The 121,896-nt window shown below is 54.0% G+C and overlaps 4 protein-coding genes across 8 annotated transcripts; 1 reads left to right on the forward strand and 3 right to left on the reverse strand.

Annotated features, from left to right (window-relative positions):
* Positions 1-68,280: 68,280 nt before the first annotated feature.
* Positions 68,281-73,217, forward strand: TARDBP (TAR DNA binding protein; the record flags this gene model as incomplete). 4 transcript variants are annotated; one of them, XM_084241849.1, is made up of 6 exons in its annotated part: positions 68,281-68,518; positions 70,191-70,354; positions 70,807-70,947; positions 71,536-71,706; positions 72,091-72,235; positions 73,162-73,217. In XM_084241849.1, 6 exons carry the CDS (start codon positions 68,281-68,283, stop codon positions 73,215-73,217), a joined length of 915 nt encoding a protein of 304 aa, XP_084097975.1. The 4 variants fall into 4 exon arrangements, with proteins under 4 accessions (XP_084097975.1, XP_084097976.1, XP_084097977.1 ...); XM_084241850.1 differs by having other exon boundaries at positions 72,091-72,217; XM_084241851.1 differs by having other exon boundaries at positions 72,091-72,208.
* Positions 73,218-76,661: 3,444 nt separating this feature from the next.
* MASP2 (MBL associated serine protease 2) lies at positions 76,662-86,758 on the reverse strand (the record flags this gene model as incomplete). Its single annotated transcript, XM_084242866.1, has 10 exons — positions 86,287-86,758; positions 85,942-86,119; positions 85,349-85,480; positions 83,577-83,773; positions 83,358-83,505; positions 82,090-82,208; positions 80,701-80,779; positions 79,149-79,283; positions 78,571-78,645; positions 76,662-77,425 (listed from the first exon to the last, which is right to left on the reverse strand). Exons 1-10 carry the CDS (start codon positions 86,608-86,610, stop codon positions 76,662-76,664), a joined length of 2,151 nt encoding a protein of 716 aa, XP_084098992.1. The 5' UTR covers positions 86,611-86,758.
* Positions 86,759-94,213: 7,455 nt separating this feature from the next.
* On the reverse strand, positions 94,214-97,283 carry SRM (spermidine synthase; the record flags this gene model as incomplete). The annotated part of the gene is made up of 8 exons (XM_084241656.1): positions 94,214-94,325; positions 94,428-94,550; positions 94,635-94,780; positions 94,863-94,946; positions 95,332-95,485; positions 96,071-96,163; positions 96,575-96,695; positions 97,117-97,283. 8 exons carry the CDS (start codon positions 97,281-97,283, stop codon positions 94,305-94,307), a joined length of 909 nt encoding a protein of 302 aa, XP_084097782.1. The 3' UTR covers positions 94,214-94,304.
* A 4,082-nt stretch (positions 97,284-101,365) lies between these two features.
* On the reverse strand, positions 101,366-121,676 carry EXOSC10 (exosome component 10; the record flags this gene model as incomplete). Of its 2 annotated transcripts, none has more annotated exons than XM_084242715.1 (25): positions 121,461-121,676; positions 119,393-119,529; positions 118,287-118,410; positions 116,860-116,964; positions 116,374-116,539; positions 116,098-116,212; positions 114,756-114,831; positions 114,435-114,545; positions 113,950-114,093; positions 113,290-113,480; positions 111,915-112,071; positions 111,622-111,770; positions 111,122-111,172; positions 110,495-110,606; positions 109,091-109,141; positions 108,887-108,965; positions 108,684-108,793; positions 106,858-106,953; positions 106,536-106,610; positions 105,078-105,165; positions 104,072-104,145; positions 103,415-103,586; positions 102,636-102,697; positions 102,044-102,120; positions 101,366-101,610 (listed from the first exon to the last, which is right to left on the reverse strand). In XM_084242715.1, exons 1-25 carry the CDS (start codon positions 121,638-121,640, stop codon positions 101,553-101,555), a joined length of 2,760 nt encoding a protein of 919 aa, XP_084098841.1. In that variant the 5' UTR covers positions 121,641-121,676. The 2 variants fall into 2 exon arrangements, with proteins under 2 accessions (XP_084098841.1, XP_084098842.1); XM_084242716.1 differs by having other exon boundaries at positions 101,500-101,530.
* Positions 121,677-121,896: the final 220 nt, after the last annotated feature.

Genomic DNA, 121,896 nt, shown 5'->3' on the forward strand with positions numbered 1-121,896 from the left:
AGTTTATTTTGTACTCTTTCACCCCTGCTGCTGCCCTAACATCAGGGAGCCCAGCCTGGCAGAGCAGCAGACAGAAAAATGACCTCAGCGTGGCCACCTAGCCCCGTGCATTCCGGGGATAAGACCTGGGGCAGCTTGGTCATGTTCCTTTCACCTCTGCAATTTCACACAGTTTAGCCAAAAGCAAGTGAAAGTGAAACAGACAGGGCTAGTCCCCCTGTCGGAGATGAGGAAACTGAGGCAGCCGAGGGTGGGGAGCCCTGTCTTGCTCACCGTTGGCATAGCCCTAAACAATGCCCTAAACAATAGCCCTAAACATAGCCCTAAACAACACCAGGTGAAGGTGTTGGCTGGAAATGTGAATGAATGAATGAATGAATGAATGAATGAATGAATGAATGAGTATATGGCCTCTGCAGGAGACCGTGGAAGCTACAGCCTGCTGGAAAGTTTCAACCATGGGGTCATCGAAGGCTTGATGGCCCCTCTCCTGCCCTCCCAACCCCCCAGGGCCCTAGGCCTGGAAATAGGCAATCAGCTGACACAACCTTGTGGGAATTTTCCAGGGGAACCCCGCTGATGGAGGTGGGAGCCCAGTTCCTACTTAATCAGAGGTCAAGTTCCTTGGCACCGAGCCCCACAACCCAAAACCCACCCAGTAGGACGAGGGCCATGCAGACCAGAAGAAAAATAAAGTGAACTTGGTGAGCATCCAGAGTCTGACCACGGGGGGCCCGCACTGTGCTCAGGGAGCATTTCCCATGTAGCACAGAGGTGGGAGCACCCTTATCCCCTTTTCACAGACGTGGGCTGAAAGGCGGGTCAGAGCTGGAAAACCCATGCCTGACAACATCCCTGGGGATAACTTGGGTCCCATCAGCCCGTCCTTTCTGGGCTCATAAAGCAGTGGGCACCACGCCTCCTCGGCCTTCCCCACCCCAGCTGCAACACCTGTCCTGGCATCTGTGTCCAACATGGACAGCCTGACCACTCCCCCGCTACCTGCCCCATCTGCTCCAGGGAGGCCCTGGGGACACTGCTGTCCTAGGGCATCCTTCGCTGCCAGTCTGATATTTGGAGAGGTCCAGCAACCCGCCCCTGGTCCCCGAAGTCCAGGGACCAGACAGGTGTCCAGAATCCAGCTGTTCTTGTCCCTCCGCTGTAAGCAGATGTTGGCCCCATCTCCCTGCGATGTGAACAGCTGCAGCACAGCTCTGGAACACTCCAGAGGCCAGGACATAGGACCAATATGCAGGGTGCTGCCCAGCTGTGCCACCAAGGAGGGTGGAGCCTGGCAAAAGCTCTGGCTCTGGGTTCCAATCCGCTGTTGGCCCAGCTGTGCGACCTTGGACGGATCGCTCCACTGCTCCAAACTCCAGCTTGCTCATCCATAAAATGGGCACGACTGTGCTTCACCTGTGGTAGTGAGATCACAGGAGCTGCATGTAGCATCCAGGCGCACAGTAGGTGTCGGAGAAGTGGGCTAGAGAATCGCACCCCCGCTGGGGTCTGGGTGTGTGGCTGGTGCGAGGAGCCAGCAGGCACCCTCCCTCTCAATCCCTGGGTCCCGCTCACGCCTGTCATCAATCAATGCTGCTGTGCCACTTCCAGGGCCATCTGTCAGCACCAGCTGCCGCCTGCCGCCATCAGGGCACCAGGCAAGGCCCCAGATGCCCCAGGGGCCCTGCCACGCCCTGTCCTCCCATCTACAGCTCCAGCCCGCCTCCAGGCTCCCAGACCTTGGGGTTCCGCAGCCCCCCCAGGCCCCCAGGGCACCTCCTTTGCCCTTGCCCTGGGGCCTTCCGCACCCCCAGGGGCTCCCCACCCAGGTCTCTGGCCCAGGGACCAAGCTGGAAGCCCCCCTTGCTCCCAGCGCGGCCCCCAGCCCTCCCCCTGCTCCGCCGGCTCTTACCACATCCTGCCGCAGCCCTGGTTCTATTTCATCAGGCCAAGGATTGCTTTTTAAATAAATCTAAAAAACTCCACTTCCTCCTTGGCAAGTTCATTTTAAGTCATTTTATCTCTTTCCCCCCTATATTTTTCCCAAATAATGTGATTAAGTGACTCAGCGCCGGCTGCCTTTGGCAGGCCTGGCCTCTAATTCAGTTTGAGGACGGTCACCTTTGACCCCACTCCACTCCGGCTAAGAGAACACTTAAGCGATATTCTACCGCTTCCTACTGAGAGAGGCTGGAGGGGGGGGTCTGGGGTGGGGGGCGATGGCGGGCGGGGAAGGGGGGGTAAGCGAAACAAACTTTCACATAAAATTATGGTATATGGATAATTGAGAAGTTTAAAAACATGAATCTAATTGTACAGTCCCCAGAGAAACCCATATTGAGCCACCCTATAAGAGGCCTGGAATCTCCCGATGATGATTTATTGCTAAATCCTAGTATTTTTCAATACATTATAGTTTTTAAATTGTGTTTAAATTGAGTGTAGAGGAGCAGAGGCCATTAGGAGATGCAGAAATGATGATTATATTTAAATATTCATGCACGCAGTACCTTATTATTGAATCTGAACACTAACAAAATCAATATTAAGTGCGGTTTGACATGAATTTATTTATGAATTTCGACTTTCTAAGTACTGTATTTTTTCACTCAAAAATTGTGAGTATAATGTAGTAATGATATCAAAACACAGTGTCAGAGAGCATTAGCCGGGGAGGTTATAAACCTCTGGATTAGGGGGCCCCAGATTGCCCTCAAAAGTGCTTAGTACACAAAACCCAATTCCTTTTTTTTTTTCCTCCCTGTTTCTGAATCGTGCAAATCCACATACACTCCAGAGAGGGCGGGCAGGAGGGGGGAGAAAAGGAGGCTTAGCTGGAGCAGCAGGCGGGGCCTCAGCTCTCAGCTGGACTAGGGTGGGGTACAGGGGATCCGGGGTCCCCCCAGAGTTCCACACCCCCTGGGAAGCAGCCCCTCTGGCCAGGAGATGTCAGGGGATCCCAGGGAATCTGATATTCTGACACCCTAGATGGTGACACCCTGTGAATGAGGAGGGTCTGGGGGGCTCTATTTCCCAGACTTTATTTTGGGGTATAGTGGCTGGTGGGGTCTGGCCCCAGGAAACCTAGGCATAAGGAGCTTGCCTTTACCCCTGATTTAAATATTCGTGCATGCAATGTCTTATTATTGAATCTAGGTCAATAACCCCCAGATTCTGGCTCCCCAGATTCTGGGTCTAGCTAGTCACAACTGAGTAGGGAAGGCAGGTTAGGCCACCTCATTCCAAGCCAAACAGGATCTGCTGCCCCGATTTGGCACTGATGCTGGTGAGGACGATGAGTGGGGTGGTTCTTAGTCACCCTGTGCCCCTGCAGTAGGAGGAAGGGACTTCACCGATCTCTGTCCATAGCTGCTGCTCCGCCCGACCAGGATCCGTGCCCCGCCCCAGTCCCTTCTGCCCAGGAGGCCACCTGCAACAGGAGGGCTGCCCCCTCATCCCTTCCGGAGACTGGGTGTGTCACGTCAGCTCAGATAGCCCCCCAGCCCCACACAGCCACATCCGCTGGCGGCGGTCCCCATATACCTCCCCAGTTTCCATTCGCCGGGACATCCCAGAGCCCAGGGTGGACCCCCACAAACCCTGCTACGTGAGGAAGGGCGAGACCCCATTTTTCAGATGCAAAGTGAGCCCTGAACACGCAGTCCTTTTTGGACACAGGCGATCTATTCCCCACAAAGAACCAGAAACAGTCCCTGCCCCTACTCAAGCGGCCGCCTCACTGCCCACCCCACACCGCACACAAACCTGACCCTGACCAGCCCAGGTGCCCTCCAAACAGACTCACACCCCCATATCCACAAACCCACAAACATCCCACAATCTGGCACTCACCACATGCTGCCCCCAGAGCACCCCCCAACACACGGGCTTGTACAACTGGACACCCACAACTCCCCAGCTCCCCCCCACACAGTATTCCCACGGGCAGGTGCCCGGAGCGCAGACACACAGCCCCCCTACTTCCCAGCACCCAAAGTCCCTCAGCCCAAGCTGCCCCAAAGCAGGTGGGGGGAAGGCAGGTGAGCAGGGGTCGAGGGTCAAAAAGCACTTAGGTTTGATTCGGAATATTCATCAGCCTTTGGGGCAAAAAAAAGCAGCCCGTGGACCGGGAGAAAAAACTCAACCCCGACCCTAAACTCTTTTCCAGTAAATCGATGTATTTTGCTATAATTTTATTAGGAATATAAAAGGAGCCTTTTCAAAAGTGCTTAGGACGCAAAAAAAAGAGGCGGGCGATGGAAACATTAGTCTGTCTGTATTAGCAATCCCATAGTCACATTTTATTGTTACTGTCAGGATGCAAAAGCTGTGCTTAAAACAAAATAATACATAATGTATTACTGAGGCATAAACATCAGCGAACCGCGAGCGAGCGGCCGGCGTTTTTATTTTAAAAAGAAGAGGCAAGAGAAAAATAAGATCAAAGGACAGAGGGTGGTGGGGGGGGGCGGCCTCTGGGGATCAGAGCTGAGCCAGACCCGAGGCCTGGAGGACCAGGCCCAGAGCCCACCGGCCCCCCATGACGATGTCAACCACAATGTCACCCTCTTATCCACTCCCCCCCCAGGGAAAACCTGTCCCCCGAGGCAGCCCCATCAGGGAGTCAGCGGTAGCCTGAGCGCTTTTGGTTTATGAAGCTCTGGGCCTTTGTGTTGACCCAGCCCTGACCCTCACTGCGGCCCAAGGAAGGAGGCCGGCCTTTCTTGTCCCGCTGTGCAGATGGACACGGAGGCTCAGACAGGGACAGTTATCACCCCCAGGGCACACAGCCAATGGGTGATGTGGTCCAGACTGGCAGCCGGGGAGAGAACCAGAATCCCAGTTCAGAGCCTTTTCCACAGTCTCCAGCTTTCCTGGGCTCCTGAGCCTCTGGGGCGGGGTCTCTGCCCCACCCTTGCCCCCTATGATCCGTTTCCGTGATCAACAAGTGCGATCTTCCAAAAAGCAAGCCAAGTCTTGTCTCTCCGGCATCCCTTTCCACTATATCACCCGCACCCAGGCAGGACCCCATGTTCTGACCTTCCCTTTCTGCCTCCTCTCTGCCCGCCCCTGCTCCCTGCTGGCTCTCCAGCAGACCCCCAGACCCCCCCAGCCCACTGAGCTCACATCCATCTTAGGACCTGGCACCAGCTGTTCCCTCTGTCTTTTCCAGCTTTTTACATCAAATATTGCCTCCACCTAGAAGTCCTCCTGGATCACCCAATTTAAACTGGACCCTCCATTGCTTTTTTGTCCTTTCGCTTATTTACTTATTTATTGCTTGTTTCCATCCAACTAAACCCTAAGCCCCAGGAAAGTGGGGACTTTATTGGTCTTATGCACAGCAGTACCCCAGCCCCTGACACAAGCACATCCAAGCGTCCATGCAAGGAAGGATGGATGGAAGGACAGGCTGTGGCTTGGATCTCCTCCCAAAGCCCCCAAGGCAGGTTCAGCTTTCCATGTTTAGGGGGTCCACCACCCAGCCAGAGCCAGGACCCCCAACCTGAGCCTCACCCACCGCAGCCTGCACTGTTGAAGACAGGGCCCCCGATTTCAGCACCATCTGGCCCCAGCACTGCCTGGAACATCTGGGATGGCTCCTCCCCTATCCTGTGCCTGCCCCCCAAGCTTCTCCCAACTGTTCTTGGCAATCTGGGGAGGCCGGCGCCGCCTCTCTACTCCAGCTCTTCCCTCCAGGCCCTCCTCCTGCGCCCCTTGCCTCTTTTCCTGGGCCCTTGGGCAGGCGGCTAAGGGGGGGGGGGCTCAAGGGCAGGCAGCAGCCCTTCCGTCCCCCCAACCTGCTCTCAGGCCCTGACATCTCCCCCTTCCACGACCACTCCAGCCCCCGAGTCAGCCTCACCCCTCTGAAGGCGTCCTCTGAGCCTCTGGCCCACCCTAGGGCCCCAAGGCTCACTCAAGGGGGCACTTAGGAGAGTCTTAAGGGAACCTGTTAAGAATGGGGCCGGGCAGTCTGGCTGTGACCCTGGCTCTGCCTCCTGCCAGCCACATGGCGTGGCTGCTTCACTTTAAGCTCTCGTGCCTCCGTTTCCTCTCCTGTAAAATGGGAAGAACGGTGCGTACCTCATCCGGCCTCTGTGTGTTTGTAGGGGGGTGAAGGTAATTCATGAAAATCCTTTAGCACACAGGTCGGCACATAGGGGCTGCCGTGCAGCTGGAGAGAGGACCCCGGGGGTTGGGATGCAAGACCCCAGCAGAGCCAGGAGGGTCCAGCTCTGGGGTCCAGCTCTGCTGGGTTCAGCCCAGCCCCCCACCAGCCCTGAGCCCACTGTCTGAGGGCACTTGGTGCCACCTAGTGGTGGTGGGCAGGGGCGCTGCCGGGGTGGGGGGGGGGGCACCGGCAGGAACAGAGTGGGCTGGTGGGGCCGCATGGATACCAGTGAGGTGAGAAACAGCCGGGAGCTGGTGTCCACCTTCCTTGCTGGGCGCTACTTGGGGCCAGTGTGCACTCAGGAGGCCGCCGCCCCCTGGTCTAGAGGCTGTCCTGGGAAAACAGGACAGGGCTGGAACCCACCCCCCCCCCGCCCCCCGCAGGATGCTCCACGCTCAGCTGAGGAGTCCCAGGCCAGCCCCATCAGCCATAGCTCAGATGCATGGACTCCCACCAAGGGAGACCCAGAGCATGTCAGGAAAGATCTGGAATGTTATCTGCCCATTGCATGGCTGCCCTCCCCAGAGCCTGGCACAGCCGGGGTGTTCCCAGGCTGGATGACCCTGTCCGTTCATGCACCAAGATTTCCCATGCCACACACATCCGTGGGGGCCCTACTATGTGCCAGGAGCCCCGGATGCAGCGGGAACAAGACAAATGCTTGTCTGTAAGTCTGTGGGGCACATGTGGGGGAAGAGGCGGAGAGAGGAAAAGGAGGGGGCAGAAAAGTAAACATCTCAAAGTCATAATATGTTTAAACTGGAACAGGTGGTTAGATGCTGAGGGCCACCGAGCAGCGGGAAGGCAAGCTGGAGAGGCGGTGGTGGGGCAGAGAGGAGAGGGCCACCCCCAGCACAGCGCTGCCTGTTGGTGAAGCCCCCAGGGCCAGGACCCCCGGCTGCCGGACCCCGATGCAGCGCAGAGCATTTGGCTGAGCCGTTCCCCTCTCTGCGCCTCTGTTTGGTCGGAAGGGAAATGCGGAATAAGAGCGCAGCTCTCTTGCTACCTGGCGGGCTTGTCACCAGGGCTGAAGAGGACTCAGGACATGGGAAGTCTGTGGTTTTTATAGTAGTCTCAGCTCAGAACCTGCTGCTTCACAATAGCTGGCCCCACCTTCTTACACACACACACACACACACACACACACGCAAGCGCACCCATGCACAGCCAAGGAACTCGGGCTGTGGCTCTCCTGGATACCGTGCACACATGCCCAGGGGGCCCAGGAATCAGATTGGACCTGGGCAGGTGAGAGGGCTTGTGTGCACACTTCCCCACACGTCTAGGGGTGCTGGATGTGGGAGTCAGCAGCACATGGTCTCTGGGGCGCACGTGCGCACAGGTGCCTGGGAGCTTGCCTGTGTGCACGCCCGTGCGTCTGCAGGCCGGGGTGTGTCCCTGTGTCGTATGCACCTTGCACGTGGGTAACAATGTGAAGGGCCTGCTCCTCGGGCTCTCTGGGGTCGGGCTGGGCTTTCACTGCAGCCCCACCTCTGCAGGGCTGTGTGGCCTCGGGCAGGTCAGGTGACTTATCTGAGTCTCTTCCCTGCTCTGGAACCCGGTACTACAGATATTCGCCCTGAAGGGTTTCTGGCGGGAACCCACATCACAAGAGCCGTGGTGCTCAGCACGTTGCGCTTGGCAGGGTCTGGCTCGTGGCGGCTTCTGTTCTAAGAATGGCACGCGTGAGCCCGGCGCAGCTGGGCAGGCCCCATCGCAGCCTCGAGCCTTCCCGGAGACCTCCACACAGGCTCCTTCACCGCATCCCCACTCCTCAGATGAGGAAATCAAGACTTGCAAATCTGCCCGGGTGGCACAGAAGGACTGAGGCGGCAGATTCAGAACCCCTGCGAGGGGCCCTGCCCTTGCCCCCCTCCACCCCCCACCAGCGCCTGTGCCCAGCAGCCACTCCTTGGTACCCCCCGATTCAGCCCCGGGGGCTGGGTTTTGCTGAGTGTCACCAGGCTTCAAACAAAGGTGGTGGAGAAGAACCAAGGTTGGGGAAAGGGGTGGCGTCCCACCTGCACCCCGTGCATCCCCCAGCCCCTGCCCTGCTACTCTCCATCTTCGGGGGAAGCTGCCTCACCCCTCCCGGAGAATCCCAGCGCAAAGGAGCAGCAGAAGCCCCCACTCTCCTCCTCACCCAACATTTTCATTTTATAAGTGGGAAAACTGAGGCTTGGATAGGGCAAAGCCCACCCTCCGGTCAGAGTCAGACCAGGCCAAATGTCCACTGGTGGTCCACGAGGATTTCCCAAGGGCCCTCAGAGACAACCCCCCCCCCCCAGCCCAGTATGCATGCGAGGCTGGAGGGGTCCAGAGGCCCTCCACCACCTTCAAAGTTTTTGCAGCCAAGAAGGGGGTAGAATGCCCCCTGGAGCCCTCCTCTGGGCTGAGCCCTGCCTCTGGGTGCCTGCCCGCAGGTGCCGCACCTTCCTGGCACAGGTAAGAGGAGGGGCTCAGGGGTCCTCCACATTCTTGCTCTCACACCCCTGTCTCTAAATTAGGACTGGGAGGCTTCGCACAGGTGGTGAACCTCACACATCCTCTGCAGTCCGAGACAGGGGTCTCGGATGTGGAAGTGGGAGCAGGGGGAGACAAAGGAGATTCTCTCAGTCCCTGCCTGGCTGGACCTCACACCTCCCCTCCCGGGGGGGACCTCAGATCCAGAACAGGGTGGCCCAGCAGCTGCAGAACCCCAGTCTGGGTTCACACTCATGGGTCTGGGGGACAGTGCTCAACAGCTAACATGCTCCCCTCCCTCAGTGGGCACCCCCATCAGCTGCTAGATCCATAACTCAGGGTCTGCCTGGACGTCTGTCTCTCCCACTTCACGGTGAGCACTAGGGGTTGGCACTGTGCCTTCATCTCTGTGACCCAGTACAGAGCCTGGCACATAGTAGGTGCTTGCTTTGGATGTGTTGAGTGGAGACAAAAGAAGGAAGGAATGAAGCTTTTTCAGTCTGGATTCAGTGCTTAGCTCTGGTTTGGCCCACAGCGGCACTCAGTGATATTTGTTGAATGAGTGAGTGTTATTCTTCTGGATTCCTAACGCCCAGCACACAGTAGGTGGTCAAGGTTTGTTGGATTGAAATGACAAAGCAAAACCTCCAAGAGCATGTCTGGTTCAAAGGAGATTTCTGTGATGGGCTGTTGCTTACATCAGTCTGGAACCCCAGGCCAAGTGGAGCAGGGGTGGGTGGTTGCTGTGGCCTCTGAAATGTCCAGAGGCCTGGACCCTCTTCCTCTCGGGCACAGGAAGAGAGGGACCAAAGGCAGGAGGGAGAGAGGGGCAAGGCAGGCAGTCAGACAGCCGTGGCCCTGCCTCCCCCTAGAGAGGATATGGGGGTCCTAGAAGCCCCCACCCTTAGGCCATCCTGGGAGCACCCCAATAGAAGGGCTTCGGCCCAGGGGACCTGCCTCCCAGCTCTCAGTGCACTCAGAAGTTGGGGAGGGCGAGCAGAGGGGGAGACAGAATTCCTCCTGGCAGTTTAAAGAGTTTTGGCATTTTCACAGGGCACATGTAATATGTAAATGACTCCCCCCAGCACGCCCTCACGCCTGCCGTGGCTTCCCCAGGTGAATTTGTAGGCGCTGAAATGGTCTAATTTCCCACACAAGCCGTGTCAAAAATAATTTGGGTGCAAAGTTGGTAATTATATGTAACATCAGTCTGATGTTAAAAACACTGAAAAATTTAGCAAGAAGAGACTACTGCAGAGACATAAGTCTGAGGCCCAGCCAGAAAAAGGCAGGCCCGGCCCCGCCGCAGCCAAAGTCTTTAATTAATAATAGCATGTTTTCAGGGACTCAAAGGACGCAGGTCCCCAACTGTCTGCAATTCCTTTGTCTACCAATTACCAGCATTTGGAGGGAGAGAGCCAGGGAGGAAGTCGAAGGGGGGCACCCAGATCCTGACGGAGAAGCTGCTGAGGCTGGGAGAGGCTGTGCAGGCCAAGAAACCTGGCCCGCTCTTCTGCCCCCAGACACCGACCCTGATGAGTCCAGGGTCAGTGGAAGGAGAGGCCCAGGCGCTCCCTGACTCTCTGTGTAAACTTTGGGGAGGGGGCAAAGATTGGCTACCGGCCAAGCAGCCCCAGCAAAGCTTATGGGGTCCAGAAACGATGCCCTCGTGGTTTGGGTGGGTTTCTTTCTTTCTTTTTTTTTTTTTTTCAATTTAATGGTCAGGTTCTGTGAGGACAGGGACGGGGTCTTATTGCTCATCCCTTTGTCCCTGGCGTCTGGCTCATAGTAAATGCTCAATAAATATCTTGCAAAATGGGTTCTTCTACTCCTCACCCCCACCCCGTGAAGAGCAAGGGAGGCCCCTCCTGCCTGAGTGAGAGCTGAGAGGCTGAGGCCACTGGGCCAGCAAGTGACCCCTCACTTACAAGCACCGTGACCTTGGCACTGGCTCTGGAATACCGCCTCAGCTTCCTCATCTATAAAATGGGCATAAGCCGATAGGCTGACCTCTTATGGTTATAGGGCTCCGGTAAAGGGCTCTGAACGAGCTCAGCAGGTAGCTCTTTGCTAGGGGTCGGCACTGACTTTTGGCAGCCCCCTTTGACAGATGAGGAAGTTCAGGGGGGCTAAGTGACTTGCCCCCATCACAAGACACAGGAAGGGTAGTGAAACCCTGGCTGACCCAGGAGGTGCCCGGGCAGGACGCTCCCCACTTAGCTGCGTTTCCCCCACCATGATCCTCAGCCTGCACCTGACAGCACCTGGGGACCCTTCAAACGTCCGACACCCAGTGCTGCCAATGTCATGGGGCATTTTCAAAGCCCCAGGTTACGCCTGGGTTGAGAACTGCCTCCTTCCTCAGCTTCAGCTAAGGCCCCTTTAGTGTCTCCAACTCAGCATACCTGGGCCCCCGGGGAGCCTGATAAATGGCAGGCTTTGAGCCGGTGGTCTTGGGGATCTTGGTGGGTTGGAGCTGAGATTCTGCCCATCTCACCAGCTCCCAGGCGAGGCAGGCGCTCCAGCTGTCAGCAATGATCTATCCATCCAATTTGGAAAAATGTGGCTGCCTGAGGCCCAGCCCAGAGAGCCCCGGGTGGGTCACGGAACAGAAGGTGACAATTTCCAGGCCTGTGAATCAGGCTAGGGGCGTTGAACCAATAGTATGCCCCCAAGTCTCTGGGGTGCCTGGGCGCCTGGATTGTTGAAGGCCCCAAGCGCTCCTATGGGCACTAAACACTAAACTTTGAACTGCATCTCGGCTGGTATTTGCTGTGGCCACATCCAGCCAGGGCCAGGCTTTGACAGCCTTCTTTAGGGATTCGGATTCACTGCATCTGAGGTGGAACCCGGGGGTCAGCCTGCATAACACATCTCCTGGGGTGTGAGGGAGGCGGTGCTGGTGCAGGTGGACCCTCCGGCCAGATGTCAGCAAATGCTCCTCTATTTTCCTCATCCTCAGCCCTGCTCAGTTAACCCTCGAAATAGCATCTTCCATCTCCAACTGCAGTAAGTATTCACAGGGCTGGTTAGGGGGCACCTATTCCCTAGGGCTCTGGGACCTCCACATGGGCAGAGGAAAAAGAGGGAAACCAGAGGCAAAGCTGATGAGGGGCTGGCCCAGGCCATAGCCTTCTGCCACCACCACCGGGGTGGACAACTGGTCAGAGGTTTGCTTTGCCCTGGGACGGGCCACGAGACAGGTCTCCTGGCTTCCGAGAAAGCAGGGGTGGGGCAGCCATTGGAAAACCAGACGAGAGATCTCCTGTCTAGCCAGTTCCTCCCCCTGGCTCCCTGGGCCACCCACTTGGGCAAGTCAGGACAACCTCCCCCCTCCCCATGCCTCCATTCGTATTTCTAAAATAAAGAGAATAATCTGGCCCCACCTCACCTTGTACGTGTGATTGTGTGTATGTTTTATTTTTAGATTAAAGTAGTAACTGCTCAAGGCAATGAATTCAAACAGATCAGAAGCATGTTAAGTGAAAAGTCTCTTTTGGAGGTACCACTGTTAATAGTTTCTTGTGTATGGTTCCAGCATTTTCTTTGCATGTACAAACATACATCTGTATATACTCTTTAAAGATGGCATCATATTTATTGTTGCCATTTGTTATTTTTGCACTTAGCGATGGATCCTGGGTATCCATTGAAGTCCATAAAGATCTGTCTTGTTCTATTTGAAGGCTGAATATTCTACAGTTGGGGTACCGTTTAGGTGGCTTTTGTTTTTAATCCCTACAACACACAAGGATGCAATGGACATCGTTAAAGGGGTACCTCTGAATATCTACAGCTATATCCATAGCCCATTCCTGGGAATGGGATTGAGGTTCACCCCACTTTCCATCCCTCCCCTTTGTGGAGCCTGCAAGATGCACAGATTCTTCATAACAAGGGACAAGGTGGTGACAGAGCCGTCCAGAAGGAACAGGGCTGCGGTGGCTTCCACAACTCAGTAGAAGAGATCGAGTTAGGCCCTGACCAATACGCCTCCCTCATCTCCACACCTGACACCAGCACCAACACCACCATCAAATCACCACTGTTGGCACCACTGTCCCCAAGTCAGACCATCAGCACTGACGCCATCCTCAAAATCACCAAACTACCATTAGCACAGCAGCCATAAGTTTTCAATTGCAGACAACAGAACCCACTTTGATTAATTGGAAAAGTATCATAAAAGGGTATTAGGCAACCACCTAATTGTAAAATCAAAAACTATAAAATTGCTAGGGGGAGAAAACAGTAAAAGAAATTCTTTAGGATCTTGGGTTGTGCAAAGATTTCTTAAGACAAAAGCACAGGCCATAAAAGGGAAAAAGGATAAATGTATCTTTGCCCCAAATTTAAAAGTCTGCTCAATGAAGACACCTTTAAGAAAATGAAAAGACAAGTCAGACAGGGAAAAAATATGGGCAAAATGTATATCTGGTAAAGGACCCAAGCAAATATACAAAGAACTCTCAATACAAGCTAAATAAGAAATAAAAATAAAATAAAATATGGACTCGAGCATTGAATAGATTCTTCACCAAAGCAGATATACATATGGAAAACAAGCACAAAAGATACTCAGTATCTTTTGTAAATGTTTAGAAAAATGAAAATCAAAATCAAAAACCATAATGTGATATTACTACACAACCATTAAAGTGGCTTTAATTTTAAAAATCTGACAATACAAAATGTTGCCAAGGATGCAGAGCAACTGGAACTCACACATTGCCAATGGAAATGCAAAATGGTGCAGCCACTTTGGAAAACTGGTGGTTTCTTATCAAGTTAACCATCTATTTAGCATATGACCCACCAATCCCACTCCTAGGTATTTGCTAAGGAGATCTGTGCTTGCAAAACATGTATGCAAATGTTTATAGCAACTTTGTTCACTATCAAACATTGGAAGCAATCCAAATGCTCATCAACAGGTGAATGACTAACAAGTTATGGTACATCCATTCAATAGAATACTATTCAACAACAAAAAGGAACAAATGATTGGTATATGCAACAACACAGATGATTCTCAAAGGCATTATGTAAGTCAAAGATGTCAGACTTAAAAGACTACATAATTGTATAATTCAACTTGTTTGGCTTTCAATAAAGGGCAAGTTATAGCAACAGAAATCAGATGAGTGGTTGCAAGAGGCAGGAGATAAAGGAGGAATTGCAGCACCAATGGCTTAGTGTTGATGTTGAACAACCAGTTCATGAAAAGTGGGAGAGAGATAACAAAATATGTACACACACACACACACAATAAATTTTACTGCTATGACAGATGTGTGGCACCATTTTTTAGTTTAGGTGAAATACACATAACAGGTGACATAATTGACCATTGTAAAGGGTACAGTTAAATGGCATCTGGTGCATTCACAGTCTTGTGCAACTACTCCTGTCTCTAGTTTCAAAACTTCATCACCTTTGAAGAAAACCCATACCTATTGAGTAATCACTTCCCATTTCCCCACCCCACTGCCTGGCAGCCATTGCTTCGCTTTCTGCTTCTATGGGTTTGCCCATTCTGAACATTTCATAGAAATGGAATCATGCAATATGTGTCTGACTTCTTTTACTTAGCATTACATTGTCAAGGTTCCTCCAAGGTGGAACATCTGTCAGTACCTCACTCCTTTTTGTGGTTAAGCAATATTCCATCACGTAGATATCCCACCATTTGTTCATCCATTCTCCCACTGATGTGTGTTTGGGTTGTTTCCAGTCTTTAGCTATAGGAATAATTCCACTGTCAATATTCATATACAAGGTTCTATGTAGACATGTCTTCATTCCTGTTGGCCATAGATCTAGGAGTGGAATTGCTGGGTCATATGGTAATTCTGCATTTAATGCTTCCACAGTGGTCAGGCCAGTGTACATTCCCAGCAGCAATGTACGTGGGTTCATATTTCTCCAATCCCTCATCAACAAGTGTCATTATCCTTTTTTTTCCCTTCTATTATTACCATTCTCGTACAAGTGGTATTGCACTGTGGTTTTGATTTGCATTTCTTTATTGACCAATGATGTTGAATATCTTCTCATATGCTTGTTGGAGATCTGCATATGTTCTTTGGAGAACTGTCTGTTCAATCCTTTTGCCCATTTTGGATTGCACAATTGGATGGTGTGCCCTTTTGCTGTTGGGTTGTAAAAGTTCTTTAGATAACCTGGTTATTAAACCCTTACCAGGTACATGCTTTACAATTTTCTTTCTCTCCTTCTGTCTGCTGTCTTTTCACATTCTTGGCAATATCCTTTGATGCAGTTTTTAATTTGATGAAGTCCATTGTGTTTATATCTCTATGGGGACCATGGCCATCTTAACATAATCAGGTCCTTCAGTCTATGAACATTGGATGTCTTTTTTTAATTGTGGTCACATTGGATACATTATAGGTCTCCGGTGTGCAACATTACAAATCAACAGTTATATATACTACATTATGTTCACCACCAAAAGTTTGGTTTCCATCCTTCACCATACAATTGGCCCCTTTTACCCAATTCACCCACCGTGAAGGTATTTTTCCTAGGTATTTTCATCTTTTGGGTGCTATTGTGAATGAAATGGGTTTCTTGTTTTCCTTAGCTATTGTTCACTGCTTTCACAGAAACACCACTGATGTTTGGGGGATGTTGGATTTGTACCTGCAATTTGCTGAATGTATAGCACACAATTCACAAATAATTGGATTTAAAACCAAATGCCCAACTTGCACAGGATGCTCTAGTTTTGCCAAACTCTTGGATGTGTAGCCAACCTGTAGTGGCAATTGACAAATTGATTGATATTCTCCTTAACATTAAAGATAAAGATTAAGAACTGAAACCACCTACCCTTACTCACACAGCTCAGACCGAAGACTGAAACTACCCCCTTGGCCCAGCTCACAGTCCACATTCCTAAGCCTGTAAGAGGCTGGCTGCAGGGCAGCCAGGACGGGAGCAGTTATGCACATCAGCTCCCAGGTGTGGCTCCCATTGTCTTCTGGTGATGGGAGGCTGCAGACCCACTCTGGCCTTGCTCCCTTCTCTAACCCCCAATCCCCCTGGGAAAGTGAATTTCTACCCTCCAGGAGCAGGATTCCTCATCCCAGAGCTATGGGAGGGAGATGCCTTGGATCTAGGAAGAAGGATCTCAGAGTGCTATGTGGCCCTGCGGCATAAAAACTGACACTACATTGGGCCTCCCTGGTGGCACGGGGGTTAAAGTCTCACAGTTATCAACCGATTGCCAGCCGCTGCAGCATAAGTTCGATCCCTGGCCAGGAAGCTGACCTACATCGTGCAGCAGACCTCTCCTGTCTTGTCTGCTGCTCCTCACAGCAGTGTATTTCAGTAGCTCTGCCTGTTCTGCTCCCCACTCTGTCTCTGGTGAATCCTCTTACCTCCTGCACCTCTGGCCTACACCCCAGTTCTTGTATGCATAAATAAATAAAAATAAATCTTAGAGTGACTACCAGTTACTGTCACCAGCTCATGACCACTGTCACCAGCAAAGGTGTGACCCCAGTTATTGTCACAGCCTGTCTCTCCTGTTTGCAGGTGCATGGTCAACACCCCCTTGGGGACAAGTGCAGAGGGGTCCCTCCTGGAGGTGCTTACAGATGGCCAGCAGTCTTGCCCCCCACCCTACAGGACAGCGTGTACTTCACTGCTGGAGGAATTGAGACTAGTGTGCAGGGGCAGGCTAGGGAGGGCCTTGAATGCCAAACCACAGCGTTTGGACTCTGCCCTGCAGATCTGTAGATCTTTGAGCCCATGGTCAGACTGAAGTAGCAATTTGAAATGATCAATGGAAACCATCTATCAATAGGTTAAATTCACATAACACTTGACCCAGCCATTTTACTGCTAGGAATGTAGCTAGAGAAATACCCAGTGAACCTCAGAGAAGCATGAATGAGGATGTTAGCGGCAGCACTGCTGCTCACTGGAAAAACTGGAAACAACAAAAGTGGAATACTATGCAGCCTCGAAAAGGATGCGGCCAGTTTCTATTGTGGAGAGATCGCTGAGATACTTGTGGAGGGGAGACAAATCAGATCACTGAGCCTGATGAGTGGTTTGCTTTCAGTTGTGGATAAAACACCTGCATTTGTGCATGCACACTCACATGTGTAGATAGCTTTCTAAAAGATCTAGAAGGAAATTCTGACGTATGCTACAACACGGAGGAGGCTTGAGGACAGTATTCTAAGTGAATAGCCTGTCACCTAAGGGCAAATTCTGTATAACTCTACTTACATGAGGTCCCCAGAGGAGTCAAGTCATGTAGACAGAAAGGAGCATGATGTGTGTGGGGCTGGGGCGGGCGATGGTGGTGTTCTTAATGGGACAGAGTTTCAGTTGGGGAAGATAAAGAAGTTCATGGTGGGGATGGTTTACAACAATGTGGGTGTACTTAGTGCCATTGAACGAGACCCTTTAAAATGGTTAAAAAGGTCAGTTTCATGTTAAGCATATTTTAACACACAGAGAGAGATTTAGAAGGCCCTACCCACACCTACCCATGCCTAATGCAGCTGCTCTGGGGAGGGAGAGGCTGGGAGCAGGGCGGGTGTCTTTCACGTTTCACCCTCCACGCTTCTGTGTGGTTTGTAATCTTTGCAGTGGGCACTTTTTGGTGGACGAGTCCCATGATTTAACCAATTATATTATATATATTTAATATATATAACCAATTAAATCATATATATATATACACACACACATATATAAAGTTCAAGTTGCTCTAGGAGTAGAGAGGGCTGGGGGTGGACTTGAGGGAAGATTTGGGGTCTGGAGAAGCACAGGGGACTGGGTTTGTGGCCAAGGCTTTATCCCATTAGCTGACTGCAGAGGTGGGGTGCCTAAGTCATATCACTGGAAGAGGCCAGGATAATCCACTGCAATAAACACCAGGGACTCTGGAAACCCAGAGAAGGTGCCTGATCCAACCAGAGCATCAGGGAGGGCTTCCTGAGGAATGGCTGAGTGGGAGGTGCAGCGGCAGTAACAAGGCTGAACAACAGCAGCGGGGGACTAGGAGGAAGCCCCCTCTAGAGCCCAGAGCCCACACCCCCAAGCATCCCCAGCGTTGGAAGCTGAGTTAGAGCTGGGCTGGGGCTGCTGGCCCCACCATCACCACCCCCCACCCCCTCCACACACGTGGCTCCCACCCAGCCCCCTCCCCAGAGACTGGCTGCCGCGCAGGATGGGAGCAGTTATGCAAATTAGCTCTGGGGTGTGGCTCTCATTACCTTTTGGTGACAGGAGGCTGCAGAACGGGCGCTGGCCTGCTCCCTTCTCCCCCCGCCCTCCTGCGGAGCCCCCAACCCTAATCACATCTGGTTCACATTGGCCCTGTTGGTTCCAATCTTCTCACTTCCTGCTACCGTCTCTGGGGGCCCCAACATCTCCCCCCAGCTCTGGGAACAGCCCCACCCCTTCCCCCAGCCTTCTGCAAGCCCTGCACAGCGGGGTCCCCAACGTCCTTGGGACTCTACCCTCAACACCCGCCATGAACACAGTGGCCATCTGGCTGCCCCCCCCCATGAGCATTCTGGCTAGTACTCTGTGCCCCGCCTGGGCACCCTGGGCTCTGGTAGTTCACAGCACCCAGAGGTCTAAGGCCCTCTATCCCCTCAGCCGGGTCCCCTTCGCCATCTGTGGCAGCACCGTGCTGGCCAACTCCCTCCTCGCCCAGCCAGCCCTCCTGGGAGGTCCTGGGTAAGAGGAGCGAGAGGAGGGTGTTTATCCGGAGGCTGTTTCTCCCCAGAAAAGAAAGTCCTTAAGCCACTTCCAGGGGCCATCAGACCCCCGGGGCCCTCAGAGCCGGGAGATGGGGTGCGGGTGTCAGGGATGGGGAGGAGACGGAGGGAGTCAGACCCCAGCCAGCAGGCCCGCCTGGCACCTGGGAGACCTGTATTTTTGTGATTCCTCCTTAGGTGGCAGGGGCGAGGGGTGGGGGGACGGGACTCTGGCGAGAGTGGGGCCCAGCCGGGAGCGTGGCTCTCTCCAGGGTCCGTGACACCCACTCTGCAGTTTTTGTCCACGTTCTCACCCGTCAGCGCCACACTGCAGCCCCAACTCCGTCCTCCCGCAGCCCCACGGGGGAGCTGCTGTTACTATTGCCATCGCCCCTTTTTACAGGGGAGAAACTGCAGCCCGCGGAGGTTGTGACCCCCCAGGCACACAGCGAGCGGGGTGAAGCAGGGATCTGGTCTGGAGCCGCTTAATCCCCCTGCCGTTCAGAGGCCCAGGGTCCCTGGAGATGGGGGTGTCTGACTCCACCACCCCCACCCCGTAACTGGACCAGATGCTGGCCTAGATGTTCCCAAAGGGCAGGAGAGGGGACAAGGTTTATCTGTGTTTCCCCACAGCCAGCACCAGACATTCATTCATTCATTCATTCCTTGGTCGTTCGCTCATTCATTCATTCCACAGAGGTTTACTGAGCGCCAGGGACCAAGCCCCTCTGTGTCCCAGGCCCCTCAACTGCAAGGCAGCAACGGCTGGAGCAGAGCCATCCACGTGAGAAGCAGCAGGCCACATCCGAGCTCAAGCTCTCCTAGTAGCCTTGTTGGAAGAAGTAAAAATGTAACAGGTGAAATGAATTTTAATGACATGCCATTTTATTTATTTATTTTTTTTAAATAGAGGCATGTTTTATTTATGTGTTTATTTATTTATTTATTTATACAAGCACTGGGTACAGTCAGAAGCGCGGGAGGGTGAGAGAATTCACCAGAGCCAGAGCGGGGAGCAGAGCAGGCGGAAGGACCGAAGCACACTGCTGAGGGGAGCAGCGGGCGGCAGGAGAGGTCTGCGCGCCATGCGGGACCCTCCTCCGGTGGCCGGGGAGCAGCCGGGGATCGAACCGGCGCTGCAGAGGCCACGGGCAGCTTTGCAACCCAGTGCTCAACTGCTGCGCCACTGGGGAGGCCCGATGACATGCCATTTTAAACACAACAACTCCAAAACATTAGCCCTTCAGCAGGCAACCAGTGTGAAAATGACGACCTCCCCACTCACGTGGGTCTGAGGGCGCCCGCGTGTATCCTTCCGACACATCTCCCTCCTGGCCAGGCCCGTGCCGGGTGCTCGCGGCCACACATGGCCAGAGTGCAAGACAGCACAGCTCTGGATAGAAGGTTCCAGAGCGATCCAGTGGTACAGGGTGCGTGAGCTTCCAAATTCCAGGTGAGTACAGGTGCAAGGGTCCCAGCCACCCCCTTCCTCAGCCTCCCCTTTCCTCCTGCACAGCCGGGAGTGGGGTTCCTCGGGGTGCCCCGGGTCTGAGGCTGCAGCTTTCCGGGAAGGAACAGGAGGAGGAGAGCAGGCTGGGGCCTGGAGGAGGGAGACGGCCTGGCACAGGGACAGGGTTCTACTGCACCTCTTTGAAGCCGGGAGATGAAAGCGGGGGCCCACATGGCTGCCTTGGACGCTCTCCTTCCAGGGCCCCAAGCAGCTGCAGCCAGCCAGGCTCAGCCCCAGGGGAGCAGAGGAGGCTGCAGGCCAAGGGTGTTTCTCCCCTAGGGGCTGGCAGAGGTAAGCAGGGAAGCACCCTTGAGCCTGGGGAATCTGCCTTCTCCCAGACAGACCCACCCAACAGGGAGGTGACAGGCTCCCTCAAGAAGAGGAGGCAGGTGTGATGCGTAGCACTGGGGGGAACCCGGTGCCCCTAATCTCTCCCTGTACCACCCGAGCCCCCAGCAGCATGGCTGGGGCCTAGGGGCACGCGCTGCCAGGGCAGGGTGGTGGGGAGCTGGGGGAGTTGCGTCACATTTCTAAACCCCTTTAACTCAACCAGTATTTGTGCAAGGCCTACTGTGTGCGGACACTGCCTAGGTGCCTCCCAGGCTGCCTCGCACAGCAGATGGGGTGAAGCAATGTGTGTGGCGTGCATGGTGAGTTATCCGGTACATGCCCACTGGCATGGCCATCATCGTCATCGCTGCTACACGCTCACGGCCCCCAGACACCACAGGAGAAGAACCAGCTACTGGAGCAGAGCTCACCCCAGAACTTGACCTTCTGTGCTCTGACCCCAGGGGGGTTGCGGAGTGGGGGGTAGGCAGTGTCACTGAGCTAGACCACAGTCTGGACAGTGGCAGCTCAGACAGCGGGACCACCCCAGTCATAATGGACACAAAGTCACACCTGGGACCCTGGCAGGCCCTGCCTGGCTCTCCTGGCAAAGCCGGGAGCCTGTAGACCCTTCCTCGAGCAACTGAAGGCCCAGGCAGCAGTTATATTTTATTATGGTTTAGACCACACAGAGGCCATTAGCCCAGCAAACTCACCAATTCAGGTGCAAAAAAAAACCTCTCTGGGATCACCAGGACTTGGGGCATGTGCTATGTCAGGGACATGGCTTCTGCAATCCCAGACCCCATATCACCCCAGGCCCCCATGGAGCCTCCCCACCACCCCAACTCTGAGGAGGGCTCAGCACCCGGGGAGCCCCAAGGGGCCTGCCCTCGCTCCTGGGCCGCTCTCCTGGGTTGACTCTTGCTGCCTCTTGAGAGTCCAGAAGGAGCCATGTGGAGCTGGGGCTGGAGACGGGAGCCAAGAGGGTGGAGCAGAGCCAGGGCACCCCTGGGTGCCTGCTGGGTGACAGCTGTGCAGATGCAGGCCCTTCTCTGCCCCACATGTGGGGTCAGTCCCATTTCACAGATGGGAAGCACAAGGCTCGCTGCAGCCACACACTTAGCAGGGAGGGAGCCAGGATGCGGACCAGGTCTGACTGGTTCCAAGGTCTGTGTTCTTTCTCCTTAACCACATGGCCCAGGAACCCGGCCCTCCTGTGGGTGAGCTCAGAGCGGCCCCACGCGGCTCCTCCAGAGCTGGAAGCTTAAGATGAGATGCCTGCACCAGAGACGGAGGAGCCGCAGCCGGCCAGACACAGGCTTTAGAGGCAGACAGCCCGGCGGGGGTCTCACCAAGCCTGTGACCTTGTGCACAGCCAGTGACCACAGGTGGCCCACGGGCTGTTCTTTTTTTTTTTTTTTTTTTAAAGATTTATATATTTATTTATTTGTACAAGCACTGGGTACAGTCAGAAGTGCGGGAAGGTGAGAGAATTCACCAGAGCCAGAGCGGGGAGCAGAGCAGGCAGAAGGACCGAAGTACACTGCTGAGGGGAGCAGCGGGCGGCAGGAGAGGTCTGCGCGCCATGTGGGACACTCGCCCGGCGGCCGGGGATCGAACCGGCGCTGCAGAGGCTGCGGGCAGCTTCGCAACCCAGCGCTCAACCGGTACACCACCCGGGAGGCCCAGTGTTCTTTTAGTTATAGATTTATTTTATTGTGGCTTAGACCAGATAGAGGCCGTTAGCCCAGCAAACTCTCCACCTCATGGCTGTTTTTGCTTAGGTGATATCTTTGTAAAGGGGAAGCGGCTGCGTGGACATGAGGGACAACACTATGTAAACAGACCCCAGGTGGTCGGGGGCCCGTGGTCCACTCACAGTCTGCCCGGGTCTTGGAAGCCAGAGCTGGTGCAATAACTGGCACCAACTAAAGGGGGCACCAGCTGACGAGGGGGCTGGGAGCGGGTGCCCTGGCCCGTGTGGCCACAGCATACCCCACGGAGCCTGGACAGGAGCGGGGCAGGGAAGCAGGAGAGGGAGAGAGGCGATGGGCTGGGGCTCGGGGACGCACCCCGCTCGCCTGCGCCCACCGGGCCTGGAGCCCACATTGCGCGTGGCCCGCAGCTGGCTGATGTAAGGCACACATGTTTTGACTGAAGCCGCCCCCCGCCCCACCTCCTAAAAAATGCCAACATTAAAGGCAGCATAGCTTTGTAAAACTGAAACTGTAAAACGCTTCTGAAACCCAGCCCGGGGGATTAAAGAAACCACATGAAAAGGGACTTGGACGACCTGGACGCTGACTTCCTGTTCAGAAGTTCGCGCAACATGTGCCTCCCACCCGCGCTGGTGGCATGGACGGAGGAGGAGGAGGGCCGGAGCCAGCGGGGCCCTCGGGGCTTCCAGAAGCCCAGAGCGCCAAGGCCCACGGCCTCCCTAGGCCTCTGACCTGGGGGCTCCAGTGGGCCGGCACCAGTGGCCCTTGGCCTTGGGACCCCACCCCGTAGCCAGGGGCCCACGACCATCGCCACCTACTTCTGGCCTCTGCCCGGTCGCCCTGCTGCTCCCACCTCGGTCCTCGCTGGCCCTCGCTGGCCCTCGCTGGCCCTCGCTGGCCCTCGCTGGCCCTCGCTGGCCCTCGCTGGCCCTCGCTGGCCCTGGACTCTGGAAAGGCGGAAGCGCTCGGCCCACAGCTCAGCCTCCCATCCAATCACGGGGAAGCGCCTCCACCAGGCGCAGGAGCCCATGGCTGGTGCAAATCCCAGCGCCGCCACCTAAATGTTGTAGGACACCCAGGAGCCTCCGTGAGAAACCTCCCACGTGTGGGAGCAACGTGAGGGCAGCCCAGCCAGGTGGGCGCGAGGGCGATGGCTCCCCCTGCCCTCCAGATGGGACTGACGCCCCCCACCTGTCTCCCTCTTGCTGAACGACCTAGGGCCAGTCCCAGCCTGCTCCGAACTCAGGACGTCCACCCTGGGAAGGAGAGGATAGGATGAGCCGGGTCAGAAGGGAGGCCCAGCCTGTGGACACGCACGCTCACGCACACCCCATACTCTCTCACTTGGACACACTCGCACGCTCCATCTCACACAGCCTCAGACACAAACACACACATCACAGGCCACGGGGTGGCCACGCCACCCCCATTTCATGGCAGCCCTCCCTCTGTTATATAAACTCCCCGTGCCCTCCAGTGTCCCCCGCAATCACTTACCTAATATTAGGATATTAAAAAATATGGCAAGATTTTAAGAGACTTATTAAAATGCAATTAGCAGCGTGTACGACTTAAGCAGGGAGATTATTTTTAAAAATGACTTGATTGTGCGGAATACCACGCACCTTCCCGAGGCCGTAAACCTGCCAATCACACACATCCTCAAATGAGGAGGTTTCCTTGCTTTCTTTTTGTCCTTCAGGGTTTTCTCCTGCCCCCAGTGACCATGAAGGATGGGGTCCCCCACCCACAAAAGCTACCTGCCCACACGCTTACACTCTGAGTCCCATCAGGAGGCCCCTCAAGAAGCCCAGGGGTTAATCAGGTGCAAAGTCAAGGCTGAAGAAGGCTTGCGAAACCCACCAGAGGGTAGGCAAGGGATGGAGAAGCCCCCACCCCTCAGGCACCCCCATCCCCATTAGGATTTAAAGAGGCCGCATCCAGAGTGAAGCTGACGAACTGTCCCTGCGTTGAAGGGGCTGCGAGTGAAAGGGCTGAAAGGAGCAGGAAGACGTCCCAGGGAGTGGGGTACTGCTGACCCCTCAGAGAGCTGAGGCTCAAAGACCCCCTGTCCAGACCCCCCACCCTATGCAGCGCCCACTGTCAAGGCTGGAACGGTGGATTATGCTGCCCCCTGCTGCCCGCTCTCCACACTGCAGCTCCGCTCCTGGATGGGGTGGCGGCTGCCGACGCAGGCAAGGTTAGGGAGTCAGCCCTTCTGGGGGAGCAGGACTCTCCCCAAGGACCCCGCCATCTCCCGGCTCTGCCCTGGAGAGAAACAGGCGGCTGGAGACGCTGAGACCCCTCCCCGGCTGCCCCCTCCTGGGCGGCCCCACCCCGGCTGAAGTTTATCAAATGTGTTTGCTACTTCCTGGCATTAGGCTCCCGCTGGCACTTTTATTCCAACCATAAAAAGGCTATTTCATTGAGAAATAAAGTCCCATCGCCCTGACATGTAACTCCTTTCAGAGCTCTTACTTAGCCGCCAGGCAAAATTTATGTTTCCTGGATGCTCTCTCCAGGGATGGCAGCTGGAAATTGGGGAGAGGGTGCTGGGAGGGGAGATGTCCTTTCCGGGCAACAGATGCGTGTTCATCCCTTTGGTCTAAGGACACCCCCCCACCGCCACCCCCATGCTGCCCCAGAAACCCAAGGTGTCCCGGACAGAGGCCTCCCGTGGAGCGAGGAGGCCAGATCTCGGAGCCCTGGCTCTGCCATCTAGGAGCCGAGCGACCTTGGGCCCAGGCTCCTCATCCGGGGCAGCGGCGGGAAGAACCATTCCTGCCTTCCCCCGAGGGACGGTGCTGGACGGATGCGCAGGTAGAGGCAGGAAGTGCCTGAAAGCTGTAGAAATGTCAGATGGTGCTTTCAGGGGCAGCAGAGGTGTTCTCGGGGGGCGGGGGTGGGGGGGCTGCCGGGCTCCCACTCTCCCAGGCGGAGGTTCTCAACTTCTGGGCTTTGGAGTGGCCTGGAGACTGCATTAAAGCACAGACTGCCGGGGCCCGGCCCTGCGTTTCTGAATCTGTAGATCCAGGATGGAGACGAAGGATGTTGGTTTCCAGTGAGTTCTCAGGTGATGCCAATGCTGCTGGTCTGGGAAGCCCACTTTGAGAAGCACTGTCCTAAGGGCTCTGAGACCTGTGACGTAGGTCAGTCCAGCCGGCCCTTGGAGAGGAACCCCTGAGGACACGTTCAGAGGAAGGGGGCGTGGGGGCCTCTGACCAACTGCAGGGGAGAAGGCACGTCCGTCCGTCTGTCCATCCCAGCCTGTCCCTCCTCTGACCTGGCTGATGTCTCTGGCAGCCCCCACCCCCGTGAGCAGAAGTGTCAGGAGGTGGCCCAGGTGGGGCTGAGCTGAGCTGGGGGGATGGACCCTCAGAGGTTGAGGGGTTCTCATAGCACTGCTTTGGCGACTCTCAGCTTGTCGTCTTCAAGGGAAGACCCCACCGGGGCCTGGGGACAAGGCTCCTGGCCACCCGCTCTGGTTTCCAAACAGCCTGATCCTGGAGGCTCAGAGGGGTGAGCTGACTCGTTCCATGTCACACCGCTGGGGCAGGACCAGAGCGCCAGCTCTTCCCAGGCCGCCTCTTTAGTTATACGGCAATTTGGAGAATGACTACGTTGGTGACTCCAGCTCCAGCTTACACAATATTCAAACACCCAACAGAGACTCGCCGCTAAGGCTGGAAGCACGTTGTGATGGCCAAGTCTGCCAGGGGAAGCATCTAGAATGCGGCCATCGGAGCCCTCCAACAAGGGGAAAACAATGCATTTGGATGGTGCGCAAGGAGGAAAACTCAAAAGGGGCACTGGACCGCTGGCCTCTCCGAGGAACCGCAGAGAAAACCAAGGAGTGGATCCCCGTCCCCCGACTTCCCACGCCGAGTCACGGGGAGGGCCTGGGAACCCACGATGCTTGGGGAGTGGCCCCAACCCCAACCCCCTCAAAACCCAGGTGGTGTGAGATCCCCCTCTGGCCAGGGTGGCCCTGATCACAGCCGGGACAGCCCCCCACACGCACAGGGCCAGGGAAGTTCCAGAAAAACCGGGGGTCACCCAGGCATGGAGGACACTCTAGCAGGCGAGCTTGTGAGCCAGCCCAGGTACCATGCCCAGGTGCCCCGCCCAGGCCCTGGCAGACCCAGAGCCCCGCTCGCAGACCTGGGGTCTCCGCCTGAGTCTCGGGGGAGAACGGGAGACCCCCCCAAGAGCCCTGGCACTTCCTGGTTAAACACCACTGTCCCGGGTTGAGCTGGAGCGGAGCAGAACGGGGAAAGAAGTAAAGTGGTTTGTTCCAGCCGCGCGGCTCGCGGAGCTGGGAAGAGTGCCCAGAACAGTTAATGCCCAGACCCTCTCAGCCTTGCAAATCGCCGCCCGCCTGGGGGGTGAGGAGCCATTTATGCCAGGTGAAGGCTGGGATTTCATTAACTCCATTCCCCTGGTCTCGTCTCCAGGGGCGCGGGGTGGTTAAACGGGAGGTCAACTAGGTGAGGGTCAGCCCTGGTTTGCGGGACTCTCCTGGGTGTGGGTGCCCCGGGAGGGTCCCAGAGGGTGGCTCTGCAGCTGCAGAAGGGGGCGAGCTGGATGGGGGCGGGGGACAGAGGAGAGACCAAGGCAGAGGCGGGTCCCCGGAGCAGACACCGCAGGCTGACACGCCGAGTCTCACTGCAGCTGCCCCCACGGGGCCATCTGGGCGCAGGGCGGGCTTGGCACGGGCACCCAGCCACGGTGCCCTTTGAGTCTCCTTCCCTTCCAGGCAGCTGGCTTCTCTCATCCCGAAGCCCCGGTCACCCTGCTGGACGCATGTCCCTTCAATGTCCACTCTCCAGCCAGCTTCTGAAAGCTTTAAAAGCCAGACTCAAATGCGAGTTCCGCTCCTCCCTCTGCTCCCTCCTGCGCACGCCGCGGGCCCCGACGGCCTTCGCTGCGTCACTCCCGCCCTCCGCAGGCCCTTGGACCCGCGGCCCCTCCACCTGGGCGTCCTCCCTCAGCGCTTTGCAGATCTGCCCGCGACCCGCCTGGAGCAGCCCACCACCCACCCCACCGAGATGCGCGCTTGGGTCGCCAGAGCCCTTGGCATGCTCTGAAATTGGCTGTGTGTGTAACTGTCACTTTACACACACACACACACACACACACACAGAGGGCACACGCATGCACGCACAGCACGCTCTCCTGCCAGGGTCCTTCTCTTCCTCTCACGCTCCCTCCCGGGCTGGAGCTGTGCCTGGCAGGTGCTCCGTAGACACTCCGGTGAGGGGGCAGGGTACCGGCCCTGGGATGGTACTTGGGGGTCTGGGGGACCAGCCAAGATGAGCCACGTTGGCATCACAGAGCTCTAACCACTTCACCCCCAGCCTCTGAAGATTTACGCCCAGCGTGGGCTCCAGGGGAGAAGGCCAAGGCCGCCTCTCCTAGCCCGGCTGCCCCCACGGCGGCGGCTCGGGCCTCCTCCTGCTGGCTTCCCCTCTAGATGTCAGGCTTGCCCCTGGCATGGGGGCCGCCAGCCCTGGGCCTCGGCTGCCCGCAGGGGAACCGCCTGGCAGGGGGGAGGGTGGGGGGGGGCTGGCCTTGGAGTCACGGCTTCGATTCAAGAAGGGAAATCATCCGAGCTTTTAAAAAATTAAATGGAGTCAGTAATTTGATTTCAGAGAGAAGCTGAAAACCTCGTAATGGCAGGAGCAGCTCAATTCCGTGGTGAAAAGGAAAAGCCTTAAATGGGGCTATTAAGCTTTTGCCTGGGATGGAGCTGCCCGGAGAGGGAAGGCGGGGCGGCCGGGGGAGAGCCGTCCTGGAGGTAGAGACCGTTTATCAGCCAAGACAACCCTGATTATTTATTTATTTATTTGTTTGTTTCTCGTCCCGGGCGGGCGCTGCCCACGGCCTCGTCTCCTTGGCTGCGTTTCAAATCGACCACTTCCAGGGACAGGCCGGCCTGGGGGTGGGGTGCTACCCTTCCAGGGAAGCACTGGGCACCGCCCAGGCCGCAGCTGGACCCGGAGCCGGGCGCCCCTGGGGTGTCCCCGGGGATCCCTGGAGCTGTCCGAGTCGTGGGTACCAGCTGCTGCCCTGGGGACAGGAGGACGGCAGAGCTGAGGCATGGAGACGAACCCCAACTCCCCACTCTCCTCCCACGGGCCCTCTAGAGGCCTGGGGTCATGGCCCCCTGAGACGGGGGTGGGTGTCTCACCCCGCAGCCCCTTCGGCTCCCCAGAGATGCCCGCACTGCGGCTGAAGGCGGCCGAGCCCCGCGGGCATCAGCAAGCATCCCCTCGGCCTGGGCCTGGCCGCCTGGCCCAGCACAGCGACAGCTGAAGGCTCCGGGCTCTGAGCACAAGCTATGTGTCTGCCTGCAGCAGGCTTTGTGTCCACTGCCTCACTGTCCTCCGGGGGGGGAGCTGTTATCACCCCCATTTGACTGGGTGAAAACTGAGGCACAGAAAAGTTATTGTGTTGCCTAAGGTCACACAGCTCAGGAGTGGGCGGCCCAGGAGGCCCAGGACTGGGACCATGCAGCCTGGCTGCAGGGCCCGTGCCCTTTCTGGGGTGGGGGGCGTGCCCCTCCCCGCTTTGTACTTGGTGTCCCTGGGATGCTCCTGGGGCTCACCCCAGCAAGGTGGCTTCAGGGAGCCCCTCCACAAGGTTCTGAAGCTTGATCATCAGCCAAGCTGGAGTCGGGGGAGGGGAGCCGGTGTGACCCTGGTCAGCAGGGAGTGAAAGGGTCTCCAGGCTTAGCCAGGTGGGGCAAGGATATGTCCCTGGGAGCCATCAGCAGCTCCTTTGTGAAGACGAAGGGCTGGGTACCGGCGGGCGCTCCTGGGCAGCCTGGCCGGCCCTCCGGCAGATGAGGCTGCTGGCTTCTTGGAGGTTGGAAAGCGAGAGGTCTCCCTGGAAGAGCTGTCAGGTGGCTGTGGCCGGCAGTAAGAACTGGGGAGGGGGGCGCTGTGGGACACCCCATGGGCTCGGGCCCTTGGACACGCGCTGGGTCTGCCTGCTGCCACGTTCTGTGGACACACCTCCACGGGGCGGTGGCTGTGGCATCTGTCCTCCGTGTCCTGACTTGGTTCCAGGGATGCCAGGCCCACAGGCCTGTGCTCAGGTGCCCCCTCGGCCTGCATCACAGAGGCTGTTTCCGGGGGCCTCTGGGGAACTGCAGGAGCCCAATGCCTCTTCCACGCGGAGCATCACACCCCCTCGTTGTCCCAGCCACGCCCCTGCATGGGCTCGGTGACAATCACACCCCTTGGCCCTTCCCAGCAGCAGGTACCGGTGGCTGGGCAGGGTCCTGCTCAGGCCTCACGGCTCCCAGACTGTCAATTAGGGTAACAGATGGCCTGAGGCGGGGAGCACTTTGAACCGTTTGCACCCGGGAGGCGGCCAGGGAGCGGAGGCATCTGCGGACAGGTGCACAGTTCGGCCCTGAGAGCTGGGAGACTGAACTCGGGACCCGGGGCCTGGGCAGCTCCCACAGACTGAGGACAGGGGGGCTGGAGGCAGGGAGTGTCCCACCATCCCGCTGCCCCGGAGCGGCCTGGGGACCAGGGCCCCAAATAAGAACACCCAGAGCTGTGACCTCGGGCCACTCTCCAGCTCCAGCCACAGCTGACACCCCTCCCCCCTTTTGCCAGCTCCCAGCCAGGGAGCTATGAGGCAGGCAGGACAGCTGGGAGGGGGCTCCCTCTTGGGGGGTGGGGGGAGGCCCTTCCTCTAAGGAATGTTCTAGTTGGAGGAGGAGGAGATGTGGTAGGAAGTCAGGGTGGGGGTCCCTTTGGAAGAATGGTGATGAGAGGGGGCCCACCCATGCCTCTCGGCGATGAGACCCTTCAGAGGAAACCAGGCTGGATGACGGGGTGATGAACTTGACCTTGGCTGGTGGGCAAAGCCCTGAGACAGCCTTTCCGAGGCCTCCCAGGCAGCTGACTCTGCAATCTGGAGCGCAAGGAGGAGCAGATGGCATTCCTGCTGGAGGGGCCTGGGGTCCAGGCGTGGGGAGGAGGGAGCAGTCCTCAGTGTGGCCGTGGAGGCGGGTAACTTCCTTCCTGAAGCTTCCAGAAAGGAAGCTCTTCCTAAATAAGCAAAACCCTCCCGACCCCCTGCTGGAGGGGTTGCGTGTCTCCTTCAGACAGAGGGAGAACCACGGGATTTGGGGGGTGAGGTCAAGCTTTGGGCCGGCGACCGCCTTCTACAACTGCATTTCACACACCTTTCCCTGGGGTCCTTTTTGAATATCTACAGGGATCAAAACCTATTCTGAGTCACAGAATTTCAGCTTTTCGGCAAGGGGCCCCTGATACCACTCCCTGCCCCAGCCATTCACTGATGGAGACTTGGAACCACCCAGAACAGACTCGGCCTCCACAGACATTGCTCCTGGGTACTATAGGATGTTGAGAGGTAGCCCCAGCTTTACACCGGGTGCTAACAGCATCTCCCCGAGTCACAAACCTCAAAAAAGGTCTCCAGACATTGCTAAGTGTCCGCGGGAGGGAGGCAAAAACAGCCCGGTTTCGGATGCTGGGTTCAAGCTTGGGTATTCTGGGTCACAGGTCAAGCACGGTCCTTAGACATGTTTAGTTTGGCCTGCGGAGGGTTTTTAAATATTTTAAAAATTAACTGACAAATTTTTACAACCAGCTGACCTGCCTCCTCCCAAGGCAGGAATGGGCTCCAGATAAATAAAGACATTCTCCTTAGAGGTCTGAGGCAGGTGCCAGTGCACCAGAGTCTCCACCGCTCCCTACTGTCCCCCACACTGAGCTGCTGGGCCTTCATCATCCTACACTTGGATCACGGGTTTTCTTACCCTCCCACCTGCTGACCCCACACCCATCCCCATGGCCCGCCTGACCCTAGAGGCATTTTCCTGAGTAACCCCAACTTTAACATGTAAAATCCTTAGAGCACTTGGGTCCTCTCCTCCAGGCTGGACTGGCTCCATGATTTTCCACATCCACCATCTTCGATAATTAGGATTTCTCCTTCAGACTCTAAGCACTTGGGCGGGGTGGGAGGGAGAAGATTAAAAATCTGTAACCAGTGAGTGCTTAAGTAATCCCCGCACATTAATATTCCAACAAATTAGTCACATATTTACACAGAGAAATGTTCTTTGTCTAAGACATTTTTTAAACATTCCTGGTGAAAATTCAGTCCAACAAGCCTTTAAGTGCTTACCAAGGGCGGGGCGGTATGGTCAGACCCTGAAGATAAAATGCCCAAAGGGACCCAGCCCCTGACCGCAAGGGGTCCACAGCCTAGAGGGGACACAGGAGCATGCACCCTAAAAAGAAGGACCTAGAAGCTGCAGGGGAGGTTTGCTGGAACTAGTGAGGCTGGGGGGTGGGCAGAGTCCATTCTGACTGCTGATATTATATTAATAAAACAAGGAAAAGAACATTCTTATCCTGTGTAAATCTTTCCAGAGAGGCCTACAGTGTTCTGGGGGCTGTTGTGTTTTATTCACTATGCCCCTATCAAGAATCTACCCTCTCAAACAACTATGAACCAGAGACACTCTTGGGGAGGGGGGGGATTGGGGTCAAAATCAGGGTTGCAATTGTACGGGGACTATAAAAATAAATAAATAAACAAACAAATAAACAAACAAATAAATAAATAAAAAGAATCTACCCTCTCTTCAAAGCCCGAGACAAAGGTCATCTGCTCGTTGGCATCTGCCCCAAGCCGGCCTCCCCTTTGCTATAATTCTTTGGACACCCCACTTCACCCCTTCCCGAGGGGTACTGCTTGAGAGCAGGGGCGGGGCGGTGGGGGGAGTAAGGGGGGAGCCTCTGTTCCTTCCCCAGCCTCCCACGGGGCCTCACACGCAGCAAGAGCCTAGTGTTCGTTGGATAAAGCCCTGGCCCCGCTCCCTTTCCAAAAGCCAGTGTCATCGCTGCAGGAGACTTCAAATAAAAACAGCCGAAACGTGTAAAAACTTTCAAGAAACATTTCCATTTTTAGCAGACTCGGAGAGCTCATCCCCCATGCCGCCTTTTTCCTTTGTTTCTAATTCTGAATTTGGGGCTAGATGTGGTAGGCAGTCCCCCTTTTAATCTTTAAATATAGTTCTGAATATAATTACATTTTTAATGCAGCACCGAAACACCATATCCTGGGAACGGGGCATTCTTGCGCTATTAACATCTGAGTTAAATCTCCTTCGCGTCTGTCTTCCATTGAGGACAGTTAGGAAGTCTAAGATGAAAGTGATCGACATCATTTGTGAATTATGTGTATTTCCTTGTGCTGTGTTTCAATGGGCTTTGCTCCTGGTGGTTTTGCGAATACCAGGTCGTCTGGTAGCTGCGCTTTGCCCCAAAACCACTTTCAAGACGCGAAGGCCGGCCTCCCCGCCCGGGAGACACACACCACGTTCAGAGCGTTCGTCTCGGGCTAAGCGGTGAGTTGCCGTGAGAGCAGCGCTCCTACAAGGTCAGCTTGAGCCCTCTCTTCGGTGACCCGGGGCCTGGAGCCCACGGGATGCCCGGGTGTGTCAGGCTGCAAATAGCCAGCCTGTGCCAACAGCGCCACTGAGCTCCTCACCCCACAGGCCCAGCGTTCTCCAGCGGGTCCCACAAGCCCAATTTGCAGGTGCAAGCGCTGAGGCTGGGGGCGCCCCTCTCCCCTATAGAAAGCTTGCATTCCGGGCTCCTTGGGCCTCCTGGCCTGGCGGGGAACAGCAAGGTATTAGCGGGAGGCATCCTGTGCCCTGCCACTGCCCACAGGGCCACCCTGGCAGGAGTGACAAAGGTCCGTTTCTAGCCCGCGTCACAGGTGTGTGCTCCACGTTTCTGTCTCCAATAGCATGCATAGCCCGAAGGAGGGGGAGCCTCCAGAAAGGGCCGGATAGTTGACCCCCAAATCAGCACCCTGAGCTGGAGCAGGGCACCCCACAAAGGTGCCAGACTGGACTCGGATGAATTTCAGGCTCAGCTTGTCCTCCGTGTGGGCATCTCTTCCAACCACCCCGGTGTCCACTTGTGCATGAACTAAGCCCTCCGACTGGCTGGGGTGCAGCTTGAGTGGGGAGGACGCGCGCTGCAGGAAAATACACACTTGGCAGGGACGTGAATGAAAGGTCGGCAGCGGGACCGTAGGCAGGAGCCCCGTCCAGCACCCCACGCCCTAGTGGGTGCCATCAGGCGTCTCTGTCACTGCCTGGGCTGGCACGGGGCTGCACTGATGAAGAAGGGAAGATCCCCCAGCCCCTGGGGGATCCTGCCATTTGCAAAGGCCCATAAGGAAGCAGAGGCCAGGAACAGCTCTGCCCCTGGGAGGCTGCAGAAATATCTCTGCCACGACTGTCTTCAGCTTCGATGACCTAGCCCAGCTCTGCCCCTTCCATCACCGAAGCTGCTTTTAAAAATAAAGCTCACATCAGTTGTTTACACTTTAGCAAGAATTTCGTTGTGTCAGCCCGCTCACGGGGCATTTAAGCCAGCTCTGCACTTGCTAAATGAAAACATCCGTCTCCAAATAAAGGGATTTCAAGCTTTGTGAAAAGGGGGAGAAATAGAGGAGACTTGGCCAGACCATCCCCAAAGCTTTAAATTTACCAGATGCCCGATGGTGAAATTTGGTCAGTGATAAAATTCTATACAGGTGTAGTTAGACATCACAGATCTGCCCACACAGGATGAAGCCCGCGATCCCTTTGGCTTTCCAGGGGCCTCCCTGGTAGCACAAGGGGTTAAGTCTCAGCACTGTGAAGCTGTCCACAGCTACTGCAGCACCAGTTTGATCCCCAGCCAGGGAGCTACCCACATGGCGCAGCAGACCTCTCCTGTCTCCCCGCTGCTCCCCTCAGCAGTGGATTTCAGTCAGTCTGCCTGTTCTGCTCCCCACTCTGTCTCTGGGGAATCCTCTCACCCCCCTGCAACCTCTGGCCTGCACCCCAGCTCTTGCATGCATGAATAATCTTAAAAAAAAAAATGTGGCTTTCCAGATTCCTGGGCCTTTCTACCTGACACCCTAAGCACAATACAACAGTCATTGTACAGAGCTAACTGAGGGGTCCTGACCACTGTCAGATCACAGAGCCTGGGAGCTGACTGACGAAGCACCCAGACTCCCCCCTCCCCCAGCTTTGTCCATAGGACCCCCCCCCCCCCCCGCCAGATCCCCTCTCGGGAGCTCCCAGGAGCTGGAAACCTGGGTTTAGAAGCTTAGGAGATGACTCCACCTTGCAGCTAAAGGTCTCTGTCCCAAGCATGTGGGGAATGCACGACCCAGGTGAGGGTCAGGAAGAGGAGAGGTGGGCTAGGGGCGCCCTGGCACTAAGGTGGGGAAGGACACAGAGTGAGGGTGAAGCCGGAAGGCGGACCTGAGGCTGCCCTATGCCCTGCAGCGGGCAAGCAGCTTCCAACGAGCAGAAATAGCTGCTCACCAGCCAGAGCGGCAGGAGCCCCGGGGAGGGGGGTGTTCAGGGGTGTCCTGTGGCCTCCGAAACTGCTCCTTCCAGAAGCAAAGTCCCTCCACGGGGCCTCCCCTGGGCTGTATCCCCCCGAGTCACAAAGCCCAGGTCAGGGACCGTTGCTCCCGTGCAACCAGGAAACATTATTTCGCCGGAGTATTTTTAGCAGGAAGCAGGCTCGGAGCAAATGTCATGTGAGTCGTCTTCTCTTACACGGCAACTTTGGGCTATTTAAAGAGATGGTAATTACGCTCCTGCCACCACCATCAGGACGAGCTGAATGCATGATTGCAGGAGCCCCTCGTCTGCCGCGCGCTGCGCTTTACACTAATGGGGCCCAATTTTCCAAGCCGCCTGCCTAAATCTGTCCGGTGCCACAGGTGGACCTTTGCGTCGGCGCTGGCAGGGCAGCACCCTGCTCTTTGGGGCCTCGTGGCTGCCCCCCACTCCAGCTACGAGGGTGCTATGCCCTGGGACCCACAGTCCGGCACACCCACCAACCCACCTCCCGCCTCTGAGGAAGGTCTTGCCTGGAGCTTTGCGACGGGAGTGGCGTGATGTCCTCAGACAAGCCCAGCAGGCTGGCATCTTGCAGAGAAGTCGCCAGGCGCCTCTGAGGGCCACCAGCCAGGGGGGCTGGAGAATCACGCACTTGGGGACTGTCAGGTCCAGGAGACATAATCCGTGGGCGATCAAGGAGGGGGGCGCAGGGGGGCACCCAGGAAGGGCAGCACCAGGAAGCAGGCAGAGGGCCACTCGGGGGAAGGAGATGGGGCACGGCTTTGTGCCCGCAGGTGAGCAGACACCTTGCGGGGTCTGGCACACAGTAGGCCGCTCTGCAGCTGAAAGACTGGAAGCAGCACCAGCCCAGCCCAGGCGTGCCCGGGGCTCCCCAGGTCAGGCACAGAGGGAGTCAGGTCCTGGCTCCAGGTGCCTCACTTGGGCAGGGCATTGGTAACTGGGGTGGCTGGTGGAGGGAGGGTGCTGAGGAGGGGTCCCCAGCCTCTCTCCTAGGAGGACTGGCAGGAGAAGACTTAAGGAAGGAGAAGCTCAAGGACTTCAAATATTCCAGGGGGTGTGGGTGGAAGAGGGACTGGCTCCTTCCAGGACCTGGCGGGGCCCCAAGGAAGGGAAGTTTGGGGAGACAGCATTATGGGGAGAGGGGGCTTACAAAGAGGTGCACCCCCATCACTGGAGACTGAGTGGACTTCCAAGGTACCCCGCTTGGCCTCCTGCCCCAAGCCAGGGACCCCTGCCTCAGTTTCCTCCCCTGTGTGTGGCCCTAGTCTCCTCTGGCTGGAAGCTTCTGGCTTCCGCCGCCAAGACGTGGGCAGAAGACTTGGCGCTGTGCGCTCCAGCGGAAAATAAACGGTGAAACCTCCTGCCTCGGAGTATCTCCCAGCACCAGCCCCCAAGGAACCTTCCAGAACGTTGGGGCCACAAGCCCTATGGAACAAGGGGAAGCCACATCTCCTGGCAAGCGGGGAGCAAGGTGAGTGAGCACACATTCCTGCCAGCACACAGGCAGGGCGATTACCCCAGCGGGAGGCCGGCGAGAGGGCCTGCAGCCTGGCTGTTTGCTCATTAAGACAAGAAAATCATTTATGTTCTGGGACTCGAGTGTCAACACACCCAGGGAGATGTCGTTTGCCTCAGCTGCCGCCTGGGCCCAGCCAAGGGGGCAGCTGGGGTCCCGGGCACAGCTGGCGAGGCCGAGCGGGTGCACAGGCAGGGACGCCATCCAGGCCCAGTCTCCCTCCGCCCGTCTCCCCACATCCTCCCAGCTGGCTTTCCCCCCCAGTTCACCCAAATCTCCCTCGCCCCTTTTCTTTCCTTTGCAGATCAAGAAGCAAGAGCAGCGAGAAGGCCTCTGTGGGCAGAGGGAGCGCCCCCGGCAAGAGCATTGAACTTGGGGGACCACCCATCCAGCTACCCGAGGCCCTTCAGGGCCAACACCTGGCTGGTCCCAGGCAACCGGGGCAGAGGGTCACTGTAGCTGCCACCCCGAAAGCTGGCACCCTGTTTCACAGATGGAGGAAGGAGAGGGTGGGGGGCCTTCCCTGGAGGCCCTGCAGTCAGCCTCACCCCTACCCAGGTCTTTCTGCTTTCTCCAAATCCTCCCTCGGCATTTGCTTCCATCCTGGCAAGGAGGCCTCGGCCCGAGGAGGGAGCCACAGGCCCACAGAGGGCCCCTTGCAGATCACCTGCCGACCCTTACCCCATGCAAGGTGGGAACACTGAGGCCAGAGGGGACTGACTCCCCGATGGCCCCCCACTAGAGAGCACCCCCCCTGTTCCACATGACCAAGAGGGGCTCCCAGGGGCAGAAGGAAGTGAGTGGGCCCGGGAGGGGACCCCAGCTGGCTCAGCCTCAGTTTCCCTAGTTCTGCTGCCCCTGGGCCCTGGAGAGCCCCCACTGGTTGGGGACCCCAAACAGCCCACGGGGAGCCCTGCGGCCTCCTTGTCTTTGGAGGTGCTGCTTGCACTCGGGGAACAAAGGGGAAGGACTAGGAGATGTCTGAGCTTGGTGAGCGGACCAAGAGGACCCGGCATTTCCCCTGGCCACCACCAAGCTGTCCAGCACCCCCACACCCCGTCCTGGCCCTGCCACCTGCCGGAGGGCAGAAGCCGCCGGAGCCTGGGCTTGAAGGAGGGAGACGATTCTGCTCAAAGAAGGAAGAGGCCAGTGATCAAGCGCACAGCAGAAGTGCTCCGTGCCCTTTACGCCCCGCGCGGAGACTATATTTAGGGCTGAGGACATTCCGCAGGACCTGGGCAGCCTTCACCGGGAGCCATCGCTAATCACTGCATTGAGTTTACGGGCGCCCCTGGGCACACTTAACCCAGGGCAATGAATAGTTATTGCCCGGCCTCCCGCTCGGGGCCTGTGGGCACACTTAAGCAAGCTCGCAGAGCGCTGTGAGCGGGCCAGGCTCGGGTACACCCTTGGGCACCCTGCGCCTTCGGTGGGGAGAGGCAGAGTATTAAATATCTATGTGCCCTGTGCCCACAGCTGCATTTAGCCAAGGGCAAGGCCGGTGAAACGGCTTTAATTAAAACTTAATGCAAGTTCAAGGTGCAGCCACGGAAGTAGCGGCTGCAGAAGTCACCAGGAATGAATCAGTCAATTCGATGAGGTTCTCAGGTGGGGGGCAGAAGGGGCGGGCGGGGGGCTGGGGCCGCGGAGATGTCTTCTGTCTCCCGCGCGCCGCCCGCCTCTCTGTGTCTGTGCCCTGCGATGCGGGGCCACGCTCCCACACCTCGCTCGGTGCAGGATGCCAGGACCCGGGCATCTGGCTGCAAGGCCAGAGTGGAGACAAAGCAGGGCCTGGGCGGGAGCAGGTTCTGCTTCTCTCAGCAACTCAGTCCAGGGGCTGCGACACCCGCCAGAGTCCCCCTGGTGGCAGCTTCCAGAATTACAGGCCCAGTGCAGAGGACGAAGACCTGCCCCCCATGGCCCGGGAGCCACACTGGGGGCCCTGGGAGGACCAACCCTGGGTGGGGCGGGGCCACCTGTGCCACTGAAGAGACAAGCGGGCAGAGGAGGGCTGGCCAGGCGGCCCCTCCTCCTTAGGCTTGGGAGCAAAAGCATATTGGGAGGGTGCCCACCTGCCCCAGAGGACCCCCCCCAGAGCTAGATCTGAGGTCCTTTCCATGACGGTAACCCTTTGACGTGACCCAGGGCGTGCAGGAGCATCCAGACTCTCACCCAGAGAGAAAGAACACAGGACACGCATTTGCGGTTTCGTGTGGCCCCACCCGCCCCGCCCCACCCCGTGCTCCCGTCCAGGCGATGAAACCAGCCCCAGAGCAGAGACCTTAATGCTCCCAGCGCGGCCCAGCCCAGCCCTCCCAACTTGCCCCAACAGAAGCCCAGCAGAACCGAGCACCCCGCAGCCCGTGGAGAACAACGCCCCCTCCTGTCGTGAGGCTCTGGAGCCACCTCCTGAAAGAAGGCCAGCCTGGAGCGCCCCTCCCGGCCCCAGGCCCTCTGAGCCCCTCACCCGAACGTGGGCCGGCTGTGGGCAAGCTCCCCGCCCCGCCTGGACGCCGGCACTGGACGTCACGCAGCGATCACTCTGCACCAACCTTTCCACCCTGTCACTTGCTTCCTGGAGGGAGGGCAAAATTCGCATGTCAAGTGGGAGCGGAGCACACAGCTAATAGGCTGCAATTACAGGTCAGGAACTGTTCGTGGCAATATGATTAACTGGCCATCAGCTGGGCAGGTCTCAAGAAAGAAGGCCAGGCGGTGAAGCCCAAGGGGCAGGGAGCACCCTCCATCCAGCTCTGGACTCCCCACTGGGAAGTCCCCGGGCTGGGGGGTCATCTGTGGATTTCAGAAAGGTCAGCCTGGCTGGACAGATGAGAGCTTGTGGTGGGACTTGTTCTCTGACAGGTGACAGATGCCCCCCGGGCTGCTGAGGCCCTCACAAGTGTTCCGGTAGGTTGCCACTGCCCAGGCCGGGCGCCGAGGCTCGGAGCAGATGGAGGGCTGGACCAGAGGAGTGCAGCTGCTCTGGGGCCGGGCGCGAGAGCAGGCCTGGCTCTTGCCAGGGCACGCTGTGCGCAAGACACGGGGCTTTGTCAATGTCCGAACAGTGGGCCCACGAGGGACAGCAGGGACAGCCACAGAGAAGAAGCTTAGGGTAAGCTGGGGGGGTGGGGCCTGAGCTGGGTGTGGATGGACCGGGAGGGAGGAGGTAAAGAAGAGGGGGACTGCAGGGCAGACAAGGTGAAGAAGGAACAGGTGAGTTCCTGAAATCTCTACACACACACACACACACACACACACACACACGCACGCACGCACGCACGCACGCACGCACGCACGCACACCGCACACGGGGACCACAGCCCCCTGGGCTCTGTCACAGAAGGGAAGACAAAGAAAAGAGGAAGAGAAAGGAAAACAGAAGGGGGTTGTGGGGAGTTAGCACCCTGTCGGGAGCCAGGCGCCAGGCTGTGGAATTAAGGCAACAAGAGTCCCCAGGGAGCCAGCAGCTGCTGCTTAAATCAGCGGGGCACCCTGACTTCCTGTCCTACCTGTGATTGACAGAAGCCCACCCCTCCAGCCCTAGCTCCAAACCTCCCTTCTCTGAGCCTTCCCTGGGGGTGCTCCAGGTTGTGGGGGCCTGAGGCAAGTGTGATTTGGGGGAAGGGTCTCTTCAAAAAAAAAGAAGACAAAAATGTCTCACTTTGCAAATCTGACAGCCCTGGTCTTATAAGCCTGAGTAGCGCAAGTGAGGAGCCCTAAGCCTGACGCTCCCTTAGCTCATCCCCGATCATGTATTCACTTCGTTAAGCACTTCCTGAGCGCCTGCTCCCTGCCAGGCCATAAGGCAATGTGTAGGTGCGGCTCCCCTCTCTCCAAAGAAGCTCCAGGTCTAGGAGACTCCGTGTGAGCAGGTCTGTCATTGATCAGGGTGGCAGCCCCAATGCACAGAAGGAAGAGTAGTCACTAATAGGAAGACTGCCTGGAGGAGGCAGCATCCCAGCTGGGTTAACATGCCTAGACTTATGTTCCTAAACTTCAAGAGGGCAGCACCCGCTCTCACCCCCCTCATTGGCCTCCCTCAGCTGTTTCTAGAGGTGCAGTGTCTGCTCTTTGATATCTGAGCTTAAGCTCAGCTCCTTGTGTCTCCCAAAAGGGAGGCTTCCCAAAGCGACACCATCAAGTGTCCCTACAGGAAATGTTTCCCAAACCCACTTCCTTTTGCACAAAGCAGATGGAGTAACTGGCCAAAAAATAGAGGTCCCCTGAGATGGGGAGGCAGGAAGCAGCCACATTAGGCAAGAAAAGAATCCAGAGGTCAGGGGCACTAGCGAAAGAGACAAGGACAGAAAGGGAGACTGAGCTGCTGAAGGTGCTTGTCTTCCAGGTCAGAAATCTCAGCCCTTCAGACATAAACCGGGAAGCCCCTTACTGGTAGTGGGTAAAAAGTGGTACTAACGGAACGACCTGGAAAAGCAGACTTTGCAGGAAATCCCACCGGCTCCACCTTCAGAATGTACCTAGACTCCGCCCCCCACCCCCACCCCGCCACCTCCGGGCACTGGTTCCTGACCTGGGTTTCACGAAGCAGCCAGTGGCCCCTGTTTCAGATTCGGTCAGACACGACCCTGCTCCAACCTCCCCATTTCTCACTCCAAGAAAAGGCCAAAGTCCTTGAAAGTCCCAGGAGATTGGCTTCCTCTCCCACTTCCTCCGATTCTGCTCCAGCCCTGCTGCTCTCCCTGCTCTTCCCAGGCAGGTCAGGCACACCCCTTGCCACAGGGCTTTTGCACTGGCCTCGGGCTGCCCGGAAGCCCCTTCTCTTAGAGAGAGGAAGTCCTCGGTGAACGTTATTGATAGGTTCTTGGAATCTGCAACTTTAAGTGAATGATGTACAATGAAAGCGGGTCTCCAAATGTCATTTCGGCTTCAGTCTGGAACAAAACATTGAACGAAACGACCTTCTTCAAGGACCTGCTGTACCTGCGGCGCTCCCTCCCCCACCTCCTTCAAGTCTTTGCGTAAATGCCACCTTCTCCATGAAGCCCACCCTGACTACCCCCTTCTGTCTATCCTACTTCCCTGCTTCCTTTTTCAATAGCCTTATTACCTCCCAACCTGCCATCTCGTGTATTTATTAGACTATGTCTGTCTCCCCCGCCCATGTCACCTCCCCGGGCCGGGGTATCATCTCTTCTGCTCATCTCCGCCTCCCCGGTGCCTTGAGCAGCGCCAGGCATCTAGAGACCTCTCGATAAATATCTGTCGAATGAGTGAAATAGTAAAAAGGCTGTGGCTGGGTGGAGAGATTGCAGGTTGCTTTTAATATCTCCTTTGGATTGTCTCTCGTTTCCATAATTATCTTGTATTGCTTTTGTCGTGATTTTTTAAAGAGTCGTTTTCAAAAGCTCAGCGTTTCATTTTCAAATTCTTGACTCAATTGTGTACTTGATCGGAGATGAATGTGCTACTTCAGAAAACAGCCCTGGAAGGCTGGATGTGGGGGATTCTCCCTTGACAGGCATTCCTTTTAAAAGCACGCAGCTTTTCCACCTCTATCTTTAGCCCGAGATCAAGGCCGTGCCTCTGGCAGAGGGAGGCTCGGAAAGCAGGGAGATCGCTGGGGAAATAAAGTGTCTACGGCTGGATGTGCAAATTGACCTGGATCGTTTTCATTCACGTTTGCACTTTGTAAATATTTGCCTGACTTCCCGCTGCTCACACCTGCTTGCCGTCCCTCAAGTTTATGGAAGGCAGCGGGCTCTGTCATGCCTCCATCCCCACCTGGCGCTGCCGCCTGAAATGAGAACTCTGCCGCGGAAGCCACAGGTGTCCCTGACAGCGCCTAAAACTAATGGCCTGTGGCTGGCCGCTGTGACTAATTCTCTGATTATTGACTTTATGATTTTACGCTTAAAACTTCTTTATAATAACACACAGAAATGTTTAATGGGCTCTATCCAGAGCCATAAAAATTACTTATTGAACAAGCGTTTTAAAACTATTAATCTATTGTTTTCCATTAATAATGGCTCTCCCAAGAACAGGCGACAGCTTAATGTATCCACAGCATTTCTGCGCGAAAAGTGGGTTTTTAATACAGAAACGCTGCTCCGAGGCGTCGCGGGCCGGCCTGGCCATCGGCTCCTGGCCCTCCCGGGATGGAGCTGGACCTCGCCGGTCCCAGAAGGTGCTTGAAGGATTTCCAGCATGAACAGGGGTCCAGGGAGGTTTCCCTTGTCTCTGGGAGAGGCAAGTAAGCCTCTCTTCTCAATTTCTGTCTTGTGCGGGAGAGAAGAAGAATTCCGAGGGACTCGGTAGAGGACACGGAGGGAAGCGGTTTAACACACCTATCCGCTCTTGCTGCTTCTGGAAGTTCCCAGCTAACCCCTGGTAGTACCCACCCCTTCCCACATTTACTGTTGGCAAACCCATAGCTGAAAGGTTTCTGAGACACCAGGCCCTTGTGTTTTGTTGTTTGGGGTACGTGATTCCCTGTACCGAGCACGAGGGAGCTTCCACTTTCAGTGGACTTACCCCCATGACCCCCACACATTTCTTTCCCTGGGCAACTTAGATTTCAGAGCATCAGCGCCAGATGGGCACTTCTAGGGCTTCAGACTGTTCCTTCATTCAACAAATATTTACTGAGCATCTGCTAAGTAGCAGGCAGCGTGCTTGGCTCTGGAACGACAGACAGGAATGCACGGGCCCTGCCCTCCGGAGCTACCCCTCTGGGGGGAGAGCAGGTGTCAGGCAGGCGAACCAGTGTAGGAGCTCCTTTTAATTAGTTATGTGTAAGTGCTGAGAAGCCAACGAGGTGAGATTGTGACTGGCAGTGGGCAGGGAATACTTTTGATAGACAGTCGGGAAGGCTTCCTGGGAAGAGGTTTCAGTGACAGGCAGGATTCACCTATGGCGCATGGGGGAGGGACATTCCAGCGGGGAAAGACAGTGCAAAGGCCCTGGGGTGAGGTAGATATCAGGCCTCTCTCCCTAGGCAAGGCCCTGCCCAGCCAAGGGCTGCCACTTACCTGGCAAGTACAGGATTCTGTTCTGCCACCGGCTCAAACCCTCCACTTGGCTCCGGGGACCCTGGGGGTGCACCATGACATGTTGTCTGGGAAGCACTCACCCTCATCTGTTGATCAAGAAGATACTTCTGAGAAGAAAGGGAGGCCTTCTCCTCCCAGTCCTGACTCAATAGATGGGTCACGTAGCTGCACGTAGCAATCGTGTTGTGACTGAGAGTGACCCTTCATGCCCTGCAGAGGCCACAGTTTGCAGAATGTCAGAGGAAAAAGAACCTTAGGGAAGGGTGTGGATTCCCCAGGCCCCTTGTTCTCGGGATTTTGCTTGGTGCCCTAAGTTGCTGCTGGTCAAGCTAAAATGTAGAGGCAGGCAGGGAGCCTCTCACCAGGACAAAAGTCTTGGTATGAGGATATCTGCTGAAAACAGCAGGCAGACATTATGGCCACATTAGCATAACCAGCTAGACCATCTTGACAGGAAGTTAAGTGCAAGCAGGGACTGGAGATAGGATGTTTTGATCAGTAGCAAGAATGGTGCCCCCCCCCCAGGCAATAGCTCCCTCTTCACTTGCCCCCTAGCTTGTGCCAGACTATTATGCATCCCCAGTCCACATCCCCATCACACACACACACACACACACACACACACACACACACACATACACACACATGTTCCTCCACTTACTCCTCCAGCACTTGCCACCTTCCCTGGATCTGACATCAAATAAACGTGAGACTGGCCCAGGAAAGGCTGATACTTCTCTGGAGATGTATCCCTTTGGGTCACTATATTTTACTGCAATGCTGCTGCCCCTCCAGGTGACAACAGGGCTTCAAAAATTTCAGTGTGCTTGGGGCCTCCCTGGTGGCGCAAGGGGTTAAGACATGGCGCTATGAAGCTGTCCACAGCCTGTGCAGCATGAGTTCGATCTCCGGCCAGGGAGCTGACCCACACGGTGCAGCAGACCTCTCCTGTCTCCCCACTGCTCCCCTCAGCAGTGTATTCAGTAGATCCTCCTGTTCTGCTCCCCACTCTGTCTCTGGTGAATCCTCTCACACACACACCTGTGGCCTGTACCCCAGTTCCTATATGCATAAACAAATAAATCTTAAAACAAAATTTCAGTATGCCTCCAAACCACCTGGAGGACTTTTTTAAAATTTTTTTTTTTTAATAGAGGCATGTTTTTATTTATTTATTTATTTGTTTGTTTTTTTTATACATGCACTGGGTACAGTCAGAAGCGCGGGAGGGTGAGAGAACTCACCAGAGCCAGGAGCAGAGCAGGCAGAAGGACCGAAGTACACCGCTGAGGGGAGCAGCGGGCAGCAGGAGAGGTCTGCGCACCATGTGGGACCCTCCTCCGGAGGCCGGGGAGCAGCTGGGGATTGTGGGACCCTTCTCCGGTGGCCGGGGAGCAGCCGGGGATCGAACCGGTGCTGCAGAGGTTGCGGGCAGCTTCGCAACCCAGCGCTCAACCGCTGCGCCACCGGGGAGGCCCCACCTGGAGGGCTTCTAAAATACAGTAGGTTTAAAGCAGGGTCCCAGACTCAGCAATTCCAACAAACCTCCAGGTGACAGCGACACTGCTGGTCCAGGGACCACACTTTGAGAAGCAATGTCGTAGAGGGCATTAAATCTAACTGTGTACAGGGGAAGACAGGAAGCAGTGGGACTTAAATAAAAATACGGGCCCTGGAATCAGAGCATCTGGGTTTGCACCCCACCTCCGCTCCATGACTGTAGATCTGTTGCTTAATTTCGGTTTCTTCCTGAGAATTGATTGTGTGATGATGGTGATAATGGTGATGTTCAAGATGGCAATAGTGGTGGTGGTGGTGACGTCATACGCGTCACTCCCTTATCTGGACCTCGATTTCCTCATCCAGAAGTCGTGTGGTTGTAGGATGGGGTCATGGACACACATCCCTGCAGGTGGCCCTGGCATAGACACACACGTGTGCTGGTTTTGATCATTGAAGCAAGTACTGAAGTCTGAGTCAGAGGCCCTGGGTCCAACCTTAACTCCGACACCAGCCAGTCACGTGACCTCCCACGATGGCCTGCTGGGAATCCCATTTCCTTGCCAGGAGAGCAGGAGACGGCGACCCATGTTTCTGCAGAAGGTCTCCTGGCTCTGAAGTTCTCTAGGGCCCCAGTTTGTCAGCCTGCTCGGCTCAGTGGGGACGAGGCCGAAGCCGCTGTGAGCCACGAAAGTGTGATTGACCCACCTGTCCAAACGTCAGGTGCACAGCTTGGCCTGTCCCTGTTTGACCTGAAGGGGAAGATGCCTGGAAGCAGATCAGGTGGAACACAGACAAGCCCGCAGCAGAGGAGGGGGGGTGGGGGAGGCTGGACGTTTGCTAATGCTCCACCCTGCCTCATTCATATTTACCAGGAGGGTCTACTCCGGGCAGTGACCACGTTGGAGAAAACTCCAGCAAAAACAAGCCAGGAAATAAATGAACAAGGTCATCTCGATGATGATCCAGCCCTGAGGAGAGTAAACAAGAAGTACGAGACAGAGAATGTGGGCCGGGAAAGGTCAGTGCTAACAGGTGATTTTCCAAAAAGGTAACATCGCAGCTCTCACACGGATTTAAAAAAAAAATGAACCCGTTAATGAAGAAACCAAGCAGATGTTACAGCCAGTTCGAAGGGGAAATCAAAGAGCAGACACTTTTATAGATGAGGTATGGTGAAATGAATTTGCAAACAGACTTGAAATTGGCTTCTTCCGCAGAGGGGGGTGGAAGTTCTAGTGACTTCTTTTCTTTTCTTTTCTTTTTTTTTTTGGTAAAGATTTATTTAATTATTTATGCATACAAGAACTGGGGTGCAGGCCAGAGGTGGGGGTGGGTAAGAGGATTCACCAGAGACAGAGTGGGGAACAGGCGGATCAACTGAAACACACTGCTGAGAGGAGCAGCGGGGAGACAGGAGAGGTCTGCTGCGCCATGTGGGTAGCTCCCTGGCCAGGATCGAGCTCGTGCTGCAGAGGCTGGTGATAGTGTCATAGTGCTGAGACTTAATCCTTTGCACCACCAGGGAGGCCCAATTCTAGTGACTTTTGCAATCCATGTGCGTGACCACAGATAAGAACATTTGCATTTTCATAGGTTCACTGCAGCTTGGAGCATATAATAGCCTGGACTCAGCCAGAGGAAGAGCCTCCTCCCATATGCTATTCTCCACTAGGGAGATCGTCTAAGGCATCACTGATCGGTGACCTTTGAACCAAAGATGGTCTGTCCCAGAGTCACGTGCAAAGAGCTGGGGAAAGGTGTCCCCAGCAGAGGGAATGGAGTTAGCTGCCTTTAAGGAACCCCAAGGAGAGTGGGGCGGAGCCAGTGACAAGGGGGCCAAGTGGAGCATACCAGGTGAGACAAGCAGGCAGGGCCCAGAGTGGGAAAAAGTGCAGGCTGGGGACTTTATCCTAAGGATGAAGAGAAGCACTGGAGGACTCTGAGCAAGGAAGGGACAGAATCTCACTTAAAAAGAATCTTTCTGACTGCTGAGACCGCGGCTATTTAAAAGAGGCTTCTTGGGGGCTCCCCGGTGGAGCAGCGGGTCGAGCACTGCGCTGTGAAGCTGTCTGCAGCCTCTGCAGCTCAGGTTCAATTCCCGGCTGGCCAGGGAGAAACCCACATGGCACAGCAGACCTCTCCTGTCTCGCCCGCTGCTCCCCTCAGCAGTGTCTTCAGTCTGTCTGCCTGTTCTGCTCCCCACTCTGTCTCTAGTGAATTCTCTCACCTCCCGTGCCTCTGGTCTGTACCCCAGTCCTTGTATAAATAAATAAATCTTTAAAAAAAAAAAAAAAAAAAGAGGCTTCAGGCATGAGCCCAAACTTCTCCAAAAGAAATTTTCCTTAGAGGAATTCAGAACACAATCTTGGACCAGCAGCTGGAAATGACTGACAATAACAGGGAGAGAGGGTAGAATGCAGAGCAGGGGCAAGCTCCTGCTTCCTGGAGGAGTGAGATCGGCTCACACACTTTGGAAAGCTGGTGGAATCTACCAAACTAAACCAACCTGCACCCTCTGACCTCCAGCAAGTCCACTCCAACAGAAATAAAAATGCACAGGCAACAAAAGACACGTGCAAGATTGGCTGGCATGACACTGTTATTTCCTACAACTAGAAACTACTCATGACACTGTTATTTCCTACAACTAGAAACTACTCACTGCCCATGAGCAGCAGAATGGATGCAGGGGGCTGCTCACCCAATGGAGTACTATACTGCAATGAAGAATGAAGAACAGCTGAAATAGGCAACAACATGGGTGAATATCAGAAACATTTTGCTGAGGGAAGGAAATGAGGCCTAGAGAAGGGTATACGCTTTGAGTTCATCTCTAGGATTTTCAAAAATAAGCAAAATGAACTCTGGTGTTTGGAAATCCTGATACTGGTTACCTTCCTAGGGAAGAAGGCAAAAGCAATGAAAAATTGAGAAGAGACCCAAGAATGGCTTCCAAGGAGCTCATGATGCTCTATTTCTTGCCCTGGGTGGTAGTTCTAGGTGTGTTGGCTTTGCATCAATGAATTCAGCCACGCATCCCACTAGGGCTGAAGGGAAAACCAAGAAATGCTTTGAAAGGGATCCCCCAAACACTAGGGTTTTTCAGTGGAAAATTGAGTATCATCCAGTGTGCCTTTAGGATCCCTCGCTCTGCTATCTTTGAACTATTTTGCAACTCTGAATACTGATAATCACATCAGCATTTCTTGTCCAGAAAAACTCTCATTGTGTCCGGGAGAGTTGCCTCTGGTTATGGACCTGTGCATATTGACTAGTTTTGTATTTATCGAGCAAATTCTTTGCAGGGTTCCTTGATGCCAACCTAGTGCTTCTGGGTTCTCCTGTGAACTGAGTATAACTTCCTGCTCCTTCCCTGCTTAGTTAATGGGCTAAATAAAATCAAATCTCAGACGTGTGTTCATTTTGGGGTGATTGTGGGGTTGCTTTGTTTTAAAGCACAGAGTAGCTTTAAACATGTTCTCTTGATATTTGTATCTAAGGCATGAATATACCTGTTTTTAACAATATCGATGTTTTTATATTGGTGTGTTAGCCCCCCACCCTCCCCCCAAAAAGTTAAGTAGATAAAATTCCTTAAAAGCTCAGGAGAGTGCCTGGGCTTCCACCTAAGGCTGCCATCATGGAGCAAGTCAAATACTGGGTTGCACCAAGTGCGGAGGCCCACAGCCTCCCCAAGCAGGCCTGTGCCTGGAATCTGAGTGGAGCTGTAGATTTAGAGCAGAAGCAGCCGGGGCTGCCCCTCGCCTTCTAACTCCTTTCTCTGGTTTCCTAAGCCTGAGTTGCAGGGATCCCTGCTCCCAAGCCCCCAGGCCAGCTCGGGGGACACCGACCCAGCAGTGGCTTCCTCAGGCTCCCAGCCAGGGGGAGTGCTGTTATTATTTGGTTTATTCACAAAGCAAAGATCTGGCTGGGGCAGCTGGGTTTGACTTAAGGTTTTCCGAGGGCGAGTAAATCTGAAATTAGACCGGGCCTGGCTCTAGAGCAGACGTAGTCCCCACGTGGAGCTTCTTCCTCGCCTGGGAATTCCTGCAAAACTGCGTTAAAGCCACCCTGTAAGGGGCCAGGGGCGGTGTTGGGGGGGTGGGGTAGAATGGGGGGAGTGGGGAGGCATCTCCACTCTGCTCCAAGAGTCCTCCTTGAGCTTCTGACCCCAATGAAATTGACAAGCAATGTGGTTTGCACCCCTGAACTTGCCCGTCCCCCACCTTGGGGTAGTTGATGCTCTAGGCCCAAAGTCCAGCATCCACCCCACCCCCACCCCAGCCGCCCTGGGCCCTACACTGGCACGCTGAGAAGGGCCACGGGCAGCACCCAGGTCGCCTCCTCTCTCGCTGGCCCTGCCCCTCGGGGCTTTTCACCGCCCTCATTGTCTTCAGACCTAGAAACCTCCCGTGACTGGAAACAAAAGCCCCTCTGTGCGCTGCCAAGGCCTTGGGAAGAGACCACAAGCAGCCATTGTTGACAACCAGCAGCCGTGGGAGGCCCCACCCATGACCTGAGCTCTGAACTGTCTGGAAAGTGGCTCTCGCTGGGCAGGGAGGCAGACTCCCCCCTTGTCCTTACAGCTTCCTCCTTACGCCCAGGCCCCCATGACTGGAAAACGCCTTGGAATCAAACATTGCTTGGTCAACGCATTGTTTCAAGGACCCCTCAAAGACAAAGAAGGGGTGTCCTGCTTCCTCCAGGGCCTGGAACTCCTCGCCAGAGGGACAACAGGAATTCTGGAAATCCTGGAGGACTGCAGAGATAACCAGTCCCAGCCCCGTCAGGCCCCACACATTCCTGCCTTTCCGCCGAGACTGCAGGCTGCAGGACTCCCGCTGATGCGGTGTGGGGACCTGCCTCTCCCAGTTCCACAATAACCAGGTATGACCTTTAGGCCTGGGTAAGACACACTTACCAGACAACAGCTGGGGATCCCCACCCTCAGGCCTGCCAGCCCTTCAGCTCTGGATGGATTTTTCCAGAAGCAATTCCAACAGCACAGATCATAGTCTGCCTCACCCCAACCCCCTTCTCTTGCACACCTCTGAGGTAAGTGGGAGCCAGAAAGCTCAGGTGGGTGACAGTATCTCTCAATTCCTCCCTGCTCCTCCATGGATGAGATTAACTGCTTTAGCCCTGACTGGTCCCGGTTAAAATGGTGGCCGGGGAGGGTGACAGATTGAGGCCGCAGAAAGCCAACGCCTCCAGTCAGCGTAGGGAAGACCAGGAGGTGAAGACAAGGTTTCCCGCACCCCCTTAGGGTGCCTGGTGGGTCTGAAAATTAAACTGACATGTTAATAGGAGAAAAACACATTTTTTTAAACCTAAGTTTCACAAAATGTCAGAGCTGTCAGAAGGAAACAGACCCACAGAAACGGGTTAGCCTGAGTGTTCTTACTCTGCGAGGCTTGACGAGGAAAGGGGTATAAAGAGATGATGGGGGCCTCCCTGTGGCCTAGGGGTTAAGGTTCAGCGCTATCACTGCTATGGCCTGAGTTCGATCCCCCGCCAGGGAGCTACCCACATGGCGCAGCAGACCTCTCCTGTCTCCCCGCTGCGCCCCTCAGCAGTGGATTTCAGTCAGTCTGCTTGTTCTGCTCCCCACTCTGTCTCTGGTGAATCCTCTCACCTCCTACATCATTGGCCTACACCCCAGTTCTTCTATGCAAAAATAAAGATATGATGGGACAAAGAGTGTGAGTAACAGTGAACTGGGGAGACTGGGCAGAGTCTGCCCATTCAGATTCTTTTTGGAGAGAAGGCGGCTCGCGTAGGAGGATTCAGACCCTCGCCCTGAGGGACTTGCCACCTGCTTCAGGGGAAGAGCCCAGAGCCCCTGGCTTTTTCTCAAACTCCCTCAACTTAAAAATATTCAAAATGCCACATTGCGGGGGAGGGAGTCCGTCCTATACCCCATCGGCTTTCTCTGGGCCAAGTGGAGGAACAACGCCGAGAAGCCAAGTTTCTGTGAGTGTTTGTTTGCATCTTTGCAATCCTGTTGGTTCACAACACTGTGTGTGTTTTAGGGGTACAGGTCCACACCTCTAGCAAGGTAGGCAGCCGCACCCCACCCTCTGCCGAAGCCCCGATCATCCTGTACCCCCTGTGTCCACGGGCCCCTCCCCTCTCACCCACATTGCCCTTTCTGGTAAGCTCAGTTCTGCGGTTGGATTCCAGGGCTTTGTTTCGGTTGGGTTTTGTCTGTTCCTTTGAGGAGCCGAGTTTAACCTGGCCAGGCTCTGTTGTGCCCCCGCCCCAGAGACTGCTCAGGAACCCTGTTTGGAGCAGAGTTCAAAGGCACTGAGGGCGGCCCCCAGCTCGCTGCGGCGTGGAGCGCGTCCGAGCGCAGAGTGGAGAATGTCTGAGCGAACCAGCTGGGGTTTAAGAAATCATGAACAGAGGGGGGAAATGAATGGACTTGGGGCTTTCGAAGGGTGGCTGTGGCCACTGGGATAAGAATGGCCTGGAAGGGGGTGAGGGAAGAAGCAAGGTGACCAACTGAGAGCCGTTCAGGAGACTGACCCCCTCCTGCCTCCCTGGAGTCTGGGCTGCCCTGCCCCTCTGCGCTCTGCCAGCCTCAGCCACCTATTCTCGCTGCTCTCCGGGGCTGACACTGCAGGCCCCGATCCTAAGATACTGTTTGAGCAACTGGTACGTCAGTGCCACAAAGCAAGGCTGCAAGAGAGAGCAGGAAGGAAAACCAAACTGGAAGATGGTGAGCTCGCCCTGGCCCGGGTTTCTACTAACCCGCCCAGGCAGATTGGCTTCGCTCCTGGGCTTGCCATTCCACACCCACAGTCATGGATAGAGTCGTGTGTGCCCCAAATTCATGTGGAAGTTCTAACTCCTGGGATCCCACAGCTCCTGGTACCCCCTACAAGTGAAAAAATACACCTCTTGAGTCCGTATGTGTGCCCTGCCCATGCCCCCAGGAGCTGCCATCAGCAAAAGGTCAAGGTACTTCAAAATCCTGGCACAGTGCTGGGCACAGAATAGGTCTTCTCCTACTGGGTGACTAAACAAGCAGCAGGACAGAAATAATAGAGTACCATGAGTTCCAGGAAATACAGTAGCCCTTCATCAACAAATATCCAAGGAGCACCTACTATGTGTAAATATCCATGGAGCACCTACTATGTGCTGGGCCCTGTTCCAGGTGCTGGGTGGGCACAGAGCAACAGCCAGGACCTGTCTTCCCTGCTTTCATGGAGGTTTTTTCCCAGTGGGGCAAAGGGGAAATCCATAAACACGTGAATAAGCAAACCACGCACGACCACTGTCAGTCCTGGCCAGGGACTGAGGAGCTACTGGGCGCCAGCATCTACCTCCTGTTTCAGCTCAGCCCACGCTTACAGCCACAGAATTCGTCCTTACAGTTCTGGGGGCCACAGGACTCAGCAGGTTGTCATCAGGCCCCACTCTCTGAAGTCCTGGGGGGGCTTTCTCACTCTTTGCTTCCAGTGGCTGCTGGCCATCCTGGGCTCCTCGCTCCGTCTCTCCAGTCCTGCCTCTGCCTCCACGTGTGGGCTGCCTGTTTCTCTGGTCCAAATGTCCTCTTCTTATGTGGACACACCAGTCATTGGCCTAGAACCCACCCTAATCCATTGGGGCCCTCTGACCTTAGTTACATCTGTCAAGCCCCTATTTCCAAATCAGGTCACATTCACAATTGCCAGGGATTTGAACATAGCTTTTCAAGGACACGATTCGATCTACGATGACCACCATCAGGCTTAGCTGTGACATATCTGGGGGGAAAGAAAGGATATATAGATGTAGGCGTGGATGGGTGGATGGATGGATGGACAGACTGATTTCTGTCCCCAGTTCCTGGCACAGAGCTCCTGAGCCCCTTGCTGTTTCTTAAGTGATAGGACACTAGGGGCATCTCTTGTCCTATTATTTGTCTTTGACCCTGTCCCTGACACAGGGCTCTTAGAATCCCTGCAAATTCCTAAGTGATCAGAGCGCCTAGATCATCTTTTTTTTTTAAGATTTATTTATTTATGCATACAAGAGCTGGGGTACAGACCAGAGATGCGGGGGGTGAGAGGATTCACCAGAGACAGAGTGGGGAACAGAACAGGCAGACTGACTGAAGTACACTGCTGAGGGGAGCAGTGGGCGAGTCAGGAGAGGTCTGCTGCGCCATGCAGGCTGCTCCCTGGCCGGGGATCGAACTGGTGCTGCAGAGGCTGCAGATTGCTTCATGGTGCAGTGCTTAACCCCTTGCACCACCAGGAAGACACACACCTGGATCACCTTTTGTCCTAAGAAGGAGGCTCTGAGTGGACTCCCTGATGGGGAGCTGGAGTGTCCCGTCCCACGCCCCATTCTCCAGAGAGGGGAGAGGGTCTGGAGAGGAGTTAATGGCTCATCATGTCTACATGGGGAGCCTCCCTAAAATCCCCAGAGTGGGGCTTCGAGAGCTCCCAGGTTGGTGACCATGTGCAGAGGCTGGAAGGATGGCGCCCCGAGGGCACGGGAGCCTCCCCTCCCCCAGGCCCATGCATTTCCCACCCCTCCAGCCAGCTGGCGAGGGGAGCCAGTGTTTCCTGAGTCCTGTGAGACACTCTAGCCCGTTCATCAAACCTGAGGAGGCTCTCGCGGAAACCTGGCCCATCAGTTAGAAGCGCTGGTGACAACCCGGCCTTGCGATGAGCGTCTGAAATGGCCACGTCTTGTGGGCCTGAGCCCTCAGCCTGTGTGATTTCCAGGCAGGTTGTTTCAGAACTGACCCAGCTGGGATCAGAGCGCCTGGCTTGCCCACATTTGGTGGCCAGAAGGGGTGGAAGTGAAGGTTCTGTGTGAAGGAAAACGGGAGGAAACCAGCAGCGAGGAACTGGGCTTTTTCCGACAGGGAAAGGAAAGCCTCAGTGTCCCCTTCACCTCTGCCCACTTCGAGAGGGAAGGCCGGAGAATGTAAAGGTCAGGAAATTGCCCGTAAAGGTCCAGAAATTTTCCCCCTGTCCCCCTGTCCTCAGAAGCCAGCTAGTCCTGCTGGTCACTTCTGAAATTTTTTAAGTGGAGCTAGAAGAAAGTTATCGCAGCTGCGTCAATATTTTAGTGTCTTGAGGGCCTCCCTGGTGGCACAAGGGGTTAAAACGCAACCTATGAAGCTGTCCGCAGCCACTGCAGCACAAGTTTGAGTTCGATCCCCAGCCAGGGAGCCACCCACATGGCGAGCAGACCTCTCCTGTCTCCCCGCTGCTCCCCTCAGCAGTGGATTTCAGTCAGTCTGCCTGTTCTGTTCCCTACTCTGTCTCCGGTGAATCCTCTCACACACAAACACACACCCCCGCACCTCTGGCCCACATCCCAGTCCTTGTATGCATGAATAAATAAATCGTTAAAAAAAATTTAGTGTCTTGGGATAATGTCCTCTTTTTGGTGGCTGTGGGGTCCTTCTCCTTACCTAGCATCATATTATGATGATTTTCAAACCTACAAAAAAGCAGATTTTCTCCAGCCATTTGGGGTGCTTAGCTGCTTAACTCATCCCTCTAGGGAATGTTTCCTTAAACTCCTGGTGGTTCTGGATTTATCGTGAGTCACCTGACAGGTGGGATTGGAAGTCAGGGCCCAGTGTGGTGTGAGGGCTACTTGTCAGCAGCGTCTGTCCACACCCAGATTGGAGGCTGCGACTTTAGTAGAAGCAACAAGCTGGTGACCCAGAGGATGAACACAGAATTGGTCAACCCTTCACAGGGACCCTCGAGGGTGACAGAGGGGCCCAGAGCCCTGGCCCTCTTCTGAAGGCCTGACACAAGAATGCCTGGCCAGGACAAACGTCCTGGACACACACACACACACGCGCGCACGTGCACATAGGAGGGACTCCTGCCCTGGATGGTCTTACAAAAAGCAGTTTCTTTGGGATCCACTCAGTAGAGCTCAAATTTCCCTTCTCCATTTGGGAAAAATCACATTTTCAAAATTGCTTTTACTCAATAGATTGGATGCTCTGGGAATTGGCCAAATCACAGGCCTTGCACAGTTTCGCCATGGTTTTATTTATCAACACCCTCCCTCGCTTGCAAATGAGAAATTGTGAAATCCTTTTTAAACCAAGGGCTCTTACACCCACTAGGCTGGTTTTTCAAAAGCAGAAACCACTGACCTACTCACTGGTTACCTTTGATAACCTGGAGGTCAAAGAGTAATGAAACATGTTAACTCCGATCGCCAAGCTGCCAAGGCCTTTAAGTGAGTGAGATCTGGCGCCATTGCTGCCACTTTTATAGGTGAGGAGCCCCACCTTTAGCCAAAGGATTGCCAGGCTCCCTGCAAGGCTACCTGATTAGTTGATTACAAAACACACACAGCAACCTGGGAAGCAGGAAATGAATGGTCAATGGGTTGTGACACAGAAACATGCCTTTCTTCTTTGCTCTCTTAGCCGTGATTTAATCCACGTGGGAGGAGCGCCCTCTCCTCCTGGAGTAAAATGTGTATCTCTGACCATCTTTCTCTCCAAGAGAGCCAGTTTCTGGGAACCTCCACTTACTGAGCATTTCCTGAATCAGGCAGTGTTCTAAGCATGTGGCAAATGAAAAAGAAAGTTCCCTGTCCGCCCTCTGCCCCCTACGACCCCCACTCCATGCTTTGGACAAAGAGAAGAGAGAGCCTGTGGCGGTATAAGTCAGCCAAAATGCAGCTACCAAAGAGATCAGCTGCGACCCTAAGGTCACTTATTCCAAGCCCCCGTGCCGCAGCCATGGAAAAAACCAGACCCACACATCCACAACAAAAGACATCCTTTAAGAGAAAAGTTTATCTTCTAGGGGCCTCCCGGGTGGTGCAAAGGGTTAAGACACGTTGTGAAGCTGTCCCCAGCCAGGAAGCTGCCCACAGACCTCTCCTGTCTTGCCCGCTGCTCCCCTCAGCAGTGTATTTCAGTCACTCCACCTTTTCTGCTCCCCACTCTGTCTCTGGTGAATCCTCTCACCCCCTGCACCTCTGGCCTGTACCCCAGTTCTTGTAAGCATAATAAATAAATCTTTTAGGGGCCTCCCTGGTGGCGCAGGGGTTAAAGACAGGGCTATGAAGCTATCGCCAGCCACTGCAGCATGAGTTCAATTCCTAGCCAGCCAGGGAGGTGACCCACATGGCACAACAGACCTCTCCGGCCTTGCCTGCTGCTCCCCTCAGCAGTGTGTTTCAGTTAGTCTGCCTGTTCTGTTCCCCACACTGTCTTTGGTGAATCCTCTCACCACGCCCATCTCTGGCTTACACCCCAGTTCTTGCATGCATAAATAAATAAATAATAAATCTTTAAAAAATTATCTTCTTGTTCTTGCATTTTTCATGTATAGACTGCATCTGTCTGGAGATAGCAATCCTCTAAATAGAAATAACATATTTACCATCACATGTGGATGTTAGATCCCTGTACACCCAATTCTGAAACAAATACTTTCACTTTAACGTGATTTTTCTACTGCAGTCACAATCACGACAGTACAGAACCCACCTTAGGGAGGATAGGAGAAGTGGATCAGGACTCTGGTAAGTCTGCAGTGGGCTTTCCTGGCTGGCCTCATACTTGACTCTGAAAATAAGGATCTTTATTGTTCTCCTTGCAACAGTTATCATTATTTTTAGTCCACAAGCACATATTTGGGGGTTCCTACTTGGGGTTGACCTCAGGGTACATTATAGAATTCAGAGGATTCTCGAATTTTCCCCTTTGATGGGGAAAATTTCTCGAATTTTCCCCTTTGATGGGGAAAAATTATATCTTTGTTTTCACTAACTCCTGACTGATAGCTTTGCTTCTGTTATGAATGTGGGCCACAGCCCCAGCATTATTGTAACTCTGTCCGCAACAGAAATTTCAGATGCTTCTGCATCACATGCCAGTTGGTACGGAGACATGCAGAGATCTTTTATGTCCACCACTACTTTTGAATCAAGATAGAAAAGTGACGTTTTAATTCCTAATCAAGTATTGCCTGTGTTTTATATAGAGATAGTTGATACAGAGATAGAGATAATGACTGTATTTTGATGAGTGAGTTTTGATATAATTTGTTTCTGTAAAGCACCTTTTTATTATTTTTATTTGTGGTACAATACCTAGAACATAAGCTTTACCATTTGAGTCTTTTTTTTTTTAAGATTTATTTATTTATGTTTGTTTGTTTATTTATTTATTTATTTATACAAGCACTGGTACAGTCAGAAGCACGGGAGAGTGAGAGAATTCACCAGAGCCAGAGCGGGGAACAGAACAGGCAGACCAACGAAGTACACTACTGAGGGGAGTGGGGAGCAGCCCGCGGCAGGACAGGCAGGACAGGTCTGCGCGCCATGTGGGACCCTCGCCCCGTGGCCGGGGATCGAACCGGCGCTGCAGAGGCAGCGCAACCCAGTGCTCAACCGCTGCACCACCAGGGAGGCCCCATTTGAGTCATTTTTGAGTGTACAATTTGGTGGTTTTGAGTACATTCACATAGTTGCGCCACCATCTCCACCATCCATCCTCTACTCTTCCTGCCCCTCCACATGAAACAATGTCTCCATTTTATTTTTTCTCTCCCCTTCCAGCCTCTGGCATCAACGTTCTCTATGAACTTGGCTCCTCTCCGGACATCACATAAGTGGAATCAAGTGGCATTTTCCCCTCTCTGATGGGCTCATTTAACTTCACATTATGCTGTCAAGTTCTATCCATGTTTTAGTATGTGTCGGAATTTCCTTCTTTTTTAAGGTTGAGTAATATTCTACTGTACATCACATTTTGTTATTTATTCATCTGTTGATGGACAAGTAGGTTATTTATAGTTGGTTTCCTTTGTAACCCTATGCATTTTATTTTTTTAAGATTTATTTTTTATTTATGAATACAAGAAATGGGGTGTAGTGGGGCCTCCCTGGTGGCACAAGGGGTTAAGATGCAAACTATGAAGCTATCCGCAGCCTCTGCAGCATGAGTTTGATCCCCCAGCCGGCCAGGGAGCAACCCACATGGCACGGCAGACCTCTCCTGCCTCGCCCACTGCTCCCCTCAGCAGTGTATTTCAGTCCGTCTGCCTGTTCTGTTTCCTATTCTGTCTCTGGTGAATCCTATCACACATACATACCACCCGCACCCCAATTCTTGAATGCATAAATACATAAATCTTCAAAAAAAAAAAAAGCTAAGGCCTGAGGTCATATGTGCTGGTGTCAGGCAGACCCTCTGGAAAATGCTCAGCTCGGCCACCGCCACACAGTGAATCTCTCTCCCAAATACTGACCCAGATCATAACATTGGTTAGTCCTTCAATGTGCCAAGCATTCTAATTCTCCAGCAATCCTATGTAGCGTGGGCCATTACTATGCCCATTTTACAGAGGAGAAAATAAAGGCCCATCACTGCAAGGAAGCACAGGACGAGGAGTGGCTAGAAGTATGACCTCAGTGGTCTTCATGAAGCACATCTCATCAAAGTCTTTCTAGAACACGAACCTCAAGGTGTAACAAGGGAGGGAGGCATGGGAATGTATGTGAATTTCTTGGTTAAGGCTTTTTTTCAGCTTATTTAGAAGATAAACTAGTTTGATTTCAAGAAGCAACTGAACAGTTAAGAGCCCAGATCCTAGAAATACTCACTAAATATCAGAGAAATGAAAATTGAAACATTAGGAGAGAACAGTTTACATTCATCAGAATGGCAAACCTTAGGAAGGTGGAAATGAGAGGTGGCACATGGGCAAACTGTGCAGAGCGGCAGAAGGTCGAGGAGCTAAGAACCCAGATCCTGCAGGTAGTGCCAGTTGGAGCTCAGACCCCACCCTGGTATCTCTGAGCTGGTTTTCTTGTTTGGAAAATGGAAATGATATTGTAGTGAGGATTCCAACAGCTACTGCCACAAAGCACTGCAAATGGCGCTGTGCCCAGGAAGTGCTCTGTGAACACAGCACTGGGACTGTGAGCTCCAGAGGGGCAAGGACTTGCTCCTTTGCTGCAGTCCAGCACCTAGAATCATCAAGCACTTAGTAAGTGAAGTGCTCAGTAAGTATTGTTGAATAAATGAACACATTTACGAATGGTGTGGGAGAGAAGAAAGCATCTCTTCACTGCTTGATGGATGTGAAACAGTGGAAAAAATTTAAAACCTTGGAAATTGTGAAAATTGCGCACTCACTCCATGAGTCAACAGTCTCACTTTTATGTATCTCAGAGACATTCTGCATCTGCATCACAACAGGTAAGCCGGGGCAGACCAGGGACCTTGACAAGACAACAGTCAGCAAGTGTGGGTGTCACATTACAGAACTCTGGGCAACAGTCAGATGCAATCATCGGAGCAGGGCAGGGCTTGGCAAACCTTCCTGTGAAAGGCTAGATGATAAATATTTTAAGCTTTCTAGATATGCAAAGATGGGTGTGGCTATACTCCAATGAAACTACTATAGATGGGGAAATTAGAATTTCATAACAATTTTGTGTGTCACAAAATAGTATCTTTTGATTCCCCCCCCCCCGCAACCATTTAAAAAATATAAAGTAAATATAGTACCTACTTCCTAGGCTGTTGTGAGGGTTAAATGGTGCCTACAGGTAAAGTGCTTGGAACTTAGTAAAGTGTCTGGAACTTAGTAAATGGTGAATAAATATTATAATGTTGTGGTTGTTTCTTTGGGGAATCGAGAACAAATTCTCCCCCAGAGTTCCAAAAGAAGGCGATTGATTACAATTGATTTACAGGGGCCTCCCTGGTGGTGCAAGGGGTTAAGCACAACACTGTGAAGCTATCTGCAGCCTCTGCAGCACAAGTTCGATCCCCAGCCAGGGAGCTACCCACATGGCACAGCAGACCTCTCTTTTCTCGCCCGCCGCCCCCCTCAGCAGTGTATTTCAGTCAGTCTGCCTGTTCTACTCCCTACTCCGTCTCTGGTGAATTCTCTCACCCTCCGCACCTCTGGCCTTGTACCCCAGTTCTCGTGTGCATAAATAAATAAATCTTAAAAAAAAAAAAAAGAAGTGATTAAGAGGATAGACTCTGCAGCCAAGAATCCCAATCCACCACCCACTGGCTGTGTGAACTTGGCCAAGCTATGTGGCCTCTCTGTGCCACAGCTTCCTCATCTGAGAGATGCCAGGGTTGGGATAAGAATTATATTGCTCAAAACAGAGCCTAGCATATAAATGCTCAAATAAATAAGTGTGCTTTCACATTGGACCCAGAATTTCTGTTCCAGGGACAGTAATAAAAGCAGTTAGAACAATCCCCTGTGCTATACTCCAACAGGCTCAATTAAGCAAAGATTGAGGAAAGATTCTGTTGAGGATTACCTCTCACATGAAAGACAAGACCAAAACAAACAGAAAATAATTATTATGATGAAACAGGCATAATGTTGTATCCAGGGAAACTATCATTAATAGCCTCAGAGAATTAAGTAAAAAGTCCTACCTCCATGAAACAACAGTTGCTATAATGGAGGAATCAGAGTTAGATCTTTTGGAAAATTAAAACACAGATGCTATGAAAAAAGTCCAACAGAAGGATTGAAGATAATGTTAGAGAATTTCACAGAAGGTAGAACAAAAAGAAAAATTTGTACAACAGAAGAAGAAAAGATTTTTTAAAATAGGGTGGGTCATTTTAAGAGATTCAGGAATTCCAGAAAGAGGGAAAGAAGAAAACAGTGGGGAAGGATTGTCACAGCAATAATACAACACACTTTCCCAGAACTGAGGGGCAAGAATATCCAGAACAACAACTGAAAGATGATCTCCAGGAAGAGACAATCATCATCTTGAATCTCAACATATGAGTGAAGATAAGGATATCATAAAAGATCCCAGAAAGAAAAAATGCAGACTGTGTGAAAGACCCAGAATATGATGGGCTTCTCAAAAGCAACACGCAAATCTAGAAAGCAATAGGAAATTACATTAAGTGCTGAGAAAAAATGACTTTCAACCTAAAGTTCTATATATAACCAGAGTAGCAACCAAGTGTGAGAGTAGAAGAAAGCCAATTCAGACGTGTAGGGAAGTTCTGGGATGACAGCTGATACAAGTACCAGAAAGCACTGGGGGAAAATATCTGAAAGTTCCAAAAAATTTGAAAAATGGAAATGATAATTATCTGACAGATTTGACTTTAAGGCAAACCTTGGGTGGTTTCTACAATTTCTGGAGGGTGTAGAGAGATAATCAGATAATTAGAAAATCAATGAGAAAAAACAAGTGTAAAATAACAGCAATTATTAACTCCAGGAAAAATAAAAAGTTGCAAAAGAGGACACTTCTTACCTTAGATTTAAATAAAATTTATATTTATAGTGGAAGCATGGAATGTGTATCCAACCAAAAGTTATAGTCAGAGAGTGAAGGAAATGATAATGGAGTGCGTGAGCTAAAAATCCTCAGTGAAAAAAAATAAATAATAGTGATTGGAATAATATTTATAAATATTTTATAAAAATAAAAATCCTCACTAATCACAATAAGAAATCAATAGATAACCTCTAAAATGGGTAAATTAAATGCACAGAATAGATTTATTATTTTAAAATATATAGGTAAATGCATAAGAAGCAACTGAATGAATGATTTGCCCTGAAAATGATATGAAAGGATTAGGAGAACAAAGGACTGGGGTTTCCTGGTATGGGTGTTTTTTGCCCAAGTTGGCTTTTTACAAAAATAACTTAAATAACTGACTGGCACCACTTGTTAGCAGGACAGATGGAATTTGACCATGTGTTCTCTGTTCTCCCTCCTGTAATTGCCCTTATAAATGTGTTTGTCATGGGCCTCCCCGGTGGCGCAGCGGTTGAGCGCTGGGTTGTGAAGCTGCCAACAGCCTCTGCAGCGCTGGTTCCATCCCCGGCTGCTCCCCGACCACTGGAGGAGGGTCCCACATGGCGCGCAGACCTCTCCTGCCACCCGCTGCTCCCCTCAGCAGTGTACTTCGGTCCTTCTGCCTGCTCTGCTCCCCGCTCTGGCTCTGGTGAATTCTCTCACCCTCCCGCGCTTCTGACTGTACCCAGTGCTTGTACAAATAAATAAATAAATCTTAAAAAAAAAAATCTATTAAAAAAATAATAATAAATTAAAAAAAATAAATATGTGTTTGTTAAAAAAATTTTAGGGGCCTCTCTGGTGGCACAAGGGGTTAAGACACAGCACTATGAAGCTATCTGAAGCCTCTACAACGTGAGATCAATCCCCGGCCAGGGAGCTACCCACATGGCCCAGCAGACCTCTCCTGTCTCCCCACTGCTCCCCTCAGCAGTGTGTTTCAGTCAGTCTGCCTGTTCTGCTCCCCACTCTTTCTGGTGAATCCTCTCACCCCCACACCTCTGGCCTGTGCCCCAGTGCTTGTATGCATAAATAAATCTTTGGGAAAAAAAACATGAATGACTGCAACCTATTACAAAAGATGTTATAAAAGGGCCTCCCCTGGTGGCTCAGAGGTTGAGCGCTGGGCTGTGAAGCTGCCCACAGCCTCTGCAGCACCAGTTCGGTTCCCAGCCACCGGTGAGGGTCCCACATGGCGCGCAGACCTCTCCTGCCGCTTCTGCTGCTCCCCTCAGCAGTGTACTTCATCAGCCTGCCTATTCTGTTCCCCACTCTGGCTCTGGTGAATTCTCTCACTCTCCCATGCTTCTGACTATACCCAGTGCTTGTCTTAAAAAAAAGATGTTATAAATTAAAATCCAAGAATTCAAAAAAAAAAATGGAAAAAATATAATCATTACTGGGCCTCCCCGGTGGCGCAGCGGTTGAGCGCTGGGTTGCGAAGCTGCCAGCGGCCTCTGCGGCGCCGGTTCGATCCCCGGCTGCTCCCCGGCCACTGGAGGAGGGTCCCACATGGCGCGCAGACCTCTCCTGCCGCCCACTGCTCCCCTCAGCAGTGTACTTCGGTCCTTCTGCCTGCTCTGCTCCCCGCTCTGGCTCTGGTGAATTCTCTCACCCTCCCGCGCTTCTGACTGTACCCAGTGCATGTATAAACAAAAACAAACAAACAAACAAACAAATAAATAAATAAAACATGCCAAAAAAAAAAAAGAAACAAAAATATAATCATTACTGTTGGAGGTAACAATTTTCTCGGTCTCACCTGGAAATGGATAAAGCATTTAGGGAAACTGTAGTTCATCCCCAGTTGATGAAAGATTTTCTTTACAAAAGAATGTAGTAGGAATGATGGTATTGTTTTTTGCCATTTTCCAATGCCCAGTGAAGCAGATGAATCAGACAAGGATTATCAGCGGACCAGAAAGCCATTTAGTGAAAGGCTGAGGAGAACCAGGAACACTGCCCCGTGACAGAGGACCAGCCAGTGATCACTTGCCAATTGCCATTGCAAGGAGGGAAAGTAGAGCTTCTCTGTTGAGGGATCCCTGTTGAGGGGTTGGTGACAACCGTCACCAAGAGATCAGATTTAGCATCAGTGACAGCGAGAAAGCCGGGCATTATGTGCTCTTAGGGGGCCCCATGGGTGGCTTCCCCACATAGTGCTCTGGCCACATATGTCTAACCGGAACACGACGGCATCTAGATCTGACTTCCCAGTACACAGGGAAAACAGGGCAAAAAGGAAGGAGCTAGGTAATACCCTGAGGAACTGAAATTCTTGTTTTGATCTGAGATTCCTTCCCCCGATGATAGCCAAATGAGCGCCCAACATTGACACCATCAGAAACGAACCAAGCTCAGCAGGCCAGGATGTACTGAGATCAAGATAACAGGAGGGTGATAAACCCTGGGGGCTGAACATGACCAATCCCAGGAACATAAGCTATGACGAGCTGTTCTGATAAACAGATTCAACATGACTGCTTTTGTTCAACTCACTGAGAAATAGCCAGCTAGAGATGAGAAGTTAGACGGTTTCTTCCGGGTGATATGCCCACCATTCTCAGATCGCTGGCCTGCCAGCCAAATAAACGCGCTTCTTATAGATTCAATTCCTGTCTCTGCTCAGTGGCGTCTGCAGTGACAGGCAGCAGGACCCAGGCGTTTCTGGTAACAGAACCAACCCAAGGAATGCACAGCAGTCTACAAACTATCTGGCCTGTTAATAAAAAGTCAGTGTCTTGGGTGTGGAGATTATACTAGATTTTAAAAGGCTAAAGGACATAGTAACCAAATGCAGTGGGTGAAACTTAGTTAGATCCTGGTCCCAAAAAACAGCTGTAAAAGACATTTGGGGGAACAATCGTGAAAATGTGAATACAGACTGGATGTTGGAAGGTATTGGGAAATAACTGAATTGTCTTGAGGTGATGACCAATGGTACTGTGCTGCGCAGAATGGCTATGCTCTTTGGAGATGCTGGTTGAAGTAGTTCCAGGCAAAATGTCATGATGACTGAAGCTCACTTAGAAACGGTCCAGTGAAGGGCCTCTCTGGTGGTGCAGGGGTTAAAGTCTCAGGGCTATCAAGCTATCACCAGCCACTGCAGCCTGAGTTCGATCCCCAGCCAGGGAGCTGACCCACATGGGGCAGCAGATCTTTCCTGTCTCCCTGCTGCTCCCCTCAACAGTGTATTTCAGTCAGTCTGCCTGTTCTGCTCCCCACTCTGTCTCTGAGGAATCCTCTCACACCTCTCCACACACACCACTGGCCTGTAAATCTTTTTTAAAAAAAATAATGGAACCAGCAGAGGCCCCGTGACACCACCCTCCCCCCCACCATCACTGATAGGCCACACACCACCTATGTGGTCTTATAACCCGTGTTATATCAATGTTAAATTTCCTGAATTGGATGATGGTACTGTGATTCCACACAATACATTAATGGTTCTGTGAAATATTATTATCAGGATGACTTTATATGTCTATATAGAGAGGCAGAATAATAAGGCAAAGTGAGAAATGTTACCAGTTGGTGAATCTGGATAAAAGACATACAGTTCCTTCCACTTTGCTGGCAACTCCATCATAAGTTTTATTTTTTTTTAAAGATATATTTATTTACTTATACATGCACTGGGTACAGTCAGAAGTGCGGGAGGGTGAGAGAATTCACCAGAGCCAGAGCGGGGAGCAGAGCAGGCAAAAGGACCGAAGGACACTGCTGAGGAGAGCAGCGGGCGGCAGGAGAGGTCTGCGCGCCATGTGGGACCCTCCTCCGGTGGCCGGGGAGCAGCCGGGGATCGAACTAGTGCTGCAGAGGCTGCGGGCAGCTTCGCAACCCAGCGCTCAACTGCTGCGCCACCGGGGAGGCCCTCCATCATAAGTTTTAAATTATTTCAGAGTCAAGCGTTTTTAGAAAAGTCAACATCAGACCTAGGTGAGGTAGAAAAGCAGCTCCTGGGCTTCCCTGGTGGCACAAGGGGTTAAGCACCGCACTATGAAGCAATCCGCAGCCTCTGCAGCATGAGTTCGATCCCCGGCCAGCCAGGGAGCTACCCACATGGCACAGCAGACCTCTCCTGTCTCCCCGCTGCTCCCCTCAGCAGTGTACTTCAGTATATCTGCCTGTTCTGTTCCACGCTCTGTCTCTGGTGACTCCTCTCACCCCCCGCATCTCTGGCCTGCACCCTAGCTCTTGTATGCGTAAATAACTAAATCTTAAAATGAAAAGAAAAGAAAAGCAGCTCCTAATCTGAATGGGACCCAATAGGATAGGAAATGATTAGGAGAAAACAGCCTTGGTGAAATAAAGTTACTTTTAGCTAACTACTTTTACTGCCTTGATATTTCTCTTAGGTTTCAGGAATGCTGTAGAGGTCTGTCCTGTTAGCTTTACAGAGCACGCAGAGCTGGGAATCTAAGGGAGGCCCTGGAGGAGAGAGGAGTGCCCCAGAGACAGTTTGCAAACTGGGCCCGTTCTCAGAATCTGGTACAAGACTCCTCATCCTTATGCTGGAGGCCACCCCCTGGAAGAGCTACCGGGAACCCCCCCAGCCCTGCAGCGCCTGCCCAGTGCTGATGCCCACAGGCTTTCTGTCTCGGCTCCCTACCTGTTCCCCACCTGGATTATAGACTACTGCATCCAGGTCTCCGCTGGCTTTCATCTCTGTCGGTCTCTATACTGCAGCCCGAACACGGTGCTGGATGAGGGTTCAAGCTCATCCTTCCTGACCATTATCCTCAGAGAGCCTTGCTCAAGGAAGATGCTCAGAAGGGAGGAAATGAGTAGAAACAGATGTTGTTCGGCCCCTGTAAGAACTGCCTGGCTTAATGCGTGAGGAGTGTGAACACACACGCAAAGAAGCCAGAACACACACAGCACCTTCAACAAGAGAACTGCTGACAAGCAGCTCCGTTAAGCTGCACCCCAAGAGGAACTCAGAGAGGAAGAGGGCACTCTGCTGTCCAGCTCCCTCAGCCTTTGTCGATTCCCTTCCCGAAGGAGTTATTTACCTTCCTCAGGGAGTACTGGCTGTCTGCCAATGCTCCTGAGAACTTCTGGGGCAAGGGAGAGTCTTGGCGGGTTTGTCCCTGTGTGACCTCCCCCGTTTCTGCCCACCGGCAACAGGCATCCAAGTCCCCTCCCCGGCTGCCCACACTAATGGCTCAGTCTCTGTCCTGCCTGAGAGGCCCAGGCAGGCTGGCAGAGCGCAGCTTCAGTGTCTGATAGGTGAGGACGGCAATTTATGGACTGGGTGACATTCTTGACCTCAGGCAGGTCACATGGCCTTTGAAGCTCAGTTTCTTCTTCTGCAAAATGGGGATAATAAAAATGACTTCTCCAAAATGACAGAGTGGGTTGAGATGATGCAGGTCTCCAGTGTCCAGCACTAGTACCGCCGAGGATCGGCTGCCAGCCTTGTCCCTGGTGTGCAGGGTCACCCCTGGGGACAGGGCCCCCCTTCTGCCTCCACTCCCTCCTGCCTTCCTCCAAATGGGTTCCATTACAATCTGGTTAACAGGAAGGGATGTTGTCAGAGATGGACCTGTGGGACTTAATATCCATTCCTAGGAGGCTGTAAGAAGCAGGAGGCAGTGGACTGGACTCGCTGCAGAGCCCGGCTACCTGGGTTCAAACCCCGACCCCAGCACTCAACCGCTCTGTGAGCTCCGGCAGGGTTTCGCAACCTACCTGCCTCCGTTTGCTCGAGATATCAGCACCCTAAGGGCTGTCATAAGGATGAAATGAGCTAATAATAACTATAACCCACTTTGTTATTACTAAGTTTCACTGATGTACACTGATAGACTGAGGAATTAAAATCGTTGCCAACTGCACAAGGACACATCCGCAACGGAACAGCAGCAGCAATCACACATGGTTTTCAGAAAAGACACGCAAAAATTGTGTCTCAAAGTTCGCTAACCCAGGGTTAGGGTTCAAATCCCATTTACCAACTGGGTGACCTCATGTCAGGTACTTAACCTCTCTGTGCCTCAGTTTCCTCCCTTGTGCCTGCAGAGCATCAGCCGTGCTCATCACACAGCACTATTGGGTGAATGCTTTAAAAAGTGCCCGGTAGGCTAAAGATACTCTCTCCAAGTGTGGAGACTGGCGAGGAGAGGAAGCAGGCGACGCGCCGGGAGGGTTTAGCAGACCCTGGGGCCGGCGCCCCGCGCTCTCCAGCCGCCCTCGGGTCCGGAGGGCTGGCCCCCGCCAAGCCACGCCCCCGCCCCGCCTCTCCCCTGGTGGCCCCGCCCCGAGTGGAGACCCCGCCCCTTTCCCCGCCCCTGCGCTAGTCTCGCGCGTTTTCAAGGTGCGCGAGCTGCGGCCGAGCCCGGGCCGGCGGTTGGTCGGGCGAAACCATCCGCCACGCCGCGTGGGGGGGGCGGGCAGCCTGCGCGGCCACAGCGCTTTCCACTTTTGGCTTCTCACGCCCCGAGGCCGGTGTTGCTTTGGCGTCCACGCCCGGCCCGTGCGCCCACACGCCCAGGCGCGCGGCGCGTCTCGCCGGGGGAGCGCTGCCGAGAGCCGGCGCGGCGCCCCCCCCTCCGGACGGCAGCGGTGGGAGCGGAAGGGGCCGGCGGGGGGGGGCGGCGGCCCTGGCGCCATTTTGTGGGAGCGAAGCGGTCGCTGGGCTGCGCTCGGACCCCTCGCTGCGTCTCTCTCCCCGGCGGGCTTCCCGGCCGCGGCCTCGCGGGTGAGTTGCGGGCGCTGCGCACGGAGGGCGCCCGGGGCGCCCGGCCCGCACTCGGCGGCCTGCGCGGGCGCGGCGGGGGAGCCGCGGGCCGGGCCGGCCTCGTCCTGCGCGGCGGCTCTCGCGGGGCGGCGCTGGGGCCGGCGCGGGGGGCGGCGGCGCCGGGGGGCTGGCCCGGCGGCCGGGCCCGGGGGCGCGTCGTGCGGCCGCCCTCGGCTCGCGGGGGCCCCGGCTCGGGCCTGTGCCGCGGCCCGGCCCGGCCGCGCTGACTCCGCCCCGCCGCCTCGCGCGGGCTGCTGGGAGCGGCCTCGCCGGCACCCGTCGCCGCGGCCCGGGCGGCTCGGGTTTGGGGGCCCCGGAAGTCCCGGAATGAGGAACAGCGAGGACTCCTCACCCCGTCCGCGCGCCTGACTTCGGGGCTCGGCTCTCCAGACTCTGCTTCTCCATCGCTTAGTGCAGTGCCCCCCCGGCCCCCCCCCCGCCGCCCCCATCTCAGCCGGCGTCGCTGCTGCCCGGCCCCGGGGTGACGGTCTCCCCGGGGGCAGCGACCACGGGTGTGATGGTTACCCGCGTGCCCCCCTCTCCGGCGCGTGCCTGCCCCGCCCCCAGCGCGCCCCCGGGACTGGCAGGTCTCTCAGGTATAGATGCCGCACCTGCTGCGGAGCAGGCCTTGGGCAGATGCTGCCGGAGCCGGCGGGGTCTCCCGCCGTAGCAGGGATCACAAACCCCTCCAAGAATTCAGACTTGGGGATCCTAGACAGCGATGCGGTCGGGTAGTCACCAGCTGACTATAAGAAAACAGTTTAACACAAGTGTCCCTCGTTCATCTCTCTCTTCCCTTCAAGAAATACCAGGAAAGATGTCTGAGTATATTCGGGTAACCGAAGATGAGAACGACGAGCCCATTGAAATACCCTCAGAAGATGATGGGACAGTGCTGTTGTCCACAGTTACAGCCCAGTTTCCAGGTGCTTGTGGGCTGCGCTACAGGAATCCAGTGTCTCAGTGCATGAGAGGGGTCCGGCTGGTGGAAGGAATTCTGCATGCGCCGGACGCCGGCTGGGGGAATCTGGTGTATGTCGTCAACTATCCCAAAGGTTTGTTGCCACTTGGTTTTGCAGTAATGTGCTACTGGTCCTTGGTCATAGGTCACGGCCTCTTAATGACAAAACGTCTCCTGTCATGGAAGTATTTTTTTTTAACTTCACCCTTAACGCTAATGTGGACGATGACTAAAGTTGGTGAAAATTGAAAGTTACAGAACCTTTTTTTTTTTTTTAAGATATCTTGTTATCTGAGCAAACATTGTCAAGTTGATGCCAAATTTAAGGAATTACTGAGAGTGCTTTGTAAATACCTAGAGTGCCCTAGTATTTTGGTTTGATCTTTGAAGACTTACGTCCTTCTGACACTTTTTCCCCATAAATGATCATCAGATCTTGAATTAGTGTAGTCCTGCTTACAACTTTGTGCGCTGGTCTTACTCCTCTGGCATTGAAGTTCTAAGCCTAGGAGAGGGAAATGTGAAGGTTGAGAGGTTTCCCAGTAGGGATGTGTGCTGGCATGGTACAACTCTCGTACTTATATGGTAAGTTTTATTAACTTCAGTTCAGGGTCTTTTTAGTATGTTGTTAACTGCTTGTGGGTTAAAAACTACTCAGATTTAAAATGTCATTTAGATCATGATGTGGATGTAGGTTTGTAAGTTGTGACACATGTAACAACCCGCTGGGAAATAAGATAATGGGGGGGTGGTCTGTGCGTTGAGGGACAGAGAGTATTTGGGAAACCGCTACTTTCCTCAGTTTTGCTGTGAACCCAAACTGCTTTAAAATAAAATAAAAGTATTGTCATTTAGTTCCTCTCTCTCATTTTTTTTTTTCTTTTTCTTTTTGTGGGACCCTCGCCGGTGGCCGGGGAACGAACCGGCGCTGCAGAGGCTTCAGACAGCCTCGCAGCCCAGCGCTCAACCGCTGCGCCACCAGGGGAGGCCCTCAACTTTTTGTTTTTAAAAATAGCCTGGGATTTTTTTTTTTTTTTTTAATAAAATTAACAGGCATTTATTGTTGAAAGTTCAGGGGAAAATGGGGAATTTGAAATCACCCTTAAATCCTCATCTGTAGATAAAAATTGCCAACCTTGGGGCCTCCCTGGTGGCGCAGGGGGTTAAGCACAGCACTATGAAGCTGTCCGCAGCCTCTGCAACACGAGTTCCATGCCCGGCCAGCCAGGGTGCAATCCACATGGTGCAGCAGACCTCTCCTGTCTCGCCTGCTGCTCCCCACTCTCTGTTGAGTCCTCCCACTCTGTTGAGTACCACCACCACACTTCTGGCCTATACCCCATTTCTTGTATGCATTAATTAAAAAAAAAATTGCCAACTTTATGGTATTATACATTAATTTGTAGATGTTAATTAAATGTTTAATAGACACACAAATAGTACCAACAGTTTTTTGACCTTTTTTTTCTACTTTATCTTAAAGTCAAAGTGAGGTCGGATTTTGTTTTGATGATGTCTTTTGAAAGGGGGGAGAACATAGTTGTCTAAAATGAGAGTGGGGATCCTGGATTCTTGCTGGATAAGCACTTCAGTTTATTCAGTCCCTGTTCTGTCCTCAACAGCTAGCGTTGCTCTTCTCAAAAAGTTTTCAATTTCTTATTGATCTCCGAATCTTTTTGCTCCTCATTTCTGTTGATTGATAGGTATAGTGTGTTTTAAGAAGCGTTAAATGAAGAGTTTTAAAAGATTTCTGCTCATTTGTTTAGATAATAAAAGAAAAATGGATGAAACAGATGCTTCATCAGCAGTGAAAGTGAAAAGAGCAGTACAGAAAACATCTGATTTAATAGTATTGGGTCTTCCATGGAAAACAACTGAACAGGATCTGAAAGAATATTTCAGCACCTTTGGAGAAGTTCTTATGGTTCAGGTAAACTTTGATTTCACTTTTACCTGTGAAGAAGCACCTAGAATTTGTTTCGATGACATTCCCCTTTATGTTGAGCAGACATGGATACACAGGGTGCTGAAAAGAAATTTGGCTTCTACTGTTTTGCTTTATGCACGTGCTGTGTATTTTTGCCTTTGATATTGTGGTGACACATTAGGTTTTTTCTTTGTAACATACTAATGGGAGCATTTCCCATTGTATTCGTAAGCATGAGCTCTAGCTTATCTTTGCCTTCATTCTAAAATACTTTGTTAAAATTCTGTCACTCGATGGCCTGATTATCACTCAACATTAACCCTGCTTTTGCTTTTACCTCAAAAATGACTTGGTTAAGTTTTAATTAAGCTGTTGCCTCCACTTGAAACCATTCACATTGACAAACTCTGATTCGATTGTGTGTGGTTTTGGTAAATTTAAATGATCTTTTCTAGGTCAAGAAAGATATTAAAACTGGTCATTCAAAGGGGTTTGGCTTTGTTCGTTTTACGGAATATGACACCCAGGTGAAAGTCATGTCGCAGCGGCATATGATAGACGGGCGGTGGTGCGACTGTAAGCTTCCAAATTCCAAGGTACTTAGCTTTCGTGACTTTTGCAGACAGCCTCCTTATAAGGTGCCATAAAGTGAAACATTAAATATACTTGGGAAAGATAGTTGCGGGTGTGTTCTAAGAACCTTAGGATCATAATGTACATGGAATGCTTTGTTTGTTGGAGATTTTTAGTTTATTACCTCTGCAAAGTAAAACTTTATTCGGTTTATTCTTCCTCTTGCTGTTTCTAGCAAGTTAACAATTTCTTAGTCACATGTAAAGCAAAGCCTGTCAGAATGCATTGCTCTTGTTACCACGGCCTCACTTGTTCGAAGCAAACGTAAACAAGCCTCGTGTGTCGGGAATGTTACTGTCTTTGCCAGGACATTTGTCAGTCATTGATTTTTCTGAGTCCAGATATACTCTCATGAACTTGAAATTTTAAAATTTCATTCATCAAAGGCCTGTAAGAGAAGTGCTAATGCAAGATAAATCAATAAGAATGTACCTACTTTTTTGACTCTTGATATAAAAGGCAGATAGGTTTTGTTCTATCCTTTACCATAATGCTCTTTTCATTGCTCATAAAATATTTCTGACGTTCTTCCTTCCTTTTGATTTGCTCAGCAAAGCCCAGATGAGCCTCTGAGAAGCAGAAAAGTATTTGTTGGTCGTTGTACAGAGGACATGACTGCTGACGAGTTGCGGCAGTTCTTTTGCCAGTACGGAGAAGTGGTAGATGTCTTCATTCCCAAACCATTCAGGGCTTTTGCCTTTGTTACATTTGCAGATGATCAGGTATTTTTCTCTTTAATAATTTTGTCCCAGTTAATTAGGTAATTTCTCTTGAATTTACCCCATTCAGCTGATGCCATCCTTAGCTAAGCTTTTTGACCTTATAAACTGGGAGGTATACGGATGTAGATATTTGTGATACAGCCTTTAGATACTTATCTGCATTTCACATAACTGGGAGTATATCTTTTGAAAATGAACTGAAAGATCTTGCTATCATTGCTTCATTGCTGAAGCTAAGGCTATGTTACAGGTTTACATGCAATTAGCATTTTTGCTTATTTTTCCTCCAGCTTAGAGAATGGCATGAAATCTAAGTTTTATTGCTGCTTTGGTGTATGAGTCAGTTGTTTAATCTCCTCTATTTACATCCCTTATTTCTTATAGGTTGCCCAGTCTCTTTGTGGAGAGGACTTGATCATTAAAGGAATCAGCGTACATATATCCAATGCTGAACCTAAGCACAATAGCAATAGACAGTTAGAAAGAAGTGGAAGATTTGGTGGTAATCCAGGTGGCTTTGGGAATCAGGGTGGGTTTGGTAACAGTAGAGGGGGCGGAGCTGGCTTGGGAAACAACCAAGGAAGTAATATGGGTGGAGGGATGAACTTTGGCGCTTTCAGCATTAATCCAGCGATGATGGCTGCAGCGCAGGCAGCGCTACAGAGCAGCTGGGGCATGATGGGCATGTTAGCCAGTCAGCAGAACCAGTCGGGCCCATCAGGTAATAACCAAAGCCAAGGCAACATGCAGAGGGAACCAAACCAGGCCTTTGGGTCTGGAAATAACTCTTACAGTGGCTCTAATTCAGGTGCAGCAATAGGTTGGGGATCAGCATCAAATGCAGGGTCGGGCAGTGGTTTCAATGGTGGCTTTGGCTCAAGCATGGATTCGAAGTCTTCCGGCTGGGGAATGTAGACAGTGGGGTGTGGCTGGTATAGACTGGTGGGAATTCAAATTTTTCTAAACTCATGGTAAGTATATTGTAAAATATATACTAAGGATTTTCAAAATTGGTTTGTTCAGTGTGAAGTATATTCAGCAGTATTTTTGACATTTTCTTTAGAAAAAGAGGAAGAGTTAAAGGAATTTTATAAGTTTTGTTACATAAAGGGTTGAAATACTGAGTGAAAGTGAACTGCTGTTTGCCTGATGGGTAAACCAACACACTACAATTGCTATCAAAAGGTTTCTCCTGTAATATTTTATCCCTGGACTTGTCAAGTGAATTCTTTGCATGTTCAAAATGGAAACCATTGGTTAGAACTACATTTTCTCCTTGTTTTAATTTGAACCCCCACCATACGGATTTTTTCCTTAGGAAAATCTCCCTTTTGGAGATCATGGTGTCACAATATTCGGTTCTTTGTTTGTTTTTTTTGTTTTGTTTTGTTTTTTAACACTTGTCTCCCTTCATATACAAAAGTACAATATGAAGCCTTCATTTAATCTCTGCAGTTCATCTCATTTCAAATGTTTATGGAAGAAGCACTTCATTGAAAGTAGTGCTGTAAATATTCTGCCATAGGAATACTTCTGTCTACATGCTTTCTCATTCAAGAATTCGTCATCACGCTGCGTCTTTGACGGTGGGTGTCCCATTTTTATCCGCTACTCTTTATTTCATGGAGTCGTATCAACGCTGTGAACGCAAGGCTGTGATATGGAACCAGAAGGCTGTTTGAACTTTTGAAACCTTGTGTGGGATTGATGGTGGTGCCGAGGCATGAAAGGCTAGTATGAGCGAGAAAAGGAGAGAGCGCGTGCAGAGACTTGGTGGTGCATAATGGATATTTTTTAACTTGGCGAGATGTGTCTCTCAATCCTGTGGCTTTGGTGAGAGAGTGTGCAGAGAGCATTGATAGCAAATAATGTACGAATGTTTTTTGCATTCAAAGGACATCCACATCTGTTGGAAGACATTAAGTGAGTTTTGTTCTTAGATAACCCACGTTAGCTGAATGTGTTAAGTGAAACGATACTTGTACTTCCCTTACCCTTTTGTCAACTGCTGTGAATGCTGTATGGTGTGTGTTCTCTTCTGTTACTGATATGTAAGTGTGGTAATGTGAACTGAAGCTGATGGGTTGAGAACATGGACTGAGCTTGTGGTGTGCTTTGCAGGAGTACTTGGAAGCAGAGTTCACCAGTGAGCTCGGGGTGTCTCAAAGAAGGGTGGAAGTTCTAATGTCTGTTAGCTCCCATAAGAATGCTGTTTGCTGCAGTTCTGTGTCCTGTGCTTGGATGCTTTTTATAAGAGTTGTCAATGTTGGAAATTCTTAAATAAAACTGATTTAAATAATATGTGTCTTTGTTTTGCAGCCCTGAATGCAAAGAATTCATAGCAGTTAATTCCCCTTTTTTGACCCTTTTGAGATGGAACTTTCATAAAGTTTCTTGGCAGTAGTTTATTTTGCTTCAAATAAACTTATTTGAAAAGTTGTCTCAAGTCAAATGGATTCATCACCTGTCATGCATTGACACCTGATACCCAGACTTAATTGCTATTTGTTCTTGCATTGTCCAAAGTGAAAAATTTTTTTTTTAATCTAGTTTTTAATAAGTCTGGGTGACCGCACCTAAAATGGTAAGCAGTACCCTCCAGCCTTTTCTTAGTGCCTCTGTGCATTTAGGTGATGTTCTGTTACCATGGCCTGTGTAAATCTCCATGGGGAAGTCATGCCTTCTAAAGATGTTATTTGAGGGAGTGGGCAAAACAATGTTAATTACTTTCAAATGCTTTGTAGCAAAGCATATCAATTGAAAAGGGACTGTCTGCGCCTTTTTAGTTGGGATTTGAAAAGTGGAATTAATTGCAATAGGGATAAAGTAGAAGAAACCACAAATTTATCTTGTGCCTGAAATCCATTAAGAAGCCTGAGAGCTTTAAGAACTCGCAGGGTGGGTTGTCTGTCTGTGGACGTGTTAAGTGAAACGGCCTTGTTCTCCAAGGTGGGGATATAGGAATGTCGCAAGTCGTTTACAAAACTCAGATTAGACTCTCACCATGCGCTGTTAACTATGTAATAGCAATAATGCTGACTCTGTTGTGCTTTTATGTAACTGAGTGGAGCTCATTTTCTAAGTGGAAGAATGTAACAGTTTTTGTGTTGATAGTTTACCTAATGCCCTTACCTAAGTAGATTATGATAAATAGGTTTGTCGTTTTGCAAGTTACCTGTTTTAAACATTTATAAATGAAGTCTCCTTTAGACGTGTGATCGCCACCCTGTCTCATTACTCACTTTCCTCTGTAAAAGGATCTTGCGTTGTTTTAATTTTTTATTGCATCTAAATTGCATGATTTCCAAATCCTGTACCATCTGAATTTTGCATTTTAGCACTTGCACTATTACTCAGCAGCAGTAACATGGTAACACTTAAAATGGTATTCGGGGACCTCCAAAGACTAAACTGACAAGCCTTCAAGGAACCCAAGGGTAAGTTAACTTGTCGATGGCATGGTTTTAATCCCTTTTTACACTTGTGTAAATTTAGTTATTGGTCATAGAAGGCTTTCAATGTTGAGTAGCCTCCTAGTAACATGTTTATGGTACTACACCGCTGTGGGTATCTAATTTTACCCTAAAAAAAAAAATTTGAAGTTTAGAAGTAAACTATTTGGCAAATACTTGTTTTAAAGTCTATTTGGTCATCTTAATGCATTCTAAAAAAAAATTTTGAACCAATTGAATAAAATTTTTTGTTGCCACCACAGTTTAGTGTCTGGAGTCTTACTGGAAAATAATGCTTTTTCGTATGTGACAGAAATACTGGAAAGTTAGTTTTAAACAGTGTCTCTCAGGAAGTTGTCGTTTGTATGTTCAAGAGAAATTAGGCCCAACCTCACTATGAGTTTTTACATATAATGGTAACTATTTGACTAGAACGAAAAATGTGGTGAAATGTTAGCTACTACCGTGTTTAAGGGACGAGTAACCAACTAAAATGAAGTAAGATTAAAGTCAGCTGAAGTTTTGTCCTCAGGAAAGGATGTTCTCTACTTCAGAAGAGTGTGCTGGTGATTGGGGTAGTTTGTGGTGTTGAGCACTAGGAGAGTGATGCCGAGGAGATTCCAGAATTGTGTATCCAGCTTCCCATACCATAGCCGGCTGTTGTGTGGTCTGTGATCTGTTGCTCAGTGTGCCCAGGCGTATCAGGTTCGTTGTAAGGAGGAGAAAGAAATGCCAAGTATTTATAATGTCACCACTTCTGATGTCACATTTCATGGGATGGGAGTGACACCCTCCAGTCCACCATCTTCTGAATTTGTTGACTGCTGGGGTCACTTCCCAGCGCTGGGAACTTCCTCGCAGCTAAGCTGGACTCTTAGAATTGGGATTAACTAAGCTAAAGACTGTGCATACCATGCATGCTTCTAAAAGACTTTTGAAACGAGTTGCATATTTTCCTTTAGAAATGTATAGTGTTCTGACGATGTGAATCACGCCACTCTGTTCTCTCTGCCACTTTGAGTAGAGAAAAATTACCTCACCCTCCGTGATCCTGATTTGTAACGTGGAAACCTGTCGTTACCAAGGCTCAAGTATCCATGTTTCCAGCTTATTTACCCCCCCCCCCCCAAATATTCAGGGTTATTCCAGCACCAGTGCTGCTGTTGCCGTGTGAAGCTCTCGGGTCAGTGAGAGCAAGCTGAAAACAGTTCAGTTGAACAGGCAGGTACAGAAAGGCAGCGGCCCACCAGCCAAAGACGCCAGGACTTCCAGGGGACATGCAAGGGAAGCAGCACGAGTCTGTATCTGCGAAGGCCTCCCGGGAGGAGGGCTGGGGGGAACCTGTCAGCCCGAAAGAGCCTGTGACGGTCTCGCCTGCCGTGTGCTTTCGGCTGTGGGGGGAACAGCCGCCGGCGTGCTCGTGCTTCTGGGGTGTCGCTGCTGCTGAGCTCGCGTGCAGGTGTTTCTTAAGCTAGGGAAGGACGTGCTGACTGAAGACCCCGATTAAAAATTATGAATGATGTTCTCGATCCAGGGGATATAGTTCATGACTTTGGTGTAGACCCCGTACTGACCTGCTGCCCCGCAGTGGATGGCGCCCCAGGACACTATCCCCCCCACGAACCACCTCTCTGTCTCGTTGTCCAGGAACACCAGCGCCCCGCCGCTGTCCCCGCGGCAGCTGTCCCTGCCCCCGCCCTCCATGCCGGCGCACAGCATGTTGGCCGTCACCCTGCCCCCGGGGTGGCGCCGCTGCTCGTAGGCCTCCCTGCACCGCTGGTGGTCCACGACCGGCATGTCCACGAACATGAGGCTGAGGGCAGGGAAGCCCCTTTGGGTGACTCCCCACCCAGAGGCGGTGCCGATGGCGTCGGGCCTCATGAAGGCTTCGGCCGCGCTCCTTGGCAAGCAGATCGGCAGGACGTTGCCATTGACGGCGACCTTGTCCTTGAGCTTGATCAGCGCAATGTCGTGGTCGAAGCCGGCGCCGTGCGCGTAGCCTTCGTGTATGAAGACGGCCTCGGCCCGGGCCTGGGTGTAGTGGCGCGACCGTCTGTTCAGGGTCCCCATTCTGATGTCGAGGGCGGGGGCGTCCTCTCTCTTCTCGTAGACGGCGTGCGCGGCCGTCAGCACCCACTTGTCGGACAGGAGCGCGCCCGCGGCTATGCCGTCGCCGGCCAGCAGGACTTGCCACGGGAAGTCGCCGGGCTTGGCGGCTTGGCCTCCGTAGATGCGGCCTCCGGTAGCGCGGGCTGACAGGCCGCACACTGGGGGGAGCAGATAGAGCCTTTGCAGAACCCTGCGCGGTGGTGGCTCCGCATCGCACACCCCGGGGGTCGGCGCGTGTCCCCTAGCGAGACCGCGGGAGGCCGTGCGGAGCAGACACCTGGGGAGGCCTCGTGGCGTTTCTTAGCTCCTCGGGGTGCCGTGAAGGGGCGTTCACTTCTAGAAACCACTGTTGCCCTACACGACGTGGCTTTCCACAATGTGGCTTTCCACGACGGGGGTACCTAAGGCCAGGAGGACTCGCCTGGGCTGGGCGAGGGGCGTCGGGAGCGAGGGGCAGCCTTTCCGTGACCTCTGTCCTCTGTGTACAGGGGCGTTACGTGCAGGTCTGTGAGCAGAAGCCTGTGTCGCTGCCACAGGACTTGCCCAGTACCTTCAGGTCTGAACAGTTACATTTTAAAGATGAGAACGTGGCGCTTAGGAGCCCGGGCCCTTCCAGTTCAGAAACTCCTCGGGCTCGTGACCCTCCCCAGCTGCGTGTGACTGTCCACTGCTCCCTCTACAGAGCAGATGCGTCTTGTGGCGGACGCGGGCATTCGTGTACGAATGTTGTGTCAGCGAAAGTACAGGTTAAAAGCAAATTAAGCCAAACAACACAAGGGTAATGAACACATTACTCCCTTTCTGACTTTTTTTTTCAATAGCGCTACTCAAGTCTATCTTCGGAGCCAGCCAATTCTGCTTAAAAAAAATTTAAGTACTATTAAAAGGCAAACTGCATTAATGTTTAAAAACCAGATGTCATTGACAACAATTGCTTAGGGAAATAATGAAGTTATTAGCTCCGGGTTTTAATAGCATTTTCACGGAGAAGGGGAGGACCTCGGTAGAGGAGCTCATGTTTATAAATGTACAAATGGCTCAAGATAATTTAAAAAATCATTTAGTTTTTTATGTTTGCCTCGTTGGAAGGTCAGAAATAACCCAGTGACTGATGCAGTCAGCACCTGGCAAGTCTGCGCGCGGAAAGGGGTGATGAGAACATAGTACCTGCCGATCATCACTTGGCGTGAGAGCCCCGTGCTGACGGGACATTTGTGCCTAGCGCAGCTAAAGCTCCTCATTGTCTCCTGCCCACTTTTACTTTCCATCAATTACCAATCTCTAGTATGAATGTGTCCATTACCAGGCTCGCAGGCGGGGAGTGATTTTTCTCCTTTGGAGCTCGTCCAGAATCCATCAGCCGCACACACGTATTTACCTGCAAATCATTGGAAAAGCAAAAATGTTTAACTGTATGCATGAGGGGGTTGTCATCCGCCGAAGACCCCCCCTTGAAAAATGTTGATTCTCGAGCTTCCGTGGGAAATAGGTGTCTGAACTAACCATTTTACATGATTTCATAAGCAGGAGGTCTCTGCATTACCATGTTTGCTTGCAAAGTGGAAACCTTTTAGATGTGTAACTTGAATATGTATCAAGATCTCAAGTGCTTAATGATAAGGTTTTGACTTGTTAAATTAAACCATTTGGAATATATTGTGTGTTTGTAGTAGTCATTTACTAGATAAGATCTGTTTTCAGATTCTTGCAAATTGACATTAAAGTCACTTCAGCTGCAATATTTCACTTAGCAGGTGGGAGAAGTGCCTTTTAATCTGCTGTCTAGCCTGAGCCAAAAATGTTGCTTAAAGCTCATCCTCGGATCGCGAGGGCCGAGGTCCCCGAGTGGCCGCCGCGCCCCAGGGCACTCTGCTCGCTCACCGTCGCCGGCGCGCATGGCGTAGAAGGTCTCGTTGCAGCGATACTGGATCGCGGCCTGGTACGTGGTCACCTCGGGGCCCGTGACGTACTCCACGCGGCCGCTGGGCAGGTCGTCGGGAGGGCCGCAGTCGACAACTGGCAAACATGGGAGGCGGGAGTCAGCGTGTACTTTGAAGACAGGCTCCTGGGAGAGGAGACTGGGGGGGCGGGAGGCCCGCCGGGGTGACGGCAAAGCGTCCTTCCCGAGCCTGCTTCTGGCTGAAGTGCTAGGTGGAGGGCACGTTTCTGGGGGAGACAGGTGTGATGTCTTGGCTGAAGGAGGGGGCTTTGAAACGACTTCATCGCACCCTCCCTCAGACATGGGGTCCTGGAGCCAAACGGGGAGAAGTCTGGCCCGGCCCGCTGCGCCCACACCACCCGGTTTCCTCGTGAAGCGGTACCGAGTGTGCGGTCAGCCGGCCTTAAAGGCGGGAGCAGCACGAAGGCAGGGGCTGGGTCGTCCTTGTCACGAGACCCGGCAGCCGTAATACCGTGAATGTGACCTGGAGTGCACACTTGCGGGGACGTTACTAGTGAGAAGCAACCACTCAGTCGTCACGTCACGGTTCTGGCCTCGGGACGTCTGGGTGGCCGGTGGTGCCGATGGCGGTGGGTAAGGCCTGGAAGTCAGTAGCTGCGCCTGGCTCTGGGCCAAGTGCTCTGCTACGCTGATGCTCACTGCCCTGATGGCATCCCGCCATTCTATAGAGGAACCCCGTAAAAATGACAAAATTGGGGTGGAGACCCAGACCTGACTCCAGTGCACCCTTCAGCTCTTACTGGTGTTGAAACTAACATGGCAGTCTGGTTAGCGGGAATACAATTTTTTGACATGAAAATTCCCTAGGAATTCTGCAGAAATCCGTGCGCAGGATACACATCCAGGGCTGTTCACTAGAGCAGTGCTCAGAGTAAAAAAGTGGAACAGGTCCAGTGACGGCAGACGTCGCGCGGTCACTAACGGGACGCGTGGCCCTGTTACTCCCGGCCGGATGTGCGGGAGGAAGCGCACTCGCGCGCCCCTGTTCCCTGTGCTTCATGGGTGTTTTCATACTTAGAACAGTGCTTTTAAAGATAAAGCAAATACCTTTCCTAGTACATTGGTTCCATTTTAGCCCCTTTAGGAGTGGGGTGAGGGCCTCCCTGGTGGCACAGGGTCAAGCTATCACCGGCCACTGCGGCCTGAGTTCCATCCCCAGCCGGCCAGGGAGCTACCCCCATGGCGCGGCAGACCCCTCCTGTCTCCCCGCTGCTCCCCTCAGCAGTGGATTTCAGTGGATCCACCTGTTCTGCTCCCCGCTCTGTCTCTGGGGACTCTTCTCACCTCGCACCTCTGGCCTGCACCCCAGCTCTTGTATGCATAAATCTTTATAAAAAACAAGTGGGGTGAGAGGCTGGGGAAGAAAAGCGGTTTTGTGTCAAGCCCTGATAAATCATGGAAAAGAGATCAGAAGAAGCGACAGAGGCAGCGGCAGCTGCAGAGGCAGCGAAGGGGCTGGTGGCGCAAGCGTACTGCTGCACTCTGGCATCGGCTGGTCCCAAGATCCATCTTTCCGGCAGACGGCCACAAATGATTTCAGGGGCAACTGACCCTAGAGAGGAAGGAGACGATTAATCTCCCTGTTTGCACCAGAAAGTCACTCCCCAAAACTGCTCCACAGTAGTTCCTCAGGCTCCCAAGGTCACCCACGTGACCACCTGCTGGTCACGTCACGTCTGCTCACCTCAACACACACTGGCGTCTCAGGGGGGCCGTGTGCCTTCCCAGCCACTCTGGGTGTGTTCTTTGCTCCTCACTTTAATTCAGTCTCACCAGTCCCTGTGGGTGCCACCCTGGCCCCCATCCCTCTCTATAAGTGGCCCAGGGTGCCAGTTAAAGTTTGGGGGGCAGGGGCCTCCCTGGTGGCGCAAGGGGTCAAGCACCGCACTATGAAGCAATCCGCAGCCTCTGCAGCACGAGTTCGATCCCCAGCCGGCCAGGGAGCTACCCACATGGTGCAGCAGACCTCTCCTGACTCCTCGCTGCTCCCCTCAGCAGGGTATTTCAGTAGCTCTGCCTGTTCTGCTCCCCACTCTCTGCGGACTCCTCTCACCCTTGAACCTCTGGCCTGTACCCCAGTTCTCATATGCATAAATAAATCTTTAAAAAAAAGTTTGGGGGGCAAAAGGGGTGTCAGCTTGGTCAGATACAGAACAGATGTGTCTGGATTTCTCTGCCCTGTAGCCACTAGAAACAGCAGGTTCGGAGTGCGAGGCGCTGTGGCAAGAGCTCCCGCCCCTTCCCGAGAAGTCTGCAAGGTGGGGAAAGTGTCGCTTTTTTCCCTCTCGGTCCCGCCCCTCGCAGGACCGGGCTGCAGAGCTGATCATCTCAGTGTTATTACTTTTTGCCACTGGGATTCGGTGACAATTTTAAAGAACATAAAGGAGAAGTGTTCATCTACCTGTGCCTCTAAAGCAACGCACTAAGCATTTTTTAAAATTATCCCCCACGCCCTTAGCAGCGGCCGCTATTTACAACTTTGCAGAATGTCCTGTTCCAGGGCCCTTTCCTTCTGTGCGGGCCCAGGAGTCGTTTCCTGCAAAGGCTTTGCCGGGCCCGGGGAACGGCCTCTGGGGCCATCAGAGCCGCGGAGTGAGGACTGCGACGTGGGCCTCGCCTGGTCGCAGCCACGCCGAGGGCCGCGGCCCTAGGCGGGGCGGGCAAGGGGCTTATTGCACCCGCAGCTTGCAGAACCAGCTCTGGGCGCGGAGGGCAGCAGGCTTCCTAAGCATAAACACTCCCCGTGGCCCCTCTTCTCAGCACGCTTAGTTCTTTGCTGCCTGCTGACAACGCCATTTCCCCCTCCTCTCCCACGCGCGGATCTAAACCTGCCCGTGTCCACCCCGCCCGGGCGCGCCTCACCTGCAGCAGCTCGTAGCCCGGCTCGCAGGCCACGGAGACGCGGTCCCGCAGCACGTAGGCGGCCTGCACCGGCGAGATGCGGCCGTGCGGTGGCGCCACCGGATCAGGGCAGGGCCGAGCTGCGGGAGGGGAAGAGCCGGGTGAGCCGGGTCTGGACGCAGCAACCCGAGGTGCTTATCAGCGAGACCGGGGCGTGGAAGGGGCACCCCGGGGAGCAGGGGCTGTAGACTGAAAACCGAGCGCCACACTAAACTCTGCGTGGCTCTGTGTACGGATCGGGCACTGTGGCCCGGCTTGGGCCACGGCAGGTCAGGACAGACACACATCGGGTGGGACAGTCCCCCGTGGAGGCCTCCTCCCTGCGGGGAACCTTCCAGCGCTGCTGACAGCCAGAAGTGGAGGAAGAGCAGGGCGGCTTCCACTGCAGGGCTGGACCCCCAGCTGCTGCCCGGCGGCCGAGAGGGGTGAGGAGGGGCTGCACCCTCGGGGTGGGAGGATGAAGGCCCGGCCTCAGCTAAGTGCTCAGGACCAGAAGCCACAGGGCCTCCTCGGTGGGGCAAGGGTTAAGTCTCAGCCCTGTGAAGCTCTCTGCAATTCCCGGCCGGCCATTTGGGAACTACCCACATGGCGCAGCAGACCTCTCCTGTCTCCCCGCTGCTCCCCTCAGCGGTGTACTTCGGTCAGTCTGCCTGTTCTGCTCCCCGCTCTGGCTCTGGTGAGTCCTCTCACCCCCCGCACCTCTCGTAGGCAGAAGTAAATAAATCTTTAAAAAAAAAAAGTCTCAGCACTATGAAGCTGTCCGCAGCCACTGCAGCACCAGCTCAAACCCCAGCCAGGGAGCTACCCACATGGCACGGCAGACCTCTCCTGTCTCCCCGCTGCTCCCCTCAGCAGTGGATTTCAGCAGCTCTGCCTGTTCTGCTCCCCACTCTGTCTCTGGGGAATCCTCTCACCCCGTGCACCTCTGGTCCACACCCCAGTACTTGTATGCAAAAATAAAGAAATCTTTTTAAAAAAAAAAAAAAAAAAGAAAGAAAAAACACCCGCAGGAAAGCACCCAGCTCTCTCCGGCTTCGTTTCCTTAGGAAGCGCCCGTGCAGCATGAACCTCAAGAAGTAAACGCGTGCGTCGCTCCCGCTCGCCTCACCGGGTCCCTCCCTGGCCCCCCAGGCCTGGCCCAGAAAGCGTGTCCCCCTACAGAGACTGTCCTGCCGCCATCGCTGGGGGGACAAGGCTCGGCTCCCCGCGGGACCGGGGCCACCTCCCACCTGTGCTGCTGTAGCGGATCCTCCAGCCCGTGTGGTCCCCCGAGTCGTCGGTGACGAAGGTGACGGTCACGGCGTGGCTCTTGGTCTCGATCCTGCGCGGCAGCGTGTTCCCGCACAGCGGGCCCCATTCCTCTTTGTCTGTTTGGATCTGAAAGCAGAGTATCCCCTGTCACCCCAGGACCTGCGGGGGCCAGGAGAGGCGGGGCCCCCAAGACGGACCTTGAGGGAGTCGTAGGGGCACTGGGTGTCGGGGTGCGCCTCCACATCAAAGGACTCCACGAAGTCCAGGGTGATGCTGAAGCCCTCCTCCAGGCGGATGCTGTAGGTGCAGCGGGAGAGCTTGGGGTACGGCCGTGGGTATTCGGGGCTGCTGAGCACCCCAGACCTGCCAGTGAAGACCTGGCCAGAGCACAGGGCTGGGAAGGGGGGGCAGGGAGTGAGCCCACAAGCACCTCTAGAGACCAGACCCCCCACACACACACACTGGCTGAAGGGACAGCTAGAGAAGGGACTCTGGGTTCTGGCTGTAACTGCAACAGGCAGCACTTGCGGGCCCCCCACGTGTACCCCCAGAGAGCTGGGGCCCTAAGCTGAGGCTCCCAGGTGGGGGAGTCCTGGGCCAGTCACAAGCCTGGGGTGGAAGTAGTGAGAACGATTAGACTGCCAAGCACGAGGACCCTGGAAAGGGGTGCTCTTTGTACCCCAGGAATTTAGGTGAGGAACGAGGGATCTCCTTGAGCTGACGGCCTCTCACTGGCCCCATCCCGGCAACTGCCAAGTTCATAGGCTGTGGGGCTCCCCCCCCCCCCCCGCAGCCCGGGCCTCCCCGGGGCGCCGCCTGGCAGCAGAGGCCAGGCAGGTGGACGCTGTTCACACACGGCGCCCTCGTCCTGCCCGGAACAGCAGCTTCGGCTTCCCAGGAACTCTGCATCACCCATGGGGGTCCTGCCCGCCCCCCAGGCCTTGGGGTGGGGGCGGGCCTCGGAGCTGGAGGACTCTGGGAAGGGAGGGTCCCTGCTCTGCCTTCACCTTCCTTCCCCTGGGGAGCAAGGGAAGGAGCCGCCCTGCATGCGGGGCCGGCACACAGCCCGGGCCCCCCTGCTCTGCGCTGGCTCCCCCAGCGGGGCCCAGGGGACCCTCTGCACAGAGGGTGGGCCAAGGATGCTCTGCCTCGGCCCCTGGGGACCTGGGGCATGTGGGGCCTCGAGAGAGGCCAGAGCCCCAGCAGGAGCCAGGCAGGCCCGGGCACGGCTGGCCGTGGAGGGCAGAGGAGGGGAGGCGCCGGCCCCCCACCCTTCCCGCCCTCCCAGAGAGAAGCAGCAGCAGGTGGGGTGGAGCCAGTTTATTGTTGGGTCCAGGTGGGGGGGGGCAGCGGCTCTGTGGCTTCCACCTGCTGGGCAGCCCCCCAGGAGGGCAGGTTAGGGGCGCTCCTCTGAAAGAGAACAGAGACAGGGACGGACGGGGGGTGGGGAGACACAGGCAGGGGTGTGGGGTGAGGGGGCAGGGCTGGCAGGGGGCGTTGGCTGGAGCTGCCCACGTCTACCCCGGCACCCGCGGGTTGCCCCGTCCAGGTGCCGGCAGGATGGGGTGGTGGGAAGGGGGGGTGTCCGGGAAAGCTGGCCAGCGGGGTGGCCTCACTGGGAACGGGTGACTGAGTGTGCCCCGCCCGCACTCGGAATGTTGGAAAGTTTTGGGGAGACGGGTCCAGTCCCCCCCCCACCCCCGCAGCCCCGGGAAGGAGGGAGGAGGCCGCAGGCCCCTGAGCCCGGACACAGGGGTGGGGGAGGGAGTAGTAAGTGGATGAGCTGAGGCAGGAGGGCGGGTGTGAGGGGGGCTGAGGGGGGGCGGGGGGGGGCCGCTGGAGGAGGCGGTGGCAGTTCGGAGAAGGGGCAGTCAGTACCGGCCCAGCACCCCGAAGCCGGCGGCCCCCGCAGCCCCTGGGCAGAGCCGCGGGAGCCGCCGGCCAGGGCCGGGCGCGGGCGGGCCCTCACCTGAGCAGGTGCGCCGGTCCCGCTGCAGCGCGAAGCCCGCGCGGCAGGAGCAGTAGAAGCCGCCCAGGTGGTTGTGGCAGTGGTGGTCGCAGGGCGGCGTCCCCCCGGGGGGCTGCAGACACTCGTCCACGTCTGGGGGCGGCGGGCCGTGAGCGGGGCAGCTGCGGCCCGGGGCTCCCGCCTGGCCCCGCGGGGCTGGGCCGCCTCCCCGCGGCGCCTCCTCTCAAACCCACTTCAGCTTCCCGGGCCTGCGGGCCGCCCGGCACCTGGACCCCAAGGCCGGGCCCCCGAGCCTGGCTGTGGCCCCCCGAGGAGCAGGGGAGGTTGAGCCGCTCGTCAAGGTCCCAGCGCAGGCCCCGGGCCCGGGCCCCAGAAACCAGGCAGACGGGACCCCGGCCGCTCCCACTGGGGCTTCGCCTCGGGCCGCGGCCCTCGGGCTTGCTGACGACTCAGGCTGGCCCGGCCTCGCCGCAGCTCTGCCCTGACTTGGGCCCGGTGGGGGGAGGCCGGGGAGGGGCCGGCCTGGGACCTGCCCCACAGCTGCGGCCTATCTCGGCCCACTCAGGCCCGGCTCCCCCTCCGGCCCGGCTCACCCTCGGCGGCGTAGAAAGCCTCAAAGCCCGAGAAGGGCTTCTCGTTGGAGTAGTCGGAGCGGAAGGTGACGTCCAGGCTGGAGCCCGGGGAGTAGAAGCTGTCGTTGCCCGGCGCGCGCTCCGTGTCCGTGGTCTCCCGCCCGCACAGCGTGGCCAGCACCCTGGTCCCTGCGCTCAGCTGTGGGGGGGGTCACGGGAGGGAAGACAAGGCGCCCCCCAGGCCTGCCCGCCCGCCTGGCCTTGGCTAGACTCTGCTCCCAGGGGTTCCTGTCCCTCGGCCCTGGCAGAGCCTTGGGGACCCCCCCCAGCCCGAGAGCAGGCCCCGCCGCCCCTGCCCACCAGCACCTTGACAAAGTCGTACTCGCAGCGGTAGGAAGGCTCCAGGTGGAAGTGGGTGAAGTACAGGCGCAGGCGGTAGCCGGGGGGTGCCGTCAGGGCCCAGCGCTTCTCCTGGTTGTTGGGGTACTCCCCTGGAAAGCCGGGGGATGCCAGGCGCCCAAACACAGGCTCAGGCCACCTGGGGTCTTGGAGTGCCGCCGAGAAGCCCCACAGCAGGCCCAGGAGGATCAGCAGCCTGAGGGCCGTGCAGGGGGGCAGGTGAGGGCCTGGGGGCCTGTTCCCACCTCTCACCCCTGCGGGGGAGGTGTAGGGGGCTCCCACCCACCTCATGATGTGCCCCTCGTAGGCCAGGCCTGATCTGGAGCTCCACACCGGCTCACCTTTGATCTGTTTGTCCAAGGCCTGGCCCGCCCCCAGCCTCCCTGCCCCTCGTTTCCAGGCAGAGAGGACTGGACTTTCCGGGAACCCGAGCCTGACCTGGGTGACAGGCAGCCCTGGGAGCAAACCTGGTGCTGCCCATCGGCCTTGCCCTCGCTCGAGTGTGTCTCCGCGACGATGATCAGGGGCGGCTTCCAGGAGGAGGGGAGGAGAGCGAGCAGTGTCTGCTCCAGCCCCCACCCCCACCCCAACCTGCTCAGATAAAAAGGGGAATTTTAAAAAACAAACCAGGGGCCCCCCTGGTGGTGCAAGGGGCAGCCTCTGCAGCATGAGTTCAATCCCTGGGCCGGCCAGGGAGCTGCCCACATGGCACAGCAGACCTCTCCTGTCTCGCCCGCTGCTCCCCTCAGCAGTGTGTTTCCGCCAGTCTGCCTGTTCTGCTCCCCACTCTGTCTCTGGTGGATTCTCTTGCACCCCCCGCCCCCGCATCTCTTGTAGGCATAAATCCATCTCACCCCACTCCCGCCTGCACCCCAGCTCTTGTATCATAAATAAATAGATCTTAAAAAAAAAAAAGAGCCGCAGTCCGTGAGGCTGGGAACACGGGCGAGCCGGGTGAGCAGACGGGCTTGCGGGAGAGCTGCGGGAGCATCCCCCCGTGGCGGTGGCATCAGGAATCAGGAATCAGCTTGGGAACTAGTGGCGCCAATGTTTTCTGGAAGCATTTAAGAAATTAGCCGTGGCTCATCGGCCACCCCCGCCCCAGCAGGAACATGGAGACTTCCTCTCGGAGCAGCGAGGACTGAGGAGGTGGAGAGCCCCGGGCCTCCCTGGCGTGAGAGGGGCTCACGTGCTGGGTGTGGAAAGCCCTGTCTTCCGGGACCCCAGTCCTAGAATCTGGGAACCACCTGGGCTTCTCCCTCTCCTGGGAAGTGCACTCAGCCCGGAGGAGGAAAGACCCAAAGCGCTGACTTTGAAGTTTCCACAAGCAAATGGCTCCGCGGCCTCACGTCACGCACAGCGGAAGTCAATTGACAGACCCATTAGCTTGGTTGTCCCCACTCCACATGTGCGCAGAACGTGCCGGGAAAACGCGAGAAAGGAACAAACAAGCAAAACGAGGCCTCCCTGGTGGGGATGGAGGATAAGACTCAAAAAACTGGAAGGGAGACACAAGGCCAAGAGCCTGACTCCCACAGGCCGTAGGGGCGGGAGGGGACAGCGTAATCCATTAACCCAGCTATGGAGACCAAGGCCCTGAGGCATCGACGCCCAGAGGAGGAGGCGCCACACCTCCTGTCAGATGCTGTGGGGAGGGTCAGGGGCACAGACCACCCACCCACAAAGATGAGCCCCTCCTGGAGCTGGTACAACCTCACGCAGCCCCCACAACGGGGCAGCGCTCCGTCTGCCCACCTGTGCCTATGCAGGCGCCTCTTTTCACCAACTCTCCCTCCCCAGGGCCCAGGGCAGCCGTCCCCTGCCTGCCCGTGACCTCTACCTGCCGGGGCTTCTCCTCACCAACCTCCCTCAGCAGAGGCCGCTCTCCTCAAGGCCCCGCCTGCGACCACGCAGGCCTACCTGTCCCTTTCGGGGCAGCTCTTCCTGCCCGCTGGTGTCTATGCAAGTCTCCTTCATTCTTCTGCCCCTTCCCCTCATAAACCTTTTCTGTAAATATCATGACCGCCTCTGTCTCGTGGAGAAACTCGCCTGGGAAACTCGCCGCAGGACATTGGGAAAGAGGAATCCCGTCACCACCCAAGGGAAGGTGGCTGGGACCTGAGGGTGGAGTTCAGCAGCCAGGGTTGGTATAAAAACCAAATACGTGGGCCTTGGGGGGCTCGCGCTCTCCCTCGCCCCCTGGCTTCCCGGCTCCCGGGCGCGGCCAGCTCTCAGCGCCCTTTGGGATTCCAGATCGGCGGATCGGGTAGGATGCATTGAAGACTTTGTCTCCCGCTTTTCTCCCTGAGCTGTCCATTTCCTCACTTGCCCTTCCCTGGTAAATAAACCTTTTATGAACCTTTCGTGCGTGCCCGCAGTGGAGGAGTGATAAGTCCTTGTAAGCGCATGGGTGAGGACCCACAGTCAGGCACCCCGTTTTGTATTGGGGCTGCCCTATAACAGTTACACATTTCCCAGAGTGACCCCAAGGACCCCGCGCTCCAAACCTAGACCCCAAAAACCCCATAAGTGGCACAAGCGGTTGAGCATAGCACTGTGAGGCTGTCTGCAGCCACTGCAGCACGAGTTCGATCCCCAGCCAGGGAGCTACCCACATGGCACAGCAGGTCTCTCCTGTCTCCCCGCTGCTCCCCTCAGCAGTGTATTTCGGTCAGTCTGCCTGTTCTGTTCCCCGCTCTGTCTCTGGTGAATCCTCTTGTTAGGGGGAAGTGATGTCCTGAGTTAATCCCATACAAGCTTTGTGGACTCCACCCCCACTCCAGACTAAAGCCATCGAGACTCTGGGAAAGATAAATCCCATCACCACCAAGGGAGGGTGGCTGGGACCTGAGGGTGGAGTTGGGCAGCCAGGTTGGATATAAAAAACCAAACACGTGGGCCTTGGGCTGGCTCTCTGGCTCGCGATCGCTCGCCTCCTGGCTTCACCGCTCCTGGCTGGCGGCCAGCTCTCAGAGCGCCATTTTGGGATTCCTGATCGGTGGATCGGGAAGGACTCATTTAAAACTTTGTCTCCCACTTTTCTCCCAGAGCTGGACATTTCCTCATTTCCCCTTCCCTTGTAAATAAACCTTTTATTAACCTTTCACGTGTGCCTGCAGTAGAGCATTGATAAGTCCTTTTAAGTGCGCGGGTGAGGACCCACAGTCAGGCACCCCGTTTTGTATCGGGGTTGCTCTACAACACTCTCACCCCCCGCACCTCTGGCCTGTACCCCAGTTCTTTTTTTTTTTATTTAATTTATACAAGAGCTGATTAGTCAAATAAGACAATCCTAAATCCTATGTCAAAGACTGAATAACAGGAATTCCGGAAAAGATAACAAAGAAGACAAGAAATTATCAACAAGATAAGGCAAAGAGCTTTCCTAGAACTGAAGATGATTTTATTGATTGAAAGTCTCCCCAGGTTAGGAACAATAAATGAAAGTGGACTTTCATGCCTGGAATTTCAAAACACTGTGGAGAGCACGATTTCCACACTGCTGAGACGCAGCTCGGCTGCCCGCTCTCTGTTTCTTTCTTTTTCCTAATGGACCCATTATCTTAAAATGTAAAAACAAAACAAAAAACACGGGGGGGGGGGGAGGGGGAGAAAATTGAGGTTCTACAGGTTGAGCAGGAAGGGGGAGGGGGTGGTGGAGAGCAGACAGAGGAAATGACATGCCAAGGGGCAGGAAAAGAATTATTTTGGAACCCTCCAGAGAACACTGGAAACTAGAAGTCACCTCTGGGGTGGCGAGAGTGTCCGCTGACTCCCTCCTTGGGGTCTTCACGCCCCTGCCCCTGGGGGTGGTCGTCTGCCTGTCGCAGGGAGTGAGGCTGCTAGGAAAGATGTGGCTGAAATGGTGTTACCCTGCTTGGGTCAGAACAGAAGATACTGTATCCCCCACCATCCCCCATCCTACAGCCCCACCCTCTCCACCTGGCTCTCTCTGCCCGCTCACTCTGGGGGAGCCAGCCAGCGGCCATGTTGTGGGGACACTCAATGGCCCTGTGGGGAGGCCCAGAGGGGGAGGGAGTGAGGCCAGTGCAGTTTGCTTGTCAAGGAGTGAACTTCTTCTTGGAGGCTGATCCTTCAGCTCCAGGGAAGGCTTCAGGATATCAGGAGCCCGGAGCAGTCTTGTAAATAACACAGCTGAACCAACCGGCTAAACCACTCCCACATTCCTGTCCTGCAGAAAGACCGGCTATTGTTGTTTTAATCTACTGTTGCTCTTAAAGCTATACTAGATAACTAGTCAGAATGGAAAAAGGCAAATCTCAAAATGCTGAAGGATTATTTCAACATTGAATTCTAAGCCCATGCAGATTCTGGACCCACCCATGAAGCAAGAGGGTGGAATGAAGATAATTTCATGCATGGCAGATTTAAAAATCTACAGGGCCTCCCTGGTGTCCCTGGTGGCGCTAGGGGTTCAGCTGCAGCCACTGCACCCAGTTTGATCCCCAGCCAGGGAGCTACCCACACGGTGCAGCAGACCTCTCCTGTCTCCCTGCTGCTCCCCTCAGCAGTGGATTTCAGTAGATCCACCTGTTCTGCTCCCCACTCTGTCTCTGGTGAGTCCTCTTGTTAGGGGGAAGTGATGTCCTGAGCTAATCCCATGCAGGCTTTGTGGGCCCCACCCCCACTCCAGACCAAGGCCATCAAGACCTTGGGAAAGATGAATCCCATCACCACCAAAGGGAGGGTGGCTGGGACCTGAGGGTGGAGTTAAGCAGTCAGGTTGGATATAAAAACCAAACACGTGGGGCTTGGGCTGGCTCGCTGTCGCTTGCCTCCTGGCTACACAGCTCCTGGCTCACGGCGAGCTCTCAGAGCGCCATTTTGGGATTCCTGATCGGCGGATCGGGTAGGACGCATTTAAAACTTTGTCTCCCACTTTTCTCCCTGAGCTGGACATTTCCTCATTTGCCCTTCCCTTGTGAATAAACCTTTTATGAACCTTTCGCGTGCGCCTGCAGTAGAGCAGTGATAAGTCCTTTGAAGCGCGCGGGTGAGGACCCACAGTCAGGCACCCCGTTTTGTATCGGGGTTGCTCTATAACACTCTCACACCACTGCCTCTGGCCTGTACCCCAGTTCTTGCATGCATAAATAAAAAAAAATCTTAAATGGACATCCCTTGACCCCACCCCCCCTTTTCAGAAAACTGCTATAGGATATGCTCCATCAAAACAAGGGAGTAAACCAAGAAATTGGAAATGGGGGGGGGGGTGCAAGAGGCAAGACTTCCAATGGGGGGTTGCATTTGGCGTCACCCAAAGACTCTGGACAGATCCTCCAGGAAGATGAAAATGACAGAAACCTGCTGGGTCCAAAGAATGTTTTTCTTTCATTTTCTTCCCTCAAAATGAAATTTTTTTCAGTAATTTTCATAGGTAAAACGTATATACATTATGACACAAATCACTTAAAGAAATGTACATTATGAATTAGGTATAATAGTGTATACAGTATGTACAACATATATAACAAGGATATGTATTTCCTGTTCCTGAATATTCCTTTAAATACAGTCATGAATGAATTATAAGTGATAATGCGGACAAGTCAATCCTAGGCTCTCATCATTAAGAATTAATTAGCATATTGCCCAAACCCGCGTGAAGCGTGTTTAGTCAAAAAATCTTTAGAGCTTTAGAGACGTGGCAAAAAGTTTGGGACTAAATTAATGATACATTTATTGAAAATTATGCAAAACAAAATCAAAACCAACACCAACAAAATCCAAAGACCTTCTGGGCAAACAAGAAGCTGTGCAGGAGGTAAAAAGTCCTAGTTGACACGAGGGGCATTTACGTGGGCGTTAGAATGTAGACGCTGAGTCCTGAGCTCGCCCGGATTAGGTGCTGTTGTGGGGAGAGCCTGGCGGGGCCAGGGAAAGCGCTGCGCCCCGTCCTGTCCTTCCTAGTGAAAATCTCGAACAGTTGAGACGTAACCAGTAACCAGCATGTTACTCAGAGACATGAAGGCAAATACCAAAGTAACCAGCTCACAGAGCTAAGCGAGGGTGCCCGTGGAGAAGGGGGCACACTGGCCGGCAGCCAGGCCTCTCCCGACTCTCCACAGGGAGCCGAGTCTAGGCCAGGGGCAGGGCTGACAAACACCCAATTGACTTTATCCCCCAGGCCACCAGTCGGGCTGTTTGTGGCCTTCTCCAACATTTCTGGGGCTTTGGGGGCTGCACAGCAAACTCCCTACTTCTGCTTCAGGCAGTCACTACATATCTACACCGTGTCCACCCAGATGTGGGGTTCAGTGCAGGTCCCTCATGCCTCCCCTTCCAGGCATGTGTGTGCGCGCAGATGTGACTAATAAAGTTGGGAAGCGGAGGGATTTACATCCCAGGCAACCCCACGTCCAGGCGAGGCGTCCATTCCTCAAGTGGTGGCATCTCTGTGGCCTGGACACGCCTCTCCCCAGGGAGCAAGCCCTGCCTGACACGCTATAAGCGCCCCTGCTCCCCTTTTAGAGATGGGGTGGGAGTAGGGGCATGTGGAGACCTCAGGGCCACAGGGCTAAGAGGAGGTGGGATTAAGATGTGGGCCCAGGTCTGAGCTCTCAGAGCCGGGACCCAGGACCGCTCCCTGCCAACAGCGCCCTCTGGGTGACCCTGGGGATGCGGCTCCCTAGAAGGCGGTCAGTGAGATGGGCTGCTGGGAGGAAGGGCCTGAAGAGAGGGAGCCCCATGGCTCCCATTGGGCTGGGTAGAGCAGCTCACAGGTCAGCCTGCTTGGATGTCGCCTGAGCCTGGGACGGGGGGTGCAGGTAACTGACCCTTTCCGCAAGGGCGAAGGCTGAACAGGGCTCCGCCTGTCAGTCCAGTTTCCCTTTGACCCAGGCCCCCTGGGAGGGGTAGACCCTGGGGCCCCAAGCCTACACTTAAACTTTCCTGGGGATCCAGGCAGAGGGGGGAGGTGGCCATCGGCTAAGGGGGGGTGGGAGGGCGTGCTAGCACCCTCCTCCCAAGCTGGGGCCACTCCCTTAATGTCCCTCCTTGCCCCGATTCTCCCACCTGCCAACTCATCTTCCGGCTGTGTCCCTGCCCCTGCCCGAGGTGGGGAGTGACTGGGGAGGCCCGCTTTCCCTGTGGACCCCCAGGAATGGGCTCCCGTCCCTTGCCCTACCCTGAATCCGGCTCAGGCGGCTCTTCTCCCCCAAGGGAGCCGGCCTGGCAGGCAGGAGGGCCAAGGCGCCCGGGGCGCGGCGCTTCAGCACCTTGGAGAGGGGACAGTCCTGGAGAGGCGGGGCCCCACTCGCTGTGTCGTCCTCTCCCGGGAGCTTCCCCAGAGGACACGCCCCAGGGGGCTGGCAGGATTCCAGCCCAGTCCCAGGTGCTGATGTGTTTAAATTGGCCCAAGTGCCCGGACCCCAACCCCAACCCAGCCAGGGCAGCTGACAGGATCGTGGGTGACCCAGGTTCTTCCACGGACACTGGGGGGCAGTCCCAGGGGGGGCAGTCCCTGACCCGCAGCCCCGTCCCAACAACCAGGGAAGCAATGACTAAGGCAGCCGCGTACAGACTTGGGGCCTGCGTGACAGCTGTGCCCGCGGGGGCCAGGGGACGAGGGGCTGCCCCGCCCGCTAGGCACTCGTGGCCAGACCCCAGGGCGGCCCAGAGCCTGGCACTCAGGACTCCCAACTGTGGCTGAAGCCCATTCAAGGTCGGGGGACACACGGTTCAGAATTTTGTTATAAATACACGTGTTTGGTGCGTGAGGGGCAACAGAAGGCGGAGACGGCGCTGCACGCGGCTGGTATAGGTTGAGGTTGAATGCCACAGAGAAAGACAGACAGACAGACAGTCAGCCCTGCAGGGTAGGCTGGGCAGCGTTTTGGGGCCTGTGACTCGTGGTTGGTGGGTGAGCCGTGGGGCGGGGGTCTTGTCCAGGGCTGGTGGGGCCCAGGTGCCCTGGAGGCTCCCTGGCCTGAGGTCCTGGGTGGCGTCGGCGGCACCCCTGGGTCTCAGCTCACATCATTCAGGGCCTGGCAGGACAGGAAGGCTAGTCAGGAGGCTGCTGGGTGGTGCGGAGCCCAGGTGGCGCTCTGGGAGCCCTGGTTCCCCCCTTGGGCCGCAGGGCACCTCACCTTGCGGGCAAACTCAGGCAGGATGAAAGCCGCTCGGTGGACGTCGGAGTTGTAGTATCTCAGCTGCATCTGTTCCACCTGCTTCTGTGTCAGCTGCTGCACGGGCTCCTGGAAGTTGGTGCTCTGGGAACGTGGTGGGGATTCATCAGGGGGGAGTTCCCTGTGCCCGCTGGCCCCTTCGGGTGCCCAGGGCAGCCCCCAGCTCACCGGGTTTTTGCTGCAGAGCATGAAGCCGATCTGGCCGCTGGGGTAGGTGGGGATGGTGCAGTAGGCGTAGCCCACCACGGGGAAGAGCGACCGGCAGAACTGCCGCATCTCCTTGATGAGGTCCAGGTGCAGCCACTGACACTCCCCTGGGGTGAGGGTGGGGGGTTGGTGTCAGCACCGCAGGCTGGCACTACCCTGCCGCTGCCCGCCTGCCCGGCAGCTACTCACCCTGGCAGCAGAGGATTCCGTCCTCCTTGAGTGCCGTCTTCATGAGCTGGTAGTAGGACTCCTTGAAGAGGCTCTCAGCAGGACCTGCGGGAGGGAGGGGCAGGGATGATGGGCACACCCTGGCGAGACCCCCTGAGCCTGGCCCTCTCGTCACCCCCACAGCTGCCCAAGGCAGAGCAGGATTTGAACCCAGGTCTGTGGAATTCAGAAAGCAACCATGAGGACGGTGCTATCGTGGGAGCTGAGGGCGCTGCCCTGATGCTCGGAGTCAAGAGCAGAGACGAGGCCGAGGCTGAAGAGGAAGCGGGGCCAGGCGCGAGCCTGCTGTCCTCCCACAGGCCACCTGCGGACCCTGGGCAGGGCCTGGCCCCCTCCTGCTGAGCCCTGTTTGAGGAGGGAGGTGACAAGTGGCAGAGGAAATGCCAGGCGGGGCACTGTGGAGCAGGGCCTAGGGGCAGCCTGCACCTACCCATGGGGTCTGAGGAGTCGGTGATGATGACATCGAAGGCATCCTGGTTCTGCTTCATGAACTCGAAGCCGTCACCAACGTGCAAGGTCAGCTTGGAGCTGTTGTAGCCGACGGCCATGCCTGGCAGGAACTTCTTGGAGACCTGAATCACGTCCTGGGGAGGGGAGAGGAGGGGCCGGCTGGGCCTCAGGGTGGGGCCCTGGAGCCCTCGGGCGCGAGCGGGCATCCCATGCAGGGCCAGGTGGCCTTGGGCAGGCCGTCCCTTTGGGAACTCAGTCTTCAGGTCTGTAAATGGGAAGAGCTCCCGGGGCTCCCTCTCCTCCTCAGGGAGGGCCGGCTCCCGCCTGCTGTTCAGGCCCCCAGCCCCACCATCCCGTCCCCCAGGGCCCCCAGCCGCACTGGAGCGTCCCTGTGAGTTCCCATCTCAGAGGGCTGCAGAGCCAGAGCCCCTGAGGAGCCCCTTCCTCTCATGCAGGCCTCGGCCCAAGCCCCAAACCCGCCTCCTGGAGGCCTGGCCTGCCTCACCCGCTAGTAGTCACCACCCCAGCCCCCACCTCCGCTTCGGCTCACCCCTGGGGGTCAGCCTGGGGTCTCCTGCTGCTAGAATGCTAGCTCAAGGGCATAGGCCCTGCCCCTCGCCAGGCACTGGCAAAGGCTGGTCCCTAGCAGGAAGGTGCCTGGGCCTGGCCCCCGGATGCGCCAGGCAACCCCCGGCCGGGCACCCCCACCTGGCACCCACCTCATCAATCTCGCACTGGACAACGGACTCCACACAGGAGTGCTTCACCACCTCCCGCAGCACGCCTCCGTCCCCTCCCCCAATGATCAGCACCTGGAAGGCAGGGGGGAGAGTCAGGGTGCACCCCCGGTCAGAGCCCGCGCCCCACCCACCAACGGGCTCCAGCAGGGCTGTGGCCTCCGCAGCCCCGCACAGAGCCTCGGGGAGCACGGGAACCCACATCCCTCATCACTTCACTTCCACTGTCAGATGCTCCCCTGCCTCAGAGCCGCGCAGGGGCGCGCCCTTTCCGGTTAGCGCCTCCCAGGCCTGGTCCTCCCCAGCCAAGCGTCAGCCCCCCACCCCCGGGCGGCCCCCCAGCCCTCAGGCCCCTGGTCCGTGCTGGGACTCTGACAAGCGCTCAGGAAGCACCTGGGCTGGCAGGGGCGGCCCGGGCCTCCAGCCCGGATGTGCGGGGCCCCGGGGCGCCTCCTGCCCTGCGCGGGGGCTGGCAGCGGCGGGTACCTTGCGGGGGTTGGGGTGGCTGCAGAGGGGCAGGTTGGCGATCATCTCCTGGTAGGAGAACTCGTCCCGCTCGGTGCACTGGATGACGCCGTCCAGCACCAGCACGTTGCCGTAGCTCTTGCTGCGGGGAGTGACAGTCGGTCCCGGGCCCGAGGGGGGGCCGCGCCCCCGGGCGCCCGGCGGGAGCAGCGACCCCCCCGCCCCGCCGCGGGCCCGGGGCGAGCGCCGCGCGCGACACGTGGCGAGGACCGCGGGGGGGCCGGGCGGGCCTGGGGTCCGGCCCTGACGTGTCCGTCCGGGGCTGACACGTGGAGCTCGGCGCGGGGCGCCCGGGGGCGCGGGCGGGCGGGCGGGCGGGCGCGGGGCCGCGTCCGGGAACTTCTGACAGTTCCGCGGGCGGGCGGGGCCGGGCGGGGCCGGGCGGGGGGGCGCGGGGCCGCGGGGGGGCGCGGGCCGGGCGGGGGGCGCGGGCGGCGATCGCGCGGGCGGGCGGGCCGGGCGCGGGGGGCGGGCGCGGCGGGGGTCGGGGCGGGCGGCGGTACCTGCGGAAGACGAGGATGTCCTGGAAGCGCGAGCGCCGGTGGTGCAGCAGCTGCTCCACCTGCAGCGACAGGGCCTGGCCGGGCCACAGGCTGCACGTCTCGCGGAACCAGCCCTCGCGGATGGCGGCGGCGCCGGGCGCGGCGGGGCCGTCGGGGCCGGGCTCCATGGCGGGCGGGCCCGGACTGCAGGCCGCGCGCTCGGGCCGCAGCACAACGGGGCCGGCTCCGCCCGCCGCCCGCGCCGCAACCTACCCCGGCGGGCGGGGCCGGCCGGCGGGGGCGGGGCCCCGGCCGTCCAATGGCGGCGCGGGCGCCGGAGCGCGGCCCCCCGCGGCCCCGCCCCCGCGGGCGCCCCGCGCGCTCTCATTGGCCGGCGGCCCGTCGGCGGCAGCAGGGTAGTGCGGCCGGCGCCGCGGGGCCACGTGGGGGCGCGGCCGGCTCCGGGCCCGGGCGGCGGGGCGGGTTCCGGGGCGGAGCGGGCGGGCGGAAGGGGTCGGGGCCCGGGGCCCGGGGCCGGGGCCGGGCGGGGGCGGGCGCTGCGCTGGCGGGTCTCGCTCGGCGCCGGCCCTGCCGGGGGAAGCGCGGAGGCCGGTCGGGACCCCGGGGGTTTTATTGACGGAAGAAGCATCACCCGGGCGGCGACTGCGGCTCTCCCGGCCGGGCCCCGCGGAGCCCCCCTCGCGCGCCGCCGCGGAACGGGCGCCTCTTTCCCAGTCGGGCTCCTGAATTCACCCGCCGAGCCCCGAGGAGGCCGGCGCGGCACAGGCATGCTCAGCACCAGCAGGACCGGCACGTGGTTTTTTGACAAACTGGGTCTTGCTCCTCGAAGGGTGGGAGGAAACGTGCTGTTCTATGAAAATGTCAAGGAACTTCGCAGAGTCGCATGAAGCATGCTAATTACCAAATATTAAATGCTAATTGCTCCGCCGGAGTTAGCTCGCTTGCCAAGGCAGGGAGATGAAACTGGAGTAAGCGCTGTGACAGGACAGGGGTGTCTGCCGTGCGGCGGCCTCCACTTGGAGGTGGGCCTTGTGTCTTGTCTTACTGAACCTGGGATGAATTAACCCATGCTATGGGTGAGTGCCGCCCAGGTCTTAGGGCCGTGGTGTGCCGCAGGTGACTTGAAGGTCCTTGGGACGGAAAGGTGAGCCGAGGCAGCTAAGGAATTGCGGGGAGGCGCCCATGGACCTGGGGTGGTTCAGAAAAGGACCACATGGCCAGGAAGGGCGGCCAGCCACCTGGTTGTTACCTCAGGCCTGAGGCCTGTGTGGACCCAGGGCGGCCCAGCCTGTACTCCCTCCACGGCCATCAGGGCTGTGCTGGACTGGCCACTCATCTGTATGCCGCAGGCAGACGGAAAGCTACAGGGGACCAGCGACGGTGTCTGTAGCTGGCAGCACTGAACAGCAGGCTGAGTGACACAGGGGGCCAGGAGCTGATTCAGGGCCCCGGTGGAGTCAGCTGTCTTGGCTTTCTTCCAGGTGCTGCACAGCTGGGCCCACCCAAGGGCCCCGGGCATTCTGGAGGCACAGCGTGGGTGGGGCAGGAATGCAAAGGATCAAGTCCTGTTTCCTCCTGGAAGGTGAACAAAGCTGTTCCAGTACGTGCTCTCAAAAGAGGCCTGTAAGTGGCAGCGGTAAGTGGCACCAGTGCCTTCCTTAGGTAGGGCGGGAGGAGGCCTTGGCCTCCAGCACCAACAGGCCAGTGCAAACTGCAGCAGCTCCACCCTCCCAAGTTCAAAGAAAACGAAAGCCCTGGAAAAATTACCAGCAAGAAAGTTCCCAGACTACAGGTCCATGACCCCAGAAATGCCCCCTCAACTTCAGATCACGAAGAAAAACTGGACTTGCCAGAGTCGTGTGTTACACAGCCCAGCTAAATTCACAACTGATGTGGGCAGTCGGCGTGGGGTAAGGGGGGCGCAGCACGGACACCTCTGCTAGACCAGACCAGTGTGAAATTACATTCAGCCATAAAACACACTGACCCGAGGGTTGACTGTCCCAACCTCCGAAGGTGTCGCAGGCTTACAAACAAGCAGAGGGGCGCGGTGGGCAGTGGCTGTTGTCCAAGGCTGCGTCCAGGGAAGCCCCGGGCTGTGTGTGTCTCTGAGAGCTTTCTAGCAGCTAGTGCTCGAGAGCCATTTCTGAAGCATTGTTTAGCCAGGCAGACAGCGTGCTTGAGTGGGAACAGGTCTGACCGTTCTGTGGTGTCACTTGGTTTGAGAGTAGTCTGGGCGAGCTGCCTCGGGCCTGCAAACGGCAGCAAGCCTCCCTGAGCAGAGCGCTGGTGCTCCGCAGGCCTCACTTGGCCTCCCACCCCACCGGTCAGACCCCTCTTCCCAGAGCAGGGGCCCAGGCCCGCCTGGTCAGATCAGCACTGAGTAGCTCGTGACACTCACGCACCTGTCCAGTCACCCTGCCCCTGGGCTTGAGGCTCCAAGAACTATAGCTGCTCCACCCTCCTCCCGCCAGGCTCGCCTCTGCCCCGTTGCTCAGTGGAGAGTGGATACTGGTTGTGGACTTTTTGTTAAGACCTCAGCTCCTGTCTGAGGCCTCCAACTTAAAAAAAAAACAAACATTGCCCCAAATGACAAAAACTAGTAAGGCTAACTTCCAAATAAAGGACAGGGGTCATTTTAGCTCTGTGAGGAATACACGTCTCCACTGCTCTCACCTCACCTCCGCCTGCTGTGAGCCCCAGGCTCCCCACGCCAGATCCGATGCACCGCCCTGCTTCCCACGGCGGTTCTCACACTTCAGCTTGCACAGTCACCCCAAGAGCTGGTGAAGACCAGGGGTGAGGTGGGTTCTGGGGGGCTAACGCGGTATGGGTGGGCCTCGCCCGCCCAAGCAGCAGAGGCGCACGTGCGGGGCAGCCCTGGAGACAGGCAACTGCACCTTTCACGATGCCGCCTCCAGCTGTCTTCAGCAGAAAATTACTTCTCAATTTTAAACACCTCATCATTCATCTTTATAAGACTGCTCTCTGCCCTCACCATCTCTTCTTTCCAAATTCTCCACTGGAATCCTGGTTTTGCAGCTGGGCACCTGGGCTCTGAATATCGGTGTTTTTCCAGTGGCGCTGAACAGCGTGTGACACGTGTAAAGGGGGCCGGGGCGTCCTCCTTCCCGTGCAGCGGGCCAGAGGGAGCCGGAGGCAGCAGTCCTTGTTCCAGGGATGGAGGAACAAGACAGGAGCCGGAGCTGCGGGCCCCGTGGAAACCGCAGGAGCTCCGGACCAACGACACGAGGAGAGAGACAACATCCCTCTGGCTAAGTTTGGCTTTTCTGTCAGTTCCAACCCAGCGAGCACCAAGCACGCGGACTCCAGGCACGGCGGGCCTGGCTGGTCTCTGCTGCTCTGCGAAGTGGCCATTCTCTGGCAGCAAAGTGATGTCAGACCTGGCCAAGCAGCCCCCCAGGGTGTCAGTCAGCCTTTCAAGATGATTTGTGGGAAAAAATTCAAAGAAAATAGGTTCCTCATGTAAGTATTCGTGAAACTAAAAATAATGGTATTATTCTGCGCTTTCCTGACTTAACAGATTGTCTCAGGGTAAAATCAAATGGAGCTGTGAAGAGCCAACCAGAAAGGGTCACACTTATATGAGGCCAATGCAGCATTAAGAACAGCATAAAACGGAAACCTGAATGTTTAATAGCAGGGCTAGCTAAAATTAATTTTAGAATGAGAAGCGTCAAGCTGTGAAGGTGAAAAACTATATGAACATCGACCCAAGTTTGTGAATTGAATATATGTAGGCCAAGGATAAAGCCTTAAAGGAAATACAGCATTACGTTAAAGGTTCTCTTCAGATGGTGAGAAACAGATGATTTAATTTCTCTTGCATTTTTCTGTTTTCCACATTTCCTACAACAAACATGTAGGAGCTTTTATAAATGGGAAAAAAAAAATTAAGGTTAAAAAAAAGGGAAAAAGGAGGGAAGAGACTGGGCTCTCCAGAAGCCACAGGAGGCGCAGAAAGCCCCTGCCGGTTCCTCTTCACAGGCATTTTCTCTTTCAGCTTCATTGGCATTGTTTGAAAGCTCTCAGGAGGAGCTGGGGAGCCAGGCCCCGCCTTGCAATGCAAAAGCCCTTTTCTGAGTCACAGGAGGTTTTCCTTCATTCCTCCTGGGTGGTTCTGGACTTTTCCAGAAATCAGTCTCCTCCAAAGGCACGCTTACCCCAGGTAGCTGAAGACGGCGCTCTGCAGGGGCTGGGTCTGTCCTCGCCTGCCAGGGCTGCGGGTGGCCAGAGGGAGTCGGGAACCAGCTCTCTTCCTTAAGAATGACTTTTAATGGTTTAAAAAGGAGTCTGTACAAAACCAGCACCACCACTGGCGCGTCCAGTCCACTGGGGGCCTCCCGAGGATGTCTTCCAACACTATCTCTTCGGCCAGTTGTGCCTGAAACCTCTGCAGACAGTGCGGAAACAGGTTACCTCTTCCAGTTGGGCTGACGTGTGCGCTTAGCTGGTTTATAAAACGTTGCAAACCTAACAAGGCAGCACTGAGGGAGATTGGTCTGCTTGGGCACTGAGGAACCCCAGCTGGGCAGGACCCCCCCTCCCCAACTCCAGCAAACAGAAGTGAGGCTTGGCGAGGGTAGGCTGGCCCTCCACGCCCTGGGGTGTGCTCTAAGGATGGGCACTTCGCTGAAAGAGTCTTAACAACAAATGTTTGCTTACTGCTTCCTTTCTCTTTCCTAAGAAACAGGCTGTCCCGGGAGAACATCAACCCTCCTTGCTGTGAGGTGACCCCAGAAACCACATGGTCATGGGGAGCTGAGGACACAGGGGCTGTGTGGCCTGTGGCATCCAGCCCTCAAGCCCTCCTCCTCGCTCACCACAGAGATCCATTTGAGTCCCTCCAGTTGAGACCGCCGAGCCGAGGCTGGGTCCCCAGGCCACCCCAGCCGCCCCCACGTACCTGTCTGACTTTCCGGTCGGAAAGGACATGCTTTTGTTTCCCAGTGACTGTTTAAATTTTTTGGCTGCAATGCATTTCTGAAAAGATAAGAAACGACTGGAGCTGAGTAACAGTTGTAAGACACAGGCGCCCGGCTCGGTGCTGCTGCTGTGGCTGGTTCTTTGCACTGGGATAGTTCTGGGTGATTCTGAGGGGAAGGCTGCTAGGACAAGTTCCTAAAGGGACAGGATGGCTCCACGAGGGCCTCGCCCTCCACCTGACAAGCGTTCAGCTAGTCAGTTGGCTCCGGCGGCGCCCACACCCACACAGGCAGATGCAGGCCTGGGCAGCACCAGGAGCGGGCAGGCCTGTGGCCGCGACTGCCATGACAACAAACACAGAATAGCTCTTACAACCACACACCAGCGTTTACTGCCTCTTTAACAGTTTTTATTGCTGAACAGTTGATGGGTATTGTCTACACAGGGGAAACAATGAGCTGAGGGAAAAGATTTGCACAGGAAGAGGGTTCGAGATGGACCAGATGGCCAGCACAGGAGAGGGAACAGGTAAGCCCTGCAGCATGCCAGAGTTCTCCAAGTACATTTCTTACCTTGGCAGATGGCGTCTGCTGATTTGGATCAAACTGGGAAGGAGGTTTGGATTCGCTGTTTCCTGAAAGGCAAGAGAGACACCAGTGATAGGGTGAAGGCATGAGTCACACGCAGGCTTCTGCAGGCCCGGCACGGCCCAGGAGCACGGCTGTGGGGCTGCTGCCCTCCAGGGGAACCCCGGCCGACATAACCCAGGGGTCACATACCAGAGCCAGGGCGGCCAGAGACTGGCCAAGCCTCACGGCTCTGTTCTCAGGTCAGGGCAGGCGGCTAGAGCACTCGCCACTTTCCCGTGGTGGTGCGGGGAGGGGGTAGAGGTGGATGTCACTTGGGTCTCTGGGCTGAAGATGCTACCGTGGGTGACTTGGCTCAGAGGTGACTGTCCTGCAGCAAAGACCCTGGTGTGACCAGCGCTGACCTGCCTTCTCCTCAGAGGGACATGGTGCCAGGAAGCTGCTCTGTCAGTGGCAGCCCCTGCAGATCAGGTGGTTCCCCGAGGTGAGGCCACAGAGCTTCATCTCACAGCCCAGGCACGTGAGGAAGGATGGAGCCAGGTCAGAATGCTGCACCATGGCTGAGGCCCATGTGAGCTGGTGCCGGGAGTGGGAGGGCTAATGATGGCAGTGGTTCCTGCCAGTCACAGCTGTTTCCTTGGATTGTTCTAGTAATTCTGGGTTAGGATCATGTCCGGGGGGGCCTGATCTGTGCTAAGTCATGTCTGCTACAGCCCCACTCCTCTAATGTGGCCAGACGACTCACGGGGCAGTTTCGGCCTCACCAGCAAAAGCCTTGAAGTCCGACTTGCTGTAGTCGTAAGGCGTGAAGTCTTTTTCTGGTGGGTCAGGGTCCTTCGGCTTCTTGGACATTTTGGGTCGTTTCTGCTCTTGTTTCTGTCCTATGGTCCTCGGGTCGCTTGTGGTTCGCTCTCTCTTCTTGGCAGCGCTTTCCAGCTGCAAAGGGAACACACCAGTGGTGTGGGGTGCGCAGGAGTGTACCCCGCCTGCCCCAGCTCCCAGCACAGTGCCAAGACCGGCTGGTCCACGGAGTGGGATTCGATCTGTGACGGAGCTGGGTGCTATTGGTCTGAGCGGGGCTGGCACCGAGGGGACAATCAGGCAGGAGCGGGTAGGCGAGGCTCTCAGCTGGAGGCCATGTAAGAGGCAGGGCCAAGCCCCAGTGCACCCCGGGAAGCTGGGAAGGGGAATGTTACTGCCACACCTTGTCTGCTGCTCGCCACAGGGCTACGGTATGTTTACCACAGACTCAGTGGGAGAAAAGGTCTTTACGACAGGAATTTTTTGAGGGGAAACAAGGTAGGCGTTAACGGACAAGCTACTGGAAGGCTGTAGGCGTTTCAGCTGAAGCATGGGGCAGGCCCTACTGAGAGCTGAGAATCAGGCTGACCACCAGGGAAAGGCAGGAGAGCAGCACGTACAGCTGCCTGCTGTCGGGCAGAGATGGCTGGTCCCAACGCCGCTTTGTCCTCTTCCTCGGCCTGGCTCTGAACAGCTGCGACAAAGAGAGGTGTCTATGCAGGGGCTGACCACACATCCACCTGTCCCCAGTTCTTCCTGGCCCCACCCCTCTCAGCCAACTCTGCGGTCCCACCCCAGGTCCCCTCTAAGGACAGCTGCTCTCGTTTTCACCTACATTCTCAATCTGATAACCCCAACTGCTCCGCTCCCCAGAAGGTCAGCCTGCACATCAAAGGCCGGTGTGACACCTCTCTGGATGTTTAGTAGAGAACTCAAGCAGACTGTGCCAAGGCCCTGGACCAAAGCCCCCGCTTATCCTGCGGATGGTGACTCCAGCCTTGGGGTGCTCACGTCAAACACCTGGCTTCCACTCAGCTCCCCTTCTCTCACATACCACGCGTCACCTAACACTGCTGGCTTGGTTCTGGGATGATTCAGGTTTTGATACCGTGCCCCCCTCTTGTGCTGCTACATCATCCAGGTCACCACTCACCTGGCACAAGTGAGTGGTTCCCCACCCTGGTCTCCGCTAACTCTCCACAGCCCCTAGTGAGCTCTCTCAGCAGTTCAAGGCCGCCAAGGCCTCCCGACTCACCTGCAGTCCACACCCAAGTCCTTTTGATGCTGCTCTCTCCTCACTCCACTGCCCGCGTCACCCACGCTGCTTCAGTGCATGGGCCCCTGCCGCTCAGAGCGGGCCCAGGGAGCGCGTCTAAGGCAGCCACCACACTCCCTGCCACCTGCTGGGCGCCTGCCACCTCTCTATGCCTACGGCCACGGACCAGTCACACTGCCACTGGCCCACTGTCCACCGTAACTCAGGAAGAGGCCACTCGACAGCACAGGACCGTGTCTATCCTGCTTATGCCGTAGCTGGCACTTTGCTGAGTGACCAAATAAACAGAGCGACGCACAGGAGCTGTCCGTTACCAGACAAGCTGGTGGAGTTGAGGAAGTGAATGCTACCTGTTTGCTCAGCCACCTTCTTCTTGGCGATTTCTTTAGATTTTTTCTGTCCCTGTACCTGGCTTGCCAGCTTCCAGTGGTTGCTGATCTACAACAAAAACAAAACAAAACAAAGCAACCCCAAACTTGGCCACCTACGAATGCTTTATTATTTTTTAACAAGGTGATGTGGGGCTGCTAACCTGGAAACTGCACCGTCTAAGCTGTAAATTCCAAACCTAGTGACATGAAAGACAGTCTGACACCGGCTCTATCTATAACACACCCGTTGAGTAGGACATGGCTGAACTGTGTTCTAGGTACTGGGCCTGCTTCTGTTAGAGCTGTCCTCTTGTTCAATCCCTTCTACAATCATCCTGGGAAAAAGGAATTGTTATCCTTTCCCTTTAGGGACAGGAGACAGGCTCACTGAAGCTAAAAACCTGCCTGAGGGATGGAGCAAGTGGGACATGTTTCCTTATGACACACCTTGACATCAGGACAAGTCTGGTGACACTGATGTGAACATACGAGGGCAGTTAGTGTTGAATGTGCCACAGCCAGTGGGGGAAAGAGAAGGCGAAGCACCACTTGACTCCCTGTTTCTAAAAACAGCAGGCAAACGCCCAGGAGCAGAGCTGAGGCCCATCTGAGCTGAACTTCTCTGTCTAATCAAAGAACAGGGCTGGGGGACAGAGGGGCAGGCCCTGATCAGAGTGGGACTTCCTGCAGGGAGGGGGAGAGCTTTTAATAGACAGTGAACACACAGGCTCCCAGGAAGATCTCGTGGGTGCCCAGGGAAGGTGTGTTTTTATTTTTATTATGCTGTTAAAAACAAACCAACATCAGGCCTCCCCGGTGGCGCAGTGGTTGAGCACTGGGTTGCGAAGCTGCCCACAGCCTCTGCAGCACCGGTTCAATCCCCAGCTGCTCCCCGTCCACCGGAGGAGGGTCCCACATGGCGCGCAGACCTCTCCTGCCGCCCGCTGCTCCCCTCAGCAGTGTACTTCGATCCTTCTGCCTGCTCTGCTCCCCGCTCTGGCTCTGGTGAATTCTCTCACCCTCCCGCGCTTCTGACTGTACCCAGTGCTTGTATAAATAAATAAATCTTTAAAAACAAACAAACAAACAAACAAAACCAAACCAACATCAGGTGTGTTTTAAAATGTCAGCCGTCACCCTTAGGAGCCTGGAAGTGACATTCATATAAAAATGCATCACGCTGTATGTTTACTGAGTATTTCCCTACCTGTAAGCTAACCCTCAATTAAAAAAGAAAAACCAAAACCCAATATCTGCTGCATAAAAGGCCCCAGATACTTGCGAGACTCTGACTGAAGTCCCCGCCTCTCTCCCTAGAGGCAGAGCTGCGCTTTCAGGGGCGCACGTGGGCGCATCTGGTAAGACGCTGGCTTGCAGAGCTAGGATGCTCTTTTCCCTTAGGAAGCCACTCTTAGCAAAGGCGACAAGCCCACTCACTTCATAGATTTTTGAGGACGGATCAAACTTGGCTGCCTGGGAAACGTGCACACGCTGCTCCAGGGACGGCAGGAACTAGAGAACAGAGAGACCCCGTGAAACGCTGTGCACAAAAGGATCTGGACCCAGAGTTGATGGACACGTGGCGGGGGCTCCGCACAGGAGACCTCCACTCTGTGTCCCCACCTGGACAGGGACAGCCGACGCGTGCTCCTGGCTGAGTGCGCCAAGGCCCCCGCGTCTCTTCCAGGCCAGAGGGCCCGGTGGCCGCGGAAATCGCTGCATCTTCTGCCAGCCCTTCACGCGCCCGACGCTCACTCACCATCCTGAATGGATTTTCAAAGGACTCCATGATGGTCTGGGCTTTTTTCTGTGCAACTGTTAATGGAGCCTTTCCATTTTCTTCAGCACTAGGTTCCTGCAAGGACAGAGAGAAACCATCACTCCCCACCAGTCAGTTTGTGACAATAAGATACACACCAGAGCGGAGCAGCAGCTAACATTTCCAGCCTCCCCCAAGTCTGACACATGGTAACAGCTGGTGCTGGCACCTGGTAGGGTGTTTCACATGTATTTTTTTTTTTAAATTTTTATATTCCCCATACAATTGCAACCCCCTTATTTTGACCCCAATCCCTCCCCCGCCGCCGCCCCATGGTGTGTCTCTGATTCATAGTTGTTTTAACGTGTATTTGTTGAGTCGAGGAATTCCCACCTTGTCCTGACAACCTACGGGGCAGTGGTATTATTCTCCCATCTTAGAGACGAGGGGTCTGAGGCTTGTGGAGATTAAGAACATCTATAGCCTGACAGCTGGTGGGGGCAGAACAAGGACGAAACCCAGGTCTGTGCAGTTCTAGAACTGTCTGAAGGCTGTAACCTTATACTAATCTGAAATTGAAAAGCACAAACCTTTATGGGCTTACAGCTCAACTGGTCTAATCAAGGGGCAGGATGTTGCAGCATCGCCGGCCTGCTCTGCAGTTCTGGCCCCGCCATCGGGGTCTCAGGGAGATGGTCACAGCCCCTCTTAGACTAAGTGCAGCTCTTCCCTGTTCATGCAGCAGAAGTTCACATTCGAACACATGTCAGCTGCTGGGTTCCCTGAGGGCTCATGTTAACTCTGTGGTCGACTGAACAGTCTAGACTTCTTTTCTCACAAATCACTGAAGCAAGACCCAAACTAAACCTACACACTTTAGTGAAAGAGAAAGTCAGAGGCTCGGTCCAGCTTGCTAGAGTGACGGTGCAGGTGTGAACTGTGATCCAGAGCAGGCGCGAGCCAGCCTCAGCAAGCCAGCACTCGCTGAGTCTGCTACTGTCCTTACCAAGAGAGACAGCGTGTCCGTTCTACCACCTCTGGTGTCTGCAATACCAACGTTTTACCTGTGCCCTGTCCTTTCACCCTTGGTCGTTTTGGAACTCTTCCTTCCTGACCCACATTGCATCGTGGTGCTCTGCAGCCAGGACCCCGGAGTTCAAGTCACTGGCAGAAACGAGAAGTCTGCCGAGTAGTCCAGAATAGGAGGCCATCGGAGGAACACAGCTGTGCCCAGATTGGCCATGTGAGTCTCTAGACTGAATGGAGCCCTGCCTAGCATTCCTCGGCCTCACCCTGGGGTAGGATGGAGCCCACAAATTGGGGCTGCAGAAAGGCCCTGCCCCTCACTTTTTCTAATGCGCCAGTGTTGTATCTTTCAGAGGCGTATCTTCTTCACCCAAAGCACAGAGTTGGTGCTGGGTCAGTCAGGGAGGTGTCCACTGTGCACGTGTGCTCGCGCCACCCCTCTGGGGTGCAGGGCAGGCTGTCCCCCACCATGCTGTGGGCTCTGTGGGCACAACCTGCTTGTTTATGGCTAGAGCCCACGCCCTCCTCCCTGAGGGTTAGTGAGGGGCAAGAGGGCACTTCTCCACCAGGATTTCTTCACACAAAGCTCATGAAAGAACTGTCTGCCCACCTCTTATACACCGCCTTTGCCAGAGCAGCCTACACCGCCCCCTGAGGGCCCCAGGCCTGGCCCTGCGCTGCTAGGCTAACTTTTGGCTTTGGTCTCAAAGGTGGAAGCAGTGCTCCAGGCAGACAGCCTGTCTGCAACCCCAGTGACCCCGGGGGCCATAGCACGCAAGTGATGTCTCCCTATGACTCACACTGAATAACGTGATGACAGCACTGGCGATGAGGCATTTGGTGTCCAGCAGGGCTTTCTCCTCTCCTGGGTCAGGGAAGAGGCTTGTCTGCTTCTTCTCTGGCACAGGCCCTAGAGGTTTGGAAATCAGGAGGGTCTGAGCCCCGGGCTACAGACAGAGCAGTCTCCTGCTCCTCCAGGACCCTCCAGAGGACCCAGCCTTACCTGTGGTTGGCGTGACAGGACAGCCATCTGAAGGCGCATGGGAGCAGTCGTGAGGCCCAAAGAGAACATTCTCCAGTTTCTGCACCATAAAGAAAGCAAAGGCCATCGTGAAAACCTCAAAAGCATGAGGGAGTGCTTGGCCTGCAGTGCCAGGGCAGTCTGGGAGGCTGACTGCAAGGCTTTGACCCGCCCCGGTACAGATACCTCAGGGTTGGGCAGTGGTCCGCTCTTTCGTGCTCCAGCTGCGACTTCAGACTGAGGAGAGAACCAAAGAGAGGCTGAGGATAGCTCCGACACTCGACGACACACTCTTCCTTCAGTAGACTGTCCCTTCCCTGGGTTGCGTTTTTTCAAGAGCTCAAAGATTTTTCTCTTACCCCTTCATTATTTAGTGCTCAATAATTATCTGCTGAGTCACAGAATAAAAGCCTTCATCCCAACTAGGAACATCATCGGAAGATTCTAAAAGCTCGAAAGGACTCCTCCCTCTATCCAGGGGTTCCCTCTTAACGCGGACAAACTGGAGAGCTGAGAAAGGACTTCGTCACGCAGACTGTAAATGTGTCTATTCTCAGGTTTTTTTGGTACCTCACAGGGGCTCATTTTAAGCCTTCCTGGATAAACAATCTCTCAAAAAATTACAAACGTGGTTTACAACATGCTGCTATTACTAGTGAGGTAACACATTAAAAATTGTCCCAATAAAAACACAAATGGCAACGTGCCAGCCTATTTTAACACATCATGTACTTCCACAAGCCCGCACACAGACACATGGCAGCGTGCTCACACCTACGTGTCTATTACACACCCACCCACCCACCACTGCCCCCATATTTCTGGCCTCATTTCCTGCTTTCATTTGGATCTGTCTATTCGTCACATCACCGTCACAAGCCAGCGTGTGCCGCGGAACGTTTCCAGGAACGGAGTGCCACAGTGCAGCTGGCGGTGTCCGTAGCGTCGGCTGTGGTGGCTGGCCCAGTAGGTTTGTGTGACTACGCTCTACAATGTCTGCCTCATGACATTCCTCCTGCACGTCCCTGTGGCTAAGCCACACAGGACAGCTTCTAGCCAGGGTGCTATTCCCCAGCAGCAGGGCGTTCCTCCTGGAGGGAGCTGTCTTGGACTCCATTTCCATGACCCCCAGTCCGGTGGCGGGCAGAGTGCCTCCCCCCAGTACTCAGCATTGCTCGTTCCCAGAAGGTTTCTAAGACCATGTTGCCTCCCCTGTCCTTTCCTTCCCATTCTGGGACCAGCACACCCATCCAGGTGCCATGCCATCATATCTGGCGGATGGTCAGGTTTCCTGACAGAGCTCCCAGTGCTGGGATCCCCAGGCCATTATTGTCCTAACAGGTTAACTGCCTCTGAACCAGCAGCGAACCAGCTCAGTCACCGGACATCACCTGCTACTGGATTATCACAGGTAAGATCATGAAGTAGGAGGGCTGGAGTTTAACTTCCATCACCCCCGGATGTGCTGACTCCTATGACCTCTCGGGGGTTTTCAGATGGAGATGAGCTCATACATGCAGGAGCAACCGAAGGCGAGGCCAGCAGATTGCACAGGCCAGAGCAGGAACCTGAGGCAGTGGAGCGCCTTACCTTGAGCAGGGGCATTTCTCGAGCCTGCTGGATCAAAAGATGCATCTCGTTTATTTGCTGCCGGACAAGAGGAGGGACGGGGTTACAGCAAGCTATGATGCCCTGGGGTTCCCTGAAGATAAGAACACACTCGTCACTCAGGAATACAGCCTGCACCGGCTTCCGGATGCGCGCGACGACCTGGTGAAGCTAGGGCGCTGGGCACACACGGAGACTGAGGAACCATGCCTGCAGGGCAGGCTGGCTGGATGCAGCTCCTGCTAACAGGCAAAGCTGGGAGGTGGTGAGCTCTGCTGCTTGGCAGGTCTGCCAAAGACTCGGCAGGTCTCAGCTTACATCATGGTAACTTAAGACCACGGGCTGCCCGAGTCTGGAGGAACCTACAGCTGAGAATCTGAGGCACAGGCTCAGTGACCCACACTGGCTCTGTACAGTCTGGCCTCTGACTCTCCAGTTCAGATGGTTCAGTTCCTAAAAGGCAGCGTGAAGGCAGGAATTCTGGACTCCCTGGCTAGCGAACTTCCTTGGGCACTGCTTTCCGGTGAAAAAACCACCTTGGGGGTAATAACAGTTGGAAATGCTTGATTCTTAAGGACAAAGTCAAAACACATGAATCAGCTCACTCACTTGGGCAGCTCCTCGGCTATCTTTAGCATCATGTGGTTTGGCAGCACGTATCTGGAACAAAACACACAATAGGATGGTATTAAATCCAGCCAGCGAGTTCCATTAAATGCCATGACCCAGGGGAAAGAAAATGTAACCAACTTTCAAGGCAAAAAAAAAAAAAAAGGTCCATTATTGTCACCAGACCCGATCAGTCTAGAAGCAAGTATTAAAGGGCTCCCCTTTGGATTCCCTGTGGCCTAGGAGTTAAGTCTCAGTGATATCACCACTATGGCCTGAGTTCGATCCCCGGCCAGGGAGCTGACCCATATGGTGCAGCAGACCTCTCCTGTCTCCCTGCTGCTCCCCTCAGCAGTGTGTTTCAGTAGATCCGCCTGTTCTGGTCCCCATTCTGTCTCTGGTGAATCCTCTTACCCCCTCACACCTCTGGCCTACACCCCAGTTCTTATATGTGTAAATAGATAATTAATAAATAAATAAAGGGTTCCCTACTCCTTTACCCATAACTCTCGTCCTCACGACGAGCTGTTTTATCCCTCCAGGCAAAGAGCAGCTGAAAGGCCGTCAGCTGCTGCGTGTTGAGATGCTTCTTCTGCTTCCTGTAGAGTTCAAGGTACGACTCATCCGTGAAGATGGGTTTGAAGAATTTCTATAAAACATTGGCAATTTCAGGTCAACAGGAATCAAAATCATGCCTTGCACTCTTCGAAACAACGGGCTCTTTTCATAGATGTGAAAAGAGAACTTGGAGCTAATGGCGAATGAAGAAGTGGGTGGCGTGACCAGGCTTCACCTTGAGGCAGATGTCCCTGCTGCGCTGCCACACCACCTGCAGCTGCACAGGCTGGCCCCCGCCTCGCTCCCACAGCGCCAGCCTCATCTGGTCGTAAATGTAGAGCAGGTAGTGGGTGTCGTCTCGGGCGTAGTGGAGCATCTCCTCAGGCAGAGGCCTGGAAGGGCAAGAGAGGATGGGGTCTCAATGACCTTCCCCCAGGCAAGTTCACGTGTCCTGCATCCTGGTATGACAAGCCACTATTCTCATAGCTGACCAGAAGGGCCGCGGGGTTTCTACCTGGTTATAAACCAGGGCCCTGTAGTCCTGGACTGGATCTCAGCTCCAGACAATCTATCTTTGGACAGATCACTTAAGTTCTCTGCGCTCACTCTCCATACCCGTAAAGTAGAAATAAGGCATCTCATAAGCTGTTCTGACGATCACACAGAACAATATCCTTAAAGCTCTTAGTTTAGTGGTTGGCATACAGCAAGGCTAATAAACAGGGTTAGAGTCTGTCCATTTTCATTTATTATTATTATTATTTTTTTTTATTTAAAAATTTTTTTTTATTAATTTTTTTTCTTTTATAGAGGCATGTTTTATTTATTTATTTGTTTGTTCGTTTGTTTCGTTTATACATGCACTGGGTACAGTCAGAAGCGCGGGAGGGTGAGAGAATTCACCAGAGCCAGAGGGGGGAGCAGAGCAGGCAGAAGGACCGAAGTACACTGCTGAGGGGAGCAGCGGGCGGCAGGAGAGGTCTGCGCGCCATGTGGGACCCTCCTCTGGTGGCCGGGGAGCAGCCGGGGATCGAACCAGCGCTGCAGAGGCTGCGGGCAGCTTCGCAACCCAGCGCTCAACCACTGCGCCACCGGGGAGGCCCTGTCCATTTTCATTTAAATTTGGACTTTATTAGGCTCTCTTTAGCAGTGCTGGCATGCATAAAGAGAGCAGCTCCGCGGCTTTTTCGTACAACAGCTATAAACTCGAGATGAAAGAAAGCCACGTGAAAATGATAAAGTGGATCATGTAGCAAGAATTCTTGTAAAGCCCGATTATGTACCAGCTGAGTTGAACGTGTACAAAATTCTCACCACAGAGATTAGCGCACGTGCGTGCACACACACACACACACACATACAATCAATCACCCCCACCAACTGGCACAAACACTGACAGCACCCCTCTCCTCCAACCACAATTCCATGAAGCACAGTGCCACAGAATGAGTCCAACATAAACTCTACATTCTCTCCTCAGGCTTCTTGCTGGGCTTCTGCTGCTGAACAGCTAGAAAAAACCTGACCACATTCAACTCCAAAGTTGAACAGTGTCACAGGCGGAACACTGGGCTCCACAGACAAGAGGTGAAGAACACCCAACAAACTACCGTATTCTCCAGTCTGCCAGCTGATACTGCTTGTTGGAGTCCACGCTGCAGTAGTGTTTCAGCAGATGGTCAAGCGAGTGCCGGCCCAGGTTAAGGAGGCGTGCTGCCTGGTGGGTATCAAACATGTTTACCACGTACAACCCGAAGTCTTTCTGCAGCCACTCAATGTCAGAATCGGCGCCATGGAAGACCTGAGACAACGAGAGCAGGGCATGAGGGGAAAGAGGTGCCAGGTCATTACAACTGGAATTGGAGGCCAGTATGAAGGTTAAGCCGGGTTTCCAAAGCTTATTTCAATTTAGGCCACAACCTTCTAGACTCCTAAATGTCCGCTGTCGACATGGGAACTGCTACCTGCTGGTGATCGTGATGAAGGGCTCTGCCAGCTGCAGGGGTCAGCATAAGCCCAAACACCCTTGAAGCCAGGGGCTTGTTGCAGTAGTCATTAAAATAATTAAAGGTTTTTTCTGGGAGGCAATCAGTTAAGCCTTAGCTGGTCTAATAGTGTGTAAGACACAAAAGCTATTTAGCATATGGTACCCTAGTGGAAATGATTTCTCTCCATTTTATCAGCTCTATTTTGAAATAATGAACTGGTAGCCTTCTGAGAAACACTTAAATCTTGCACTCTCACACAAGAGCTGGGCAAGGCTGGCTGACCTTGACAATAGCAGGGTTTGTGAAGCTCTCGTTGAGAATGTACATGTCACTGCGAAGCTCCAGGGTGTCCACGATGAAGTCTTCTGTTCGGGTGGAAATCTGCATCAAGCAGGTAAGCCCTAGGAAGCTCCTGTAAGAGTGGTGCTAAATCACAAAGGGTGAGAAACAGGAAAAGGATGATTTTAGTGGCTTTCTCTACCAATTTTGCAAAATAGCTATAAAGCTGTTAGAGGATTGCTTTATTTTTACCAAAAAATAGATTTAAATTGTTTCCTTTTTCTTTTTATAAAATAGTTGTGGCTTATTTATTTATTTATTTATTTATTGTGGGCCCCTCGCTGGTGGCCGCGGAACGAACCGGCGCTGCAGAGGCTGCGGGCAGCCTCGCAGCCCAGCACTCAACCTCTGCGCCACCAGGGAAGGCCCTAAATTGTTTTCGTTTTATCCTCGTGGAAACATTTCCCTCATGGTGATGTGCCAGTTACCTCCAAGTCTACAGCAAATTCTTGGCAACTCAGGAGTTTCTCATTGAGTTCCACGAGTTCATCCAGGGAGGATACAAAATGACAGGGCGTTTCTCCCACAGGCCGATATAACTGGATCCCAAAAGGACAGAAAAGAAAGAGGAATGTTAAGCAGCATCCTTCATTAAAGCACACAATGAAAGGCCAATTTAAGAAATGACCCAAAGTGGTGACCATCTACGTGAGAGGTATTTAATGAAAGTGCAAACCACACCAGCAGTCTGTTGATCTGGCTCTTCCTGGGCTACAGAACAACACTGATGAACCCAGCTCAGTACTAACCTGGGGTTGTGGCTTCTGAAGGACTGAATCTGGTGGAGTAAAGTGATCTAGCTCATACTGATAAGGATGTGCAAACCTGAATAAATAAAAAAAAAATTCCTTTGATTATTTCCATGATTCACAAACAACTGCTTCCATGCAGTTTGTGAAAAATAAACAAGATGGGAGCCTCCCTGGTAGCGCAAGGGGTTAAGTTTCAGCACTATGAAGCTATCTGCAGTCACTGCAGTATGAGTTCGATCCCCAGCCAAGGAGCTACCCACATGGCTCAGCAGACCTCTGCCTGCTGCTCCTCTTAGCAGTGTGTTTCAGTAAATCCACCTGTTCTGCTCCCCTATTTCTGGTGAACCCTCTCACCCCCGACACTTCTTGCCTACACCCCAGTTCTTCTATGCATAAATCCTTTTTTTTTGCATAAATAAGTCTTTAAAAAAATAAAAGAAAAATAAACAAGATGATGAAAATACGTTCTTTCCATAAAAGGCATCATTATTTCAGTGATAACACGAGTATATGAAAAAAAATTAGGTGATGCTTATTTATCCTTACAGTATTATTAAAAACTGACTTGTTTACAGAGATCTGAGCACTTGTATGAAACACTGCATGGCTGGTATTGCGGGCAACGCAAACACGGGACATATGGTCCTGTGGTTTTGAAACACAATGCCATGAAGTGAGGAGAGGACAGGGCAGAGATCTCAGTCGCCATTTCCGGTCCCTCTGCCATACACTTGCATCGCAATCCCAAGGTTCTGAGTTCCTTTTGGGAAGAGCCACCTTTCATTACCTTGCTTGAGTTGTGGCCTAAGGTACAGAGTCAAGGTTGAAGGAATCAATGATCAGACAGTCTTTGGCTAAATGTGAGAAAAAGACCAAACTAACAACACCCTCATCATCTTTATGCTGAAGACAAAGTGCTTTCGTCTCTAAAGTGACGTTTTTCTAAGAGGCTTATGCTGCCAGGGGAAAAAATGTCTTTTCTTACTGAAATTAATAACGAGCCTGACTTTACTATTTAGAACCCACCCAATTAGAAAGGCAGAGTGTTAATAAGGAAGGACAACTTTTAAGAAAACCAGGGTTTCAAGTTCTCTAATTTTGTTTTTAAATCTATGCAACTGGACTGAGAACAACTGCTCCCTCCAGGACTGCAAGGGGTCACGTCAGGCACTCTGGGAGCACACACGGAAGCCTTCCTGATGAGATGCATGGGGGAGAAGAAGCACATCACCTGTTCTTCAGATTCTGTTTTCATTTATGCGCTTTGCAAAGGTGATGTAGAGCGAAACTGTGGGATAAGGACAAGCACTCGTGGTAGAAAGTTCCACGAGGGACTTACATGTCCTGCTCAACCTGCTGTGTTCTCTGCTGGTGGATGAAGTCCGCCAGGGCCGGGGGGACGTCCAGATCCTCAGGACGATCCAGCGGGCGCTCCCGCCTTTCCTTTGAGAGTGCTGCAGAGCCAGACAGGACAGAAACACTATCACAGACCGTCACAGACAAGAGCGACATTCATGTCATGTCTAATAAGGGAGAATTCCGGCTCCTCTGAAGGAAGGAGGTGGGAGGGAGGGAAGCCCCAACTTGTTTGTTAGGAGGAACTCCCAACACTTACCCTGAGGGAGGGGTTTCTGAGCATTGGGCTTGATAAAGATTTTAGGAAGAAATGGGGTGTTGGAATTGTCGATCTTCTCTCGGAATTTAAGCTGAGGCCGGATGATATTCTTTGCATGAAGCAGCCGGAAAGTTTCAGATCTTGTTTTTTTGCTATACTCGCCTGCCTGTGATTAACAAATATAAGTAATTTATAACACAGCAACATGATGAATTAGAAAAGTAAATCCCAATGTGTGCCTTTCAAGAAAAGCATTCCAAGAGCCTCACAGAAGAACGTTTAAGTGTGTGAGTGCAGACCAGGGGTGCAAAGCAGAGAGGAGGGTATAATTAGGTTGTGTGTGTTCATGAGAACAAGTTAGGCAGTGGTCAGTTCTGTGTCACTGAATTAGAACAGAAATGTCCATTAGAATGTGCAAAGGCCCTTCTATACAGCTAACAGGAAGAGCTTAGTTAATCTGGAGAAACAACAAAAAAAAGCCCTTACCTTACGGTTCCAGCTGGACACTATTGTCTTGGGGACCTGTAATCCTGCAGGGAGGACAGGCTGTTGGTTTTTATTCACACCTGACGCTTCATCCAGTAAAATACCCTAAGAGTAGCAGAAATATTAGTTTAGACCTTCCTTTTAGGGTTAAAAGAGTTAATCACCTCAAGATTTTTTAAGAACTTCTTAGAGAAAGACACGTGAGAATACATACATATAAAAGCAGGTCAGTGTATGAGAGCTGATTAGGAAGTCTTCTCAAGTGATTAAGACAGTATTTGCTCAAGTCAGGGCAACAGTTAATTCCTTGACAGGCTCTCTTTATAGTTCTGAATTCAGCTGAATAGTTAAAAAATGATTTAACAGTGGCCCACTAAAATAATTAAGATTCTAGACTGCCTGTGGTAACACTGAAGGCAGTACTCAGCCTGAGAAGTAGGTCTCTTGGTCTGTTTATATTACAAGTGCAACCTGGTGACAAATGGAAGCCTGGAAGGACTTGGAATCATAAACAAAAAAATGAAATAAATGAAAACCACTCTGTGGGCATTTAGACAATGGAAGAGATAGCTTCAGGGGCTAGGAAATCAAGATTTAACTATCTGCAGGACAAATCATCACCTGGTTGAGGGCTAGATTTGTTTTGGGTGATCTTTGTGTAGTTCTGTAAATAATGGCCAGCTATAGAATTAGGCATAAATGGACAGTAAGTGAGATCAAATGAGCCACACCTCCTTCCAATCCATAGGGTATAGAGCAGATTTTGAACAACAGTAGACATGGACTAAACTGAGTGAGTTCTGTGTATCTAGAGGCCTCTTTTCTTGCATTACAACAGAGTTTGCAAATTTGGAATGCAGGTTTGTAATAAAGCACTTTTTTAAAAGGGCTTCTGGGGCCTCCCCGGTGGCGCAGCGGTTGAGCGCTGGGTTGCGAAGCTGCCTGCAGCCTCTGCAGCGCCGGTTCGATTCCCGGCTGCTCCCCGGCCACCAGAGGAGGGTCCCACATGGTGCGCAGACCTCTCCTGCCGCCCGCTGCTCCCCTCAGCAGTGTACTTCGTCAGTCTGCCTGCTCTGCTCCCTGCTCTGGCTCTGGTGAATTCTCTCACCCTCCCGCGCTTCTGACTGTACCCAGTGCATGTATAAACGAAACAAACGAACAAACAAATAAATTAATAAAACATGCCTCTATAAAAGAAAAAAAAAATAAAAAAATAAAAGGGCTTCTGCTGGGCAGTGATATTTTGAAGATAACTTATTTTTTGGGAAAAAGCCAACTCTCAAAGGAAGAGTACATTATTACAGGTAAGATCTACTAAACTTAGCTCCTTTTCATTTCCTAAGGTGCCTAGGTTTCCCTTTGCATTTTAATACTGCAAAAAACTCTTCATTTGCTAGTCATCTTAGAGAGTAAGGTGAAATACTCACCACTCTTTCAAGAATAACATCATTGGTATCAACTAGTAAATCAAACTTGTCCTCCAACTCAGTCACTTTACTGCGATCCTTAATGTTGCTTCGACACCCATGGTACTGCATCACCTTGCTCATGCTAGGGACAGGAAAACCGAGGTTAATCTGTATACTTTCACTCACTGTTTTATTCAAAATTGTTTACAATCTAGGAGAAAGCACAAACGGCTTAGCTCAGACCACTCCCAATACTTTTCAGTCGTACTAGTAAAACTTGCATTCTTACAACCATCTTTAAAAAATATTGCTAGTTGCAGGGCCTCCCTGGTAATGCAGGGTTTAAAATCTCAGCACTATCCAGCTATTGGCAGCCACTGTGGCATTGGTGTGGTCCTGGCCAGGGAGCGGACCCACACAGCGCAGCAGACCTCCCCTTTCTCACTCGCTGCTCCCTTCAGCAGTATATTTCAGTAGGTCCACCTGTTCTGCTCCCCACTCTGTCTCTGGTGAATCCTCTCACCCCTTACACTGCTGGCCTATCCCCAGTTCTTATATGCATAAATAAATAAAATAAATCCTTAAAAAAATATTGCTAATTGTGTGGTCTTGGGAAATTGACTAAATGGCATTAAAGACTCACTTTCCTCATCTGTTAACTGAAGGGTAAAAAAATTATCTCAGAGCTTCCTTTAAATTCTGAAAAATATAGAACAGTAGGTAAGTGAAATACTCTGCATTCACTGTTTTAACACGTTATCTACACCAGTTACCATAATTTTGTCAAGCAACAATTAAACAGAACAACTAAACAAAATAACCTGTCCAGTACACTTGCGAGGCAGCTAATACTTGGGACTCTGTAAGCTGTGACGGAATTATGGATCTAGGTTTTCAAGTTCCACGTTTATTCAAAAGGGACTGTTGTTTATAGGTGCACACGTCAATACATATTAAAAAAGTTAACTCAAAATTTATCAAGCAATATTTCCCTAATCAAAAACCCATCGTTTCGTTTTTATTTTTTACAGCTCATTACAGCAAACATTATGGAAAGAAAAAATACATTTGAGGAAAAAAAATCTACTTCTTTTTATTCACTTCTTCCAAGAAACAGTACTTACCACTGAAGCAACCTGTCTCCCTGTGTTTCACAAAATGTTTGGAAGCCAGGAAAACTTCGGTAAAAATCATACTCATCACCAAACTGTGGCAAGCCCCCAGATGCTTTGGTGACCGCCACCACTGCCCCGAGAGCAAACTGTCAAAAACACAAAAATAGGCATGTTGGTTATATTAATCCCCACTCATTTGGCACTCTTTCCCCCCCTAAGATCAATATAGAGTACACCGCACTAGATGCTGAAAACATGCTGTCTTCACACAGCCAGCAAACACTCAGTGAAGGGCCTCCCCTCATGGCGCAGCGGTTGAGCGCTGGGCTGCGAGGCTGCCCGCAGCCTCTGCAGCGCCAGTCCGTTCCCTGGATGCTGGCGAGGGTCCCACAAAAAAACAAAAAACAAAAAACAAAACTCAGTGAAGATTTCACCTCAGGCCCCAGGAACATGACACCATATTTTGGAGCTTATGGTCTTTGAGAGGGGGGTGAGAAGGAATGAATACATGTAAATATGACTAACATTCAAAGCAGCCTGGGTTTGAATTTTGGCTCTGATACCTATAAACTGTGCGCTTGGACAAGTTATGTCATTATTTGGACCTTATTTTCATCTTCTGAAAAAGAGACATAATAGAAAGTACCTATGTCATAGAGTTGTGAGAATAAACTGTGCTAATAAACTCACTTAGGACAGTGCCTGGCATACATGTTCTTACTCATATTCAGATCTATGAGTTTTTACAGGAATTTATTTTTATGTTTTCATTTGGAAGGTCATCTATTAACAATATGATGAAATTCTAGAACTATGAATGACCAATTTATAATGGTTACTGCCCACATCCAGACTTGTGTTCATGGATCTGTTAGTGCCATGTAGTTCTCTATTTCAGTGTTATGTGGTAATGAGACACACCCAGAAGTGGCTGTCATGGATGACTGACAGGTGGTTAGTCATGGATAAATGACAGGTGGTTATGTGAAGGCAAAAGACAATGCTGTGAGTTCTGTAATAAATGTTTTCTAAGAAAAAAATGAGGACAGGTAGGAACGTGAGTCATGGTGGGGTACATGGTAGCTTGTGAGCATGAAAACTACAGTTAGGACCACAGGACCTCCCTCATGACACAAGGGGTTAAGTCTGAGCACTGTGAAGCTATTGGCAGCCACTGCAGTACAAGTTCGATCCCCCGCCAGGGAGCTAACCCACATGGTGCAGCAGACCTCTCCTGTCTTGCCCACTGCTCCCCTCAGCAGTGTATTTCAGTCGCTCTGTCTGTTCTGCTCCCCACTCTGTCTCTGGTGAATCCTCTCACACACCGCCCCCTCCCCCTGCACCTCTGACCTACAGCCCAGCTCTTGTATGCATAAATAAATAAAATAAATCTTAAAAAAAAAATTAGGACCACACCTCCGGCCCTGTCAGTATCCAGAGCCAAATGAATAGAGAATACAACTGCTAATGCTCAGCAGCTATGTGTGGACTTCCAGGAATTCGGTAACATTAAGTTGGAAACTATTTTCCGTTTCCTGACGTTTCACCTCCGCATGAGGTGATTAAAAACCTAGCCCTCTGTTTGTCCATATTTCAGCAGCATTACACAAATAATTTAAGTGAACTCCCTCCAGTGTTCCTGGAGGATGCAGAGATGAATGTGATACAGCACTGGAGGTGGGGCGGTAGGCTGGGCGGCAGCTGTAACAAGTGACTTTTAACTCAGGGATTGGGGTTCTGTGGGGCGGGACCTCAGCAGAGCAAAGGGCCACCCTAGGGGCGGGAGGTCGCGGACAGGAGTGAAGCAGCCCAGCCCCTCCGGAGAGAGGGTCGGGCGGCTCAGTCACGGGTGGGAACGAGGTCGCGATTTCGACGGCCGCAGTGACACGCCCTTCCCGGGACGCGAAGCCGGCTCTCCACAGGCTCCTCAGTGTCGCGTGCGAAGCCCCATCCCCGAGGATTAAGGGAGACGCGGCCCAGAGCCGGCAGCGGCCGCTCGACCCCGGTCCGGGCTCCGCTGGGGCGCGCGCACGGCCGAGCCGGCGGCCTCGTCGCCCCCCAGGCCCGGCGAACTTACCTTCACGAAGCTGTCTGCGTCCGGGAAACCCGGCAGCACCATCTCCCCGTCGGATTTGGCCGCGGTCGTAGCCGAAGGGACCTTGGGCGCTCGGGGACTGGGAGGCGCCATTTTTCCGGCCAGCATGGCCTCCTCTCGCGAGAACGTCTTGAGCCCACGCGACGTGCGCGCCGCGCGCATGCGCAGAGGGCCTGCGCGACGGCCCGCGGGGCGGGGGCCGGGCTGGCGGAACTGATCCGGCGTAACGGGCCCGGAGCCACCACTTGTTGTCGCATCCCTGTGATTTAGGGTGGGGCCCGGAGGGTTATCTGATTTTATTGAAGCCAGCTCCGTCTGAGCGCTGGTTGCTGCCCCACCCACCACTGGGCCCTGTCCCGCAGTTACCCTCCCGCCTCGGGCTTGGTCCTCTTCCTCGCTGCAGGTTCATACCCGACAG

Source organism: Talpa europaea, assembly GCF_964194135.1.
Source record: "Talpa europaea genome assembly, chromosome: 9".
Classification (NCBI taxonomy): Eukaryota; Metazoa; Chordata; class Mammalia; order Eulipotyphla; family Talpidae; genus Talpa; species Talpa europaea.